This window comes from Danio rerio, chromosome 3 (assembly GCF_049306965.1).
Source record: "Danio rerio strain Tuebingen ecotype United States chromosome 3, GRCz12tu, whole genome shotgun sequence".
Classification (NCBI taxonomy): Eukaryota; Metazoa; Chordata; class Actinopteri; order Cypriniformes; family Danionidae; genus Danio; species Danio rerio.
In genome coordinates, this window is record NC_133178.1 from 14,963,073 (window position 1) to 15,068,674 (window position 105,602).

At 36.0% G+C, this 105,602-nt stretch overlaps 2 protein-coding genes across 5 annotated transcripts in view; both read right to left on the reverse strand.

Annotated features, from left to right (window-relative positions):
• Positions 1 to 10,002: 10,002 nt before the first annotated feature.
• Positions 10,003 to 78,322, reverse strand: gjc1 (gap junction protein gamma 1). 2 transcript variants are annotated; one of them, XM_679922.8, is made up of 2 exons: positions 77,648 to 78,322; positions 10,003 to 13,236 (listed from the first exon to the last, which is right to left on the reverse strand). In XM_679922.8, the coding sequence occupies exon 2, from the start codon at positions 13,180 to 13,182 to the stop codon at positions 11,749 to 11,751; it is 1,434 nt and encodes a 477-aa protein (XP_685014.1). In that variant the 5' UTR covers positions 13,183 to 13,236; positions 77,648 to 78,322; the 3' UTR covers positions 10,003 to 11,748. The 2 variants fall into 2 exon arrangements, with proteins under 2 accessions (XP_685014.1, XP_068074910.1); XM_068218809.2 differs by lacking the exon at positions 77,648 to 78,322 and adding an exon at positions 23,801 to 23,862.
• Positions 78,323 to 99,122: 20,800 nt separating this feature from the next.
• The window catches only part of eftud2 (elongation factor Tu GTP binding domain containing 2), a 24,655-nt gene continuing 18,175 nt past the window's right edge, over positions 99,123 to 105,602 (reverse strand). For all 3 annotated transcript variants that reach the window (NM_200508.2, XM_073937712.1, XM_073937719.1), the window contains 7 exon segments: positions 99,123 to 99,510; positions 99,605 to 99,712; positions 101,410 to 101,563; positions 101,733 to 101,827; positions 103,713 to 103,831; positions 104,543 to 104,630; positions 105,557 to 105,602. The exon segment at positions 105,557 to 105,602 is cut by the window's right edge and continues 81 nt beyond it. In NM_200508.2, the coding sequence (NP_956802.2) occupies positions 99,415 to 99,510; positions 99,605 to 99,712; positions 101,410 to 101,563; positions 101,733 to 101,827; positions 103,713 to 103,831; positions 104,543 to 104,630; positions 105,557 to 105,602 (706 nt within the window). In that variant the 3' untranslated portion in view covers positions 99,123 to 99,414.

Here is a 105,602-nt window from a genome sequence, read left to right on the forward strand (position 1 = left end):
TATTTTTTCGATACTCTACAGAACAAACCATCATTATACAATAACTTGCCTAACTAGCCTGCCTAACTAACCTAATTAGGTTAAGCCTTTAAATGTCACTTTAAGCTGTATAAAAGTGTCTTGAAAAATATCTAGTAGTATATAATTTACTGTCATCATGGCAAAAATAAAATAAATCAGTTATTAGAAATAAGTTATTAAATTATTATGTTTAGAAATGTGTTGAAAAAATCTCCTCTCCTTTAAACAGATATTGTGTAAGAAAATAAACAGGGGGCTAATAATTCAGGGGGGCTAATAATTCAGACTTCAAATATACATACAAAACAAAAATATTCACTCTTCACGCTTTAAAGCAGTTCGTCTAAAATGAAAGATTCTGTTATCTTAATGAAGTCTGTCAATTCTGTTCTGGTTCCAATTTTTTTCTCGTGCATATACGTTCTCGCCGCTTCTTTCCTTCTAGTTATTTCAGTTTTTGCTTTCATCTCCGGTGTTTGTTTAACTCTTGCTTATTTATTTCAAATTAAGAGACTGTTGTGAGCTTTAAAAAGTATCCCTTGTGACAGCAAACCATGGTTTTATTATAGTAGAAGTTTGATAATCATTTTTGGCACACTAATTATTAATTACAACAAATGTCATGGTTAAACTTTTGATGCAATATATGGTTGAATTTACCTACAATAATCATGCTTTTTTTTATTCAAACATGATTCATTTTCATGAGAGACTTCAGATGAGAGTTATGGTCACTTTTGAAAGTATGTTTCATATGTCTGTACAAGTCAAGTTTCTTATTTTAGCTTCTTTAACTTTTAGCAATTCACATAGAGCAGGAATTTCCAAACTTTTCATCCCCAACCCCCAAAATAACAATGTCAGTGACTCGCGACCCCCATATTTCAAGGTGGTTATACTGTAAATATAAATGTTGCAGCTATAGGCATATATAAACATGAACATATTGACAACACAAACATGTAACAGTCTATTAAACATAAATGTTCTTTATAGTCATTTATTAATTACATTTTAATATAAAAATTAAAGGATGATTGCTGATTTTTATTTGTATTTTGTTGCTTCTTTAGCGCAACGATTAACTATCTTCTGTGGGTTATGAATAAAATATGGTAATTCAAATAGTTTAATAACATTTATTTAAGATTTGGAAATCACCAAGCGACCCCTTGTCATTGTCCCACGACCCCCACTTTGAGAAGCACTGATATAGAGGAAATATTTGAGCACATTATTAATTTACAGTTGCCTATTTCCTAAAACCCCATACTAAGCTGCTAATATATATTTAGATTAATACATTTTATATATCCCTTTCTATAAATTATTATTTGTTATACTCTACAGGTTATTTCAAAGACCAAAATTGTCAATAAAACTTACTTATTGATAGATGGAGTACCTAAAAAACTCACAAGAGGGCGCTATATGCACAATCCATCAGCCATTTACCTGGACTACACTCCCATCATGCTTTGCACCGGTTCAGACGCTGATTACTTCTGATTACTCTGATGGCTGATATCAATCTGCACACACACACAGCTGCAGATTATTTACACTGGTAACACACTTTAAGTATCCTTCATAACAGAGGCAAAGATCCCATAATGTGATTTGAAAGTGTTAAAAACAGGCATGATTAACCAACTACTGGAAACAGCTAATTAAAAGCATGTATAATTTGCACTTTTAAAGGAATAGTTAACCACATTTTAAATCTCTTGGATGAGTTAGTTTTTTTCCTCTTGGATAAGTTTGTTTCTTCTCGCCAACACAAAGGACAATGAGCTGAACTCTCCTTCCACTCTATGCTGTATTGCAGGGGTGGTCCTGGAGAGCCACCTTCCTGCAGATTTCAGTTGCTACCCATATCAAACACACCTGAACCAATTAATTAGGACCTGAACATCAGGGGATAATTACAGGCAGGTGTGTTTAATATGGGTTGCAACTGAAATCTGCAGGAAGGTGACTCTCCAGGAACCGGGTTGGCCACCCCTGCTGTATTGGATGAACAAAGTATGCAACCTATTCCTTTTTCTTTTTATACTTAAAAAAAGAGAGGAAAACATATGATCACTTGAACTGACTCTGAAATGTTTTGCGTTTTTTTGTAATTGACTAATTAATACGCATCGTACTCTGTATGCAAGCTTTGTGTAAGCGACAAATTTCTTGCATATGAATATAAAAAAACACGTTAAGATTTCGGATCTCAGTGTGCAAAGACCTTTAGCCTGACGTGAACTGAGTTCTTAAGCCACTTTTCCATTGCACGCGACATTTGGATACGGCTGTCAGAATACGCCTCCTTGTGGCAGTCGCACAATTTTGTCGCGCCCCATGGGAGAGACGCTGGAGTCTCACTGTGTCGCGGAATGAATACTAGAAACTTATAGACTGTTAAAACTTTTGGAGACAACATCCTATCGTCATCCTAGGACAAAATCCTATTTTTATTACTCATTTATAAATAGAAATGTTTTTTATATATTGACTTTTTCTGATTAAAAAATAACCAAAAAACTCCTATTTCTCATCTAGCACGCACAGACCTGCTTGGACAACACTGGAATACATCGCATGCAGTCGACCGGTTGCATACGGTCTAGTCACAAAAGTTCACAAATTTCAACGTATCCGTAGCTCAAATCAGAACCGAATTTTCCGCATATGGAGATGATCGGAACTCAATGCAACTCCCGGATTACTCTCCATTGGAAATGAATGACTTCCGGTCTGTCGCTTGTCGTATGCAGTGGAAAGGTGGCTTTAGAGCGGCTGGCAGTTATATAAGTAACCTAGCATTAAATGAGGCAAGCAGAATGGAGTCGTTTGGGTGTAATGTTTGCTTACAAATATATACATTAAATATCGCATACCTACTCTGAGCATGCGTCAAAACCGCCGCCATATTGGTACAGGGTTTAAAGGGGAAAAGTAGTCATTCAACCACGCTAAGCCCCATTAACACGGGCTTCAGCGTCAACGCCTGACAGATCGCGTGTCTGAAGTTGGGGCTGACGTGATCATCATAGCAGCTTCGACCAATGAAATTAGTCAGCGATTGGCTACTGTCCGAGCTGGTGTATTTGCATACAGCGATCTGATTGGCTGACGTCTCTGTCGGGGCTTGAAAAGCTGAGAAAGTCCCAACTTCTGCAGCGAGCAACGCTACTGAAGCAGTGCTGACGAATCCAAAATGCAGTATGGCAATGCCTGATGTCTCACATTCAAAATGTATGGGAAGCGTTGACGCTGACGCTCCGTGTGAATGGGGCGTAAAGCAGATCTGGAGATGTCGGACTGTTTGCCCTGCAAACGGCTGCAGTAACGAGCGAACAAAGAAAATAAAGGATAAAGGCATAACATTTCACAGGCAAGATTTGTTTTTTAACTATAATTATACATACATATGTTCCGAAATATTGTGGTCAACTAGTAACGTTATTGATGTTTAAGTCGCTTAAAAAGTGAGGGGATTAAGGGGTTTTAAAATCTGAAATCACTCATTTCTCATGCAGTACTTTGCAGTAAATGCGCAGTACAACAGGGTGAAAGAAACACAAATGCGGTTGAAATCCAAATCATCTACAGCAGTGGTTCTCAAAGTGGGGGTCGAGACCCCCTCCGAGGGGTTGCAGGACAATGAAGGGGGTCGCCTGTGATTTCCAAAAATCTATTTATTTTTATTAAACCATAAGAATGATTTAGCGTCAGATGCAGCATAATGATTTTCTAACACCAGGTTAAACTTTCTGGCTCATTTACAGCACTGATATACATTAAAAAAATTAAACGAAGAATAGACTTGGGTCTATTGGTGTTCATGTGCCACTGCATGCAAGGTTTCTGTATTTATAACAACCTCAGAGGATATTGGGTCACTGGCATTGTCAATTTGGGGGTCGCGGGATGAAAGGTTTGGGAAACCCTGCTCTAAAGGTTTCTTAGTCTGCATTATTTAGGGCAACTGGAGCTGAAAGACGTTATAATTTGAACGGCACCTGCGCATACGTCAGTCTTTTTTTATTATTCCCGAAGTTTCCATAATCCTGGACCAGGCCGTATCCTGAGCAACTGTTGTGATGGTTATGGAGGAGTGGAGAGCATGAGACTGATCCCTGTAAGACCCCAGTGACAGTAGAGTCTTCGCATTGATCCTGAAGAGACAGCCTGTACACCAGCTGGTGACCACTCCCACCTGCAGCTTCTACACGACAGACATCCTCCGGCGCCTAGACTGCAGCTCTGCACAAGACATTTGGACATAAGAGAAATGTTCGTGCACAACTGAGCCTGGTTTCTCTCAAGATTTTTAAACCCTTCACTTTCGCCAATTGGTGAAGCTTTTTCCTCGCTGCTGTCGTCACTGGTTTGCACGATTAGGGATCTGTAAAGCTGCACATGGATGGATTACTCTTTAGTGATTGAACTCTCAGCAGTGAATATTAAACACACTGAACTGAACTTCAACTGTCTTCAGACTAACACTGCTTCAATTTACTATAATCTTCTATGTGAAGCTGCTTTGACACAATCTACATTGTAAAAGTGCTATAGAAATAAAGATGAATCAAATGGAAACCCATCTACTAACTGTCTATAGGACGTTGTGCATTAGTGTCACTTTTAGTGAAATGTGTTCTGTTCCCTTCATCCTAGAGGATCAGTGGTTTGGAGAGCAGAACACACTTTTGTTTTTCAGAGCATTCTGCAAGCTGTTCTGCAAACACTCAAGGGATTCCGCTCTTGTTGGCCTAGCAACCCGGTTTTCTGCATCTGTGTTACCCCCTTTTAAGGGAAAGACAGTCCCATTGGGAATCTCTTTTGACACGACTGTTTATTATTTTTTTGCAGAGCTGTTATTGGTTAACGAGGCAATCTGATGCCGTATGGAATCCACTCCATGAGAAAACCTGATTTGACAAATTCCAAGAAACTGTTGATGTCCTGGACGTGAGTTAGACAGACAGACGTGGCTCGCCCCCTGCTTTCCCCCATGCCAACACATCATCCGTCAAGATAGGGATGAATAATAGGCTGACCCTTTCATGAACCATCAAAATCATGTCTATGACATGCGAAGAAACATTGGACGTGGGTGCTTTTGAATGCCGAATGCACATGTTCTCTCCCAGAGACGCACACCATTCCCATTTATTTCATTTTATTAACAAAATAGCTCTGAACATGCATTTCCAAATCCAAAGAGAGGGTTTTCCAAAATCGGAAACAGTTGTACATCGCTGGACAATCCAGCTTGGCACATTAAAAGCATTATTTTTTTCCTCCCTCGTTTTCAAACACAGTGACAACGTTTATAGAAACACATACCAGTCAGGACAAACAAAGGTCTTATCAAACACATAAGGGTTTAAAGTGGCTTAAAGATAACCCGGAAAGGACAATAAATAGAAAAGCATGCGTCCACGCTCACTCACACACTCCTCAGACTTCACCGTGACCTGCTGGGAAGACTTTGCTTTCAAAAGCGATGTGTCAGAAGAGTCTGAAGTAAAGTAGCTTACTACTTCAGTTTCTCTTCTTCAGACAGCTGACAAAAGGAGACGAGAGGCTATTCTTAAGGATCGCCTTGGCTAACCCTGACACTTTGAAAACGTAAACACGCACTGTGGTCCTTCAACCCATTCTCACGCCAATCTGTTAGTCACTAAATTCATGTTCACAGACACAAAGTTCCTCAACATGATCATTAACTAAGGTATTTTTAATAATAGTTATCTGTGTTCCTCAACAGGACTTTAAAGCTATTGTATTTTAATAGATAGTAGCTTTCGTATCTCCTGACTTGTCATGAACATGCTTTCAGAGCACTTAACCTCGCACCTACCCTCTTCTCAAAAGCAGAAGGCAAATTAAGTTAGCTTTATCGATTTTTGTTAAGACAACATGAAGGAATTATGTGGAACCCAGCATTTTTAACAGTGTACTCTTGCACATTAGCTTGAGATGACAACCAAAACTGATGTAACATTTATTTCTGGGGGCAATATTTGAGTTTGTCACAGACAGACTTAGAATCTGAGCTATACGACAGACGGAAACAATCATCATGTCTAATCCTCTCAGAAATATTCCAAATTTAGAAATACTTATGTCATTTGAGTAAATTGCGACAGCACTTATTCTTGCATCACATGTTTTGAATGTTATCACTCGAATGGGTGTAATCAGTGGTTATCAGCTGATAGACATGGGTCAGTAGGGGCCTTCTGCGCCTACTGCAGAGTAGTTTTAAAAATGTGTAATTTTACTTTCACTTGAGTGCATTTTTAGTGCTGTCTCTGTACTTTTACTCCACTATTTTCCTTCAACCTGCAGTTACTACTTTATTTTTTTCTTTCTATGGTGATTGGCTAAAGAAGAAAAATCAGTCCTGTGATTCCTGTCCAATCAAATCACACATAGAAAGTAAATCACCTCATACTGGACTACCTTAAGACATGGGCGCTTGCATTAAAAGTATCAACTAAGATGTCCAAAATCTATACACTCAACAACAGAGAGACTGTATGTCTATAGACTGTAAGAGAAAATGAAGGATGTCGACTGTGAAACGGCCTTAAACAATCACTAAGTGCACTACAGAATGTTACGTTTACACATCCCTGGACGAATTGCATGTAAACACATCAGCTTTTCACAGTGTAATACTCACTACTCTTAAGTACTTTGAAAGGGCTACATTTTACTCACATTTTGAGTAATATTTACTTATCTGTTTAAATATATATATATATATATAATATATATAATATATATATATATATATATATATATATATATATATATATATATATATATATATATATATATATATAATATCTGTTATCTATTTACTGTCTTGGCAGGTAATGCTACTTTTACTTAAGTAGTATTGTTCAACAGTCTTTCCACCAGTGGTTGAGTAACATGTAAAAAAATCGTGTCTGTGAACACAAATAGTTAGATTAAATTTCGTGACTACAGGTTGTTTGCAATCACGTGGTTCTTATGACGTGCAAAATTCAGATGGACGGCAGGAAGTAAAAACTGAATGGGAAACTGAGGAAAGTCCGCATTTTCACGATTTATACGATATTTGAAAGGAGATGTAAACAGAAAAAATCCACATAAGTTGGGCATGATCCCTGTATTATGAAAAGGACTGAGTTTTCTACTAAACTATAATATATTTGCTTGTCATCAAGGCAGTAGATACTGTCAGCTATTACATGAAAAAACAGTAGCATTTCTTTTCTGTTCAGTCGACTTACTATCAACATTCAACTCCATGGCACATCTTGAAGTTAAGGTTATTTTTGGCTAATTTTAACTATTAGAAACAACATAAAACAAACGTTTTGATGTTCTTATAGAGATTCCTATGTGGAAGAATCACTTCCTGCCCTCCATCTGAATTTCACGAGTCATCAATGACGTTATGTGAAAACAACCTATAAAAAAAGAACTGCAATGACACTGGGTTGGGTGCTCAGATGTGAGGCAGAGGGGTCTTGTATATACTCACTCTATCTGGAGCACTCCAATCTACAGCTGCTAGAAAGTCCAAACTCACCCACACAAAAACGGTCAAAATAGATACATTACAGAATCATTTCTGTTTAAAGTTTTCCATTGGAAAGAACACTGCGGAAACTCCCCCCAAAAGACATTCCTATTTTCCTTCCCATGCAAAATCCTATTCGAAAGGATCGATTATAGCTACAAAAAAAGGGGGGTATTTGCACTGGTTGACTACATAAAATCGTTTTGTTGTTTCGCTAGAATTAAAGGCAACCAAATAATAATACAAAAATCCTACAAAAAACCCACGTTCGTAATAATCAAATCATACGGGCACTGTATAATACAGAAAATCCCCTTGTATTAAAAAAGCGAATAAAAAAAGAAACGCAATCGATGTTTATAAATACAAACAAGTCAAGTCTCGCTAATAGAAACCACGAATCTTAATGCCACAATCTTCAGCATCAGTAAACACTGCTGAAATGCTGATATGTAAAGGGTTCGTCTTTTTTTTCCTTGCTTTTTCATCAATAATCGAATATTGCTCATGCATTCATGCAATCACTCCAGCACCACCTCGTCCTCAGCTCCACGCATACACGCAGGCACACACAGCGGTGTTTTATGGCGTGTTTTCCTCAGTCTGCAAGACTGCATAGTAGCTCGATGTCTTTGTGACAAACAGTATTTGGTCTCCCATGGCAATCGTCACAAATTTGAAACATCCCACATAAAGGCAAAAGTCTTGCAAGTCGGAATGTGGCAGTAAGAGAGAAAATGGAAGACTCTTCACACAGTGTTCGTTGTGTGTATGTTTGAACGTGTGTATCTTATTCAGTATATATATATATATATATTAATAATGCATGATCCGGAGAGTGTCTCTGTTTAACACCCAAACTTCAGTCGGACCAAGTTAGACCTGCTACTTGGATCGGCTCTGTAAAGACATTCCCATAAATACACGTTCACTCTCTGGGAAGTCATTTGAAATGAAAAAAACATTTTCATATGTACCTAAATGTACACTGTAAAAGAAAAAAGCTAGCCGTCATTTTTTTGTTGTTAAATCAAATCAAATTGTATAACCATCTCAGCTTACATCAATCTAATCTGACTAAAAATATTAAGTGACATTTTGTACAGCTTAAAAATTTTTTGTTAAAACCTGATTGGCTTTTTAGTCTTGACTTTCTGTCATTCTTCTTTTACAGTGTATAGGGATCCCACACTTTATGGCCAATGAATCCAAAGAGGATGAAAAATAAATTAAAGTTTCTATCAGTAGAAACAAACCGAAAAAAGTAAGTACTAACATTAAACCCATTTCCTGGTCACACTTCAATTTAAGGTGCAATTCTCACTATTAATAAACCATTAACCTTAAATCTTGCCTACAACAATGCTTTATGCGTATTAATAGTTAAGGTAGTAGTTGGCTTTATGTAGGTAGGAAGCATGTAGAATATAAGATCATGCAGAATGTGTACTTTACACTGTAAACCCTAATAAGTTGAGACTACTCAAATGATCTGAGGAAAGTGATTCCCTCAGTCATTTGAGCATAATGGCAAATCGACAACTTAAATAATTGAGTTGACCAAATGTGAGCTCTTCATTGAATTAACTTAAATGTTTATGTGCAGATATAACTTAAAATGGTTAATAGACTAAACTTCCAAATTTTTCAGCTTTTAAATTCTTTACTTACTCCCAGGGCCGTTTTTGTCGAAGTTGATATTTAGTTGCATCATGTTGGTGTTTCGTAACATCTAATTTTTTACAAGGTAGGTCATTAACCCAATGCTCAACCCCCAACCTGGCGGACCAGGACATACACACATACACTATGGACAATTTAGCTTACCCAATTCACCGATAGCACATGTCTTTGGGAAACCGGAGCATGAAGAGAACACAGGGAGAACATGCAAACTCCACACAGAAATACCAACTGACCCAGCTGGGACTTGAACCAGCAACCTTCTTGCTGTTAGGCGATAGCGCTACCCACTGCACCACAGTGTCGTTCCTGCGTATATATCAATAAAAAAATGTATATTAGCATTTAAATACTAATTCAACTTTTCTCTTTCATCAGATGCGATCAGGTTTAGTGCCTCTGTCCTGCTGCACTTCAGCAAAAGTCAGCATCCCAAGCAAAATGACCACCTTGTGTCATATAACATATATTGACCAATCAAAAATTTAAGTGCAACCAATCATTTTAAACCAGGGGTGTCCAAACTCAGTCCTAGAGGGCCAATATCCTGGAGAGTTTAGCTCCAACCCTAATCAAAGGCCCTGTTTACACTGCCAGCTAAATGTGACCCAATTCTGATTTTTTTGCTAATACGTGACACAGATCCGTTCTGTTCTATGACAATATAAACACACACACAAAAAAAAAAAAAAACACGCATGCATTCATATATTCAGAGATCGGTTTTAGGCCTCCTTCATATGTGGAAATAAATCAGATATAAATTGGATATGTGATAATGCGACTGTTATGTAAACAGGCAGATTGGATTTATTGAGACATTTAGTTTTGTATGGGCATTGTGGTACTTCTCCGCGGTTTAAAGACGTAGAAGGAAGAGCATGTGTGGAGATGCTGACACGGTAAACAACAACAGAGGAAACATGGAGGAGGAAAGAGGTCAGTCGCCATAATTTGCTCCCACCAGACCTGAGATCTCTCTCGTACCCACAAATTCCTCTGAATGGTGGAGGACACCATAAATAAACCGTAGGCGCAAGCTGCGATTATGGCCCTTTACCTCCTCGTCCGCCTCAAAATCATTTTAAAGTTGGGCGAACTTCGAGCTAAAAGCAAGACAATTTCTTCCATCGTGGCTGGTGGGGCGCAGATGCCAAACCCGCCTTTACGCATGCGAGACGGCAAATGCAAACACATGAATCAGATATGGGTCACATTTAAAACAATTTGTAAATGTACAGGCGAAAAAAATCTGATATAGGCAACAAATCGGAATTGGGCATCAAGACTAGACAGTGTACACGAGGCCAAATACACCTGAACCAGCTAATCAAGCTCTTACTAGATAATAAAAACTTCCAGGCAGGTCTGTTGAAGCAGTTTGGAGCTAAACTCTGCAGGACACCGGCCCTCCAGGACCGAGTTTGGACACCCATTTTAAACAGAGACACAGTGATTCATTTATAGAAATTAAAATGTTAATTAAAGTTTTTTTCTGCTGCCTAATGAGTAAATTAAACACCTGTTTAAAAGTTTTAATGCCGAATCTTGGTATTTTAAGTAATGTCAAGTTATATTAACTTAATATCTTTACTAATGATAACAGCAGGGTTTACAGTGTTTAAGACCAAATAAACAGTCAATATCTTACTAATAAGCAGGTAATAAGCCACTAGACAACAGTGAGAATTGTTACTTAAACTAAAGTGTTATCCATTTCTCTTTTTTAGGGGGCAGGAAAACCTTTTTGAAAAATTCCATCCCAAAAACCATGGGAGCCTGTATGTTATCATCCGGCTGAAAAAGACTAGACTGCAACCACCTTCTTGACCAGTAGGGGATGGTACAAGAACAAAAAAGTAGATGGACAAGAAATACCACAGAGATCTCAAATCGCTGAGGATCTCTAAACATTGCACTGATGCCTCTGTAACACCCATAGATACCAAAACGAAATCTGCGCGTGTTTTGTAAAATGTAGATTTACAGCTTATTTCACAGGACTGATCAGTTTCTTTGGGTCTTGAAGACCACAGTGTACGACCGCTGCACTGGTGTATTGTTGCATTGTTATAGCTTGGCATTGTGATGTAAAAGTTAGTGTTTGACTCTGGAAAACAGGAAGACTGGCTGGCTTGGAATCGGATTGCAGTGTCACCATCATCACTCCGCAGGGGTCCAACAGGAAGACTTTCGCTTGCTAAAAAGTTCCAAACATTGATCACGAATGTTTTTTGGTGGGGGGGTTATGTTTTCAGATGTAATCTTGAGAGCACAAGATTACTTTAGGAAGATCAAGAAAAAAATGAGTCTCATTCTCTGAGTTTTTCTAAGGCACTGAAAGCATTTCAAAAAGACATACAGCATATTTTCTAATTGCACACAGTGTTTTGTGTCTGAAAACGCAAGTAGAACTGCACCAGAGCGTGCCAGCCGAGTGTAACCTTCAGGTGTGCGTGCGGATGTCAGATCCAGACAGATGGCTTTCCCTCCCCTGATTTGCTGCTGCTGCTGCTCCCAGCGCTCCCGGATTTCCCATGCTTGGACCGTTGCTTTCGCTCCTTCTGTGGCGCTGTGGTGATATTGCTCTGAGGCTTCTCATCAATATCATTAGTGTCGTCCAGTTCATCGTGGTTATTGCTAGCATGGTGCTGCAAGGTATAAGCCTGAATGGCCGCCTCCAACTGTATCACATCTTTGTTAATAGGTGGCGGCCGTGTTTCACCTGCAGATGGGAAGTTGTCCTCGTTGGAGCCGTATTGCTGCTGCTCCTCCTGGGCGATGTTGGCGCGGTTCTGCTTGCACGCCATTTTAGCATTGCTCAAGTCTGTGTAGGGCATCGTTTCAGGTTTCACCACGATATTATACCCAGGTGGTGCAGATGGGGTGTTCCAGGAGAAAGGATAACCAACGTAATCCGCTTCTCGAACACCACCGCCGACTCCACCTACAGGTTCTCCTTCACTAAGTGAAGGCCCGCCGACTCCCACCGAAACGCCGCCGGATGCCAGCAGGCCGAGCTGATACTCATCATCGCTAGCTGCCGCGTTTCGTTTGCGCAAGACATCGCTGATGGTTCCCACGCCGAGATGAATCATTTCCCACAGGTTTAGCAGCAGGCACAGGCAGCTGACGCCATACATGATTCTAAGGAAGATGGTTTTTTCAGTGGGCCGTGAGATGAAGCAGTCCACCCGGTGCGGGCAGGGAACATCCGTGCACACGAAAACAGGTTCCACGCGGAAGCCATACAACAGATACTGTCCTGCAAGAAAAATGGCCTCCAGAACAAATCGTGTCAACAGCTGTAGCACGTAAACTCGCATCAGGCCATCATTTTGAATGCGTCTACGCCCATCGTGACGCACTTTGGGTTTAGGTCGCGGTGGCACTAATTCCCGACGTGTGGTGTCTATCTCAGGCACTTCGTAGATCATGGGGTCATCTTCTCGCTCTTCCTCCCCATCCTCATGTCCTGGCCGATGCTGCCGTGCCCCAAAGTACATCTTTCTCGGCCTGCGTTGAGTGTATCCGCCCCCTGCCGAATCTCCTGTGGAAGGAGCCCCGGCCCCCGAGCCGCCCCGTAAATCCTCTCTGTGTGAGATCTTATTCGCGGCATAGCCCATGTACAGCAGAGAGGGCAGGGAGGAAAGGATGATCTGAAAGACCCAAAAGCGCACGTGGGACAGCGGCGCGAAGGCATCGTAGCAGACGTTCTCACATCCCGGCTGTGCAGAGTTGCAGATGAACTTGCTCTGCTCGTCGTAGTATATAGACTCGCCGCCCACCGCGGTCAGCACGATGCGAAACACAACTAGCGTGGTGAGCCAGAGTTTCCCCACCGACGTGGAATGGTGCTGGATCTCCTCCAGCAGACGCGTCAGGAAGCTCCAGCTCATGACGTCTGATGACAACGGGGCAGACAGCGTCCCGCACTGCACAGCTCACAGACTCTGTGGACACACACAGAGGTACAGATATAAGTGCATGACAATTAAACAAAGTTGACATGTTTTAAAACAGTGATACGGTATTGTATTATAACACGGTATCTATATTTATTGACTGAACACCAATTTCAATAAGGATAGGTAAGTTTGGTATGAAGTTTCGGTATGAATCGCTTTAGGTTTATTCAAATGTGGCTGCTTAAATGCGTGCACCTTGGAAGGAATGCCAATAAGCTTGGGGTGTAAGCTTTTCATTTCCAATAAAGTCGTATGACTTGCACGACGCACACATGGTGTACAAGCGGTGCACACATAATGCCACGCATTTTCCAGCTGTACCTAGTTAAAAAACATCTGAACTTTTCCGAAAGCTGCGTGCACACCGCGATCCATCTAAGTAAAGCTAACCAATCTGCTTCACACTTTGTATGGACGTAACACATTTTAGTAATAATGGTAGATTAACTACCTCAGACAAACACAGCACACCCAAACACTGCAGCGCTTTTAGCTTTTCCCCATAAACTTGTATCGGAGCTGCAGCAATGGTCATCCTCTGAAAAAATGCTTGATGGTCACCTAGATATGAGTAGTGGTGGGCAAAGCCAGGCTTCATAAAACACTGAAACAGTCTAAGCAAATGAGCTTAGATGCGGAGCATGAGCGCATAGAAATGGTAAAGGAAACAACACGCTCGCGATTGTGACAATAATTACTTTACTTGAACGCTTAGATTTGATGATCATAATTTGAGTTGTTAACAGAGTTTGAGGATTACTGTATCATTATTATTCACATCTTATATATGTTGATCTACCTTTATCATTGCACACACTTTGTAACATATTATTTATTAAGTTTAAGTGTCTCTTTAACCCTTATGTTTGTTTTATTATAAAGAGTATAATTAAAAAGACTAATACAACTTTTGGCCTCTGTAATGTCACAAAATCAAAATGAAGTAATAAATTAATATAAACTAATATTCCAAATTTTATTGTTAAAAAATATTCAATAATTATCAATATAGAATGATATGAAATTTGTTATCATATATATATATATTATTCAAAGTTTTTATATTAAAAGTAGAAATTAAGCAGCATCTCTTCTAAATAAAATAACTCTTGTATATACTGTAAATAATGTTTTAAACATCATCTGTAAACAAACATTTTAATGTAAATAATAGTTTTATTGTAATAGAAAATGTGCTCTCTCAAGGCATTCGAGTTGAAGACGTTAGTTAATTTTTTGAGAGCTACGCAGATGTTCAACCACATGAAGTCTGCACCGGACCATACCCATGCATTCAACGCAGAAGAATGAATCAGCCTTAACAGAGCGGGGTTACGCGACTCCACATGCGGTATAGGGAAAGTAATAGAAAAAATTGACCAGGAAAAATTTGATTGATTATGGGTTCTGAATGTCTTTTTTTTTTTTTTGATTAATTGCCCAGCCCAACTGAATAGTTGTCTAAACAACCATTTTAAATGGTACTTTTGAATTTGGGCTTCGTATGAAAAATATATAGAGATTCACAAAGGATTATATTCCACAGTATTATTCATTTAAGATAATTAACCTCTGATGAAAGATAGATGACACAAAATATGATCTAACTAAAAAATGGTAAAAATTGGCACCAATAAACATGCATTAATTTACTATCCAGACAAAAAAAGAAAACATGATAGCCGATATGGTACCAACATTTAGCCAATCCGTATATAGTTCAGCGTCTATTTCTGCCTGATATATTACTCGATAAAAGGTCATCCAAGTGCTAATAGACTCAATGAATGTAACTCTCCGTCTCTCTCTTACACACACGCAGACACAATTACCTTGAGCAGTGAGCCTGAACCACACAGATCTTCCCTGAGGGAGAACAGCTGTGGTGAGCGGGTGAGTCTGTGACCTCTCTGCTTTGTCTCCGCTCGCTCGTTCTGCTCTTTTGCTTTTTTTAATGAATGTTTGGATTTATCCTTCAAATAAAGCATTTGTGTTATTGATTGTTATGTCCATATTTGGCCATATTTGAACAGCTACGCACAAAGAGATATTAAAATAATATACTGTCAAACTCTTATGAGCCCAAGTTTAAAATATACAGTCAAGGCTGAAATTTCTGCATGTCTGAAAGTAGTCAGACCAGCCAGAAATTGGAATTGGCTGGTTTTTGTTCCCAAATGCATGACGGGCAGTGTTTGGGAAAATTACTTTTAGAAGTAATTTTGTACACATTATTGTGTGTGTGTGTGTGTGTGTGTGTGTGTGTGTGTTTTAAGTAACTTTATAAGGTACTTACAGGGCTTGCTTGTTATAAAAAATATTTTGGAAAAAGTAAAGCCTTTTTACAGCAAAAATGACATGTGAAGTGATTCAATTTCAGGCTTTAAAAAATTACTCTGATACTTTCTTGAAAATTATAAAGGTAATGCGTTACATTACTAGCTACTTTAAAAAATCTGATTGCGTAAGTCACGTTACTTGTAATGCATTACTCTCAACACTATTGATGGGCAACAGCTTATATTTTTTATTTAGCTTATCTCTGCTCTGGGCTTGCATATAAACTGCACTACAAGGATTTTATATGACAAGGTATGTAAACGGAACATACTAACAGATAGACTATAAAAGAATGGCAAAACATCAATGGAAAAACTAAATATTTTACATTTTCTTTAACAAGTTTTACTTTAATAAATAAACTTTAACAAATTTTAAAAACGTTAACAAATAAGAAATATTGACCTTTATTCTTTTTATACTTTATATATATATAAGGGGAACTGTGTTCATAAAAGATCATATTGTATTTTCTTTTTAGATTATTTCTGTAAAATATTTTAAGTAGCATAATTTCACAATCATTATGTTTTTCACTTTCTATTTAGAAATGGGCCCGCTTTTCAAAATATGTGACCTTGGATCACAAACCAGTCTAAACTTTTATGTTTTGTGATCCATGGTGACATATTTTGAAAATTGCAAACAAATTTAAAAAAATAGCGCAATTTCTAAATAGAAAGTGGAGGCATAATGATTTGTCTTTAGCATTGTGAAATTAAGGATATATTTTTGGCAAAAATACTCACATTGTATGAGACAAAATTACTAATTTTTCTTTTATGCCAAACATCTTTAGAAGATTTATATCATGTTGAAGACTTAAAGACTTGTTTATTTCAGTATTTTCATTCACACATTTTTTAAAATTAATTTCAATTTTCAAGCACTTTATTTAGACAACTTTAAAATGTGATTTTCTATGTACAGTAGTCCCTCGTTAATCGCGGGAGTTTTGTTGTAAAAAATAGCCCACAATAGGTGAAATCAGTAAAGTAGTCAGCTTTATTTTTTTACAATAATAATAGATGATTTAATACTGTAAAACCCCTCACTGCACTATTTTCCCAGATAGGCATTAACATTTTCACACTTTTCTCTCTTGTTTAAACACTTGCATAACTTTAGCATGTCCAGAAGTCTAATTTATTTTTGCGTGATGGTTAGCGTCTTCTAGGCATGGGACGATAATCGTGTTCAAGGTCTACCGTGGTTTGGAAGTCAAGGTTTTTAAAACCGCCAATATTTTCTGTAATACTGTTTCTAAGGTATGCGTACGATTTTTTATTTACATTTTTTTAGGACAACCAGCAGAATTTTTTTAAAGATGCTGTTTTAAATAGTAAAGAAATTTGTGTTTTTGAAACAAATGAAGTCCGCAGAAGTTAATGATTTATTTGAATTATTTAGCCTGACATGTTTACCATTTTAAAATATCTCTGATATTTTTATCCAAGGTTATCATACCGTCAGAATCTTATACCGGCCTATGCCTAGCGTCTTTCTCTGCCTTTTGGATCCCACCGCAGGTGCCTTTGACGGTGCAGAACATTTTGTCGACATTAAGGATTTAGTTGGGGGGAAAACTTGCAAACATACAGTACAGCACTTCAGTCACGCTGCTAGTGATCAAAGATTTATGTCAATTTGGCAAGCTGAACGCATTTTGTACTGTACAGGAGACACGGCACAAAGGAGATCGATTGACAATGGTCTACAGCCACATCAGGACACAGAACACAATGCGCAGTAAAAACAAAACAAAAAAAAAACATGTCACATTGCACGAAAAATAAACCTAAAATCTAAAAAAGCTGCAAAACAGCATGCCCACAAAAGTTGAAGCGCATTATTGTGAGGGACCACTGTTTTTCGATTTTTTGAACCCTCAGATTTCAACCCTATCTAAGCCAAATATTGTCCTATCCCAGCAAACCATACATCAGGGGTGTAAACTTCAACTGTGTAGAGATGCGGAGTTTGACACATGTGCAATACATCAACGGACTGCTTTTTTTTATATTTATTTATGTAGCTTATTCATATGTTTTGTATAAGTCTTAATTTTTCCACTTGTTGGTTTTGTATTGGTATTTATTATTTGTATAAGTTTAGGAGGAAAAAAAGCCCAAATCATAACATTTGTTTGTAAAAATTCAACAATCAAAATCAGCCATCAAAAATCAAGATCTGTGCTTAACTATTTGAAAGAGTGGAAGAAAATCTAACCATAGACAGTTAGTTAAATTAACAGATAGTTAAATTCTCTATCACGGTGCATTGACGATGCGTTCCATAAACAATTTTATATTTTCATTCACAGCACAACAATTCTTGTATTAAAATGTATTATATATATATATATATATATATATATATATATATATATATATATATATATATATATATATATATATATATGAACTATACCTTTAATTTTACCTGCTCAAAGAAAATACTTTTTTTTTAAATGCATCAAACTAAACTCAAGTACATGCACAGAACAAAATGAGAACTTAAAGCAAATAAACAAAATGTTAAAAGCCTATGATTGGTCACACGTTTAACAAAAAGGGCTGTGTTTGGCTCTAACGCGCTGGCACTGTTCACCGATGAGTGACACAGATTAAACGGCAGCGGCATTCACAGCTGATCCATGATCAAAGTCGCTCTATAGACATTCTTGTGTCTGGATACACAAGTATCACTATAACATCCTAGAGGACAGGAAATGTTACCCCACAACAGCTTAAATAGGGGCTTCTGCTGTAACTTCTGCGTCAGTTAAAGACTGTCCAGCAAACACACCCAGTGAATTGAGCAGAGTTTTTGCGTTTTAATTACTCGTGCTTGCCTCCCTTGCTATAGTATTCTACTGTGACATTATGAGATAAAAGACATTTGTACGTAGTAACTGGTTAGGATCTATTACTTAACCGATACTGAATTGTCCGCGTCTGCATTGTGGTGCACCAAAAAAAAAAAAAAACTATTCATTTTGAAATCCCTACTACACACCTACAATGTTTGCTGCTTGTTCAAACCACTTATTTAAAACAAGCTAAATCAACACAATTCTTGTTTTTTAGGTGGACAACTGAATTGTTTTATATTCAATCTAATTAATTGTTTTTACAAATTTAGGTTAACAATCAATTTGTGTTGGGACAACATGAAGGAATTGTGTAGAACCCTACATTTTTTTAGTCTCTGTAACTCAACAGGACCAGAGAGAGTCCAGGGCATTTCTGCACCCCCTGCCCAGAAGAGCAGCTCAGCAGTGGGCATGTGCTGAAGTGCAGAAGCCCTTCACCTTTAATCTGCGTCTCACTTTATGCTGGTAGAGGCACTGGGGGTGAGCAACATGACTTAGATTGTGACTCATATGTAGGCGCACAAACACAGAACACTCACACACACAATAAAAACACAAAAGACGAGCGACGTACACGAGCTGGATTCACTGGTCACTCTGCAGCATCCATCCTCAAATAACTGCATCACTCACTTGTTCACGCTTTCTCTCTCTTTTTTTTGAAGGTTGAAATAGCACTCTCTCCCAAAGGGAATAAAGGACTTTGTGTTGTATTTGTGACTGTCGAGCACAAGCAGACACACATTCGTTCGCACACTTGGTCTGGCCACAGGGGGGGTCAAACAACCACCATGAAGCAACAGAAAAACACTCCTGTGTGTGTGCATTAGACAGGCTGGCATGACATAAATTGCGCCTCAGCATTAGCAGTGTGTCACAATTATGATATGTCAAAGGACTCTTAAGGGGCGAGACATTTTTACTGTGCTTACAAGCCAAGTGGAAAACACAAATGTCATTTGCTTGTTACGCTTTAATTAATTCGTAACATTACTTAATGAGAGATAAGAGTTATTTAATGTTAGGAACAATTAGACACATTATAGATGCTGCAGAAAAACTATTAAATCCTCAAGGATATTAAAACGCACTTGTTAGACATACTGCACTTTAGAATCATCATCATAATCATGATCATTAGCCATATATAAAGAACAATATTTAACCTTTTTAATTATTTTTACCCTTTATAAGACACTCATTAAAATCCTACTAGGAAAAACCCTGGAGATTCATTGGGAGCTATGATTACAAGTTTATTACAATTTCTTTTAAATGATTTAATCAACATCAATGAAGTTTCTATACATGATTCTTCATCAGATAAAAGGTTAATATACCTTATCTACCATTCAAAACCTTAAAGTCTGTAATTTGTTAATTTTTTAAATAACTGAATTTGCTTTTATTCAACATGGATGCATTAACTAAAAAGAAAAATTGAGTGAAATATAAATAAAATAGTTCTGTCCGGTTTTTGAATATGATTGGCTGATAGCCATGTGATATTTTGCAAATAACAGCACTCACACCGCCTCTTTACCCTTGTGTATTACTCTGCACACAAACAGCAACAAACAGAGGGCACTCTACAGATTGACAAATATTGCTGCTGTTGGGCAACAATGTACTTTTTAGGCTTTTTGAGGAGAGAATGTTGTTTAGATTGCAACTATGCAGTTTATTTATAAGGATAGTGCTTATTTTTAATATTTATAATGTTGGAGCATAGGATTCACTGCTTCGGCCGCCATCAGCCTGTCTGAGCAGACACAAGAAAGTTACGATTGACGTTCCACCACAAGATCGTGTCAGAGACCGCCTAATAGTAGAGTCTAAAGTCTTTAGAGGCATTTTTTTAGCGTAAGAACTACAGCTGAACAAATCCTAATAAATCAGGTAAGTGACAATCAAAGTTCTTTTGTATTTTGTATTGCTGTATTTATACCACAGAAACTGGAAGTGTTTGCTTTGCTCTGGCTTTTTCAGGATTAGTTATTGTGTAATCCTGATTGGGAACAGAGAAATACTGGGAAATGTCTGTAGACTGATGGCATTTCATGCTGTTCAGCCTTATAATCTCAAAATGTGAGCAAAATCACCTGTTTTGTCATCATTTAAGACAATACGCTAGAGAATCATTCAAATATAGCTCTAAAGTGACGTTAGTGGTTGAGCAACGATTTCTGCTGTTCTGATGTCAACTGCAGATGTGAATGAATGGCGGAAGAAAGTAGTTCCTGATACAAAAGAATTTCTAGACTCTCGTGTTTGATGATCTTATTATACACACGATTATGCTGTCGAACTGTTGTATAAACGCAACGCACTTGTAGCATTGCGATATGGCTGTATATCGGTACTGGTGGGGGGCACTTTTTATTTATTTAGTGGAATAAGAAATACAGTGACTAAAGTAAAAGCAGTTATTATTAATATTTCATTGTTTCTCTTGTGTTTGATATGCAGCCATTCTTCTGAACATTTCTCAATAAGCAAGTTTCTTGCATCATCACAAATGAAGCAATTAAACACAGAGTTTGACCTTGGTGAGCATAAAAGACTTTTCAAAAATGTTAAGAAGTCTTACAGCCCCAAACTTTATAACAATATTATATATGTATGTTACATAGAAAAAAAAAACAAGCTGAGGCAATACAGCACAAAACATTTAGTCTTGAATGCATTAAGGCATTCCTGCTGCAATTGTTGATCCTATTCACTGATTAAAGCCTCAGTCTCCTGTTACTCAACACACACACACACACACACACACACACACACACACACACACACACACACACACACACACACACACACACACACACACACACACACACACACACACACACACACACACACACACACACACACAGTCCTTATGTCCTGCCCCTTGGCAGAGACTGACAGTGTACAAATTCAGCAAAACGCCCCTGTGTCCATGTCAAAGTTAATATATACCCTTCATCCACCTATCCATCCATCCACCCACAGTACATCTCAATCTGCCATCTCAGACATTTACAGCAGTATGACGGAGTGCCGCATCCTTATACTGTACAGTATAAGAGCCTAATTTACAACAAAATATTTCAATAATCAAACAACTAAATGCACAAAGCAATAATGAAACATATATATTTTAAATAATTCAATGGAACTACTATTTAAAATATCTATATATCTGTGCAATTTCTTTTTTACTAAAATGGTCTCATAGATTGGCAATCAGAAAAGTGCTCCTTCGTCTTAGCATAGTGGAAATAATTTAGCATTTACATTAGGAGGATAAACATCTAATTTAACATTTCATGATGCATAATATAGTGTGTTTCACTTAGCATTTTAAGGAATGGCTCACTAACAAGGAACCAAGAACCCAAATAAAATAAATCAATAGTGAAACAAAACATTTTGGTTTAATTTGCTTTAATACTAATAAACATTTAAATAACATTACACATATTAAACTAATTATTTTTTATTATTATTATTTATATTGAATATTTTAAACTAATGAACAGCTAAATAAATCCCAAATATTAAACCAGAAATGTGCTCCTTTCTCACATTATAGTGGATTTTACTTATAATTTTATAGATGATCTAATTATAATAAATTATAATTATAATAAAAAATCATATATACAGAAGAAGTTCAAAGAAATAAATATTAAGCAATTACAGTTTTTCTCAGTCCCTGGTGCATTTCTCACAACAGTTAATGCATTTCTCAAAACAATTAGTAATTTGTGCACATCATGGTAGCAGTTGCTCATTCCTTCCAACAAATTGCAAATGCTTTTGGACATGCATCAATTGCTTACATACAACTCTCTGCTGTTTTAAAACATTTGCATCATTTGCGTATGTCATGCCAGACAAAATTAACTAAACTTGTGAATGCTGAATAGTCATTCCAAATAAAACTAATAGTCCTCATTTCCTTACTTGAATCATTACATACAAAAATGTTGAACTAGTTGTCAAAATCTGTCAAGCAAATTTTATAAAAATGTTTATATTTTTTTCCCTTGAAAATGTCTTTAATTGAACAATTTCATGAATGATTTAAAGACCTGTGTGTGTTGTAGGTTCAGTTCCAATATGTTCTGCAACATTGTTTACACTTGTGCACAGCTCTACCCAAAGGAGGTTTATGTTTGTTGTAAATAAGGGTGTACTTATTCTGTTGCACAATGCTGTGAGTAAATTAGAATTGCAAAGAGCGAATGCAGTAAAAATGTGAAACATAAATATTCAGTGTCTTGTACTCAGATACCTCACTAAATGCAGTGATGTCTAACTTTACTGTAGTTTTCAAATGACTGTGCAAATAGTATATAGTGCTGTCTTGTGTATTTTCGAGAAGTGTCACCAAAATTGGACTTTTTTGCATTAGAAAAACTTGACAGAGTAAACCGTCATAATGAAAACATGACAAAGCCATTTGACTATCTTGTTCATAAAAAAATGGTGTCAGGACTTTTTATCCTGATGACACCGACACTTTCATTGACATCAATACTTGCTTTTGAGCAATAAGCTATCCATTTTGAGCAAGTGATACGCTTTTGCAGGTTATCAGCTAGGTTTTGCAGCTTGTACTAATTGTTTTGAGAAATGCATTAACTGTTGTGCAAATGTAAATAGTGTTGTGAAAAATGCAACAAAGCCACTGAGAAAAACTTATCTAAAACAAATAATTTTCAAAGCCCTGCTGTTATTAAAACCGAATATGAGCAAAGTTTAAATCCAGATATGAGACTTTCCTTATAATATAGTTAATATTACTTAATAGCTTCTTTAACATTATTTTAGCAGTACTTCATAAAATTAATAGATAGATAGACAGACAGACAGACAGACAGACAGACAGACAGACAGACAGACAGACAGAGATAAATAGATAGATAAATAGATAGATAGATAGACAGACAGACAGACAGACAGATAAATAAATAGGTAGAAACTAAATATTCAAATAAACAGGAAGCAAGTTGGAAAGAAGGCAGGAAGGTAAGAGAGAATTCAAATATTCAAATAAACATATAAAAATAAACAGTAGAAAGAAAAACATTATAAATATGTTATCCTCTGAAAGACCTAAACGTATTAAATCCATCTTTAAATAGGTTTGTTAAAGCAAAAGAAATGGTTTCTCAGCCCTGAAACGCAACGGAAACACACATGGTCTATATCTACTGTGACACCAAAAAGCAAAAGTCCCATCAAGTTCAGCGAAACCCTGAGTTGAAGTCAAGCCAGGTCAAACAGCACTGACGTACCGGCCTGGTACATCACACAAGTACATACTGTGAAAGTTATACTCACACACACACGCACACACACTCCACATTCTGCCTCTCGTCTGCTTTTCTTCTCCTCCTCATGTCTGCATCCTCCTGCTTTCTAAAGAGCCGAGATCAGAGGCACTGACCTCACAGCGACACACACACACACACACACACACACACACACACACACACACACACACACACACACACACACTGTACATGTACATGAGCGAACGCATCTCCATGAAGAATGCGCAAGGGGGAGACGCTCAGAAATATGCACAATAGCCCTTTACCCAAAAAATCTGGGTCAGAGAGGGCTGTGGTTTGGGGGTGGGCGGGTGGTGGGGGCTGTGGTTTTGATGTGGGAGGCTGGGTGGGTTAATATCCCAACGGCAGGGGAACAGACAATGATGAGAGGAGAACAAGAGACGAAAGCCTAAATCAGGAGTGATGTACAGCTTGCTACAAGAAACCAGAAGATTTACACAACCTCTTTTCTCCACACACTGACACACACACACAGACACACACACACACAGACACACACTTATATCCTGGTCATCATCTGCTTTGATTGAAAACCACTGTACTGTAATTATGATCTTCACAAATGAACTACATTCGTTAGCTTGGGCAGGATGTGGTTTCAATTCGATTTAAATTAGATTAGATTATATCATTTCAAGCAAAAAGTAAAAACAATGATCTAACTAAATATGAAATTATGCTAATTACATGAATATCATAAAATCAGCAGACAGGCTGAATGAAAATGCACATTCAAACTCTTCCAGTAGGTGGCGCTTGCAGAACAAGAAGCAGGAATAACAGCAACACAGGCTCATTCTGAAAACGTAGCCCTGTGTACATTTCTGAAGATTGCGAATTATATAGCCAGAAGTACATATGGCTGCATTTTGTCTTTAAAAAAACGCTATGAGGCCGTATGACGCCGTTCCTTTTCGCACTTACCAGCAGACCTCAAAGCTCCATATGGTCGGCTTTTCGACTGTTACCAGTTTGTCCAGTTAGCTCAACCATGTACGTCAATGGACTTGAGACGCAGAGAGGATGATCATGAGGATGGAGTTTGTTTCCAGTAAAGCACACTTTTAGAATGCCGTAAGACAAAAATGTACATTTTAGTGTACAATATAGTATGGAAGTATGCGGTTTCGGACACAGACAATTTTTTTATTACTCCAATATGACTCTGCATGCAATATTCCTACACACATTTGTCTCAATAGCTTCCAAAAAGTTAATTTTGCATCATAGGAGCCCTTTAAATCCATGTCAAAGGGAAATTGCTGGATACTTTTATTGCAGTATTATGTATTTCCAACTGAAACAGAATATTGAGTATGGGGCTGGGTTTATTTTTTGTTCCTCCTCTTGTCTTTCGCTCAGATGGTTGGAGGGTTTAGCTAAGCATGTTTTACCCAAGCTGTCAAAGGAACATCATCAAAGGACTGTCATTCAAATTTTGATTAAAAATAAGCAAAACAAAAAATTTTTTTCAGTGGATTTACATTTTTATTTCATGCAAACTCTAATATGCATTACTTTGTATTAAGAAAGCAGTTTCTGATCATAGACACCTTCATTTTCTTCCAATATTTCACACTTGATGAACAGCAAGCTGCTCTACTCATAACAGGTGCTGATTTATGTTTCTGCTTGTGAGTTTTTTCAAATATAACCAAATAATCCAAAATTAAGAAAATAATTTTATGACAAAAATGAAACAGCTGCGCAATTACACTGAATTTAGCCTATGGAAGGACTTTTTTTTTTCACTGATTAAATTAACATACACTTGAAGTCAGAATTATTAGCCCCCTTAAACTATTAGCCCCTGTTTTTCCCCCCAATTTCTGTTTAACGGAGAGGAGATATTTTTAACACTTTTCTAAATAATCATAACAGTATTCAAGAGTTATGACTGTACAAGACGTTTCTGACAGTACAGAATATTTTCCTAGATATTTTTTTTAAAGATGCTAGTATATAGCTTAAAGTGACATTTAAAGGCTTAACTAGGTTATTAGGTTAACTAGGCAGGTTATAGCCTCTGTTACAAACATATTTTGTAAAATTATTACAATGCGGTTTGTTCCTTAAGTTCAAATATCAGCTCAATAATAATAATAATAATAATATAAAAACTATTGTTCATTTAGAGCAAAAAGTATCTTATTGAGACTCTTTCACACACATAAACAACAGTCAATTTTAGTTTATTCAATTCACTTATAGCACATGTCTTTGGACTTGTGGGGGAAACCGGAGCACCCGGAGAAAACCCACGTGAACACAGGCAGAACATACAAACTCCACACAGAAATGCCAACTGACCCAGCGAACTTCCGGCGATGGTGCTACCCACTGTACTATCATGACGCCCCACAAGTAAAAATATCACATCAAACTATTAAAAATGTCAATAAATATCCCCTTTTTAAACTTTTTAGCATCAAAAGTTGTTGGAAGATAGATCAAGGACCCACAGTGTAATTAAAAAAAAGCATAAATAATAACAATGATAATAATCATTTTAAAAAGAATCACAAATTATGGAAAATTTTTACAGTGTAGCTATACAGCAACTTCCCATAGACGTAATGACTTTTATACTGAAGACTGTATATCCCCCTGACCCAACCCTACCCCCACAGGAAACAATCTGCATGTTTACATTTCCAAAATATTTTATTCTGTGTGATTTATGAGCTGTTTACCTCATGGAGACAAAAAAAAATATGCCCACAAGGTCAAAATCGATTGGTATTGCTATACTTCTGGTCCTCCCTACATTTGGTCCCTACAACGTTACGAAGACAAGGCATACACACAAACACAAAGACATGCACACTTGTCAAAGATAAGTGAGTGAACAATATCACCCCCATAACCTTATCGCCTGCCCCCTTTACTTGCTCTTTACAGCCTTTCTCTCTCTCTCTCTCTCTTTCGCTGGAAGGAAGGGAACTTCTTAATGCTTGCTCTTCTATTCATCTGCCCATCTTTGGTCATGGCTTAAATTAGAGCTTCCAGCGATCTCCAGCACTCGCATTCTTATCCAAACCCTGTTTTCCCCCTTCAGTCGCTCTTATCTCCCCCTGCTCTGTCTTTATGTGTCTCTCTCTCACTGTAAAGAGCGAGGCGAGATCACAATCGCAGGATTTCACAGCCACGTCCACAGACAGTCGGTGGGGGAAAAATCTCATTAAAATTCGACATGCATTCCCCATGTGCGATAAGGAAACAATCATTTACTGTGACTACGTTAGTTTGGAGACAGACTGAGTGTGTGTGTGTAAGAGAGAGTGTGAGAGGCGTTTCTGCGCTGGAATGTTCAATGAAAACATTTTCTCTGTAATTATGATTAGTTAAAGAAGTGGTTTGTTGCAGATTATGGTTTGGGAAAATCGATGTGAAAGATTTCTCAGTTATGTCAACAGGAAACATTAATTCTTCACATGTATGATGACAGGGCAGCATGCTGGCTCAGTGGTTAGTGGTCACCTCAAAGCTAGGAGGTCGCTGGTTTAAGTTCTGGCTGGGTCAGTTGGCATTTCTGTGTGAAGTTTGCATGTTCTCCCCGTGTTCGCGTGGGTTTCCTCCGGGTTTCCCCCCCAGTCCAAAGACAAGCGCTATAGGTGAATTGGATGAACTAAATTGGCCGTAGTGTATGCATGTGTGAATACGAGAGTGTATGGGTGTTTCCCAGTACTGGGTTGCTGCTGGAAGGAAATCCACTGCGTAAAGCATATGCCGGAATAGTTGTCGGCTCATTCTGCTGTGGTGACCCTTGATAAATAAGGGACTAAGCTGAAGGAAAATGACTGACTGAATGAATGTATGTCTAATGATGGGCTGAAGGATCTTTATTTGACAAATTCTAAGGTTTTGCATGAACTGTTTTTGGGATGAGCTGCCCCTTTAAATCACCAGTTAGAAGATCTTGGAAGCAAAAGCAGATGATGCAATACACTATCTTCTATCAAGTTGTTAAGTTAATTTATAGCTGTTAAATGTAAGTTGTTGTATTTAGGGCTGTATTACAGTCTTATTTTTTTGTATCACTTGATGCTTGTGAGGGCCGCTGTGCTGAACAGGCCCGGCCCTAAGCAATCTGGCGCCCTAGGCAAGATTTCAGGTAGCGCCCCGTCACATCGCAGTAAACTCCACTGCTAGTGTATAGTCATAAGAAACTAAATAGCTTTTTGATCGACTACTACAAGCTGGGAAAATGTCAGATAAATATGCCAATGCAATTAACATTATTGCTGAATAGATTTAAGATTTACACATTTACTTGAGGAAGGAATGAGGGGGATAGTTACATTACTATTACTATTTTTGGTAACACTTTAGAATAACTATCCGTTATAACTAGTTAATAGACCATTAATAAACTATTAGTTAACAAGTTATAAATTACTTGTTAAATAAAAGTTAACAGTTTGTTAATTATTTATAACTGTGCCTTACAGATGGCTCATAGATAGCTTACAAGCTGTTAGTTAACAAGTTGTAAATGACTTCTTAACTGTATTTTAATGATTTATAACTATACCTAATAAATTAGTAATAGATCATGAACAAGCCGTTAGTAAATAAACTTACTAAAAACTTAAGTATCAGTTAATAGTGTATATATGTTATTGGGACGTTATTCTATAGTTGCAGCTATTTTTAATAACTGTTAGTAAATTAGGAATAGTTTCAACTTTAGAATAATGTCCCAATAACATGCTTAAGCTAATAACTAACGCTTAACTAATATATTAACTCACTCTTTACAGATCAGTTGTTCATCGTTTGTTAACCATCTACTAATACCAGTGAAACTTTGTAGAACAGCAAATGGATGGAACAAGTTCAAGCTAAAGAAATTTGAGGTGATAATTAAAATATAAAATGTTTGTATCTTAACCTTGTTCCACTCATAGGCTTTTCTGTGTGCTGTGTTTTACCAAAGAAACTCCACAGATGAAATGTTGAACGTTGTGTTAATTGTGTAGAAACACACATACTGAACCATCACATGGCAGTACAGCAGTATACAAGAATACAAACCCACGAGGTGCTAAACATGAAAACAAAATAAATAAAAAAATATTTTATTAAAGTTCTACAAAGTTTCACTGTTGTTATTAGATGGTGAACAACTGATCTGTAAAGTGTGAGTAAATATATTAATTAAGCGTTAGTTATTAGCTTATGTATGTTATTGGGACGTTGTTCTAAAGTTGCAACTATTTCTCATTTACTAACAGTTAATAAATTAAAAACAGCTGCAACTTTAGAATAATGTCCCAATAACATATATACACTATTAACTGATACTTAACAAGTCTTTATTAAGTTTATTTACTAACCGCTTGTTCATGATCTATTACTAATTTATTAGGTATAGTTATAAATCATTATAATTGTCACCGACTCGGTCCCAGTCATTCCCCTAGCTGGCCAGCAGAGGCCACCATCTCCGGACTTCTAACATTACGTCATCCTTTCACTCTGATTACAGCACACCTGATCTCCATTCCGTTAATGACCCACGTACCCTTTATAAGCAGCTCACACTCACACAACCAGTGCGAAGTCTTGTTTAGCCCCGGCCAGCATTTCTGAGCGTTCTATCCTGCCTGATCTTCCGTTTACTACTTCAGCCCGTTTCCTGACTCTGCTCTGCCTTCTGCCTGCCCACGACCAAAGCCTGTTACACGGACTCTGATACTCGCTGCCTGCCCTCGACCAAAGCCTGTTACACGGACTCTGAATCACGCTGCCTGCCTCTGACCCATGCCTGGTAATCACTCTGTCTGTCAATCGCCAGCCCTTATTCATTGAAGTGTATGTTGTATGTTCGCACAGTCGTGCGTGCTGTATGTTGCTTAATAAATACTGCAAATGGATCCCTCCGTGTCAGTCTCCTCGTTACAATAATACAGTTAAGAAGTCATTTACAACTTAACTAACAGCTTGTAAGTTATCTTTTAGCCATCTATAAGGCACAGTTATAAATAATTAACAAACCATTAACTTTTATTTAACAAGTCATTTATAAATTGTTACACAACAGTTTATTAATGGTCTATTAACTATTTATAACGAATAGTTATTCTAAAGTGTTACCCTATTTTCCATAACATCTATGCCCTTCCATAACATTAGCTGACATTAAAAGTAACAGATAGACTTGATATGATATTGCAAATTTGTAGTTATTGCGACAGCCCTAGTTAGATGTTTTAGTTCGATTAAAACTCTTTAAATGAACCTTTCACAGTGTATTACTCACTAATCACTACTCTTGAATACTGTTATGATTTTTCAGTACTCTTTCCACTATTTTATTGTGACATATGTGTTAAGGCATGCATAAAAATTGGTAACTGGATTCAATCAGTATAAACAAAGGGAAGCAGTTTCATGAAAACCAGAATTGACAATTCTCAAAATCTCAGCTCTAATTTGGAGCACATTCTGAATTCAAAAGTAAGCGAGTCTGTCAGTTCTTAAAGCAAGTTTATTTCCTAAGAGAGTCTACATTTGTCCACAAATATGTATTTAATATGCAGCCATTTGAGTCAGCTGTAAATCTAATTGTACATCATCCCATGCGCTCCAACATAATCTAAAAACCTTAATACTGTGTTAAATGGCCCAAGGTGAACCATTAGCCCTTGTTACTTTGATAGATGACGACCGCTGTAGTTGAATCCATTTACATTAGTCTTGAATATACAATGCCTGCTTATCAGAGGGAAATATTTAGCATATGATTATGTATGTATGTATAGAGAGGAGGGTGTACCGAAGTGGAAATGTAATGTGTTGGAGCACAGCTCGAGGCATTTGTTAGTGTCATGAATACGCAGTTACTCACACAGAAAGCCTGTTAAATATATAACTAAGAGAGAAAGAGAGAGAGAAAAAGGTTGTCATACCTTCGCCTCCCCAGGCATCCCAGCACCCGCCTGTGTACCTAACACTTTTTTTAATTAGCGATGGGAGGGCAGCTATTTAATTAGTGTTAAGAAGGCAGACAGCGCTGTGAAGAACAAATTGGGAGGTGTGTAGGATTAAAATGTTTGCTGTAACGATATGAGATAAATGCGACCTTAATTGTAGAACGTTTTTTTTAGACAAAACATGAAGCGAGGGTGGCAAAACATTCATTTTTAAATCTTAACGCGTGTCCTAAAGATAACAGATATGATTATTGGAGTGCAATACATGCTTGCACATAATGCAATAAATATTTACCAATATTTTGGTGTGTTTGTTTGCTAGCATGATGTATTTACTGTATTTAGAGGGGAAAAAAGCAGCTGAAGTATACTGCTAGAGCTCATTACCATGCACCACCTATTATGTCTGTAATCCCCGCTAAAACCCACAACACACAGCAGTTAATCATATAAAGCGTCTTGCAGCTAAATTAGAGGCAGGATGTTAAAACTTCAGAGTCTAATTATAGGGCATCCGTGTATTAGATCATAAAATATTAATTTGATGACTAGTTAAAACGTGAATGTTCAGTAACTAGATGTAGATATAAAAGAGAAGCTTGTGTGCTTTACAATACTTTTTGAATGAAAAAAAAAGTAACAAGGGACATTATTCAGATTGTCAAATTAGATTCCCTTGAAGAAAAGTCTCACTAGCTATGTTTCTATCCAAAAATGCGAATGAACTTAATGTGCAAACTGGATTATCGCATAAAAGACGTGTGAATAAAGCAGCGTTTCCATCTAAAGAGTCAAAGCGAACAAAATCGTCACATCCTGATTAAGTAGTGCCAAATATCAACAGTAAAAACTGAATTTGCTGCAGTATTAGAAGCTGCGTCAATCTTTTCTTTATCTAATAAATGACTTGCGCCTCAGAAGGCAATCCCGACACGCAGTGAACCCGCGATGGCGTTTAAAGGTGTCAGACGCGGAGCACAGACGCTCTTAATTCTTCACGTTATTAATAATAGAACACTAATATTGAAATGGTAAAAGCTTTTTAGAATGACCAAAACAACATTTCAGAAGTTTTAGATTGTGCTCAGCCGCTGGTTTGTCCATTTACACACATTTTAATCATCTCATGATCTCTTATCACAAAATCACATGACCTTTTTAATGCGCATACTGAAATTTAAGCAGCAAAAGTGTTTCCATCGTAGTTTATGTGCATCTTTTTTTTTACTCAGTTATGTACATAAGTTTTTTATGCGCATTTTCAAAATGTATGCGCATCATGGTGTCAACCATTTTTTTATGCGCATATGCAAAATGATAGGTGAAGAAAAATAGGTGGATGAAAACATGGCTAATGTCGTTAGCAAAATGCTAACTAAATAAAGGAAAACTGCTTGCTGAACTTGCATTAAAATGACATATTTCCTTGTATGAAAAAATCTCCTATTATTGTTGTGGCTTAAGCTCTGTTTACGCTTAAAACACATATTATTTACAGTAGGGTTGTCAGAAGTATCAAGTTCAGTACCAATACTGAAATTTTAAAAACATCAATTTCCCGCTTACATCTGAACAATGTTGAACGCGTACTTAAACTCCGCTGATAGGCAATTGTGTTCACTCGCTCAACAGAAATGACTGTTATTTAATGTGATGGTCGTCGGTTCACCATTGACAGTAATGGCCACTCACAGTCATTTGTGTTGAGCATGTGAACATCAATTAGTGATGTTAAAGTACAAACACACAGCTCTCAATAGTTAAACCAACCTAATGCTTAAAGGTGCAGCAGTTTGTTGTTGTGCTGGTGGAACGTCTCTTCACATTCCAATAGTAATTATTAATGTAAATGATCTAAATGTATTTACAGTTGAAGTCAGAATTATTAACCCCCCTGTTTATTTTTCTTCAATTTCTGTTTAACGAAAAAAAGATTTCTTCAACACATTTCCAAACATAATAGTTTTAATAACATAATAACTCATTTCTTTTATCTTTGCCATGATGACAGTAAATAATATTTGACTAGATATTTTTCAAGACACTACTATACAGCTTAAAGTAGCATTTAAAGGCTTATCTAGGTTAGGGTGATTAGACAAGTTATTGTATAACGATGGTTTGTTCTGTAGACTATCAAAAATATATAGCTAAAAGGGGCTAAAAATTGTGTCTTTGAGTTTAAAAAAAATTTTAAACTGCTTTTATTCTAGCCAAAATAAAACAAATAAGACTTTTCAAGAAAAAAAAATATTTTCAGACATACTGTGAAAATGTCCTTGCTCTGTTAAACATCATTTGGAATATATATATATATATACTTCAACTGTATATACATTTTTATGTTCTGTGTAAGACATAACACTAAAAAATGTTCATCCCATTAAAATTTGTTGGCCCGACAATTCCCATAATTTGAAAATTCTCAATCAATACTGGAGTTAGTTTTGCCCGCTGGAGGAAGGATGACACCATGGCTGAAGTATTTCTTTTAGACAAGTAATGTAATGTTTTAAAACTATTTTAGTCACTCAAAGCTGTTGTAGATTGTGTTGTGTTATGACTAGGTTTTGTGCACAGAGTTGTTGTTTTAAAATCTTCCGGTGAAAGACTGATGTGGCTATTTTCAATTTCCAACACAGACTCATTCTGACAGCGCAGTCCCGTGGACTTTTCTCGAGATACCAAATTTTTTAGCTGGAGGTACGTATGGCTGCATTTATTAAGCGAACGATATGGGGCGGTACGACGCCATTCCTTTTCGCGCTTACCGGCTGACCGCTTACCTACGTGTGGAGGGCTTTCCCGCTGCAACCAGTTTGTCCAGTTAGCTTGTCGTGTACGTCGGCGGACTTGAGATACAGAGAGGAATTGACGACGACGACGACAAGGTTTGAGTCCAGGGAAGAGCGGTTACAGAAATCAGGTAAGGCAAAAACAGAATCCAAAAAAAAAAAATGAACAAGTGAGCCTTTGGTGGGTTTACACGCGGGCGTGAATGGCACTCCCAAGAGACATTTGAGATATGAAAAAGCGCACACAGCGGCCTCTTGTGGATTCACGAAAACAAAAACTGCAAAAATATGTTCCTACCGGGACGTATTTCACGGTCTCCAGACGTACGTCCACAGTACTACGTTTTCATAATCAGCCTGCATTGTCAATTTCATAAGGGACCTTTTAAAGAATCGATAATGTAATTTTTTTGTTTAACAACAAAACATAAGCAAATAGCGCTATTCCGCCTATTTTATATTCACATTGGTTCATTTTTATGAACAATGAAAACCTGTGAGGCGCTCCCTATATTGTTTACCATGCTACTTTGAATATTCTAAAATAGCATGCAAGTATGGCTTAGTAAAAGGTGTAATTCCTGCACTCCGCCGGCCAAAGTTATGAAGCACATTATGAAGTTTTGCTTGCTACATAACTGAAAACATGCTAGATATAATACAGTTTTTTGTTCAGAATTGTAGTATTATAAAGTTTTCTAACTGGCAAATGACATGATCCAGTGAGTCTCTATGATCGTTAAGGTGCTCGTTCATAATATCAGGAGGTGTGGCTCTGGATGGCAGGGGTGGGACTGCGTTTCAAAAATATAATGCTAACCAGTTAGCATTTAGGCAGATCACCGACTGCCCTTAAATGAGTGCTATTTGGTCATCTGACATTTTGATACCTTGTTGAGTAATTTTGCTTTCTGCATGTCTGACACTATTTTAAAAATTGAAACTACTGTTCACTTCGAAAAATGGCAAATCTCAGGCTCCAGCAAGTGCAGAAAATTAATCTTTTCAAAAACGCTGAAATATTCAGACCTAAAAATTCCAAATGAGCGTTGTTTTGGCTAGATTTTAAACAACATCAAGCTGTTCGCTCTTTATTTTCACTTTACTCCAGTGTAAAATCATCCTGATCTTACAAAGAAACCTAACTATTTTGTGTTTCGTCAGTTTAGTTGCTAATTTATATGATTACACACAAGTTCAATTGAACTGTACGAAAATATACGATTTTTAAAAGGAGGCGTTGCACCAAACCCCACCCCTACACCTAACCATTATTGGGAGATGAGTAAATCATACTAAACTGTACAAAAAGAGATTGTACAAATTAATATAAATTAGCCACTAAATCAAAAGGTTACAAATTAGCGTGAGCGACTCGGTGCCTCAGTGGTAAGCACTCAGAGCAAGAAATTAGCTGGTTCAAGTCCCTCCGGTTTTCCCACAGTCCAAAGACTATAGGTGATTTGAATGAACTAAATTAGCCATAGTGTATGTGTGTGTATAAGTGAATAAGAATGTCTCCCAGTAGCTGGCAGGGCATCCGCTGTGTAAGAAATGTGTATGCTGAATAAGTTGGCGGTTCATTCCACTGTGGTGACCCCTGATGAATAAAAGGACTAAGCCAAAGTAAAATGAATGAATGAATAAATGAAGTTAGCGTGAGATTAGTAAAACACACTTTCTCTCTTATCTTTCTTGCACTTACTAACACACCATGCGAACAGCAATCATTTTCATACACCAGTCAACTTTAAACTTTCTGAAATCCATCAAAAAAATGACCTTAGAAAGCCAAATATGTCATCTGAGCATTTATGAATGACTTTCTCCTCTGAAGAAAAGTTATTTACACTTAAACACTATGAGGTGAGATATTAGGTGCATGTTGACTGGAGCAGGCATCTCCACACTGAAGAAAAAAGATTAATCAAAACACCTACGGGGGAAACACATCAGGAAACCACCACAGAAATGGCAAAGTTTGAGTCAGCTGAATGCGTTAAAGGTGGATTGTTTTTCATACTGACACCCTGAAAGCTTTCATTACCTTTTAAGCAAAAAAATAAAATAAAATCTACATATAGCAGATACAATTATAAAAGTGTTAAAAGGAGGATAGAGAATGAAAGGAGAGATATATTGAGCTCAAGTGTGAAAGGGAGGGGTAGGCATGCTGAAAAGGTGAGATAAAGAGGACTGGCAGAAGCGCACAATGAACAAAATAAAGAGAAAAATGGAGAGAGAGAAATGTGTGCTGAAGAAGATGCACATTCTGTGATGCTCGAGGCTGCGTGCTCCACATTTACAGTCAGTCACACAGCAAACATACCTATATATAGTCGTATTAGTGACTCATCTGGTACTAATCTGCCTGCTTGAGTCAAGGTGTTCATTTATGATGGTATTTTTTGCATAATTAACTTAATATTAAGTAATGAAACTGCAATTAACAAACATCAAACAATTATTTGATAGTTTTATACACAAGGATATACATAAGGGCACCTATGATGAAAATCAACTATTGTAAGCTGTTTAGACAGAACTGTGTGCAGGTATAGTGTGTCTACTGTCATATTAGATATAATAAGCTGAGCAAGCATCTTTTAAACTTTAGATCTGTAGTGTCTGCTTGTTGCTGTCTGCATGTGGGCGGAGTAATACACAAAGGGTAAAGAGGCTGTACGGATGCTGATATTATTTAAATATATCACGGCTATCAGTCAATCAGATTCGAGATCCAGACAGAACTGTTGTGTGTATGTATATATATATATATATATATATATATATATATATATATATATATATATATATATATATATATATATACACACACATACATATGTGTGTGTGTTTTATATTATTTTATTGGAATAATTAATCAATTTCTTGTGTGTTCAATAAAAAAGGTCAGACTTTTCTTTAAGGTTTAACATATTAGCAATTTATTGTATACAAATGAATAATTCGATTCACAGAATTCTGGTATCCTCAATGCAGAAGTTACATTCAGGAAGTGCCCAACAGTTTTCATTTCCTGGCTTCAAACCTCAATCGGCAACTAATATTAACAGGCGGAGTTTAGTGGAATTCGTCACTTGTCAATCGTTGTCCAGCCCTCCATTGGCCGCATCGATACATACGTACTCTTTTTCTACAAATTCTCTGCACAACATCTTTTCTGAACTGCACATATTCTGTGTTCAGTTTTAACACATTTCTGCAAACAGGAAATTTAGCTGCAAAGCTCAAGTTAATTTTAGACAATCAGGCCTTTTCATTTCTATCAGTTCCATCCATTTCTGCAAAAATGCTTTATTATTATACAAAGCATATCAAACTCAACAGAAGAAGTTCAGTTAATGTATCACCTTTAAGCAATACAAATACAATTGTTTAAATAAAAAGAAAAAGAGACCTATATAATAAAAAACACATTCCTTTTTTCACAATTTCAAACTTCTAAAGCAGGGGTCACCAATCCTGGTCCTGGAGGGCCGGTGTCCCTGCAGGGTTTAGCTGTAACTTGCTTCAACACACCTGCCTGGATGTTTCAAGTATACCTAATAAGACCTTGATTAGCTTGATCAGGTGTGTTTGATTAGGGTTGGAGCTAAAATCTGCAGGACACCGGCCCTCCAGGAACAAGTTTGGTGACCACTGTTCTAAAGTGTCAATAAAATTCTTATTGTTAAACACGTTTATTACTTTACACCACTTCTCAGAGTATACACTATGTACTCAGGCACTATGCAGTCAGCTGTTAAGTGTATGAGGTTTATAAGGTTGTTTTGTCATTAAACATCAGAGTTTGGAAACCTGCTCCTTCCATTACGTGATTAAAACTGTGATGATTGAGTTTATGAAGTTTCAAGCAGTTCAATAAGTCCATCATCTGGGTATTTAAAGTGTACTTTTTCTTTTTTTCTTATTGTGATCACACTACTTATTCTGCACTGTTTATTCTTAACTCCTTCCTTGGCTGGAAAAAAATAATAGGTCGTAATGGCAGCTACACTGAGATCTCCATAGAAACGCAGCACTAAACAGTCATATCTGTTTCAAGCTACAAATATTTGGATCACACATCAACAAAACAGGAATGAAATATGATCACAAACTGTAAATTGTGGGCACTTGAAATCCGTACACTGCACCCGCAACCATTTTTAGTAAAACCAGCATGTCCCTGTCAGAGCTCCAATTCTTACATCTAACGTTATCTTGTGGATGTTTAGGCATTTTATTATGCAAGTGTCTGCTTTTTATGTTTGGTGTTGGCTAATTGCACAACAATTATCCAGTTTTTAAAAACATGCTATTATTCAGCCTGTGACTTGGTGATAGTAAGGTTTTACCCACCAGGGGGGCATTCCCCTAATGGTGTGACACCACCTGAAAACTAACAATTGAAGAGATAGCTCGGGTTGACAAATGTCCCATAAATGATTCATTGATCACGCCTGCCTGTTTTGGAAGTTTTTAAAGTAAAAATATTACATCGAATTATAAAATTGGCCAGCCTCTACTGGAGTGCCACAATCTGAGGCTGATGCCACATTCTGCAGCCGCCCTCTTGCTAACAAGCTAACAAATCATCCACAATCCCTCTCCAAATATGTTCAGATTCCCTGTACACTTGAGTTGCTTGAAGCCATAAGCCATTTTAAAACTCTGAGCTGCTGCAACGCTGTAATGACCAACAGTTTTTCTTGATGACCAGTGACAGTGGGTGTTATATGTACTTGTGATAGAGAGTTTGAGGTGCTGATTGCTGATTGGTGGCGGCCATGTGGGAACTTACCAATGGTATTGTTTAACAAGACTGACAACAATGACAAAGAACAGTGTTTTAAAACAGGTTTTAAAAGGTTTTAAATTGATATATTTATACATTTTAGAATTATTATATATTTATACAATAGATTTTACTATGCATCGCTGTATTAAATGACAATTAAAAACACAAATTACATAATTAAATTTAAATGTCTATTCATTTGTCCATTTTATTGTTTTCAGTTATTAAACGCATAATTTGCGGGGGATTCTGGAGGGTAGCACGATCGCCTCACAGCAAGAAGGTTGCTGATCAGTTGGCATTTCTGTGTGGAGTTTGCATGTTCTCTATGTTTGCGTATGGGTTTTCTCAGGATGCTCCGGTTTTCCCCACAGGTCAAACACATGGTGTTACAGGTAGGCTAATTTGTCCGTAGTGTATGAGTGTGAATAAGTGTGCATGGATGTTTCCCAGTGATGGGTTGCAGCTGGAAGGGCATCCACTGCGTAAAACATATGCTAGATAAGTTGGTGGTTCATTCCGCTGTGGCAATCCCGGATAAATAAAGGGACTAAGCCAAAAAGTAAATGAATGAATGCATAATTTGATTCTTCATTTTATTTTTAAATGCACTCATGGTCCTACCATGTACTATGGTAAAGGAAGCCTTGCCGTAATGTGCTGAGGGAGATATTGGACCTCTGGGTCACCAAGCAGCAAATTATAAGACGATCAGAGAAAGTGAAAGTCAGATAGCGAGACGGAATGCATGATGATACATGAATGTTTGGATGAAGTTATAAGTGTTTTACACAAAACCCCACATATATATCTATGCATACACACATACGCATATAACCACACACAAACACACATACAAATTTATGTTCTCATAAACAAGCAGACACATACACGTGAATGTAAATATATGTATGCATTTAAATATGTATTCATGTATGTATGTAAATGTAAAATATATGTAAATGCAGGGCTCGAAATTGCAACCATTTTGGTCACATATGCACCCGAAATTTTATCTATACGCGCTCAAAATGTATGTGGGAGCATTTGTGCGAATGCATAAAATTGTTGTGTGCGACCAGTTTTTACTGAAAAATGTTCACCACATGCGCAGATTTGGGAGACATTCACGCAGAATGCATCTCTGCACTTGAAACGCCAAATGCAGCACTCAGGAATGGTTTAAAACAGTTGTCACGTCAACTTGCTGCAGTAAACAAAGTCAAGTCCGTAATGCTTGCCCCGCCTTCACGCTCTTCTTATTGGCCCACCACTGCTCTAGAACTGAAATATCAGCTGTCAATCACTTAGTCAATACCTTCTGGATTGGGATGACAGAGAGAGCAACTACCGCGAAAAATTGTAAAGCGCTGAAGATAAGAAAGAAGATAACACTGACAGATTTTGTTTTAGAAACCATGGCATCTAAAGTTATAAATAATGACACATCTTACAAGTGATCAGGTGCTGAATGTTAATCCCCTATCTACATTTTTCGAAGAGTGGATAAAAGACTTCCATTGGTTCAAGTCCGGTATGAAAAATCTGTGGGGTTGAATTTTTAGGTAACTGTTTGCCACATTTAGCATGAGAGATTCTGTTTAATCCTTCATTTAATCGCCAGATGCTGTCTGCCGTGCAAGTGGCACTTATATGTAAAATTTAACACCACATATACCATCGCAAATGGGCTTACACTGAGTAAACTAACATCGCTACTCAAGAAAAGACCGGTATTGCTATTAACATGACGCATGCATACAATAAGGTACAGTATATATCAAAAAGCATCACCGCAATATCAGACAGAGAACAGCACAGTTATATCGTTAACAGATTCATTCATGTCCAGCAGTGCGTGGAGGGCCAGCGAGAGGTCCGTGTAGCTTTTGCTCACTCAGTTATGTTATAAAAATGTATTTTCGTGTGATAACGGGATTTCGTTGAGACATATTTTCTTCACACTTGCATATATATTTTTTGCTTGTTAGTTTGATTAGTGTTGATTTCAAATGCAATGAATATTTGTATAAAACTTGTAGTAACGGTGCTTATAATTGGTGGGTGCGACTAAATTTTGGCTGATGCGCCTACATTTTTAAAGTTAGGAACACCAGTGCTACCAAGCAAAAAGGTTAATTTCGAGCCCTGTAAATATGAGTGTTTTTTAATCAGCATTCAAGTAGAGATAAAACAGAAACACAAGAAGGTAAATTAAAATGCTTTTGTATTTCAGAATTGTTAGGTTTAAAGAAAATTGAGCAAAAAAAAAAAATCTTAGGGCTGTCAAATTTTAATGAAAATTATCAAAAATGCTGGCGATGGCTAAAAAAAAAAAAACAGCAGAATAGCATGCAATTATGTAAATTGTGATGCACCAAAATGTTTTTACTGTAACAATGTAGCATTTAAGCGAAGGCCGCAGATAAATAGATAAGAAGTGAGAGGTGTTGCAGTGGATGTTCTCATTAAGGATAATTCAAGATCTTTTTTTGTGCGGGAACATCTGCTTGGCTTTACCTAATGTTGGGGTAAAGTGATTAGCGATCCCCTGTGGGAGTCCTGCAAAGTCACACACACACACACTCCAGCGTTCACACACGTCTGGTGTGTTTTGTGTTCCACTGCTTTACATCTAATACGCTGAATCCCCTCAGAGACGCTGTTAATTAAACAGACAGACTGGCACGTCCTGCTGAGGCTTTGGGGAAGCTGGAAGTATATAATGTATCATTGCACAACTATGTGAAAGAGTCCTGTTACCTGGAAAAAAAGATGCTGGATGAAATTATCCACGGAGCATTTAGCTATGCTGAGAACTCGCAGAGACTGGATGTGACATCAGAGAAAGATGGCACCACAAAGTAATAAAGCAAAATCAAGACACTGCTGAATAAAGCCGCTGTCACACTGCACTCCTGCCCCATAGACCCCCATTCATTCGCATGCCACTGCAGTCTAAGGGTGTTTTCACACTTGAGTTTGTCTTCCCTCTTGGTGCGGTTCGTTTGGGCAGATGTGAATGTAGCAATCGCACTCGGGTTTGCACCAAAATTGGATCAAAAAAGCGTACGACACCTCCTTAAAGAGATGGTCTTGGTACGCACTCTGGAGCGGTTCATTTATGGTGAGAACATGATCCAAACTAAAACAGACCCAACCACAAAAAGTACTGCACCTATTTGGACTAATCCAGCTGCTGAAGTCTGATGCGCTGTCCCATCTCATGGGGTGTGGAGGAAAAATATTTGTTGACAGTGCTTTACCAACAATTTAAAACAGAGAGAGAGGGAAAAACATTACCTGATGCATTGTTGGTAGTGTTTGTGGAAGATGACCATGTCACAGTTTAGCTAATTTAATTCACGCCTTCTCCTGAAGTGACTTGCGATGCGCCTTCGCTGTTTGCAATGCATTGAAACATTGTTTTCCAGCCACAGCCGCATTTCATTCTTGAAATGTATAGTTTGTCTAGAGTGATGTATACAGACTATATAGTATACTATGACCAGGGATACAATTAGCCAGCGCAGTCGTCGCTCCATAGTAAAAAGCGACATTTTGTGTCTGGCGGTTTGTTTACTTGTGGGAGTTCCATTGGTATTTTCCTGCACGTTAATTCTGATGCGCATGGCTATACATTATAAATGCGTATATAAATACCCATTACATTACATTCAGGAATCTGAGGCCCCGTTTACACTAGTGCGTTTTAGTTTGAAAACGCATAAGTTTTGCTACGGTTACGCCATCCGTCCACACTACGCCGGAGTTCTCGAGCGCCGAAAACGGAGCTTTTTGAAAACGCTGGAAAGGCCGTTTTCATTCTAAAACGCTGCTGCTCCGTCTCAGTGTGGATGGGGAAAGACGGAGACATCTGAAAACGGAGGCGGGGCTGCAAACGTTCGCCTATCTGATTGGGGCTTTTCCTCAATATTAAGTAGCCCACACAGTCTCGCATGCTCTTCTTGTAAGTTAAGACTTCGCAAGTTTGATCAAGGCTGCAGTCTCCCCCTTTTCAGTTTGATATGGAAAACATACCGAGGACACGGGTAAATCTTCAAAGGGAACAGTGTACTTTATAACTTCATTTACACCACCCTGGCTACGTTGTTTCACTTTCTCAACAATAAAATGTAAACATGATTTAAGGAACTGCCTATTTTCATTTTAATATTAGAAAACTTAACAGACAGCAGAAATGTTGAGGCGTCGTGCTGCATATATGAGCGTCATCTTCACTGTGTGGATATTTATAACAAAACGGAGCCTATAACAACTGCCTCCTTTCAATTTCAGTGAAAATACGAAACACCCTCTCTTTTGCTGAATATCAGTTTTAATAATCGATAATTTTAAAAGTATAACATACAATAAGTTTATACATTGTAGGAAATAAAGGCAAGCGATCAGTCAATGTACCTGGATTAATCATTAACTTATCTTTGCGCTTAAGCAAAACAAGTTACCCGTGAACAAGTAACTTAATAGATTCCAATGACCAAAGTCAGGGAATTGGCCTATGTCGTTAGATAAAGACAACAACATGAATGAAATATCACGTTTAGCAAATATAGCGAGATCAGATCCAGCGGGAGATGCTTGATGAGCAGTCCGACTAGCAGAGCTCTCATCTGGGTAGAAATGCTGGAGCGCTTGCCCCAGAGTGTGTGTGTGATCACGTGATGTGCGTTTTCAGCGTTTTGGTGTGGACGGAGAGCTGTTCAGAAACGCTGGGTAAAACGCGAGTGTGGACGCGGATCGTTTTCATTCTACAACGCCGTTTTAAAACTAAAACGCACTAGTGTAGACGGGGCCTTAAACCTCCCAATAATCTTTACCCAAAGATGAGTCTGTGGGGCAGATGTTAATACTAGTTACAAACAAAGGACATGACAGTGTTTGGACCTCCTGCTGGAGATTCTAGCATACACAAAACAGCTGATAATCTACAGGAGCTGTTTGGTTCACACCAATGTTGCCCACAGTTTATATGGGCCAAACACGTGCATGAGATATATATCGTATACAGATTGTTGATTATGAGCCAAGTCACAATGTAAATACATTAGACTAAAGATGTACACATACTCTTTCGAGCTCTTGCCAATCTCTTACACCACCGCTCTCCACCCTGTGCTTTCCTATCCGATCTGGGTAGAGTCCAAACCAATAAATGCATAACCTTTAAAACTTAATGAAATAATACAAATTAGGATCCATCTCATTTACTATTTGTACATTTTAAATTAGTATTCAAAAAGTGATAATATTAGAATCCAAAAGTAGATAAAAAGCACACATGCTTATGGTAGTGTTTTCGTCTGTGTAGGAAAGCTACATTGAGTAGGTGTTAATGCTTCAAAACATTGGTGTATGAATATAAATCTATGAAATATGGTCATTTATCTTAGAATTTTGATATTACCTATACATTCCTGACATATTTTAAACATTAAATTCTGGTAACCACATCAGCTGTTTTTTACTTTAAATTTTATAAATTAGAGGTCTAAAAAGGGGTCTTTTAAATGACTCCTAAGAACTTTTTATAAAACATATTAAAAAGCATTGTATCAACCAAAAAGGTTTAATATGTATGATTAGATTATAAAACTTACCATTTCGTTAGTGAGTGCATATTCTGTGCTTCTGAATCGCTGTATTTCTCTCCTGTTTTGTCTGGTGAAACAGCCAAATTGCTGATCACTGTGTATCGTCAACTAGCATGTTGTAGGGTTACAATGTAACTCGCTCACTTAATGTTTACGTTCGTAATATTTATATTATTTGCTCTTTACAGGATTCATAAACATTTTCACTAGTAAAACTCCATGACTTTTCCAAGACTTTTTCAGAACTCTACATATACATGGTAAATAATAAGAAAAACAATGACGTTCAAATTTATTACAGCATATCATAGAACACACAACAATCTATTTTGTTTAATTTTGTTTAAATTTGTTTTTATCTATGTACAATTGATTTTGGTAATGCTTACACAGCACTAACAATGTGAGAGCAAGTTCTTGACCAAGGACAGAACACAACTAACCTGTATTCAAGTTAGGGCAGCACAATATATCGTTTCAGCATCAATATCGCAATGTGTGCATCCGCAATAGTTACATCGCAGGATATGCAAAGTTGGGATTATAGTTTAATATGGAGTTTAATCATTATAGAGTAAAAGTTCATCATCTGCAAGCATTGTTAAAGAGATAGTTCACCCAAAATTACTTACCATTTTCATTACACCCTTCACTTGTTTCAAAAATGTTGAGTTTTCTTTTTTTTTTTAAATAAACACAAAAATAATACAATTTAATAACTCCTACAGTATTGAAGTGAAGTGTAAGTAAATAGTGAGTACATTTTAATGTTTGATAAACTGTCCCTCTAAGGCCTGTGGTTGAGTAAAACATCTGGCCACAATACATTTTTTAAAAATTTTATATAGATAATTATATTTTAATATAGATAATTGATTATAAATGACAGATATTGCGATTGCGATTCGATTTGCAATTTAATTTTGTAGTCAAGCTTCAGTTCAATAATCTGTAAGCTGTGGCAACAATTCTGTGACAGCTCTTAAAAATTTGGTTTGATGTCTTTAAAACCAAAATATTCCCATGTTACCGAAGTCCTGTTTTTCTTTGATATTTGTTTATTATTGCTTCTGAAGCAGCAGACGCCATTATCCCAATTGTCTGCGCTTTCCTGTTTGTTTGTTTTTTATTGTGGGCGTTCTGCATAGTTTAGTTGTGCAAGTGGGCAGAACGAAAGTGTGCTCACTCAATTGGCTAGTAAGACTACCACCCACAAAGCGCAGTCAAGCATTTGCTCTGGGTGGAGGAAATTAAATAACACACATATTTCATATCGCAGACTCTTGCGATAAGCTAATTGCAACGTTTCTAACTGCGATTGCAATTCGATTTCGATTAAACACACAGCCCCTAGTGTTGATTATTCAATATCTGTACCTGAATAGGGAATACCTGAAAACTAAAAATCCCTTTTATCTTTACTATATTTTTTTACTATGCTTATATTTTGTTTGTTACATGTTATTTGAGATTCACTCCCCAACAAAATCCCCCCAATCAATCCAAATAAACCTGTTAAATAATCTGGTGAAATTGTATTTACACCGCAATATATATCACAGAAATACAAAATATCGCAAAAGTCAGATTTTTCAATATCGCCCTAATTCAAGTATACAGATATTTGTTAAACTAATTTCCAAGACTTTTCCAAAACTTTGTAGGTTTTTCCTAATTCTTTTCCAGGCCTGGAAAAAGCCATGTCAAAATTCCATGACTTTCCCAGGTTTTCCACGACCGTATGAACCCTTTAATTAATAACCTCATGTGGACCTCTGAATCGGTGTCTCATTTCGGAGTCTGCTATTGTCCACCAGAGGTTGCATTTCAGTCATGGACGAATGCTTTAAAAGCCTTTTTGAATAAATAAGCGAAATATGCGGTTTTCCATGAAGGCAACCCGGGGTGCTGAAATATAATTGGCTAAAGTGGCAGTGGGCGGGCTGAAAGAAAAACAAAGACAGACATACCAGCACGTAATGCACACTTTCAAAGCATAATATCTGACTTCAGCACTGTTTTTCAGATAAACAAGAATGTTCATTTAGCATTTCTTAAATATCTGCAAACATTTTAAGGTATTTTTAGGCTTTAGAAGAGTCAAACTTACATACAGCACCTTTAAACTTGAGCAATCGATAAGAGCAGCAGTGCACTTGTGCTTCAAAATAACCAGTTTCAAAATATATACACTTGGAAGTGTGATTATGCACGTGTTTTATTTGTGTGTGTGTGTGTGTGTGTGTGTGTGTTTGTGTGTGTGTTTGTGTGTTTTTGGAAAGCCTAGCTAAGGCAGTGTGCTCTTTACAGCTGAGCTCCTTTAGGCAGAAGATTTAAATGGCATAATTCACATTATTTAACACACAGCGCGCACCCACACACACACACACACACACACACACACTCTTACAGTTCACTAACGCAGCTCTCTCCTAAAGCTGCTGAGTCCGTTCGTAAGACAGCAGTGAGGTGACAGAGGGAATCCAGAGGCAAGAGGCGAATGCCAGAACAAGCTCTCCGGAGGAAGATTTCTTTTTTTTAAATGAATGTGATGATAATAATATTGCCCTGCATTTCTATGAATGGTAATCCAGTGTGATGTAAAAAAAAACAAGAGGCCTGCAGAGATGTCATTTTTAGGCACAGAGAGGACATGGGGCGAAGATAACAGTGTGTATATTTAAAACAAGAGGTCGCAGTGAGTCGTGCATCTATACAAACACACACATACACACAGATACAAGAGCATATTCATCAAACCATGCAGAAATTGTAAATGACTTGAGGGAGGAGAGACAGACTGCTCTGAATACACACGCGTTTACATGCACACATTCATGCACATTACATGGAAAAGGCCAGTTTTTGACATCTACAACACTCAAACACACATGTGCATCACACACACATCCTTGCTTCGTCTTGAAACAGAGAAACGCACGGCAGACTGTGTGCATGTAAAAGGGTGAACGGGATTAATCTCTCCATTGCAGCCCTTCCCCCAATCCCTTCTCCGCTCTCCCCTCTTTCCCTTACTCATCTGTTCATCTGCGCCTGTGTGTCACTGTTAACTTCATCCATCCTCTTCATCCCGCCTTCACCATCTTTCCCTTCAAACGGGATTTTGTTTTTTAAAGAGGGGAGTTATGCAAAGCGTGTTTGCTGGATTGGCTGAACTGTGTAAATCTAATTATGGGCACAGATGCTACGTTTCCCCCCAAAACCCTGCGATCAGGAGTCGTACACCCACTTTTCAGGATTCAGTTTTATATGGTTTGATGACAGGCGAGTGTATTGATGGCCAGTGTAAGCACATCTCAAGAAGTGTGTGATGTGCAGATCAGCAAAAATATGAATCGATGAATGAAAAGAAAGAGCTGAGATGTGCAGATAAACTTTAAAGTTTAGACAAAAGCATAGCTCGAACCCCAACATCACCCATTCATCACTGGCAGGTTTTTAATATATACACACTTGAAACGTTTGAGGTCTGTAAGATAATTTCATCTTTGGAAGAAAATCTCTGACGCACACCAAGAGTGCTTTTTAGATCATTAAAATTACAGTAATACTTTTTATTATATTTATTTATTTACTTATTTATTTTTATTACTATTTATTTATTTTATTTTTTATTTATTTTTTTATTACAATTTATTTTTTTTTATTTTATTTAATTTTGTTTTGTTTTATTTTTTATTTTTATTTTTTTATTATTACTATTTATTTATTTTATTTTGTTTTATTTTGTTTTATTATTATTACTATTTTATTTAATTTTATTTTTATTTTTTATTTTTTTATTTATCAGGATCCCCATTAGCTACCAAGGTAGTGGCTATTCTTTCTGGGGTCCATCGAACACAACACAAAATTACACTAATACATAACAACAAGACCAATAAAAACATTAAAATACAAAATTCATACATAACATCCAGATCAACAATCCACTTAATATTGTGCCATTAAATATTTTTTAAATGATTTTTTAAACCTCATTTTACTGGTTACAAAGGATGTAATGTCTGATGGCAATTCATTCCATGTTATTATTTCTCTATACATTACAGTCCGATGCTTTGCATTTGTTTTTGAAATGGGAAGCAAAAAATTTCCTTTTGATGCATGCCTGGGGTTAAAATGATGACTAGCATTACTATACAAAAGCTGACAGTACAATACACTCTGAACTCTTATGAAATATAGCAGAGAAACAATTACCCTATCCTTCATCAATAACCAACATAAAGTTTTATGCATTTTCATAATATTAACTCTTCTATTACAGTGTAAAATTAGTCGTGCAGCTCTATTTTGAACTGTAATTTATTTAAGTCTTTACTTGATGCGCTCGACCATACTACTGGGCAGTAATCTAGATAAGAAAGAACAATTAATTAAGAGATACAGTACTTTGGAAAAAATCGACACATCTCTTAATAATTGACAAACCTCTTCCCATAACTATTACTATTTTATCGATCAGCTTTGAACTCCAAGAAGACTAATTTTCTTTTACCTGTTTAATAGGCACACTCATTACAGAGCCATTTAACTGTGCTTTACATTTAAATCGAAAGTTTGATCCAAACACAATACTTCTGGTTTTTGTCAAATTTAAAACCATCTTATTATTCTGTACCCACTTCACCACTAATTGTAACTCCTCATCTAAATCAGCTGATCATTTTTCAATCGATGCCGCTGGTAGATATAATGTTGTATCATCTGCATATAACTGCCCTTGCATGAACATCTTTAGACTGTTGCTGTCTATGGAGGATAAGAGAGCTCCTTGATTACATGTAAAATACTTTCATTTGTGTTCAGAAGATGAACGAAGGTCTAACAGGATTGGACATGAGGATGATGAATTTTTAATCACAATTTAATTAACAGAATTTTCATTTTTGGGTGAACTAACCCTTTACCAGTATCTACACTGTACTTCTCCTTGCCACAGATCACTTTCCTCGGATACTAAGTTAATTTCTAACCCTAATCGCGTCTTTTGCCTCATCTTTACCATCTCACCCCAGACATCCACTGTCATCTACTGCTCCAGCATAACCTCCATTCTGCCTCTCTGATGATCATTATTCAGCCACCATAGACAGATGTATATCTCTTATCAACCAAGAAGTTCATAAATATACAGTGCATGCGCGTGCCTATAATCCCCTGACATATTGTAGAATTAACGTGTAATATAAATATAGATCATATAAAAATAGATAGAATTATAGGTAATCTAATCCTAATTCCATCCTGAATGAGCATTGTATATAGAGTTGAAAGCAAACTTATTAGCCTTCCTGTGAAATATGGTTTTCAACCATAATTCAACCATTATTACAATCAATTTAATAACTAATATCTGCCTTGATGCCATGATGACGGTGTATAATATTGTATTATTTCACAAGATACTAGTGCCATTTAAAGGCTTACCTAGGTTTATTGGGTTAACTAGGAAAGCCATTGGATGACAGTAGTTTGTTCTGTAGCCAGTCAAAAATAATCTTGAGTGGACTAATGATATTGACCTTATTTTTTTCTTTTTTTATTATTGAAAACTGATTTTATTCCAGCCAAACTAAAAGAAACAAGACTTTCTCCAGAAAAATAAGATATTTTAGAAAATAGTGTGAAAATTCCATGCTATGTTAAAAATCAATGGGGAAATACATAAAAAAAATTAATATAAATATACAAGTGGGCTAAATTTTTTCCTTTAATTGCTAACTACGGCTGCATAATATATAATTTCAGCATTGATATCGCAATGTGATCATTCGCGATAGACACACCGCAGGATATGCAATGTTGCGTTTGTATTATAATTCTTTATTTGCGTGTGTTTTTGATGCCTGTGATTGCATTATGATCTTAAAAGCATTCAGGTATAACATATTGTACCATTTGTGACCTTAACTTTTTAATTTTATTGAATAATTTTTATTTTTATCATTCAGTTACTGTACTTGAATACTGTTAGACTCGGGAAACGATAATACACTTAACTTTAACTGTCTCTTTGTCTTGATTGTATTTATAGATTGCTATGTACGAAAATACCAACAACACATGCAAATAGCACAGACTACTTCGAAAGTGTGTCTGGGACCCCAGAAAGTTTACAGATTGTTTATTAGACTTTATGGAGATGCATCGTCCCAATGGATCTACCATTATAAATTCTTTCCAAATAGAAATATCTCGAGTTATCTAGTGAAATTGTATTCATATCGCAATATACTATATAGCACAAATTTAAAAAAAATATCGCAATGCTAATGTTTCCAATATCATGTAGCCCTAATGCTAACCCAATGGTATTGGTAATGGAGTCAAGCACAAATGCATGCTCTGCTAAAAAGCAAGTGCAAAATGTCTTATGGTGCACAGAGACAAGGATTGTGCAATATCAAATCCCTGCAACACACAAACACTTAGAGAGATTATGGTATTGATTGCTGTCATTTCTGAAGCTCTTGTCTTTATTAGGCTGCTGTTAAACTGATGAGAACAAAAGCGATAAAACGTTACCGGCTGCACAAACGCTCTGAAATACAAGCAAGTGGCTAGAATCTGAAAACCACGGATATGATATTAATTTAACATTTAGTACAACAGAAACACTAGCGTGCTGATACACAAGACAGAAATTAGACATTATGCTTGTAATCCATCACTTTCTAATTGAAGATTTTGTTTAAATGGTATCTGGCAGCACAGAGCCCAATGGATTATTCCGCTACAGCGTTTTCTGTCAATATGATGAGCTCATTATTTCCTTCTGAGTGCTATATTATGCCAATATATTATGCAGACAGGATGACGTAAACAAACTGAAATCAACCATAAAAACCAATTGAGCGTTTGATTTGCGGGTATAAATGAGGTTTATGAGCTGCACGGCACAATAGCCACTGACCTGAGAAGCCATTTCTGTCACCCGTGCATTTTTGACCAACGAAGCTGATGAGACAAAAATGAAGAAACAAAATGTTGCTGTTTCAACAATGAGCTGCTTAAAGCATCATGTACAAATCAAAGTGATTAGCCCTCCTGTGAATTTTTTTCTCTTCAAATATTTCCCAAACGATGTTTAACAGAGGAATTTTTCACAGTATTTTCATTAATATTTTTCCTTCTGAAGAAACTCTTATTTGTTTTATTTCAGCTAGAATAAAAGCAATTTTTTTACTGTTTAAAGGTCAATATTATTAGCCCTCTCAAGCAATAATGTTTTGATTGTCTACAGAACAAACCACTGTTATACAATGACTTGCCTAATTACCCTAATTAACCCAGTTAAGCCTTTAACCCATTCACGCGTGAGTTTTAAATTCTCCAGCTGGTCCTCCTGCGTGAGTTTGCGATCGTTACTTAGAATCCATTCTATTCTAAAGTTCCCATGGCGATGCGTGAAGTTTATAACATGACCCACCAGCCCCAATTATCTATGGATATGTCATATTTAGTTTATTTTGGTCCCTTTCAGTAAATATTGACAAATGTTTTAGTTATATCATTACATTTCTGATACTCCCATTTAAAAATATGTGACAGAGCATATATTTTGTAATTTAACCAGTTTAATAATGATTGTATTATTTGTTATATGATGGGTAACGGGCACCGCCGTTGTTGCTAGAAGGGATACAGATGTGATCTGAAGTTGACAAAAAGTATTTATATAATTTACTAAATTACACATTAATTGTATTTTATTAGATTATGCTAAAGTGACGCGAGTATTCTCAGCTGTTTACCATCTAGACTTCAGCCTCTCCTGTAGCGGTGGGATACAGCTGAGGATACTTGTGTCAATATTGACCTTTTTTCTGTAACGCAGAAGTGCACTCATTATAGCCATTGTTTCAGAACTTTCTATTCAGTTGCCTTTGGCAGAAATTACTAGAAATAATAAACAGCATAAAACAATCAAACTACTTGCTCTACAAACAAGTGTGCCCATGACTGCACAGACAAAGCAGAATAATATAATAAGAAATGAATGTCAGTGAATGAGACTGGAAGTCTTAAGCCAAAGAGATTCATAAGGGAAAAATAAGGTCAACAGCAATAAAATTGTATTTTATTAGATTATGCTATGAGTATCCTCTGCTGTATCTCATCTAGATTTCACCCTCTCCTGCAGTGCTAGTCTAGATGGGATACAGCTGAGGACACTCATGTAAATATAGCATCATTTTTGTGACACTGTACAACAAATTATATTTTTTCATTACCATGAGGGTTGGGTTTAGGGTTGAGGTAGACACTAATAAAATACAATTATTGTGAATTTAATAAATAATATTAATACTTTATTTTAACTTCCAAATGCAGCTGTATCCCTTCTAGCAACAACCACACGACAGATCCCAGCTGCTGGATTTAAATCATGCTAATTGATCATTTTCTATCGAACATACATAAAAGGTAAGCAACTGTTTATCTCGGAGAGTAATAGAGAAAATATTCTTGTAACATAAACAGTGAGTCTTACATGAACAAAGCACATCGTCCAGTTCTATCGAAAAAGTTATTATTAACGTCTTTGTACACATTCGTGTGTCTTGCTTGTAATTATGTGTATTTGAATGTCTGAAACCTAAATGTTATTTGTTTTAAAGCATGGATAAATTGTGATTTATGGCAAGCACTGTGCACCTCTTTCTGTGCCTCAGCATGTGCAGTCAGATTTGAATTTTAGAAGTTCTAGCAGTTTAAGTGCGCTTGGAATGTTCTAATCACACCGGTGTGATTGTACATTTCAGGGATCAGCCAAGGCTGATCACACCAGTGTGATTGTAAATTTGAAAGGCTTAAATTGCTCTTTAAGCTGAACAATAGTGTCTTGAAAATATCTAATAAAATATTGTGCACTGTCACTATGGCAAAGATAAAATAAATCAGTTATTAGAAATTAGTTATTAAAATGTGTTGAAAAAAAATCTATCTGTAAACAGAAATTGGGGAAAAATATGCAGATGGGCTAATAATTTAGGAGGGCTAATAATTCTGACTTTATATTTTGATATGAAAATGTAACAATCAAAAAGAGAGAATCCAAAATCACTTGTCATTATTATACAACTTCATTTAGTTGGCCACATTATTACAATTCAAGAAATGGTATCACTTTAGTTTGTTACCAATTTCCACTATTAACTTGGGCTGCACAATACATTGCAAAACAATTGTTAATTGTAATATATGTATCCCAGCCATGTGATTAAATTTCATTTATTTTATGCATTGGTTGTTTATCTAAAATTGAACAATCAGGTGGGGCCTTACTATCTTAAGCCCTACCTCCCCATGTAGTTACTAATCTGCTATTGGCTGGAGAAGCCCAAAGACCACCCAGAGCTGAAAATAAATATTAATAGCATGAGTCAAGACGAGATAAGAAAATGCCAATCAGAAGGTTTTCACTTATTCATTTTTTTTGTTTAATTAGATCTGAATTATATATTTTACCTACTTATTTTATATAATTAAATAAATGAATTAAAAACAGTTAACAATTATAGCACTTTTCAATGGAAAGGATATATTGTAATATAGTACCGTGTAGTATCGTAATAATAATCAACAACATCATATAGAACTGCACAATTATTCATAAAAAGATGGCAATCTCGATTCGACGTCCTAGACGATCTTAATCCATCATTTCTACGATTCTGTCAATCATATTTTCAAGTTTAGGAGAGAAGCAATGGTGGCCGCACAAGTCTTCACATTGTTTTACATACGTTGTTCAACAACTTGGACACCTTCAAATGGTGTTGAAAGAGTCACATGCTGTATTTATAAGATAAAATTCACCTTAAAAATTTACATTTCTGTCTTCATGTAATGTACTTGCGACCGCAAAATCAAACGTGACGCAAGTTGACTGTCAGCTGTTACCGCGCGCGCGGCTCTAAATGAACTCTACTTTATAGTGAACAGAACCTGCATATGCTCTGAAAAACAGGTAGTAATGTTGTAAATAACATTCAGTTTGTGGAACAGAGTGATTGTTTGGGAGCCGCGCGGGAGGTGAACCGCTCTTAGCAGAGAAAATGAAACCGAAAGCATGCACAGTGTTGCCAGATGTAGCCGACTGATTCCAGCCCAAACAGTATCCAAAACCCGCCGAAATGCAAAAATACCCACCCAGTCTTCTGTATTCACGAAAATCATGTCAGTGGCAGATTTTAAACAGATGTCTCAAACAAAATAATTATACATCAGAATTATCTTCAGCATTAATGACAAGACAAATCTAAAGTCTGTTCAAGTCCACCATTCCAAGTCAATCCAAAATTTAGAATTTTTACTAACAGTACAGCTACACAAAGCCAACTCCTGTTTTACCACATGTTTGAGAATAACAATAATAATAGCCCACTCAAACTAACCTTTATTTTATATCTACAGAATCGTGAGAAAATCGTGATCTTTTTTTAAGGCAAAAAAAAAATTTGGGATTCTCATTTTAGCTAGATTCGTGCAGCACTTACATCATATATCTTTTTTTTTTTTGTAGTATTATGCAGCCCTTTTATGAACTATTGCCTCATTACCTGCCTATTATTAAGATATAGGCTATTTCTAGTACTATTAAAGTATGCTCTTATTCTACTCCAATCTTACCCAATACTTAAACACAACTACCACCGCACTTTTAATAAGCAGCAAAATAGTATTTTATTGAGTCAAAAGTTTTAGTTAATGATTAACAGCATGAATCGTAACATTAATCGTTTAAAATGAAGCATGACCCAAGTAATCATTTAATAATTTAATAATTATTTTTTTATTATTGTTTGTATTCAGCCAGGATGCATTAAACTGACCTAAGGTAAATAGATTTCCACTGATCTATTAATGTTTTATTTTTCATTTTAAATATGAAGTAACACAACTGATTTCAAGACTATATAATAATAAGAAAAAGAATTGTGCCTTGAGTTTTAAATCATCAAATTAATTTGATTTCTAAAGGACACTAAAGGCTTGAGTAAGCTTTACTTTGACCATAACATTTAAAACCTATTCCAACTGTCACGATTTGGGTGTGTCTAGATGCTGTCATTGTGTATTTGTTGGGATTCCCTGTGTTTTGTTCCATGTGCTACTGTTTTTGTCATGTGATTCCTTTGTTCTTTTAGTTTTCCCACTGTTTGTTAATGTTTATAAGTTTCACCTGTGTCAAACACCTGTATGTTCTGTAAGTTCTGTTTATTAGTTGTCCGCTATTATTTTGTCACAACTCCTTGTCCTGCCATTGTTTGATATTCCAGTTCCTGTTGTGTTAATGTGTAAATAAATAAATATGTGTTTTTTTGTTAATTCCTGAGATCCGTGCATTTGTGAGTGAGCAACTTTGACAAAAACAGTGAACAATTATTTAAAAATAATAATAAATACGGTGACAACATACTTGTGAATCTTTTTATTAAAACAAAAACTTACCAGCCTAAAAAATAAAAACGATTTAATGCATAATTCACTAGACTGTTGTAAACCTGATCCAGGGAAATAACTTGAAACTGAGAGTCATTCGTTTATGGGCTCTGATCACTGTGTTTGAATGCTGTGCTTTATACACCGGTAAAAACAAAGTTAATTTAAATGATTTTTCTTTAGCTAGTCTTAAGAAGTAAATCTACAAGCACACAACCTTGCTCATATAATTTCTCTTTTGCTGTGGAGTAGTGCTGCTGCTGAAAAGTGATGTAGGAAACAATGCCTTCTACACACACATGCACACACACACTTAATCACACACGGTGAGTGAATCGAGTCAGGGGAGCTGTAAATATTACCTCAGCTCACCTCATTATCTCTCTCTTACTCACTCGTGCTCTTCTTTCTTGCTGTGACCTCTACTTTTCAACCATGCATTTTCTTTAAACCCTGCCGTCCTATTCATTTCTTCACTGGGACCGTTATTGCTTTCTGTGCCTATAGTACTAACATCTGTCTCCGTTCATCAGATTCCAAGTGGTCGTTTGAAATAAATTCCATTTACACTTGAAATAACATGAATCTCAAATGTGTCTCTAATGAATACATACATCATGTTTAGTAATTTCCTGAAAACGAGCCATGCGTGAAGGAGTGCTGGGTCAAAATTGCATTGTTCAGAGGAAAAAAGAAAAAAGGAACATACGTTGCACAGATGTAAGTCTCACTTTATGAATTAATTCAGGATTATTCATTCATTGTTCTTCGGCTTAGTGCCTTATATATCAGGGATCGCCACAGCGGAATGAACCGCCAACTATTCCAGCATATGTTTTACGCAGTGGGTGCCCCTCCAGACACAACTCGGTACTGAGAAACACCCAACCACTCTCACATTCACACACACTAATGCACTACAGCCAATTTAGTTCATCCAATTCACTTACAGCGTATGTGTTTGGATTATGGGGGAAACCGGAGTACTCGGAAGAAACCAACAACACAAACTCCAACAGAAATGCCAGCTAGTCCAGCAAGGACTCGAACCAGCGACCTTCTTGCAGTGAGGCGACAGTGCTGCCTTAATTCAGGATTACTAACTCTGAATAAAATAAAACATTTTCTAACATAAGCATGAGTTTTGGTTGTCCTCACTCAATAAAAGTGTATTCAAAACAGAATAAAGGACATTTAAGTGACAAAAAGAAACAAGAATATAAAACAACATAAATAAGCAGCACTTATAAACATCTAAATGACGTTAAAGTAAAACTAGTATTGTGTGCTAAATGCACATCTCTTTTACTTGACACAATAGGTGTTGCTTAGTGTAGCCCAAGTGCCTAACTTTGTGTAGAGCTTTTTGATGTAAACTGCATTAAATTATCTGCTTTGGAATATAAATTGCTGCACTTTTCAGATTCAGATTAAAAAGACTCACATTGTATGCTGTAAAATATGGTATTTGGATGTACCTAGTGATGTAAAAGTGTTTGAGGTAACATATTACAATTCAAGAGTTCACACTTACTGTAGCTGATGCGAGAGGGGAGGTTGAGCTCAGGTAGGTCTCGAGAACCTCGCTCAAGGAAATGTATACAGTAAAGCTGTACAGGTCGTTCACATATCATATGAGAAGCACTTCTGCTTTGTACACAAAAATACTTCCGTGTAAATGTTCATTGCTAACTTTTCTATGAACAGGATTTGATTATAACTGCAGATCAATGACAGTGCAAAATAGTCTACTGTAGCAATTCTATAAATTAAATAAATAAATGCAACATATATGAACACATACAGACCGATACACACAGATAAAATACACACAGCATACATTTAGTCCTTATTTGGGTTCAAAAACAACAAGCAACATATAGCCCACAGTCAAACCTCTCATCTGCATCTTTCATCTTCACCAGCATATCTAACATCTTGTTAAAAAATAACTCCATCATTCCAAGTTCATCATAGTTCAAAAGGTGGTAATAATAGTTAAACATGGCAGTTTTTTAATGGTTTCTTTGGCTGTGTCCGAAACTGCATTTTTCCATACTATATAGTACGCTAAAATCAGTATGTGAGCCGAGTAGTATGTCCGAATTCATAGAATTCGAAAATCAGTAGGCGAGAAGTACCCGGATGACTTACTACTTCCGGTGAGATTCTGAAGTGCGCATCCCATGCACGCTGCGCTTTCCCATAATGCCCCATGAGAGAATTCATGAATGGAAGTGAGGCGACGCAACTGACGCAGGTAGATCATGTGACCATGACAAAATGGCGGATGTAGTACGTCCGAATTCCATTCATACTTTTCACATTCATACTGTATAGAACGTACTTTTCTAACGGCTGAGTAGTACGTTTAAATTCAAATGTAGTACCTACTGAGTAGTAGGGGGTTTCGGACGCAGCCTTTGTTTTAATTCTCCTGGCTAGTGCATGCGCTAGTGACATTTCTCTGTAAACCAATAGCGTTCAGCTGTGCGTCTTGCTCCAACTTTAGGTACTAATTTGTCATGCTAGGTAGCCTTTGCAAAGTGGTACAGTGTGGTGTTTTTTTTTTTTTTGTGGTCCTTTTGATAGTGGAAACGGCCATAAAAAGGCACAGAATCGTACCATTCAGTGAAAACAGGCCATAAGTAACATTAAGTATTTTAAAGAAGTTGGTATAATGCAAGATTGTAATATGTTACTTTTTACATGGCATGAAATGTGGCATCAGCACAACCGCTTTAAACAGGCTTGAATTCACCATGTCACGACGAAGTAAAGATTCAGTAAAGATTCACACATACATAAACATATGCGCACACAAAAGTTCACTCCTGGACCCTGTGCATAAACGTTGCCAAAAAGCCTGATATTCCAAATACATTGTTGGTAATATTTTCCTTTGCACGTCAACATGAATATACACACAGCTTGGCCCAAAAACATCTTTCTCACAGATGTAAACAGTGGAGCTACACTCGCCGCTGCCTTGACCTCCAGCTGTAGTCACTTTTGTAAAACATGCGGCGCCATTATTGGTGACATCATCTTCTCGTTGGTCCTGCAGGAAACCCCCCGAACGGATGATAACAGAGAGCTGTTGAAGTAGGACAATAATATTTACAGCTGCTTTCCCAACTCCTGCACTCGCTGCCAAAAAAAGCACCAACAACTTTTCTAGTGAGGTGAATATGAGGCACTTCAAATTCCACATCCGTAAAACCCCCAAACTTTCAGATTCAACACTTAATAAGATGAATTATGCATGAACTTAGTGCACCATGATGCACCTTCACTTCTAAATCTAATCCACAGATGAAGCATATTAGCGAGCATCTGCTTGTTACGCGACTTTACCGCTTCTGCATGTGCTTTGCTGTAAATTCCACTCTACCTGCATTAAAAGTCTCCTAAAGCTGATTGTAATATTAAACCTACTTATGCTAAAATATCTCGTGTGTGTGTGTGTGTGTGTGTTTGATTTTTCATGCTTTATTAAATGAATGAAAGACAGTGTCTGGATTTTTTTTCTTTGCAGCACATAACTAAATGTGATACATTTTTCAGAAGACAAGACAAAACAACCATGAAAGAGCACCTCTGCAAAAGATGATCAATGAAATCATTTTTACATCATTGCCAACCACTAATTCAAGCATAAAGGAGGAGGAGAACAAATACAAGAGAGTAGCTGTGTAATTAATTCAATTTCAAATTTCATTTTTGGTTTCTGATGATTGTGTAAAATCAATAATGGAGATATTGAGATAAAAATGTTGGGTTTTACACAATTCCTTCATGTTGTCCCAAAACAAACTGATTAAGTTAACTTAACCATTTTTACTAATCTGAGTGGCTTGAACATAAAATAATTAAGTTGTCCCGCCAAAAAAAACTTAAGAAGTGTCGTTTCAACTCATTTTAAATAAGTAGTTTGAAGATGCAACAAAAGTCATTTTTGAGTTTACCTCCACAAACTTTCATTTCACCATGGTAATCAGTAAAATCATGTAATGTGACTTTTGCAAAATGGTACAAGTGAGGTTTATTCATTTATAGTATTATTATATTTATAGTATAAGCACTAAACAAAACTTGTGCTGTTGTATGCATGCAAATCCCCAGTTTCTTCATATCAGAAGAAGGGTAAGTACTGTATTTAGAGTTCATCAGAACCAAAACAGGGCACACATTTACGGTCATGCTGCACTTCATCCAATGTGGTCAGAATCACTGATTATAATTGGCTCTATTATCTTTAGCGGCATGCATAATCTAATTTGTGCATAATCCAATTTGTCCTAAACGAGACGCACGCTTCATATTATGGGCTTTAAAATAACTCCGAAGTTTGCTGTAAGATGCTCTGACAGACACATGTGCAGCTGCCAGATCGGCTGCTTATTTGGTGTGTTTGAGATGTGCGGTTTTCCTTGGTACATTTCACAAGTGTATTCTCCATCTGTAAATAGTAAAAGTCATGCAAGTTTCTGCTAGAGTTCCCAAACTTCAGTGAACTGCTGCGCTGCCATGTGTATGCAAACAGAAGGTTTGTAACATCTAACTGTAGAAACATATGTGTGCAATAACTCTGACCAAAATATCCATTATGATAAAATAATTGTTGGACAATAAATGTGCAATATTTTAAACCTAAAAACTAAAGTGCAATTTAAGATAGCAGTAACTGTAATGTGACTTAAATTTGGGGTAATCCAAATATTTTGGTGTATTTAACTTAAGTGAATGTAACTTTAGTGAAATTAAAATGAACATTCTGTATTTGTGTAACATTTGTAGGATGTAAAACAAGTCAAAGTACAGATTTTTAAAGTGTCATGAATACCCCCTCTTTCAGTTCAAGTCTCAAAAGTTTTTCAAAAAATGCTTCATGATGGGCGGTTAGCTCTGTGAGCAGAGAGAGGAATGAGCGTGGACAGCAGAGCAGGAAAAAAATAAGTGTCAGTTGACTCACCAAGTCAAGTCAAAAAAAAATAATCTGACAAAAAACGCAGTAAGTTTTCACAATTAGAAATAAACGGTAAACAATTTAATGCACTGTCACATTATCAATAGCCTATTTGGAATTTCATGTAACCACAATTCGTTATATCATTATAAAGACAATAAACACTATAAATGAGTAGGATTTCTCTCCTCCTAAATCCCTGGGTCTGAATGCAGTCACAGCGAATAGCAGTAGGCTACAGCAGGTCTTTTCCCCAAACGATTCCAACCTGCCAGTAATCTGGAGGATTTTAAACAAAGGCGAACACAGCAGAACAGATAGGCGATGTGTCTGAATGGTAACGATTTCAACTGATAAAAGACAAAGTCCACTAATCTCTGATTCTCGTACAGCTCTCTCGACAAAAATGCTTGCTGCACACAAACAGGTTGGCCAAATCACACAAACAGGTTGTATCGGTAGCCCAGACAGCATCGCAGAGAAAGCCATGCAACAAACCCCATGGATCTTGGAAATAAACACCACCTAAATACTGCATGCCTTGCGCGAATGCAATCTAACAGCTTGGCAGGTCTGTCCATACGAGTCTGTCATCGGAAAGGACGTGCTGTCAGAAATAATTAAGAAGCAAGGTCTTCTCATAGGATTAAACTTAGTCTATGAATAATAATGAGAAACTGACACGTCATCACTGGACAGGCAGGTATCGTTTACGTTACCAATTTTGATCCCGCCCCAATAATGATTTTTTTTAACCGGAAGATGAAACTAGCTGACAAAAGCTCAAAATGATCCGGTTTCACCCACAATTAAAGCTAACAGGTGCTAACACTGAGTTAATTGATGCTCAACACAAATCTGTTACATAAAAAAAAAGTACTTAAGGGTTACTTAAGGTTTTTTGATCCTTTAAAAATCATAATAAGAAAATCAAATTCAAAGATAAAGTAATATTTATAAAAATATAGAGAAAGATACAAAAAATGCATTTTAGCCCCCCCAAAAAATAAAAATAAAAGGATGTGAATTTTTTGACCATATTAAAGAGCCTTTTTATGCCACTAACTGTATTTAAAAAAGAAAATAAATAAATAAAAATTCTTACATTACTAATGCTTTCCTTCTTAGACTTTACACACCTGAAACTTGCCTATAGCACTTATTGTTGCTCTTATAGTTGTGTAAATTGCTTCCTTGTCCTCATTTGTAAGTTGCTTTGGATAAAAGTGTCTGCTAAATGACTAAATGTAAATGTAGAACACTTCAGTAAAACACTGTTATTTGCTTTATTTTAGACAGTCATTTCATTTTTAAACAATGAAACGATGAATAAAAATAAAAGCTTATAAAAGACTCAAAACAAACTAAAAAAATAAAGGCTAAAATGGGACTAAAATTAAAACCTAATGGAGTGCATGTTGTAGTTTGTACAAAGCGTTTTATCCACTAGCTATTTATTTCATTCATTCATTTTCTTGTCGGCTTAGTCCCTTTACTAATCCGGGGTCGCCACAGCAGAATGAACCGCCTAGCTATTTAGCTATTTATTTATTATTTCTAAATAAATTGTACCAAACTTTTTTTTGTCCAGAGTACATAACAACTAGGGATGCAACGATTAACCGATTTCACTATTAACCGTGCTTGGTTAATTAAAGGTTATGTCATGGTTAATTAATTGTAAAGGTTCTCCACACCGCGTTTTTCCATAACAATGTTAAGCCAACTGTGCACTAGTTTTAAGTTCCAAGCTTGTACACCAAATCTAATACACACACACACTGGATTACCTATCACTGAGGCCATTCACTGAGGGCCATTCATGTCAAGACTTTGACACGCGGACGTGCGTTATTTCTTTTCTTGCGTGCATATTGGGAGTGACATGCATGAGGTGCGCACGCAGCACAACACGCAGCACAACACGCTCACACTTTCCAGGTGCACCTGTCACCTGTCACCAGACAAAAACTGACCATTCAGCTTTATACTTTGATTGAAAAATACACATTTATTCTCCAAAGAGAAAATGAAAAAAAGAAAAGTTCATAATGTAGTAATGTAGACCAAAAGTACCTTTCAGACAGAGGCTCAACAGTCTTTCACTACATTTGTTCTCTTTAAAAGGGAAAAACTTAGGTAATATGATGATTAGATTAACATTAGGCATAGGCCGGTATAAGATTCTGACGGTATGATAACCTTGGATAAAAACATCACGGTTTTAAAGGTTATGCGATTACTAGTAAATTCTTTTTAAATGTCTGGGTAAAAACCAAACACTTTTCTCCCTTTTAAGCACAATATATTGTATTTTAAGAAACATTTAAAATATTTTGGAGCAGTAAACATGTCAGGCTGAACAATTCAAATGAATTATTGACTTCTGCTGCCTTCATTTTTGTCAAAAACTGAATTTTTTTACAATTTAAAACGGCATCTTTGGATATATTTTATGCTGGAATTAATGTTGTCCTAAAAAACTGAAAATAACAAACAAAAAAAAGTAAATAAAAAATTGTATACATAATTTAGGAACGGTATTGCAGGTACGTTTCCAAAGTGTGTCATTTATTTTAAGAGTAAAATTATTACTTGTGTTTAAATGCCAAAAAAACTTATTTTCATGTATTTTTAAGTCCAAAGAGAAATGGACTATTGTTTGTTTTTAATATTATTCTGTGCTTTATTATTTAGTTACTGAGGCACAAAAAAATAACACTTTAAAATATAGGGAGTTTGCATGTGATTTTCTAAACTTGTAGTGTTTTAAAATGAATAAATGCATAATTATTGTGATAACCGCGTAACTGTAATTATTTCTCAGACTATAATTATACAACCAAAACCTACAACCGTTGCATCTCTAATAACAACAGAGTCCATCTATTATTTTAATACACAAAACCAAACAATCATATAATTGGGTATTAACTTCAATGCCTTAAATGCTAAGTGCCTATTAATTCAATAAGTAGAATAGTGTTTAATTTAATAATCTTGCTAACATTACAAGTGAACATCTGAGTTCTTGACCCCTTTAAGGATCTCTATGTACTACAAAACAAGGCATAAAATACAGAGTAGGAAAATCATTTTTGCAGTGAAAGGAGGAAAAGAGGGAGCACATAATGGTAACTGTGAAGTGAGACGCAGCTTAGGATGAGTATTGGGGAAATATTTTAGTCTCCATGGAAACTTGCCATTGAGGGGATTTCTCCAAAATCTGAGCTTAAAGCCTTTGATCAAGGTATGCGCGAGAATGAGTGTCTGTGTGTGTGTGTGTGTGTGTGTGTGTGTGAGAGAGAGAGAGAGAGAGAGTGAGAGAGCGTTGCGTTCCTCCACACAATCCCATACCTGCAGATGTGTCCACATAATATATAAAAGCCATGTCTGAACAAAACACTGAGATTAGACGGGAACAATAGAACTCCATTTCCACGGACACAATCATTCCCAAAAGCAAACAATGCAATTCTATTACAGTTTAGAGCGCATTAAACCGTAGGAAAATTCAGTTTGTTGGCGTGGAGAAAGAAACGGTTACAGGAATTGCCGTCTGCGTGGCTATAAATCCACCAGTAAATGTTTTCTCCTACTCTGTTTCTTTTGTAGACCTTCCGCGCTCTAACAGAATAAACACTCCGTCAGACAATATAAATCAGCAAAGTTTGTAGGAAAACAACTCCACGGTATGCAGCTCACCTCCTTTCTATTTTTACACTTATAGTTAAGGCTTGTTTGTCTGTAGGGCACTTCCCCTTCCCTTTACTGCTGCCCATCTTTCCTTTTCCCTCATTATTCATGTCTTGCCTTGGGAAGAAAGCGAAGAGGGAGAAAAAAAAAGTGACAACATAAGGGAAAACATTATAAATGCATCACGCTATTTAAAACTTGAAATAGATTTAAGGGTTATGGGGATCGAAATGGAGGAGGAGGAGATGCTTAGCGTTAGCATGCTAGCATATGTGTCGCCGAAGGGCTTTTTCCTCGTCTGGAGCACATGGTGGCCCTGCGCTCTGATTGGCTTGGTCCTTGTGGCCATGGAAACCCAGCCATGGGTGAATGATACCCCCTTTGAACATGACTTGGGGAAAAGACAGGAAACAAGGACATCTCTCTCTCTCTCTCTCTCTCACACACACACACACACACACAAACACATATATAAATTCTGTCTAATACTTTTTGACCTGTGTTGGAGGACTCATGTTTCGTGTTGATGATGTAATTAAGAGGTCTGTCACTGCGCTCATGGCAGGATCACTGAGGGAGAGTTAGAGGAGAACCGAAAGGAGAAACAGATCACACAGGGGGGGGAAGAAAACTAGAAGGAAAAAAACAGCTGACTCCCTTCTTGAACTTTGAGGAGGTTCATTTTCTTGTCACCCATAAAATTTCCTCTACAGTTCTGGGAAGTTCCTTTGCATCCATTTGTTTATACATAACCTTCATTGGGCAATAGGAACTCTATGGTAGAACAAGCATTTTTAAAGTGTTCGTTTCTAGGCATGGGTTGGTATAAGATTCTGACAGTATGATAACCTTCGATGAAAAATCACGGTATTGAGTAAGACGGTATTGTGATTACTGCTCTAAAATATATTCTTTTTAAATGTCTGGGTAAGCTTTTTTACCCTTGAAACATTATTTTTTATTTTGAGAAACATTTCAAATATTTTGGAAAAGTAAACATCAGGATAAATAATTCAAATTAATTATTGACTTTTGCTGTCTTCATTTGTTTAAAAAAAAACACAGATTTCGTTACCATTTAAACGGCATATTTGCTTATCTTTTCTGATAGAGTTACTGTTGTCCTAAAAAACTAAACAAAAGCGCAAATAAAAAAAATCTTACATATACCTTTCGTATTACAGAAAGTTTTAAAACCTTGACTTTTCCAAACCGAGGTATACCTTGAAAACGGTTATCATCCCATGTAGGCATGGGACGGTATAAGATTCTGACGGTATGATAATCGTGAATATAAATATCATGGTTTTACAGTATTGAGATTCCTGCTCTAAAATATATTCTTTTTTAAATGTCTGGGCAAAAAAACAAAACCTTCTTCACCTTTGTACATTATATATTTTAATTTGGGAAACATTAAAAATATTTTGGAACAATAAACATGTCAGGCTGAACAAATCAAATGAATTATTGATTTCTGTTTTATTCATTTGTTTTAAAAACACAGATTTCTTTACAATTTAAGATGGCATCTTTGAAGATCTTTTCTGCTGGAGATACTGTTGTTTCAAACCACGGTATACCTTGAACACAGTTATAACCTCATGCCTATTCATTTTACTACTCTTGAAAATGCAGGATCAAAAAAGTGGTTATTGCCGTGGTGCAACAGATAAATCACTTTTGGTTCTCTAAAGAGTCTTTCATATTAAGAAGGGTCTAAAAAAAAAAAAAACTTTCACAATACACTATTAAAAAAATTAAGGCTTCTAAACTAATGTTATTGCAATGATGAAACTGAACAAATTTTGATTCACTAAAGAAGCTTTCAGTGAACTAATAAACGTTTTAATAATCTGACTTTAAAGTACCTTTACTTAGGCAATAGAAATTTTCTGTAGATGTTAAAAAGTTCTTTGTAGAACCAAAGCATGACATCTTTATTTTTAAGAGTGTGGCATTTGAAAGGCCTATCCGCTTGTTAAGTGTGATGTCACGCGAAGCGGCTTCCGGGTGCAATCACTTACATATTTCTATGCCTAATATCCTATGGCCAGAAAGTGATTTTTTTTTTTTTTAATAAATTGTTAAAATTTTGTTATTTGTTATGCAGCAAGCCCAGAGATTGTTGTGTACACTATAACTTTATATAAAATTAACTTTAATGTGTGATATGAATTAAAAGTAATCATAAACAAACAATTTCTCAACTCAAATGAGTGGCAGCTTGGACCAGGAAACAGTACTACATACAATACCAACACGTCACCACATAACAAGCGTACAGATGGCTCTCTATGCAGGCTTTTGCACAACTTGTGCATTGAATTCAAGGCACTGATGTTTCCCACAAAACACCCACTGTCCCTGCACATCCAAAAGTGGCAGCAAATCACTTTCATAGACTTTGTTGGTAGTTTGTTTTGGCTGCAAAAAATCATGTTCTGATCATTCCTAAACCTATCCCTAACAATAAAAAACAGGAAATAAACTATTCAAATAAAAAATTGAGTGTGACACGGTGGCTCAGTGGTAGCACTGTCACCTTACAGCAAGAAGCTCATTGGTTTAAGTCCCGGCTGGGTCAGTTGGCATTTCTGTGTAGAGTTTGCATGTTCTCCACATGTAGGTGTGGGTTTCCTCTGGGTGCTACGATTTCCACCACAGTCCAAAGACATGCAGTACAGGTGAATTGAGTAAACTAAAATGGCCGGAGTGTGTGTGTTTGTGTGTGTGTGTGTGTGTGAGTGTGTACGTGTTTTTGTGACATATTAGGACACAAATCTTTATAATGACGTAAGTATGACACAGGTATTACAAAAATGAGGTGAAATATGAGGACATTGGTGACGTCCTCGTTTCTTAAAAAGCTTATAAATCCCACAGGATGAGTTTAATCAGAGAGTAAATCTGTACACAGTCTGCTGTGATGGTTGGGTTTAGGGGTAGGGTGGGGTGAGGGCAATACAATAAACGATTTGAACAGTATAAAATGAATAGAAACCTATGTAATGTACCCACTTTTCACAAAAACAAACATGTGTGTGTGTGTGTGTGTGTATGTGTGTGTCTATGATAGTTTTCCAGTACTGGGTTACAATTTGGGTTGTATTCAGGAAAATTAATGAATGAATAAATTCTTCATTCATTTTCTTGTCGGCTTAGTCCCTTTATTAATCTGGGTTTGCCACAGCGGAATGAACCGCCAACTTATCCAGCAAGTTTTTACGCAGCGGATGCCCTTCCAGCCGCAACCCTTCTCTGGGAAACATCCACACACACATTCACACACACACATTCATACACTACGGACAATTTAGCCTACCCAATTCACCTTTACTGCATGTCTTTGAACGGTGGGGGAAACCGGAGCACCCGGAGGAAACCCACGCGAAGGCTGGGAGATTCTGGGAGAACATACAAACTCCACACAGAAACGCCAACTGAGCCGAGGTTCGAACCAGTGACCCAGCGACCTTCTTGCTGTGAGGCGACAGCATTACCTACTGTGCCACTGCCTCGCCCTGAATTAATTCTTATTGACTCAAATTAAAAAGTAACAGGTTAACTATTTATTGCCTTTGTCAGAGCAGAACAGTAAAGCTTTTTTTTTTTTAACGGGCCGACGCAAACCAGATTAGATCACTTTTTATCAAACAGACCTGTAGATCTTTAAATGATCTGCCAAAATTTTCACTGGCCAAACAGTAACATGTGTGTTTATAGCAAGCTCTGACAAAATAGGGCAAATGAAACTTTCTCATCGTTGAGCCCTCACTGTACGGCTTCATTTCTGTTTCACAATCTTTTCCCCATGACATTTGCTTCAGATGGCAAACTCGACATAACGATTTTGTTCTGGCCACAGTGCAGTACATTCAGCTGTGCTGCGAACACTTCAGATGGAGCGTGTTTAAATTTCTTGCGACCAGGAGTGCAGATTCTGGCAGAACGCTTTGGGATAACATCAAATTGTCAGCACAGCCATCAGTATTGTATCAAATCCAGTTTGTTGCGCCTCCAATTGGAAGTGAGACCTGTACTTCTCTACATTTATTTCATCTGAGCAACAGATCCAGAGAAGAAGAAACAGAGACTTGAGTCTGCAACCTAATGGATTTCTCAAGTATGTAATTTCTTTCTCTGTTTTGCTCTGTCTCTGTTTGACAGGACCCAGACCTGGCTGGGTCAACAGAGCCCATGTACTTGTCTTTGACACAGGTTATGTGTCACCACAGAGACTTGAGAATGAGAAAGAGAAAGTTTTGCCAAAGATGATGCTGGGCAGACCATGGGAGGGAACGCTGTAAATCAGCACGGCTTGTGTTTGTGTGTGTGTTTTATGTGGCCTCTGTTGTCTCGGTGTGTCCTGTCTCTGCAGTCATCCCTCGCTGTCACACAGCATTAATACTGACTGCAGATTTACTCACTCAGCCACAGAAGCTGCGAATGCACACTCATGTGTGTGTGTGTGTGTGTGTGTGTGTGTGCGTGTGTGTGTGCATGCCAAAGGTTCGCTTTAGCACTGAGCTGAGTGGAAGAAAAGAATCACATCAGACTCCTTCCCACTGGGAATGTCACTGAGGATCTATAACCCCCCCCAACACACACACACACACACACACACACACAAACATGCTGTGTCCATGGTGTGTATGTGTGTGTGTGTGTATGTATGTGTGCGCATCACACAATGATGGAGTCATTATGAATCACCACAATGATGAAGACAGCTCTCCTTTGTAGAAAGCACACAAGTGCACATGCAAAATCCAACAAAATACATCACTGTCTATGGAGCGGTTTACACCTGGACACTTTTCTCTGTTTTCTCTGATCTGATATCTGATTTGGGGCGTATCTGATTTCGTGGTGGTACAGTGGGTAGCACGATCGCCTCACAGCAAGAGGGTTGCTGGTTCGAGCCTTGGCTGGGTCAGTTGGCATTTCAGTGTGAAGTTTGCATGTTCTCCCTGTGCTTGCATGGGTTTCCTCCGGTTTCCCCCATAGTCCAAAGACATGTGGTACAGGTGAATTGGGCAAGCTAAATTGTCTATAGTGTATGTGTTTGAATGAGAGTGTATGGGTGTTTCCCAATGATGGGTTAAAGCTAGAAGGGCATACGCTGCGTAAAATATATGCTGGATAAGTTGGTGGTCCATTCCGTTTTGGTGACCATGGATTAATAAAGGGACTAAGCTGAAAATGAATAAATGAATGAATGAAATCTGCTTTGTAAAAATGCATAAATTTACACTGCCGCTTAAATCCATCGTTGCTAAACAGATATGATTCTGATATTTAAATCCCGAACTATGTGCAGATTTATCTAGGTTATATTGACTTAAAATATGTCGTATCTGATGCTTATTTAATTATTGGTATCTTTACAGAATTGTAAGCTATAGCTCTTAATCGGCACACAAATGGGTTTTTTATGAAGGCTACAGGCTCCAGTAGGGCTGGGCTGATAAAACAGTTATCGTATTTATTGACAGAACACAATTTTCAATAACGATAAAAAAAGTTTGGTGTGAAGTTTCGGTATGAAGCGCTATAGCTTTATGAAAATGTGGCTGATAAACACGCGCCTTGGAGGGAATGCCAATAAGCTCAGGGTTATTTCAGTGTTTCCTCTAGTATTTATTTCAGCTGTGGTGGCAGACCTTTTACACAGATCTACTAACTACCTGTGGCGTTATTTCAATGACAACTGTCGTGAGTGCAGTATTACAAATCGAGATCGCATTTATGTAATACAAGCATGCAAATCTTTTTGCTTGCGCCGATTTCCTCTGTTCGTGCACAAAACTTCTGCTCAAGTGCAGACTTTTTTTGTGCGTACTCAAATAAACGCTGCTGAAGTGTGATTTAGTGTGTTTATGTAGTTTCTCCAACATTTATTAGATTTGCTAGGAATATTTATGAATGTCTTCAATAGGAGTACACCCATTAATGCATCCTGAAGTAAAGTGAAACGGCTATAAACTCCAGCAAGATAAAGTCATTGTATGCAGAGCCATAGTCCATTGTCTATAAAGTATAATTATGGAAATTGTGTTCATTTGAACTGAAAGCTACATCATGTTTGCTGGCCCCAACCATCATGCACCTGTCAGTCAGTCAGCATGTCACCTTAAAAGGTTAAACAAATAACACACAGCACTACTACGATTACAGAAAATGAATGTAGTGGAAACCATAGGGTTATTTCCAATCGAGGAAGGCAGCTAGGCGCTGTGCAATCAGCGCGCATGTGAAGTGTGTGCGTTTTCCAGGCGCACCAAGATAAAAACATCTCAACTTTTCAGAATGCCACATATGCACCGCCATTCATGTAAGTAGAACCAACCAATCTGCTTTTTCATTCTCTTCATAAATACAAACTAGTATCAGAACCACAGCAATGGTTTGTTCGTTTGTCATCCTTTGAGAAAACGGCTGATGGTCGCCAACTTACGAAAGACGCCAGGGGAAATGAGTGCCATGACTAGCAGCAGTGAGGAGATTGTGAATAAAAAAGGATGCAAGGATGTCACCAGAGTGGCTTTTTGGTTTCTTTTCTTGTGCATCCCAGACACTGGCACCCCACCTGAGCGAGTTTTTAGCATAGGGGTAATGTAGTCATCCAACTTCACAATTTGTAATGTTGAAGTATGTATTTGAATAATGATGGTTGGTTTCTTTACTTGAAAGCTCAGATTTAATTATCATAACTGGTTTTGTTTACAGAGTTTGAGGTTTACTTTGTTATTATTCACACCTTACAGATGTTGATCTACCGTAAAAGTTGTTTTGTTTGTTCAGCGTTTACACTTCATCATTGCACACTTTGTAAAATGTTATTTATTAATTTTATTCATTTGTTAATTGCTTAGTAATTTATTGTGGTTCATTCTGCTGTGGCGACCCCTGATGAACAAAAGGGCTAAGCCGAAAAGAAAAAGAATTAATTAATGAACAACTAAAAACAATCCTAATATTGTTAAATGGATTGTTAAAAAATATTCAATAATTATTGATACCGAATGATATTAAACGTTATATCATGATAATTTTTTATCTGTATTGCCCCGTCTGCTGTCATTATAAGCTAAATAAAACATCTATTTTTATCCTAAATATACTTAAAAACAGTATTAAAAACTGTAAATTATTTACCCTCATTTGTGTATAACCTACTCTCCCAAAAACAAAACACTGTGTCTTTGTAAATTAACTAAATCCTATATTTTGCCTCTCCGTTCACAGACATTGGCTACTACAGGTGTGTGATGAGACTCTGTTATAAATGCTGCTGTTTTATATTAATTCAACACTCTAATTTGATCATTTAACGGTTAATGACTGGTCAAAAAGTGAATGAAAAAAAACTAAACAAACACTCAATAACTGCTATCTGTGGTGTTTTGCACTAGCAAAAAAAAACTAAACAAACACTCAATAACTGCTATCTGTGGTGTTTTGCACTAGCAAAAAAAAACTAAACAAACACTCAATAACTGCTATCTGTAGTGTTTGCGCATTAGCACTGTTGTATCTGGCTTTATTATGTCATAAAGCTTAAAACATGCTCTCACTTTCATGGTTTAACGTTTTAGGAAGAGTACAATTTACACATGTGGCTTTAACATCCAATGCACATACTTGTCCAGTTTCATATGGATGTGTCCCAGACCACCTACTGTAGTGGTTTAAGTGACTGGATTTATATCTGTCTGAAACCCATTTTGTAGCGCATTTACACTTCCTTTGTAGCCAGGTATAAACAGCCCATATGGGTCAGGTTTTCCAAACTGTGGGGACCAAATATATCCATAATGTCATACGGCATGATAACTATACTATGCACCTAAAGATGCACAATATATATATATATATATATATATATATATTTGGGGATTGCCATCATTATTTTTAATATCCAAATGGAAGCATTGTAACAGACTTACTGAGAGGCTTCAGAAACTCCCCAATTATCTGAAGCTGCCTCAATCTGGGTGGTCAAAACTGGCCTTGACCAGCCGGAACGAAGCAGTCTGTTTCATCTCTTTATGTGTGTGTGTATGTTCACATTAGAAAACTGCACACAGGCCAGGTTCCTCAGATCAGGCTCCTGGACTTTCAAGTGCATGAGCGTGTGTGTAATTGCATGCCAGACAGAATGTGCTCCTCATCGCTCTTTTACTCCGGCAAGGCACAATTTCCAATCCTTTCTTTACTATATTTCTATCTGCAGCAAAGCCTGAATGTCTACAGTGTGTTTGCATGTAATATGTCACATAGGTTGAAGCGCAGACAGATCCTCCTGCTCTAGATGAAGTGAGAAAAACAGGAACCAAAGATGCTGTTGAAAATGCATCTGACATTGCGATATTTTGTTTTTCTGCAATGTATATTGCAATATGAATACTATTTCACCATATGGTTTGAATAGCTCTATTTGGTCAAAAAAAATCATTCATTTAGATTGATCGGGGCAAGTTTGTAAGAGTGTAAGTCATGTATAAAAAAAATAACAAACAAATTGCAAGCAAGAATAATTACAGTAAAGCAAGGAAAAAAGTCAAAGAAACAGTTTCCGGAAAGTCATTTTCATGAACCGTTTTAGGCTAAATTATGAAATGTAAAATAACACTGTTTAGTTAGAAATTGAGTACAATTTTTAAACTTTAAACTCTCTTGAAAAGCCTTTAAAACACATGCAAATGATAAACGCTTGACTCTGTAATGGTTTACTTAACTCCACAAATCTCATGTATTATCAACTGTTGATCAACTAACTCAACACTGCAGATCCTGCAATGTGACTGCTAAAACGATATATAGTGCAGCCCTACTATGTATACTACTAGAATAAATGACTTCTTTTATTCATATAAAATATGTTTAATTAACAGGTATTCAACCTTGAGCAATTATTTTTTCATGTATTTAATTCATCTATATTTAATGTATTATTTATAACTCACTTTCACATAGTAGTGAATGTTAAATGGTTTGCTAATTGCACACTTTTAGATGATAAGTTTTAAATATTTTTCGAAATGATTTTAATTGAGTCTGGATGAATAATGTACTTGTTAAATGCATTTTAAAACAGTAAAAATAAATGAATAAAAAAATTTAAGGCAGTCATTTTCAAGTTGAGAAATTCCAATAAAAATAGATAGACAGACAGACAGACAGACAGACAGACAGACAGACAGACAGACAGACAGACAGACAGACAGACAGACAGAGACAGACAGACAGACAGACAGACAGACAGACAGACAGATAGATAGATAGATAGATAGATAGATAGATAGATAGATAGATAGATAGATAGATAGATAGATAGATAGATAGATAGATGGCAATAATTATAATATTTCTAAAATAATTGATACAAAAATGTGTTAACTATCCATTAAAATTATATTTGTAGTAATTAAATCAGTAACCCCAAATTTTAAATAAATAAATTAATTATTCATTAATTAAAGCAAACAAATCACCAGATGCACTAATTTAATGTGAAGAAAAATATGTATTCTTTTAATTATTTTTTTTTTAAATAATACTTTTGGCCCATTTATAATAGTATTTCTTCAGATTTTCTTCACAAAACTCTACAGATGCTGTTTACATTTTAAGATGGATGTCCCTCGCTCAAGAACGATGTTGGAGTCTGTGGCATCTAAAATATTATTATATTTTGTACTTTTTACGCAGCACCACCTCATTCTCTTGAAATGCCTCGTAAACACATGCAAATGATAAAGTTTGACTCTGTTATGGTTATACTTTGCAGTGACTCCACAAATTTAATGTATTCTCAACAGTTGATCAACTATGATCCTAACTCAACATTGCAGATTCTGTGATGTGACTATTGCAGACACACAGATTGCGATATCAATGCTGAAACGATATATTGTGCAGCCCTACTATGTATCCATATTAATACTAAAATAGATGAGTTCTTTTAATCACATAAAATGTTTAATTAACAGCTATTCAACCTTGAGCATTTATGAATTATGTATTTGTTTTTAATAATATTTAATTTATTATTTTAAATTTACTTTCACACAGTGATCAATATGAAATGATTAGCTAATTGCATATTTTTAGATGATCAGCTTTAAATCATTTTTCTAAATGATTTTAATTGAGTCTAGAAAAGGGTGAATAATGTACTGATTAAATATATTAACTAAATATTTAATAAATAATTTAAAGGCAGGGGTTTTTAAATTGAGAAATTACAATAAAAACTATTTATTTATTTTATTTATTTATATTTTAATGGCATATCAGCAGCTTTGGCTATATTCATAGCAAAATGTATACAAATTAAACAATATATAACAATCATATCGGTTTCTTAAACATACATTGTACAAAAAACAAACAAACACTAAATCTTTTAGTTTGATTAAAGATAAATATCCCAAAAAAAATTCCAGAAGGCACCTTTTTAAACATTTCCTTTAAAATATCTCCTGAATAAAAACACTCTCTATCATTAAAAAAATACACATTCTATTAAACTATGTTTTATCGTCAAAATTTTCTTACACGAGTCACAGACCTGTTTTTTTCCCCTTTCAATAAATATGAGAGTCTTGAGTGTCCGATTCTGCATCTCGTATGTACAAACTAATCATCTACTTTCAAACTGGTAATTATTTCTTTCATTTACAAATGGATTCACTTCTAATAATATGTTGTTTCTACATTCATTTCATTCCATTTACAATAAAAACTACATAAACAACAAATAAATAATATAAAGACAGACAGACAGACAGACAGACAGATAGACAGATAGATAATATATTTCTAAAACAATTCATACAAAATTGTGTTAATTATCCATTAAAATCATATTTGTAATAATTAAACCAGTAATCCAAAATGTAAAATAAATAAATGAACAAAAAAATTAGCAGATGCATTAATTAAATGAGTAGAAAAATATGTATTCTTTTATAATTTTTTCCCCTAATAATACTTTTGGCCCATTAATAATTTTATTTCTTCAGATTTTCTTTACAGTGTAAATTGGGTCTTCACGCACAAAACTCTACAGATGCCGTTTACATTTTAGGATGGAGGTCCCTCGCTCAAGAACGATCATATGTTGGGCTCTGCGGAATCTAAAATATTAAAACCCCATACATTAATGTATGGCAGAAATAAAAATCTGATTTAAAATGACCCTTAACAAAGAATGAAATAAAGTAAACATCCAAAAATGATTAGTTATATATTTTTTATATGATATTTCAAGTCCTCGATGACACATTTAACATGCCAACAAAGTATGAAAGCCCATAAAAGCCATAAATCCATCAGTGGGCAAAGGCACTGTGATTATTATTATTATTTTAAGCAGCAATTGTAAAGTTAAAATCAGATGAAAATTCCAGATACACAAAGTGCCAATAGGCCGTATAAAAAAGCAACAATAGATGAAGAGTAAAGTGGAAAACCCCACAAGAGGTATTTTGTGCTTTTTACGCACCACCACCTCACCTCTGCTAATGAAATCCTTTTCAAGCTCTAATATCAGCTAATTGCTTTAATCAGATGTTTATGTTGCACAACTGTGACAAATACCTGCAAGGCTTGTTGCTGTGGAGCAGTGAGCCGAACAGCAGTACTGTACCGTGTACATTTCACTGGAAAACATGGTGTCCTCTTAGCAGACGTTAAACAGACTGACCGCGAACAAACACTGAATAACTCTGCTCACTTACAGCATGAAGAAAAAAAATTACACTCAACTGCCTTTCACAAAACGACAAGCATAATCCTCTTCAAAACAATGATTTTATGAGATTATCTGATACTTGACAAAGGAGGGTGGTCAGCTTTAACAAATAGCTTCTGATTTCAAGCAAAACCTTTTGATTTGAGATTTTGTTGTGCTTCTTATATAATATGTTGCATGGGTAAATTTAGGTAATAGCCAAAAATATGTTATATGGGTCAAAATGATATTCATTTTATTCATTATAAGTCATTAGAATAGTAAAATAGTTCATGTTCCATGAAGATATGTGCATTTTCAACTGTAAATACACTCTCAGAAAAAAAGGTGCATGTGGTACAAATAATGTTCCTTAAGGAACAGTTTTGTACCTTTGTAAAAGCTGTACCTTATGTGGTACAGAGAAGACCACTTATGACACTGTTCTGTACCTTTTACGGTACTTTTACAACCCCTTCTTTGTTACAATAACAATGAAAATAAATGACTGGAAAGGCAAAGTGATTTTATGAGTAATTTCCATTTTCATCCATGAATCATCATTTAAAAGTATATGTTTAAAGAAATTTTTAAACATTAATTGTTAAGTTCTATAAAACAAAACAATTGGTAAAACATAAAACTATTGTCATCTAAACATTTAAGGCATTTTAAATAAATGTTACGTAAACAATTTGACACTGTTAAGGTACAAAGTGTTTTGTCACTGTGGTGGTTCCTTCAGAAATTGCAGGTTTTAAAAACCAAAGGGACATTTTGGTTTCCCATGGGATAAATCATGCCCTTAAAAGGTACAAACTGCAATGGCACACATTTGTTTCTTTATCTTAAGGTACAATTCTGTCCCATAAAAAAAGATATTGCACAAGTGACAAGGGTTTATACCTTCTTTGGTACAAAATTGTACCATTTTTTCTGAGAGTGTATATAAAAACAAATTGATTACTAATGTGCATTGCTAAGCATTTCATTTGCATAACTTTAAAAGGGACTTTCTTAATATTTAGATTGTTTCACACCTTCAGCTTCGAGATATTTAAATGGTTATATCTTGACCAAATATTGTCCAATCCTAACAAAGCATAAATCAATGGAAAGCTAACTTAATCAGCTTTCACGAGATGTAAACATTTCAATTTAAAGACATTGACAATTATGACTGGATTTGTGGTCCGCGGTCACATTTACAGTATTATAGAAACAAACACACACACAAAAAGAAAGATGGAAGGAAAGAAAGGAACAAACAAGCTATTTAGCTGCTTAAAGGTAATCAATTCATAATACTCGAAGAAAATAATGAATTAAATGGCCAAATAAAAAAAGAAAGAGCAAGAAAAGCGTTTAATGTTCTGTGAAAGTATTTTTAGACATGGCTATTTCTCTGAAGCAAAGAAATATCTTTCTTCAAAGCTAAAATACTCAGTTTTAGCTTTGGATGTTTTGACACTAAGCAGAAGCATTGTAGTTTTTAAATGTGAAGTCTATAGAGCCGTTTTGTTTCTGTCAGCAAAAACGCTGAACCCAAACCTGTGGATAAAAGTGCGCTCCAGAGCGCAGTTGTCTTTTACAGTGATAAACACTGAATAAATGTGTCCTGGTTCACATGAAACCATGTTTAATGGCATGGATTTATTCATTAAGCTCTTAATTGGTTTACAATTATTCGTAGCCTTGCCAAAATATGATAACGCACGCGCGCGCGCTCTCACACGCTGTTTCTTTACACTAAATTCCTCGTAGTAAAAGGCAAAAATGACTTAAAGATGACTCTCACCGCTCTGCGAGTCTGTGATGATTACTTTAAGGAGAAGGATGCCCGGTCAAATGACGGAAGGTCCCGGTGTTTCAGTCTCTGGTTGTCGGACTCGCCTTCGCCTCGGTCTGCCCGCCGATGAAGACTTCTCGAGACCTGAAACTGTCCGTTTTTGACATGTTGCTGGGCAACAAACGCTGTTGTAGGGCGTATTGTGGTTGTGGTTAACGCTCGTTTCCAACCTGTCGTTCAGTTCATAAATCACGCCGGAATAATCCAGTCATTGTGCTGCAGAAATCACCGCTGATAGCCGCTCGCCGCTGGATTCATTTTTGCGCTCGTGCCCGTTTTTACCTGGCGAAAATCTCTCGCGCGCTCGCAGTGTCATTTTCAATCGCGCGCCCAAAGTGAACACGTGCGAGCTTCCCATCCTACTGTCAGTCAGCAATGAAAAGACTGCGATTTCAAGCGCTTACCGCGTCTCGTCCGCGTCCTCGCGGGGAGGCTGGAACACAATGACTGCCTCCACTGCGCAGCCACGCGACTTTTCTCATTGTTTATTATCAGGCGGAAAGTCAAAAGGCAACGACCTTGTATGAGGGATGCTGGAGCGTATTATTAACACTGAAGGGAAGCCCTGACGGATGGATGAGCACTGACGGGAGCAGTTTCTGACGTTCACAAAAGGCAAAGGATGATTGACTTGTGCGCAGGCACGATACGTGGCGCGCGCCCGCTGCCAAGCAGGACTTCCTTATAAAAGCTATTGCGTTCAAAATTACATTCAGCAGTTTATTAATTCAGTAATATTTTTTTTCTTTTTAAAAAAAATTGAAGGATTAAAAAAATTAAATTAACTCAGGAGAAAGGTTTAATTAATTTTGTAGTAATTTATTAATACATTTAATCATTTGTTTTAGTGACATAACGCTGCCAAGCATGATTAACTCGTCAAAAGCTATTGTGGTCATTTTTAGCAGTTTTTTTAATTATTGATCTTTTTAAAAAGAAATTAAAGGATTTTTAAAACTGAAAATAACTTAGAAGAAAGTTTTTTTTTGTTTGTTTGTTTTATGGTGACACAATGCTGCCAAGCATGAAAACATGAAAAACTGTTATGCTAAAAATCACATTTATCAATTTATCAATTCATTAATCCTTGTATTTAAAGGAATTATAGTATTTTTTAAAAATAAAATTAACTCAAAGAAAGGTTTAATTATATTTGTAATGATTTTTTAAAACATTTATTCATTTGTTTTATAGTGACATTATGGTTTCCTCATGATTGTGCTCCAAAATCACATTGAGCAATTTATTAAATTATTAATCTTTTTTTTTTATTGAAGTATTTTTAAGGAAATTAGCTAAATTATATAAATGTATAATTTATATTTATAATGCCAATAATATTAATAATTTGATACAATAATGTCAAATTATTAAAGCAATTATTAGTAATAATAATATTTAAAATAATAATAATAATTTCTTAATAAATTTGTATTATAGTGACATGTTGCTACCAAGCATGGTTTCCTCAGAAAAAGCTATTGCTTCCTAAATTTACATTTAAATGCTTATTGAATGATGAATTTATTTATTTTTTAAAGAAATTGTTTTTTTTTTGTGTTTTTTTTTAAAGAAATAATGTAGATTCTTATATAGGTTATTTACTTGTAGCAGTTTATTAACTGATTGATTTTCTTTTTAGGAAATTGAAGTATTCTTTAAGCAAATCATGTAAGAAGAAAGATTTATTTAGTTCTGTGGAAATTTCCTAATAGTCTATGTTTAATTATTTGTTTTATCGTGACATAAGAGAATATATAAAGCAAGATGTCGAACCTGATTAAAAAATAAATACATTTACAGTGCTCAGCATATGTACAGCCCTTACATCTCTCTTTTAAATTCTTATTTTTGATAGGAAGCTATACAATATTATATTTGTGCATATACATTAGATTAGTCAGTACTGAAGCTAAATATGGAGCTTATCAAACAACATATCTTACGATAACGGTCCAAAAACTAGTACACCCAAATTTATATGTTAGAGAAAATATTGAATAAGAATTTAAAAAAAAAGAGGCAAAAATCAAGAAGCAGAAAGATTTGAAAATAATTTTGTTGTGTTATCAATTTCTAAACATGTTTGGTGACTAAAATATTATTTTACTAAATACATCTGTTTAATAAATCTGTTTTGTTTAAATGCACTAAAACACATGTATTTATTGAGAAATTGATAAAAAAAAATATTCATTTTCAAAATGGAGTTCACTTAATTATGCTGAGCACTGTACTTGTAGCAATTTATTAAATTAAAAAATTTTTTAGGAAACTGAAGTATTGTCAAAGAAAATAATGTGAAAAGAAAGATTCAAGTAGTTCTGTATAAATGTCTTAATAGGCTACATGTAATAGCTAACTTGTTTTATAGTGACATCAAAGGATGCATAAAGCGAGATGTAGAACATTTTGTTCCCTTTAAAAGTTTTTTACAACATGCTAGCTTGCTCTAAGTCTCTCATTATCAACGCTGAGTGAAGTCTTGAACTTAATTAGCAATGCAAGACTCTTAATACCTGCCCAGCCCAACACCCTCAGCCAGAATGTGAGTTGATGGTTCTTACCCTGAAACCGTTTCCCGTCAGTCTAAAGTCTGAAGCAGCCATTGTAACCTCTCCATCTGCTTTACACTCTGACATTCAGCCACTGTGACAGCAACTTTGACAGGCGGACTGGTTCAGGTGCACGGGCTGACATCTTATACACACAGTGACATTGGAAATGGGGTTTCCTCCTAACCAGAGGCATCTCTCTCTCTCTTTTTTTCCCTCTGTCTTTGCGTTTTGTCTCTCTCTTTTTTACTTGTCAAATGAGATGGCAAGGGCTTAGTTTGGTTAGAGTCCAGGGGCATGAAATAATTATTGTTGCAAGCATGGCAGGGATCCGTTCAAACTGTTCCCAGAGCTGTGACTGGGTGAAATCGGGCTTCCAAAGTTTGTGTACTCTGCTATACAGCAGGGTTTTCGGCATATGGCGCTCAAAGAAACAGCCCGAAGTGACACGGAGTGCTCCAATACTCCTCTTTGTCACATCATCTCGCGGTGTCTGCCAGAAAATCCCTGGCGCCCTGCTTAATACAAATCTCTCTCGCTCTGACTTGTGGGAAAGGAGAAAAGTAGTAGGTGGATAGGCTAAACAGTGAGACGACGGATCAAAGATGGCGACATTGTCACATCAAATCACAGCATTAATCACTCACTCGCTTTGATTGAACAAATGATCAGACAGCACTCATTGGATTTTAGCATTATGTAGACTTGAAATGACAGAATTAAGATGTAAAACTTCTTCTAACTTATGCTAATTTTTTTGGATGATAGTTCTGAACAACTTTCATTGACTGACGTGCTTCCATCAAATAAGCAGAAAGAGAAACAGACAACAACAAACATGCTAAGAAACAGCCGGATCTTCTATAAGCTGAACGCCTTTAATAATAACACAAATAAACATCTTTATTTTAGTATGAAAGACTACACTTACCAGCCACTTTATTAGGTACACCTTCGGACCCCCTTTTGCCTTCAGAACTTCCTTAATCCTTCGTGGCATAGATCTGGTGACTGTGGAGGCCATTTGAGTACAGTGAACTCATTGTCACTGTACTCACTTTAATTTGCGCTTTATGACATGGCGCATTATCCTGCTGGAAGTAGCCATCAGAAGATGAGTATACTGTGGCATTGACACGATGCTCAATTGGTACTAATGGGCCCAAAGTGTGCCAAGAAACTATCTCCCACACCATTACACCACCACCACCAGCCTGAACTGTCGATACAAGGCAGGATGGATCCATCCTTTCATGTTGTTGACGCCAAATTCTGACCCTACCATCTGAATGTCACAACAGAAATCATGAATCATCAGACCGGGCAACGTTTTTTCAATCTTCTATTGTCTAATTTTATGGACCCTGTGCAAGTTTTAGCCTCAGTTTGTGGTCTCAGTGTGGTCTTCTGCAGACCACTGTCAGACGTGTTGTGCGTTCAGAGATGCTCTTCTGCATACCTCAGTCTGGCCATTCTCCTCTGCCCTCTGGCATCAACACGGCATTTGACTATGCATGAAAATCCCAGTAGATCAGCAGTTTCTGAAATTCTCAGACCAGCCCGTCTGGCACCAACCACCATGCCACGTTCAAAGTCAATTGAATCACCTTTCTTCCCCATTCTGATGCTTGGTTTGAACTGCAGCAGATCGTCTTGACCATGTCTGCATGCCTAAATGCATTGAGTTGCTGCCATGTGATTGGCTGATTAGAAATTCGTTACATAATAAAGTAGCTGGTGAGTGTTTTAAAGTCATGATCTCCCAGACACTGTAAGCCATTGACACGATGTGACTTTCCTAAAAACAGTCAATGTTTTTTGACAAAGGTTTACTGACTTTCTTTTAAAAAGTAGAATCAACTTGTTGCTTTTAAGGCAACGGGTTTACTCCCTTTTTTTAAAGTAACTAATTTTACTGTGGGGCAGCAAGGTGGCGCAGTGGGTAGCACGATCGCCTCACGGCAAAAAGGTCGCTGGTTTGAGCCTCAGCTGTGTCAGTTGGCATTTCTGTGTGGAGTTTGCGTGTTCTCCTCGTGTTCACACGGGTTTCCTCTGGATGCTCCGGTTTCCTCCACAGTCCAAAGACATGCGGTACAGGTGAATTGGGTAAGCTAAATTGACTATAGTTTATTTGTGTGAATGAGTTTGTATGGGTGTTTTCCAGTGATGGGTAAAACATATGCTGGATAAATTGGTGGGTTATTCCGCTATGGTGACCCCAGACAAATAAAGAGACTAAGCCAAAAAGAAAATGAATGAATGAATGAATTTTACAGTGTACATTTAAGTCTTGATTTGTATGTGCACAAAAAATCCTGATTGTAGGACCAAAGGTATCTGATAGGCTGATACAAGCTCACTGACATAAACGAAAGTCATTCCGTTTAGAGATGTAAAAACAAAAAGTACAAGTTTAAACTAAACTCTAAAATGAACAGGCAGCCAAGAATCAACGTTATCATAGTTATCATGCCATATTTTAAGCAACCCAGGCTCATTGGAAATATGTGCCCAGGAGTACATTTTTGAGAACTGACAAATATGTACCCTCACAGTAAAAAGCGAGTAGTAACTTTACTTTAAGCCACAGCTTTAAGCCACAGCACACATTACCCTGCAGACCAAGACCGGTTACTCACTGAATCTAAGCAGGGTTGAGCCTAGTCATTACCTGGATGTGAGACCACATGGGAAAACTAGGTTGCTGTTGGAAGTGGTGTTAGTGAGGCCCGCAGAGGGCTGTAGTCATGCATAATATATCAGCTTTAAATCGACTGACCCACCTACCCTCTTCCCTAAACCCAACCGAGAGTGTTTTCAAAAGCAAACTAGAACAGAACAGCCATCACGGCCATGTGCTTCTACCGTGACCTTTTAGTCTTTCATTTTACCAGGTTTCTGCAGCCATATGTACCTGCAAGCACATATACCTCAGCTTTCAAACATGTACACCAGGGCACATTTTTCCAATAAGATTGTTTTGATTTTAACACAACCGCATTTTCTTTTAGTACCTCTAAAGCAGAGGTGCCAAAACTTTTTTTAATGAAGGGCCAAAATCCAAGCTTGATTGAGAGCTGTGGGCCGAAAGTAAATATAGCAAACTGTATTACCTTAAAGTTGCCATGGGTAGTTTCCTCATTTAAAAAAATAATTAGAAAAAAATTACTTCAACTGTATTTACTAATGCATTCAAATTTTGGGGAAATGTATATTAATTAAACATACTTATTACAATGCAACTATAAAAAAATCCACATATAAAACGTATAAAAAGTTCAAAGCCGAATACATTAGTCATGCTGAACCTGTCTTTGCCTTGATTTGCACGCTGATGTCTTCTGATTTGTCCTCTATATGTTAGATGACAGTTTGTACATTTTTTAAAAATCTAATTCATTTACAACATTTAACTGAAACATTTAATGCTGTTTGCTTTTTTGTAGCTCAACAAACAAACAAACAAACAAACAAACAAACAAACAAACAAACAAACAAAAGGTTACATTAATGAGAATCTCTGTTAAAGGCATTGCCCAACCCTTTCCAATCATTTTTCCTCTGACAGGCCAAATTAAAGGATACAAAGGGCCAACTTTGGCCCGCAGGCCCTATGTCAGAGTTGTTGATAGCCATTAATAAAGTTTCTTAACTCTTTAAAGTTTCTTTAATCACATGAGGTGCGTTTCCCAAAACCATCATTAGCCAACTAAGGTTGCAAGTTGCGTCGTTACAAACATAATTTGTTGATTTGGCGTTTTCCAAAACCATCATTCCAACAAATATTAAAAAACTGGGTTGCAAACCATTATGCTTGCAACTACACCTCTAGAGCTGTAGTTAGAAGCATAGTACCTGGCTGTGTTCTATTCCCAATTATTCCCCAATGCTCTATTTATTTGATTATAAAATGATTTTAAAAAAGCCATTAAAGTCATTTCTCTTAGGTGTAATTTGCTTTTTAAAGTATTTTTCTTTACAGTTCAGTTTTAGTAATTTTCATATTGACGACAGAGCTCCCTTTTTAGTGCACTTTACAAACACATATGCCATTTTGAACGGAGCCATGGCTCATGGCGAAATGTATAAGTGACCTATTATTTAAATGCGGAATTTACGTTATGTCTCTGAAGCTTGTGAAAACAAAACATATACCATAGGTTAATGGTTTAAATCTATAGTAGGCTATTTATTAAGAAATATGTCTGTAGCCTACTGTATATGACAAGGGCCTAGTGGTTAGAACATTTCTGCAGTAGTTTGCATGTGTCACAGATAAAGAAAATAGACTTAAAAATAAATAAAACAAAAAATAAATAAACAATATCCTACTTAATAATAATTATTATTACTATTATTACTACTTTCTTAATTAATAGCCTACAGTAAATTACAGCTATTAACAATTTATATAATTTATATATGAGATTAGAATACGTGTTAGCTAAGTGGTTTTTATGTTTTAGCATGGAATATGGAATATGGTTTTGGGAAACACTCATCACTACATCATTCTTTTCCCAAATGATGCATCATACTATGATAGTTTGGCCATGAGTTATGTCGTTGTGGGAAACGCACCCTTGGTTGATCTTTTGTCCATAGCCATAGTATCATTATACAAACCAATTCAATCCAAAACCTTTTATTTTTATAGATCGCACCTTAAAGGGTTTAATTCAATTCCACTATAGGATCAACATTAAAGGTATGAGGGGAAAAAAGAAAAACTGAAAATAAATATTTGCTCACTGTTTGCTTAATATTTACACAATTTAAGATATATTGAAGAATGAACTGGAAATCCATTGACATCTATAGTAGGAAAAACAAATACTATGGAAGTCTATGGTTACAGGTTTTCAACATTATTCAAAGTATCTTCTTTTGCATTCAACAGAACAAAAAACCTCAGACAGGTTTTCAACAATTGGAGGATGAGGAAATGATGACAGAATTTACTTTTTTTTTTTTAGGCGAACTATCCCTTTAATATCTTTTACATGAGCTGTAACTAATGAAGAAAGGCTGATCTGACTTGTCCGTCTGTTGACGCCTCGAGAGGTTTTGGAAAAGCTTTGGATTAATGGCAGTTTCTTTGACAAGTGAGCAAACTGAAGCTTAGCCCTCAATATCCCCTGAGATTGATCTAGCCTGGCATTGTCAGGATCAGCAAGACTCTCTTCCTCTACCGTAGGAGACACAATTCTAGCTTAATCTTTTCTTGCATTTCTGTCTGACCTCTGATTCCACAGCAAACTCACAAACAACTTGTAACTTTTCAATGTAGTTGCTCATTCGTACGACTATTGAGTTGCACTGCATTTGCGATTCAGCTAAAAATCTTCTTTAAAGGCCCATGAAGTGCTTTGAAATGTGGATTTTTATTTGATGTTCGACGTAATCTCAACTAAAACATGAAGAAAGGGCAGGATATAGTGTAGCTCCTCCCTTTTAAAAAAACAGCCAATAGCGTTTGTTTTAAACACCACTCTGCCACTGAGAGTGGTTGAGCTATCAAGTGCATCAAATGAAAAGCAAAAGAGAAGCATCTTGAAGGGGGCGGGGCATGCCAGATAGTAGTAAGCATTGGATTGGTTATGATTTGATGATATATTGAAGTATGAGGTGACGTGAATAAAATCGTTGATCCATTTAAGCGGAAATGATAAACTTCAAGCTTTACATGTTTATATTAGTTTTATATCTTCTGGATCCAGATACTGTATAAATCGTTTTCAAGCACACTAGCTTGTAGATATCCTAAAAATGAACAATATTAATACTAACATTTTAAAAACTTTATTTTAATGTCATGGGAGCTTTAACATTCAGCTAAAGAAAACAAAAAAGTCACTAGCATCATCAATAGCCTGAAGTTAAATTAACTGTACGTTTCCATTTTTTAACCCCGTCAAAACACAACACTTCAGACCACTTTATACTGCATTTTACCCCCAAAAAGTTGCCATTTATATAAAGAAATATACATGAGCAATATCACACGAGTAGCAGTGCAATATGGCTGTATATCGGCACTGGTGGGAGGCGTGCATTGTCCAAGTCACGATATACAGCCTTATCGCACTGCTATGAGTGTGATGTTGCGTTTATACAACAGTTCGGCATATATAAAAAAGTAAATCAAACACAGAGAGTCCAAAAGTCCTTTTGTAAGAGGAACTACTTTTTTCCACCGTTCCTTCACATGTGCAGCTGACGTCAGGAGAGCAGAAACCGTTGCTACTTCACCAACGTCACTTTAGAGCTAGTGTTTAAATGATTCTCTAGCATGTTGTCTAAAGTGATGATAAAACAGGTTATTTTACTCACACTATAAGATTTTAAAGCTGTACGGCATGAAATGCCATCAGTCTACAGAGATTTCCCAGTATTTCCCGGTTTCAATTGGGAAATCACAATAATTAACCCTGAAAGCGCCAAAGCAACGCAATTACTACCAGATTACTGTTGTGTTCACGATAAGGAAAAATGCTAAACGCATGCAGGCATTTCCTCTTTCTTTCTGTTTACTAAAATAGTCTGCAATACCGAAAACAGGAGACTAGTTAGAAGCAGTTGGCCAACCGAAAAGTAACTCAGGGTTATACAAAGAGTGGCCAACAAAAAATACATCCATTCCTGATTCCTGAGTCCCATCCAATGACTGTAAAAAATATGGACGACGCGACAGCCCTTTTTCCCATTGAACGCCTTGAGGGCAAAACGCCTGCTTGACGGGCAAAAACTGTCGCAAAAGACTGCTGAAATTGGAGCCAGACATGCGCAGAAGGATTGTCTGATGGAGCCAGAGGAGGAGCCGCGATAATGAGCAGAGTCGAGCTTCCAATCAAACGCTTTATGTAAAATCAACTACGCCCCCCGAACTTCTCAGCATGCGTTTGCTGTCATATCAACACAAATGGATGTAATAACGTTAACAAATATGAGGGTTTTATATATTCAATCGCGCCAGCTCCAGGCCGCAGCGCATAACTTACTCGCGGCGTCGCGGGCTGATTCCGGCTCGCATGCGGCAGCGCCTGCTCGCTCGGCCGCCGCATCTGGCTCGATTGACTCGGGCTGGAATTGGGTAGTGAGTCCAGGCATCCGGAGTAGGTCCAGCAGAGGTAACATTAGTCAGTCTGAGCTCTAAGAGATAAGTCTCCGGCAGGCGAGAATCTAGCCGGAACTGTGTTTTGCTATCTGGGTGGCTAGGCGTGTATCAGCAAACTAATAAAGCCCGAAAAAAGCCCTGAACTTAGCGAATAAACAGTGTTCCACCAGGATCATGTATGTCAGAAACTATAGTTTACTGCTGAACTCATTTTGTCATGGTAAAATAACACAGAAATCGAATAATAACACTTCAGTCTACTTCAGTCTCCTGCCGAAGCTCAGACGCCGCGCTTTGAGAAACTGTCAATCACAGCTGTCAATCACGATGACACGCCCAGCATTAAATTACTGCTAAATGTAATGTAAAATGTAAAAACAAACTGTTTACAAAAATAAAGATCTGCACCTATTTCAGCACAATAACCAGTGCCTTAATCGACCAGAACTATCTTTCGGGACATTTTATTGCAAGTGTAATATTTTTTTTTATTTGGGCTCAAGTCTCCTTCATTAACACGGAGGAGGCGGGCTTTATGACTTGTACTGCAGCCAGCCCCCAGGGGGCGATCTAACGGCCGAAACCTTCACTCAAACGTAGGCTTGCGGCACACTTGGTCCCATCTCACACACTCAATATACTAGCAGATCACTATGATATAAACAGCACTGGAACAAACAAAAAAGAGAGATTGACTTAGAATGTCATTTACCTGTTTTATAATGATTTGATCAGCTTTAGTTTGAAATTTACACTGTTTTTCTCTCTTAGGGCTTATTATGCGGTCTCTGTCGCCATCTTGTGGCAGAGCATCAACCGTCTTTGGTCTGCTCGGTGTGACAGGCTGATGGCCTCAAATGCGGAGAATCTCCAAAATTGTATACATGTGTGTGTGTATGTATGTGTATATATATATATATATATATATATATATATATATATATATATATATATATATATATATATATATATATATATATATACATACATACATATATATAGTAAAAAGTACATTGTTGTCCAACAGCTGCAATATTAATCAAACTGTAGTGAGTTTATTGATTTGCCATCACTCTATATGGACGGAGTAATACAGAAGGGTGAAGAGGCTGTACGAGTGCTGTTATTACGAGAATATCAGCCAATCCGATTCGAGAACCAGTCAGAACTGTTGTATAAATATTTATAACATACATATTGGATAATGATAAGCACATTTAAAATGTAATAATATATTTTTTGAGAGTAATATTTCATGCTTATGGTTTTATTGTCAGATGTAATGGAGATTTTGAATATATATTTCATATTTTTCTCATATTTTAAAGGTAAGTGGCTAAACACAATTTATACGAGCTGAATTTAAACAAATTAAATGTTGTAATGTTCATCTAAATGTATTTAAATTAAGCCCTTATAAAGTGTTTGCAACTACTTACCTAAAAAAAAAGTAAATCCAACAAATCATTTTCTTCAATGTATGTAAAATTGACGCTTTAGAGAGGTTTTTTTTGGTAGATGCTGATTAAAATTCATCTTGCAGTCATAGATGTGCTATCTGGGACCTGAATTTAAACATGCAACACTTAAATTGAAGCCTGCATATTGATTAACAACTATATTCTGGGAACCATGAGACTGTTGCATACAATTATGCATATGAAAGGGAGTAGCCATGCAGTGTACAAGTATATGTATCCAATGCCGCATGCAGTACGCAGTATGTTGCATTCCAAACAAAGCTCATTTTCTTTGTGTTTCTCTTTTATTGCAGTGAGAAACGCTGCCCTCATGTGGTGTCATGATCAGGTTATATGAGGTTCCTATGACGGAAGTCATGAAGAGGTTAAAGGGATAGTTCACCCCTTTCTTTGTTACTTAAAAAATGGTCGGAAACCTGTAACCATTGGCTTCCATAGTATTTTTGTTTTTCCTATGTAGGTCAATGTGTTCAACAGAAAAAGGAAAGTCATAAAAGTATGGAACCACTTGAAGGAGAGTATATCATGTTTGGCTGAACTATCCCTTTAAGTATGAATGGAGAATAAGTGGGGAAAAGAATATAAAAAGAAATAGAAGGAAAGGGGATAGATACTGTATTTAATTGGGAAGAAAGGTATGACATAGGTTTAGTTCACTCAAAGACAAACCTTATGTAATGTATTATTTGTTCAAACCGTGTTTTCTTATGATTTAAAGTAGATTTAGACAGAATGCTAATATACAGTAGTATGACTCTCGACTATAAAACCAGTCATGGGGGTCAATTTTTAGAAATTAAGATTTATACATCTTTTAAAATGTGAATAAATAAGCTATAAATGATGTATGGTTTGTTATGGCTAAGGACAATAAATGAGAGATACAAAAATCTGGAAAAATACATAAATACTGCACAAATCATCTTTATAGTTGTCCAAATTAAGTTGTTAGCTATGCACATTACTGATCATGAGTTGAGTTTTGATATATACACTCTCAGAAATAAAGGTATGAGCTGTCACTAGGATGCTACCTTTTTAAAAGGTACACATTTGTACTTAAAAGGTCCATATTGGTACCTCAAAAGTATAAATTAGTACCTAAAATTTTGAAGAGGAACACTTTTGTACTTTTTAAGTACTATTATGTACCCTTGAGGTTTTAATATGGACCTTATAGGTACAAATTTGTACCCTTTGAAAAGGTACCAGCCCAGTGACAACTCATGTTTATTTCTGAGTGTACAGTGGGAAATTGACAAAATGTGTTCATGAAACCTGATCTTTACTTAATATTCTAATGATTCCTGCCATAAAAAGCTATAATTTTGACCCATATAATACGTTTTTGGGTATTACCAAATACCTGTGCAACATGGTGATGTGTTCCAGGATCATATATATCTTTTTTATTCATTATTTATGAGCATCACTAGTGCACTAAAACAGGTTTGAAACATCTTCAGTAATTTTCAATTTGATTTAACACTCCAAAGGTTCTCTAAAAGTCGACAAACATTCATGCATGATCTTTTGAACCGAAGCCCTGCCTAAGCACTAGACCAAAACTATACCAGCTGGACAACAACATGCTGAAACAGGATCTTTTCTGATTCATTGAGATGAGTAGCCAATGAATGCACAGAGCTGTATGCAGTAAACAAAACAAAATAGTAGCTTGTTTCAGTTTTTAGGTTGAATCAGTCTATCTTTAGAAATCTTTTCAATGTACATCAATTAAGACTTAAAACTTCAAGTTAAAATTAGTTTGACTTAAAAAATTAAGTTGAACTTACTAAAATATATATTGTTTTTCATATTGTTTTTCTTATTAGTAGGACCAAACAGAATTTGCAGGCATTTTCTGCTATTTCTGCAGAGAATTTTGTAAAAAAAAATCTGCAGATATATGTGGAATGATTTTGAGAGTATTATAACTAAGAACTTCATATACGAAGTAAAAAAAATAATACCTTTTTAACTTGTATTAATTATATTAATAATGCAAATGCAATTAGATCCACTTTATTTGATAAACAAAGCAAGTCTCTCATAAATATACCTACTAAAAGACAGAAAATATTACTTTACAAACTGTATTGTGAATAAATTATATGAAATTTTTATATTAGTCAATAATGTTACTGAAATTAATTTAAAAACTGAATAAATATAAATTTTACATTTACACAAGACAATTTTAGACTTTTTTTTTAATGCACTCCAGTGCAAATATCTAAAGATTCTTAAATACAGATAAATTATCTTGAGAAATAAAATCACAAACAGCTCTTTTCACATAAAACATATCCAAATTTAAGGAGTTCAATTATTAATCAAAATCAAATATCTGCCAATGGGCTCAGAAAAACGAGCTTCAACCCATTTGACAGACGTTTGTTCACATTGTAAACTTAATTTTGTTCAGATTGTCAGAAACAGGATTTAATTGTCTTATTTTGCATCTCAATTAAACATATTTTGTATTCAATACTTACAGTAATAAATGTTCGGTTTGGGTTGACAGATTGTCACAAAAATATATGGCACGTCGCATTATACAGTTTCTTGATCAAAAATAACTGTAGTAGGTATAAAGATTTAGCTTTCATAAAAATGATTTTATTTTAAGAATGACAGCATATAAATGTGGTAGAGTAAAATATTTCACCTTTTCACCAAAACTTTAACCCATGGGATTGAAAACGACCTGCGGCAAGTGGCCAATTTCGCATGAAAACTTAGAATTTGGCAACCTTAATTTTGCACAACATTCACTACTATGGATTTATGAACTGAAAATGCAATCAGGGCTTTAAATTGTCGGAGAACACCTTATTTCAAGAATTAGGTTAATTAAATGGTGATCAATGTCGGCCATAAAAAAAAAATAAGTCCCCACTATTGTCCTAACAAAAGTTTGAAATGCCATTGTTGAGTAACCAGTGACGTAATTGTAATTTTTGATTGACCATACAAAACTACTCTAAAGGTCTAATGGCTGCACACATTCATGCATGAACTTTTGAACCAAAACCTTGCTTAAGCACTAGACCGAAACAACACCAGCTGGACAACATGTTCAAACCAGGTCATTTCTGATTCCTCGAGGTAGAATGAAGGTGAGACCAATAAATGCACAAGGCACAGCAGCCAAATTATATTTCAATGGATGGAAGAAAAACGCCTAGAGATAGAAGGCAAGTTGCCAGAGATAAAGGCGGCTGCATAATAAAACATGCTTCAATGCAAAAGCCTATCAAGGTCAAGGTCTATAAAGCCAGTATTTGGCTTAGGACGATTCATATTATTATTATTGATGTCTATATATTACTAAGTTGTATGTATAATTTCTTCTTCTTTACACCACATTACAAGAAATTTGTTTCATTTTTATTTTTGTATACACAACAAATTTATATAAGGGTAATTCTTCAACTATGGGCACTTTTATGTCCTTTGATCAAATATCCCAAAATATCTATAAATTTGTTTTAATTCCTCTTTCTTTGTTAAACTAACAATAAAAACTACTTACAATTTTTTTTACTAACTTTCTATTATATATTTTCATATTCTTCCTGCCTAAACCACGGCGAATGAAGCTCTGCACAAGACTTTTGGCCAGCGGAGAAATTAAAATGGTCGTGCCCAACTGAGTGGTTCCCTCAAGGTTTTTTTTTTTTCTTCACTCCCATCAGGTGAAGTTTTTTTTCCCTCTCCGCTGTCGCCACTGCCTCGCATGGTTCAGGATTGGTAGAGCTACGCATGGATGAATTGGCTCTTCAGTGTTTGAACTCTCAGTAATGATTAAATCACACTGAACTGAGCTAAACTGAACTGAACTGAACTTAAACACTAAAACCTGAACCACACTGTTCCAGTTACTATGACCATTTATGTGAAGCTGCTTTGACACAATCTACATTGTAAAAGCGCTATACAAATAAAGCTGAATTGAATTGAATATTATTCAACCTCGTTTTAGGTGTCAAAATCAAAGTTTTCACCTTGTCGCACACACAGAGTTTTAAACTTCAATGAAAATACCATTTTAAAATATTATTTATCTGGTATCTATTAATGTATTTTAATTAAGCACTAGTGAAATAATTTTAATATTTTATAGTGATTAATGTGAGACTATTATCAATATTATTTTTATACAGAATATAGCAGTCGCACAGCATCAGTGTCATTTCCACCACAACACTGTAATGTCGCTTTAAAAAGGTTTGTATGAAAGATTATTTAGGTGGTTTCTATAAAAATGAACAGTGCCATCTGAGAACATGTTCAAGATGGAGGAAATTTACATTTTTATCAACGACATCTGAAGAAAAATTAAGGTAAATATTGCTTGATAAGGAAATACATTTATTCTACGTCATGTCCAAACATGTTGTACCTTCAAGGATGTTTTAAAAAACAAACAAATCAAGGTGAATAAGAGTGTTTTGTAGTCATGAAAGGCTAGTATCAATTCAAAGTAATCTGTGAAGCTATTTTTCATTTTTTTACAATGAACTGTTGAAATGTCATTTCCACCACTGTCATTTTTATCACCACATACATTTAAAAAAAAATATATATACATTTTAAAAGTTCTCATCACACATTAAAAGTGTATTCACAATGTATGAGTTCATGCTCTATTTTATATACATATTCAGTTTATTTATTTTGTAATAAACTCTTAACCAAATTAATATGACAATTAAGAGTGTGACAGGTGTACAATTTAGGATACAACTAATTTATTTAATTGAAAAATGTATCATTATTATAAATATTGTGGAAAGATTGATTAAACTACATACAAAAATTATCTTAGACAGTGTTTGACAGCCACCATTTATTTCATTTTGAAATAAAAGCTGTATGATGAGATGTGGTGGAATTGTTCAGTTCACGATGAAAAAAAAAAGTTTGTCCTTTTACAGATCTTTAAACTATTGCTTAAACTTATGTTACGTTAGTTTTAAACAAGTTTTTTAATCAACTTTAAAAAGCTAAAAGTGCCCATAGTTGAAGAATGGCCCTTAAATCTAATTAGGCAAGATGCATGATGTCAAGCTATAGCAAAAATGCTAATTTTCACCTGTAGTGCCCAGACAGGTTGATGTTTATAAAGCTATTGTTTCTGTGTAGATTAAAAATTAAAATAGACGAGGTCAGTAATATTACACAACTGTGTATACTCACACTATCAGTATTCTGTCAATTAATCGGCATTCCTCTAGAGTCCAACCCTACTCACAACATACACAACCATCCAAAATGTACTAATTAAATTAATAATAACTACTATAATAAATCAATCAAACTTTGGATTTAATGTTTATTAATATTATCTACATATAAATGATTCAAAACTCATTATTGTCTGATGCAAATTTTTTTGATCCACTTCAAATGTTGACAACTGTGTGTGTCTATATCTATTTATACACACACACACACACACACACACACACACACACACACACACACACACACACACACACACACACACACACACACACACACACACACACACACACACACACACACACACACACACACACACACACACACACACACACACACACACACACACACACACACACACACACACACACACACACACACACACACACAAAAACACACGAAGACTGTTGTTATGATCAATAACATTAATAATAGAAACTATAGCTTAAAAAATACCAAAGTAATCAATGAAGTGTCTATTACAAGTTTTCTAACTCCTAATTATATTATGGCGGTTTTCAAATTGTGTGTCTGTGTGTGTGACTGTGGAGCTCAAGGCATCTGGTCTGATGGCAGCACATGTGAAATATGGCCAAAAAACCTTTGAGCACAATTTGAGAATCACTGCTAAACATAGAAAAAAAAGACACATCGAGAAAAGACATCCACACATAATGCCATATCATCCTGTTAGAAAGTGACCCGATCATTTGTTTTCTCATGAGATCTCCTTTTCTGTTAACAGCTTCACTAACAAGACCCTATTCTTTCCTCTAACTGGCAAAATCTTACGGGAACATGATGTATTTCTGCCTGGCGAGATTTATAAAGACTTGGAGACACAATCTCCAACATGTAAAGCTGTGCGTGTTGACAGATATACATTTTATTATGCAAGTGGTACGATGTGTACGAGAGCGCCACTTAGAAAGACTGTCAGTCACGCTGCCAGAAACATCGCGCATATTCACATCACACACACAAACATCATTCATGCAGGCAAGCTTCACAAGCAGCCAGAGTCCAAACTGATTATTCTTCAGCATTTCACCCACAGACACGTTAATAAAAACAGCCCGTCTCTGAATTACAATTATGATTCTCACTGACACACACAAACTTGCATGTCGGAAATCATCACAAAATGTTTTTCTTAATTGTTTACCTTATTTTACTTCTAAAGTTTGTACTGATAATTTGTGTTAGTTGTCTTTCTAACAAAGTATTACCATAGTTGTTTCAGAAAATGTGAATTAACTTCAGTTAATATAACTGAATATAACTTTTATCTCTTCGAAAAAAGGGAAGAATTGAGAGATGTAAAGATGAAATTCTAGTACATACAGCTTGTGAAAAAGAAGTTTCTGAAGTTTCTGTTTCTCATTTCTGAATGAAAAGTTATGCAATTATATGCAAGTACAAATTAACAGTAACTTAAATTTTTGAGGGGGAAAAATTATTAGTGAACTAAGTTTTGATCAAGTTCTAGTACATGAGAAACAAACTCACTTAAGTTATCACATGAAATGTCCAATTCAGCAAAATTATTATTAAACAATAACAAATACACCGTGCTGACATCAGTTTTAGAACACCTTCTAAATCACTAACTTCAGTGTTCCAATATCTTCCATAGCAATAAGTGCATAAAAATCAATCGCTTGATTATTTAAGATATTACTTATTGCATTTATTTATTAACGTCTATTCCTATACTCCAAGCCCATAAACTTACCTTTCACAGTAAGGTAAAAATAGCAATAATTTTTGTACAGTCAAAAACCTATGCTACATCGATGCAAACGTTGTGGCCTTCAGCTTAGCTTAAGAACAGTGTAGACACCATCATGAAATGGTTTTCCATGGCTGAGCAGATTTTTTCAAGCCTTATACCATCGAAGATGCAGTGGTGTAAAGCAGAGTGCCTCTACACTAATCAATTAGGTTAACGGACATTTAACATAAAACAATCCGCTTGTTAAGTATGACTTCACGCGAAACAGCTTCCAGGTCCAAGTGCTTTATTAAACTGAATGGGGAGACTCAACAAATGGTAATAATAAGCATTTACAAAGCGAAAATCAATAACACAATATATATATATATATATATATATATATATATATATATATATATATATATATATATATATATATATATATATATATATACACACACACACAATATATATATATATATATATATATATATATATATATTTATATATACACACACACACACACACACACACACACACACACACACACACACACACACACACACACACACACACACACACACACACACACACACACACACACACACACACACACACACACACACACACACACACACACACACACACACACACACACACACACACACACACACACACACACACACACACACACACACACACACACACACACACACAATTGAAATCAGAATTATTGGCCCCTCTTTGAATTTTTCTTCCTTTTTTTTTTAAATTATTTCTCAAATGATGCTTAACAGAGCAAGGAAATATACACAGTATGTCTGATAATATTTTTTCTTCTCGAGAAAGTCTTATTTGCTTTATTTAAGCAGTTTTTGTTTTTTTAAAAAACAGTTTAAAGTCAATATTATAAGCCCCTTTAAGCTATATTTTTTCAGTAGTCTACAGAAGAAACCATCGTTATACAATAACTTGCCTAATTACTCTAACTTGACTAGTTAACCTAATTAACCTAGTTAAGCCTTTAAATGTCACTTTAAGCTGCATTAAAGCGTATCTAATCAAATATTATTTACTCTGGTCATGGCAAAGATCAAATAAATCGGTTATTAGAAATGAATTATTAAAACTATTATGTTTAGAAATGTGTTGAAAAAAAATCTCTCCATAAAACAGAAACCGGGGGAGAAAAAAATAAACAGGGGCTAATAATTCTGACTTCAACTATTTCTCTCTCTCTAAATATATCCATCCATGCCTGATATCCCATGGCCAGAAAGTGGCTTATGTTTTATAAATTGGTAAAGTTTTGATATTTGTGATGCAACCCAGAGACAGTTGTGTACACTAGAATTTTTTTTATGTATAAAATTCACTTTAAAGTGTGATATGACAAAAAAAGTGTCCATAAACGAACATTTTCTCAATTCAAATAAGTAGCGACTTGGACCTGGAAATAGTATTTCATACGTCACGGCTTAACAAGCGGATTAGGTTGTTCCCCAAAGATCTTAGAAATGTCATTATTTCAGATCATTTTAAATAAGTAGTATGCCCAACAAAATTAGTGTAAAGCAGACTGCCACTGACTCTAGAGCAATAAAGACATGTTCTCTATAGTGACAATTCTACTTTATCTGACAATCAGATGCACAAGTCTGGGTTTGGTGGTTAACAGGAGAACGGTTTGGTGGATAGGGGATTAGGTAGGGTTGGTTGTTTTTGCCCTTTAAGTTCCAGTGAAAGAAAACAAAAGGCATTTTAGACCAGGGAAGTCCAAACTCTTTCCTGGAAGGTCAAGTAAGTTTTGCTCCAACTTGCTTTAACACACCTACCAGGAGGTTTCTATTATATTTAGTAAGAGCTTGTTTAAGCTGGTTCAGGTGTGTTTGATTAAGGTTGGAGCTAAACTCTTCAGGACGAACACCCCTATAGACAATTTCATGCTCACAAATTTGTGGTAACAGTTTAGGAATGGCTCTTTCCTTTCAACATGACCGCGTACCAATGCACAAAGCAATGTGTTCAGTGTGGATGAACTTGAAAGGCCTGCACAGAGTCCTGACCTTAACCTGACTGAACACCTTTGGGATGAATGAAAGCAAGAATTGGAAGCCAGGCCTTTTCATACTTCACTGGTCTCTCACAAATCTCTTTTTAGTAGAAAGGTCAAAATCTTCTTTAAACACAATCCTAAACCTTGTGGAAAATCTCATACCTGGAAATTATGGGCAACTCCATATTAAAACCAGATGGAGATATCATTAAAGTGTATGCGCAGGTAAAGGCAGGTGTCTCAAAACTACCAAATCTACACTGTAAAAAAAATTAATGACAAAAAGTCCAGACAACTAATATTTTATGTTGCTTTAACTTATTTGAATTAGTTAATCAGATTTTAACATTTTAAGTTACATAAAGTTAATATATTTAAATTAATTGATGTAAGGTGAGATTTTTTACAGTGCATCAAGGGCCTTAGAAAATCTAATTTTCATAATATTAGACAGAATATTAAATTTTGTTTAAACATAAATTACATTTTTTCAGCTTAAATTAAGACTTAATTTACTTATTGAGCATCTCACACCAATAATTTTTAAAGATACTAATTTGTGAACTGCATGTAATATGTCATTATTATTATCATAATTTATCCTAATTCAAGATCTTTTTTCTATATATATATATATATATATATATATATATATATATATATATATATATATATGACTGTCAACATCTCAAAAAATGTGTTTTGGTGTTTTGCGACCCTTTAAAACTGGAAACAAAATATTTTGAAGACTTTAGGACATGTATAACAGTGATATGTTTCACCTGTATACCTTGACTGGTGTAGGCTATAACTGAAATTTTAAAGGCAGAAACAAACCAATATTCATTCAGCATGAAATACCATCTTTCCTAAGCACTCATGGGTGAAATCTCAAATAGACATCTGTGACATTTAAGTAAATGTCAGACAACTGTTTGTTAAATGGCCTTCACTCATGATGTCAACCTACCTTAATTCCGCATCCAATACAGACATAAATAGATCCATTTCTCCACGCACATGTACTCCTCCTGCCCTTTGTATGTGCTTCAGTCTTATTCAGTATTCAGCGAACGGTCTCCAAAGTTTCCCCGCTGTTGAATATTCTCTTGGAAAGTTGTAGAAAACTTTCATGCTGCCTATCAAAACCACCTTTCCCGTCACATCAAAGAGTCTGAGAAGTACAATGGCCATCACTTTCATGCTCATCATAAAAAATACATCCAAAATGAACTGAAAACGCAGATCCACAGGCCAAATCCTTTCTTTTTAATCACACTTACACAAATGACACTAGACTGCAAGGGGATTTCAAATAAAAGACTTGCCCGTTCTTCACCTCATAGAATACTACAAAAATGCTGTCAAATATAAAAATAAACACAGAATGAGACTGTAAAGAGAAACTGGATTGAACATCAAACTCTTTTCATGTGTAAAAAAACATTTTCCACCTTACAGAACTGGACTGACTGGTAGTAGCGGCGAGCCTGATGCAGCTGAAAGGGAATGATGGGATGAGTTAAGTTCATTTGTCTCTTCACATTGGGTAGTTGAGCATCACGTCCTGTTTGGCGAGCTCCAACAACATGGGGTCATCGAAGAACTTGCTGATACTGACATCCTCGCTCAAGCCCTGGAGGACGAGATGGAAAGATGATGATTATGTAGGATGCATATTCCAGCTAAACATGCTGATTGACAGTGGAGAGATGTCAAACGGGTCTTACTTTGCGCCTGCGGGTCTTGATCATAAACTCTCTGGCCAGATGAGGGGCCGGTTGGGGCTCTAAAGGACGAATCACAATGCTCTTATCCAGAGGATCACCGGGGACAATCTGGAGTGAGGGGCAGAGGCGAGAATTACTCAGGACAGGAGTGAAAATATAATGCCATGTGACAAACACACACACAGTTAAAGGCAAGGGTATCCAAAAAAAAACTGCTGCTGCTGCTGCTGCTGCTGACTCAATCTTCCGCAGCTCAACATCACATGTACACGCACACACAAGTGGGGTTTTATTTTATTCTTTTGTATATTTCTTATTCCCATTATTTATAACAGTGATTTGTATTCAATTATTTGCTTTGTTTTCAATTTTGATGCATTTACTAGCATGAATTAATTATAATTTTAGTGTTTAAACTTTGTTATTGATTGATACAAACCTTTATATTCAGATTAGTTCAAAGTGCATTGATAACAGACATTTGATTTTTAATAAAGCATAAAATTGTAAATGTTACAATTATTATTGAGAATTATTAGTTGACTTTTATTGAGGTTCAATATTTAATTGTTAACACCGAGTTTATTATGGCAGCGCAGTGGCTCAGTGGTTAGCACTGTTGGCTCACAGCAATAAGGTCGCTGGTTCGAGTCCGGGCTGGGTGAGCTGGCATTTATATGTGAAGTTAGCATGTTCAAACCGTTCCCCACCGTCCAAAGACATGCGCTAAATTGGTAAATTGAATCAGGTAAATTGGCCTTATTTCATGAGTGTGTGTGTGTGAATGCAAGAGTGTATGGGTTTCACAGATCTGGGTAGCAGCTGAAAGGGCATCTGCTGCCTAATAACAAGCTGGATAAATTGGTGGTTCATTCTGCTGTGACGACCCCTAATTAATAAAGAGTAAACCGAAAAGAAAATGAATGAATAAATAAATTGGCTATAGTGTATGAGAATGTATGGGTGTTTCCCAGTACTGGGTTGCGACTGGAAGATTATTTGAAAATGCAGATTTATAGAAATAAAGTGTTGCATATTGATATTTATCCTACCTTGTTAAATCATTGTTGACAACTACTGTGAGAAATCATTAACGTGTTCAGTGTCTTCACATAGATAAATAGCATTAATTATTAATAATAACATATAATTAAAAGTAAATTGAGCAAATTTGGTATTTGATAAGCGTGTATCAAACTGGTAGCCCTTCACATTAATCGGTACCCAAGAAGTAGCTTTCAGTTGCAAAAAGGTTGGTGATTCCAGGTCTACAGCCAATCAGGAAGCAGAACACTGTGTCAAATTGCACTAAAAAAATCTGTGAAACTGCAAGAACGAGAAAGGTGAACAGCATTATGGCGAGGGATCACTGTATTTATATGTATTCTAAAATGTATTACTAAAATTATTACGCTTACACTGAACTTAAAATGTAATTAGTTATTTAATAATGTGTGTAAAGATTATCACACACACCTCTTCATATTCAAATATATCCACACATTTAATTTTAATTAAAAAAACATATTTATAAAATGTAATAATAGAAAAATGTATTACATAAATAATATTTTACAGTATAATATACATCATTTCCCACATATTGTTGTGCTTAACTGCCATAAAAATACTTTTATACAAAATAAATTTTCTTCAGTTTCATTAAAGAAGACTTTTTTTAAAAATAAAATTTCCTTTCCATTTTGCTGACATATTTTGGAGGTTCACTTACACGCAATCCCTCATACTCAAACACACATGGAAGAGAGGTGGTAAAAAAAAAGCTGAACTGAATGCGTTTATACCTGCCAGTGGTGAAACACACTGAGCGCGAAGGCCTGGCCCTGTGTGTGTGTGCGTAGATCCGTTTCAAAGCCGAATGAGTCAATAGCAGGGATGAAAGCCTTGATGGTGTAGAGAGGAGAGCCAGGGATTGGAGCGTCCTGCGTCACATGACCTCTACGGGACACAGAGACGGGGGATCAGTCACAGGCCCCTTCTTCACTTTATTAGACACTTGCTGACATTTGCTGCCTTGAGCAACAATCTGCTTAATGCGAATGTGTGTTCATAGACGAGGAGTCAGCAATGTCCTCATTCAGTGTGAGTGTGTGTGTGCGTGTTTTACCTTCTGCGTGCCAACACTGTGTAAACTGCAGAAACACAGTCAGCAGGTGCTTGAACCTCCACAAAGTAATAGGGCTCCATTAGCCTGGGTGTGGCCTACAGGAAACCAACCAATCAGAGAGTGAGTGGATGAGTGAGTGAGAAACCAATTACGATAATCAACTTCATCTTAATGGACCACAACTTAATGGATCACGTCATTGAATGACAAACTGCAATAAGACTAATGGAAACAGCTTGTTTTTCCATCCAAAGTTGCAAACTCATGAGCAAAATTTGAAATAAGTTTAAAACATTTGTGAATAAAACAGTTTCCATGCCATGTGCTCAAGAGAATACAATGGTCACTTCCTGGAAAACTGAAGCGATATACAATACTGTGCAAAAGTTTTAGGCCATCATTAAATCTGTTGTTTTACTGTGGGTATAATGAATATATGAGACCATTTACCACAAAACCAGTCATAAGTGTACATTTATTTTGTCAATTTCTGAGATTTTGCCTTGAGATTGTGTTGTCCTCAGGCTCCAGCTTTATGTTTTGTTGATTGTTTTAAAACAAAGAAAACGATTTTGATTTTACTGATCCAGTCCACTAAGGAATAGATTCTCCTCCACGTGGCCCCTGAGCTAAAATGAGTTTGACACCCCTGTTTATAGAGGCTCTATGAGATCACCTGAGCAGAAAAAGAGGATATGACACTCTAAACCTAAAGAAGAACTCAACAGTGCTAAATGAAGCCTGATATTTCACAGCATGTTCTTTTAGAAAATGTCAGGACAATTAGAACAAAACAGTTCAAGCTGTGCTTGGTGCCCAGGAAAGCCACATTAAACATAGACTTTTGCTTTTCTTTTGGTCCTATTACCTACATTTTCTGTTTGTTTTTAATAAACAAATAAATTAATTATAAATTGTGCCAAAAAAAACAAAAAACTGTTATAGTGCTTAGGACTTTTGCTCAGTACTGTATGCAAGATTAAAATGTTAATTTCTGCAAGCTGAGAAACTTCTTTATGTATTTTTCCTCCATTGCAAATACATCGTGCTTCAGATCTGTGATGTTATCTTGCGTTTGGAGGTAGTGCCTGATGTTTCTGAAAATATTTGTGTAAAACAGATGAAAGAGGTAACTTCTAAAATTATACTGAGGATGGACTTTTGGCTCAGATTTATTAATTATAATATAATTAATCAATTTGAACATGACTTTTAATTCACATCAAGACATTTGTTCAGTAATTGTGTTCATGTTTTATAATAAGATAATGTTTTTCCTACACAGTTGTGCAGTTTATTCATGTGAGTTTTTTTAAATGTATGCATCCAAAGGGATCGTTCACCCACCCTTCATATGTTCAAATCCCATTTGGGTTTCTTTTTTATAATGAATACAAAAGAAAATACTTTTTAAAACTGCTGGTATAGCTGCCATTAATTGACTCCCATGGTTAGTTTGGTTTCATAATACTGAAGTGGAGGTGTTTCAGTAACAAGCATTCTTTAAAATATCTTCTTTAGTGTTCAACTGAAGAAGTCTTTTTCATTTTTGGGTGAACTATTGACCTTATTCTAAAATGCGGAAGTGCGCCTGTTTCCGCGATTGTCTTAGAACTTCCGTTTCAGTCGCCTATGGGAGAAATGACAAGGAATAGAATTTTTGACAGCAAAAAACGGTTAAACTACTTGCTCTACAAACAAATGTTTGCATGACTATACAGACCAAGTAGAATAATATAACAAGGAAATATCAGTTTGCAACATCAAACAGCGAAACAAGCAGTTTTTAATGTCTAAAAATGAATGGAAGTGAATGAGACCGGAAGTCGCGTGCAAAAAAGATTCAAATGGCAGCGCCCGCTCGTCTGCGGAGAATAAGGTCAATAGCTTTAATGTAAATTTCTAAAGTGCTAATGAAAATAGGTGGATGAAAACACTGCTAATGATTAGTCAAGAAAGAGAGGTGTCAGGACAAATCACCATGAGGAAAGCGGAGTAGACAACTCTGCGAGCTGTAGGGATGACTTGTCCTCCTCCTCTGTGCAGCGGCTCCTGAGCAATCACGGCATCCAGGATCTTGAACTTCACATTGCGGATTGCTGCATGCAGAGAATGACAAACAGGCAGATTAGATATTACACAGTATGAAATTAAATATTAAACTGTAGCCGACATTATGCCATAATACCCTGTTGTGATGCTGTGATGTCATTTTACATAAAAGCAAGTAGAAATCGAAGTATGTTTGTATTTCGTTTCAAGAATTTGAAACACATTGGCCAAAGTGAGCTTTCTGTTATGAAATTAACTTCTTACAACTTCATCTACAAACTGCCACTGGTCAGCTTCTACTTCTGTTCAGACCAACACCAGACAGCTGATTTATAGTACAAATTGAGGCAGATTCTAATTGAAAGAAAAAGTGACAGAATTTTTAATACTGATTAGTAATGATTAATTACTTGCATTTTACCTTAAATAAATGTTAGTGGAGTGGCGAGTGTAAACATTACACTTGCAATGTTTTTTTTTTTTTTTATAAAAACATTTATTTTGCAACTGTTATTTTTATTTTTATCAATACGCAAATAAAAAATAAATGAAACCAAACTTAAAAAAAACTTTTTGGGGGCCTTAAATATAGAGAAAATAAAATGCAATCACATTAACTGGACTTATTTAGGTGCATCAGTGAATTTAAACTGACTTTTTTTCTTAATAAATGATAAAATGCGGCTTAAACACTACTGCAATTCTGAATTCCTAATTATTTCTTCATAACCATAGACAACTCTCATATAATGACTTACGTTCGTCACACAGAGGACCCTCGCGTGTTCCCCACTGGAAACCCTGTACAATACTGTCTTTCACTGAGCCAAGGAGAGCTTTATCCACCTACAACACACACACATACCCACAGAAAGAAAACCGATCATTTAGAGAGTCATATAACTGTCAACAAGTGCAGTTGTCCAGTGCTTGACTTCTCACAATACCATGCGAACTGTGTCACGTGCATGCAGACATGTCAATACCATACACACAATAAATAACACAGCAACAGATCCACGGCAAAACACTTTAACATCTACATTCAAACGGCTAAAAGCGCTATTTCATATTTGTGTGAATACAGTTGGAGGAGAGATCAAGTCAGTTTTATTCTGAATTATATTAGTTTCCAACGCAATTACAGTTCAGGTTTATTCGTACAGCTAAAGTCAGAATTATTAGCACCCTGAATATTTTTCCCCAATGTCTGTTCGGAGAAGATTTTTTCAACACATTTCTAAACAATAGTTTAATAACTCATTTCTAATAACTGATTTATTTTATCTTTGCCATAATGACAGTACATAATAGTTACTAGTTATTTTTAACATAATAGCATTGAGCATAAAGTGACATTTAAAGGCTTAACTGGGTAAATTAGGCATTGTAACATAAAAATTTGTTCTGTAAACAATCTAAAAAAAAAAAAAAAAAAGATTAAGAGCGCTAATAATATTGAAATTAAAATGTAAATTAAAAACTGTTTATTTCTAGCCATAATAAAATAAGACTTTCTCCAAAAGAAAAAATATTATAGGAAATAGTGTGAAAATTTCTTTGCTCTGTTAAACATCATTAGGGAAATAAAAAAAAGAAAAAGAAAAAAAGAAAAAAACAAAGGAGGGTGAATAATCAACTGTATAAAGCTTTTCACATTATTTATTGAACTGTATTTAAACTATATTTATAAAATGATTGCAATTAAATATTCACAATAAAAAAACTAGCCCTGCAGAGCATGATTAGTGTTTAGATGTTGTGTAAATGACCTCAGATGGCAAAGTGTCGTCTACTAAGATGTTGGGTCCAGTTGTG

Bases quoted from the DNA above. Each gene is read 5' to 3' on its own strand.
- gjc1 (XM_679922.8), bottom strand. From the start codon at position 13,182: ATGAGCTGGAGCTTCCTGACGCGTCTGCTGGAGGAGATCCAGCACCAT.